This window comes from Dermacentor andersoni, chromosome 7, assembly GCF_023375885.2.
Source record: "Dermacentor andersoni chromosome 7, qqDerAnde1_hic_scaffold, whole genome shotgun sequence".
In the NCBI taxonomy this organism is placed as follows: domain Eukaryota; kingdom Metazoa; phylum Arthropoda; class Arachnida; order Ixodida; family Ixodidae; genus Dermacentor; species Dermacentor andersoni.
In genome coordinates this window covers 135902737-136046915 of record NC_092820.1, presented here as the reverse complement: position 1 = coordinate 136046915, position 144179 = coordinate 135902737, and the positions used below count along the sequence as shown (strand labels likewise).

At 48.4% G+C, this 144179-nt stretch overlaps 2 protein-coding genes across 2 annotated transcripts; one reads left to right on the top strand and one right to left on the bottom strand.

Moving 5' to 3' along the window:
• Positions 1 to 36866: 36866 nt before the first annotated feature.
• LOC126534614 (uncharacterized) lies at positions 36867 to 65265 on the top strand. Its single transcript, XM_050181886.3, has 3 exons — positions 36867 to 37055; positions 61035 to 61121; positions 62921 to 65265. The coding sequence occupies exons 1-3, from the start codon at positions 36938 to 36940 to the stop codon at positions 63190 to 63192; spliced, it is 477 nt and encodes a 158-aa protein (XP_050037843.1). The 5' UTR covers positions 36867 to 36937; the 3' UTR covers positions 63193 to 65265.
• A 13484-nt stretch (positions 65266 to 78749) lies between these two features.
• Positions 78750 to 139576, bottom strand: LOC126534552 (uncharacterized). Its single transcript, XM_050181809.3, has 14 exons — positions 139373 to 139576; positions 131352 to 131636; positions 129938 to 130168; positions 129431 to 129668; positions 112325 to 112710; positions 106206 to 106641; positions 105723 to 105781; positions 102183 to 102244; positions 99066 to 99192; positions 90058 to 90180; positions 87243 to 87426; positions 83918 to 84285; positions 82926 to 83141; positions 78750 to 81821 (listed from the first exon to the last, which is right to left on the bottom strand). Exons 1-14 carry the CDS (start codon positions 139520 to 139522, stop codon positions 81282 to 81284), a joined length of 3405 nt encoding a protein of 1134 aa, XP_050037766.2. The 5' UTR covers positions 139523 to 139576; the 3' UTR covers positions 78750 to 81281.
• Between the last annotated feature and the right edge of the window lie 4603 nt (positions 139577 to 144179).

The window sequence follows — 144179 nt, the reverse complement described above, 5'->3', positions numbered from 1 at the left end:
TGAGTTTTGCCAGGCTTTTGTTAGTGTTAGAAACAGAGCTGGTAATTGTGGTTGTCGTTGCTACCGGGTTAGTTTGCGGCAAGACAATAGTAGACAGTAGAGAAAGCAGCATTCAGAGCAGCCATGGATTTGAAGTCGTTGCGCAAACCGAAATTGCTGGAGCTTGCAAGAGAGTTGGGTCTGGATGTCTCAGACAAACTCAGAAAACCAGAACTGCTAAGGGCTATTCTTGAGTTAGAAGCTGAGGATGACGAGCTGTCGGAATGCCTTGAGACCATTGAGGAGAGGGAGACGGCAAAAAGACAGGAGCGCGAACTTAAAGAGCAAAAAGAGAAACAGGAGCTTGAACTTAAAGAACAGAAAGAGAAAGATGAGCGTGAACGAAAAGAACAGAAAGAAAAAGAAGAGCGCGAACACGCTTTGGAAATGAAGCGTCTCGAGTTAGAGATGGAACGCGCTCGTAATGGAAGTCAGGCACACGGCGCAGGAGAACGAGTATTGTTCAAAATGACTGACCTGATGCGGCCGTTTAAGCTTGGAGAGGACATTGGTTTGTTCCTGGTTAACTTTGAGCGAACGTGCGAGAAGCAGGGGTTCTCTCGGGAAACGTGGCCACAGCGCTTGCTCACTTTGCTACCCGGCGAGGCGGCCGACGTAGTCGCTCGCTTGGAGAGAGAGGAGGCAGAGGATTTCGACAAAGTGAAATCGAGTCTGCTAAAAAAGTACCGGCTGTCAGCGGAGGCGTTCCGTCGGAAGTTTCGGGAAAACGAGAAAGGCAAAAGTGAGTCATATACAGAGTTTGCGTACAGGCTTATGTCAAACATGCAGGAGTGGCTCAAAGAAGAGAAAGCGTTTATTGACCATGAGAAAGTTCTGCAGTGTTTCGGGCTAGAACAGTTTTATAGTCGGTTACCTGAGAACGTGCGGTACTGGGTCTTGGATAGGCCAGACGTTAGTACGGTGGCTAGAGCCGCTGAGCTAGCCGAGGAGTTTGTGACGCGTCGGGCTCGCGGAGCTAAGGACGGTCAAAAGGGTGAATTTGGCTCCAAGTTGGAGAGGCCGAAGTTCACACCCATGAGAGCAAAGGGGGATACACGTAGTGCGGATGCGAGTGAAAGCAGTCCGACCGAACGTAAGGAGACGGCGGCAACCGAAGCCGAACGCAGAAAGCGGTTCGAGACGAGGCAAGCGCGCGTTTGTTATACGTGCCAGAAGCCGGGTCACTTTTCGGCGCAGTGTCCAGAAACAAAAACACAAGTCGTGTTTTTGTCTTTATGCAGCACTGACGAGAACATGAAGCTTCTCGAGCCTTACATGCGAGACCTCCTCGTGAACGGGAAAGAGTGCCGAGTGCTTCGCGATTCCGCAGCTACAATGGATGTAGTTCACCCCTCTTACGTAGAACCCGATATGTTCACGGGCGAGTGCGCATGGATCAAGCAAGCAGTGGAAGCTCATAGCGTGTGTCTGCCGGTAGCAAAAGTGCTTATTGAAGGACCTTTCGGAGCACTTGAGACGGAGGCCGCAGTGTCATCTATGCTGCCCCCCCCAGTACCCGTACCTATTTTCGAACAGGTCCGATCACCTCCTGCGCGAGAAGGGGCTTTTGTTTGGTGAGGCTAGCGTTCAGGCCTTAACCAGATCGAAGGTTCGGGAGCTCGCTGCAAAGGCGGTAGTTGCGGGGCCGACGTTGTTGAACGATGAAAAAGGGTCAGAGGCGCAGCAAGCTGGTATTCAGAGCACGCCCGAACTGAATAAAATTGAGCCTGTAGCGTTAAAGGCACCAGATACTGGAGAGGAAAATCCCGACACGGGAAAGTTAGAAGAGCTGTCTCCAGATTTGCTCATCGCGCCTACGTCAGACGGACTTAACAGGTTGCTAAAAGTCAGCCGGTCGGCTTTGATAGCCGAGCAAAAGAAGGATGGCAGCCTAGAAAACATACGCTGCATTATCAAGGAAGGTATCGCCAAGAAAAATGCTCGCTTTGTGGAAAGAGGTGGGGTCCTGTACCGGAAGTATCTAGACCGCAGGGGAGTGGAGTTCGATCAGCTGATCGTGCCTCAATGCTATCGTCAGGATCTGTTGCGCTTGTCGCATGGGGGTTCGTGGTCCGGACACCTAGGAGTTAAGAAAACTAAGGACCGTCTCTTGCAGGAGTACTATTGGCCAGGGTGTTTTCGGGACGCAGACCACTTTGTGAAGACATGCGACACCTGTCAGCGGGTGGGCAAGCCAGGGGACAAATCGAGGGCGCCGTTGAAGTTGGTACCTATCATTACGGAGCCTTTTAGACGGCTCGTTATTGATACAGTGGGACCTCTGCCGGTAACAGCCACGGGGTACCGACACATTTTGACTGTGATCTGCCCAGCGACAAAGTTCCCTGAAGCAGTGCCGCTTAAAGAACTCAGCTCAGTTGAGATAGTCAATGCACTACTGTCCATATTTGCGCGAGTTGGTTTTCCTGCGGAAATCCAGTCAGATCAGGGTACAGTGTTTACTAGCGCTTTGACGACAGCCTTTCTCGAAAGGTGCGGGGTAAGGCTGTTACACAGCTCAGTGCACCACCCCCAGTCGAATTCCGTTGAGAAGCTCCACTCCGTCATGAAGCGCGTGTTGAGAGCATTGTGTTTTGAACATCAAACTGACTGGGAGCTGTGTCTGCCTGGAGTGATGTTTGCATTAAGGACCGCGCCGCATGCGGCTACGGGGTTCTCGCCAGCTGAGCTGGTGTACGGTCGCTCGCTGCGATCTCCGCTTCGCATGCTTCGAGAGTCATGGGAAGGCAGGGGCGACGACCCAGTCGTGGTAGAGTACGTGCTTAAGCTCCTCGAACGCTTAAGAAGGGCACAGGAGTTGTCAGGTGAAGCAATGGCAGAGGCCCAGCAGAGGGCCAAGGTTTATTATGATCGGACAGCCAGGGCCCGTCGTTTTGAGGTGGGCGATGAGGTCATGATATTGCGCACATCGCTAAAGAACAAACTCGACGTGCAGTGGGAGGGCCCAGCACGGATTGTTCAAAAACTGTCGGACGTTAACTACGTGGTGAGTCTGCCAGGAAAGCGGAAAGCACAGCAAGTTTACCACTGTAATCTGCTCAAACCCTATAAACAACGGGAAGCAGTGGTGTGCATGATGGTAAACGTGCCCGAAGAGCTTCCGGTCGAGCTTCCGGGACTAGGCTCAGTGACAAACAGGAAAGACACCGATCAAGTCATTAGTGACTTAATAAGTAAAGCATCGCTGTCGCCTGAGCAGAAAACCGAACTACACCAGCTCTTACAAGAGTTTCAAGGTCTGTTCTCTGAGAGGCCTGGTAGGACTTCTGTCCTTACTCATGACATAGAACTTACCTCCCCAGAGCCAGTACGATCCAAGGCGTACCGGGTGTCACCCCGCCAGAGCGATATTATGGAGGCTGAGGTAAAGAAAATGCTACAGCTCGGTGTTATTGAAGCGGGTGAGAGTGATTATACCTCCCCTTTGATTTTAGTTGAGGTACCGGGCAAGGAACCTCGTCCTTGCGTCGACTACCGCAGGCTTAATTCCATCACTAAGGATCAAATTTATCCGATCCCTAACATCGAGGAGCGCCTTGAGAGAGTGAGTAGCGCTCAGTTTATTTCCACCCTAGATCTTGTCAGGGGTTATTGGCAGGTTCCACTTACAGAAGAGGCTAGTAGGTATGCGGCGTTCATTTCACCAATGGGGACTTTCCGTCCTAAAGTTTTGAGTTTTGGTTTGAAGAACGCGCCATACTGCTTTTCAAGCCTCATGGATAAAGTGTTGCGGGGACAGCAAGAATTCGCTTTACCGTATCTAGACGACGTAGCGATATTCTCCGCATCCTGGCCTGAACATATGGCGCACTTGCGGGCAGTGCTAACCCGCCTGCGCGATGCGGGCTTGACAGTCAAGGCTCCCAAGTGCCAGTTAGCACAGGCCGAGGTTGTCTACCTCGGACACGTGATTGGTCGGGGTCGTCGCCGCCCCTCTGAAATAAAGGTGGCCGCTGTGCGAGACTTCCCGCAACCGCGCACGAAGACCGATATTCGGTCGTTCTTAGGTGTCGCCGGCTACTATCAGAGGTACATCCCCAGGTACTCTGATATCGCGGCTCCCTTGACGGATGCTCTAAGAAAGACAGAGCCGCAAACAGTCGTCTGGGATGAGACGAAGGAAAGAGCTTTTAGCGCCCTAAAGAGCGCCCTAACAAGCCAACCTGTGCTACGATCGCCCGACTACACAAAAGGGTTCGTTGTTCAGTGTGATGCTAGTGAGCGAGGCATGGGCGTTGTACTGTGCCAACGGGAAAATGGAGAAGTAGAACACCCCGTCCTGTATGCTAGTCGTAAGCTGACCAGTCGTGAGCAGGCGTATAGCGCCACCGAGAAAGAGTGTGCGTGTATCGTGTGGGCCGTTCAGAAATTGTCATGTTACCTAGCTGGCTCGAGGTTTATCATTGAAACGGATCACTGCCCTCTCCAATGGCTGCAGACCATCTCTCCCAAAAATGGCCGCCTCCTGCGCTGGAGCCTCGCTTTGCAACAATATTCCTTTGAGGTGCGTTACAAAAAGGGGAGTCTCAACGGTAACGCCGATGGCTTAAGTCGAAGCCCCTAACGTGGGAATCAGCCTCAAAATTGCTTGTTACTGATGTTTTTCTTCCTGAGGCAGGATTTTTAACTTATTGCTTTTGTGTAGTGTTTCAAAGTGATGATGTGCTTTTTAGTGCAATTTTTCCGATTTGTGGACGCGTTCTGAGTGCTGCTAAACTACTGTAAGGAACTAGGCAGCAGTATAAAAGGGGGAAGAGCCTGGCAGGGCTTAGTGAGGGTTGTGCCGTGCTTGCTGACTGAGCGGTTGACTTTTGGCGTGGTTCTAACGCTTGCCGGAAACGAGAACAAAAATGTCAACTCTCCCGAAGTCACTTTGCAGTGTCCTGTGTGCACCTGAACGTGAGAACGAGGCCTTCTCTGTGCGCTGCGCTCAAGAAACGCCCAAGGACGCCCAACTTCGGTTATGAGCATCATCGAGCGACATCCCTCCGGACAGCGGATGCAGTCCCCTGACCATCGGGATCTCCTTCCCCCGGCGGGGCGGTCTGTTACGTTTCGCCTACAACGCGCGGTAATGCCGGCGCGGATGCAACGGACGCCGGGGCTTTGTTCAAAACGGCGGACATTTTGGCCTGTTCGACGCCGCCGCAACGCCTACCCGCCAAGCGTGTCCAGGCGTGTTTCAGTGCCACGTGTCTTCGTGTGTGCGTGTGTGTGTGTGTGCCCTCGCTTGTCAAAGCGCGGCAGCCGGGGAGCGGAGTTCCCCGAATGAGGAGCCTGGACGTCTCTCGGCTCAACTGTTCGCGCCGTCGTGTGGGTGAGGGTTGGCGATGCGTCACTACACTCGGTTCAGCAGGTCTCTCGGCCCGACAGTTCGCGCCGTCGTGGGCTCATGCTCCGCCGTCCCGTGACCTTCATCCCGTGACCTTCCCTCCTTCCCTTTTGGACCGCGACGCCGAGAGTATAAGAGCAGCTGCCCCCGGACGCCAGGAGAGAGGCTCCGATTTGTACTGTTGAGTTACGTGCTCTCCCGTCTCTCCACTTCGGTCAACCTGACCGGCCGCTCTTTTGCTATGTTAGAATAAACAAGTTGTTCTGTTACCAGTCTTCTCTTGCTTTGCCGGGACCTTCGGATGCTTCCAGTGCCCCAGGCCGCCAGGCCAACGCTACCCTTGGGGCTTGCGACCCATTGGCAATAACGGGCGTCAGCACCGAGACCCCAACAACTCGTGCCAGCGGTGAGATTACAACACTATAGAAATTTTAGCACGTACAAGGCATGACACGATAAAAGCATGCGCACCCACCAAGAGGAAGATGTTGTTTAAAGGGACACTTTTTTTTCTCAGTGTGCACGAATATATTACCGGACATGAATAGATTGGCAGGCAGAGCGGGTCATTCGTTGTCCGTCCTTGGCAAAAAAATAAATAAAAAATAATAATAAATAAAGAAATAAAGAAATCAAAGGAAAATTTGAAGCTATTCGTGTGCGTATAATTTTTTTGCTGAAAACTCTACTACGATGATCACGCTTATAAACCAGCCCTTATGTGGAGGCGACCAAAAGATTCCGTGAGCGTCGCCGATCTAACGCACCCACTGTCGCCACGACCAGCACGTCTTCTGTATATTTACGCTCGGCGAGCGTGGTGGGTGGGATGGAGGAGGCGTCTCCGGTAGCCCGGTTTCTAAACAAGGGACGAAAACCGCGTTTCGCAACGCCCTTCCGTCAGATTCGAGGAACGCGTTGGCCGTCTCGGACACCCGACGGAAGGGTTTTTCACCTTCTCTGTATTACAGCGTCCGAGAACGCACAAACCGGCCACTGCTGCGAAAGAAAGAAAGAAAGAAACAAAGAAATGATGCTTGAAGAGAAGGCCAGCAGAATTGCTCCGTCTTCGCAGGCTTTCGTAGAAAACGCCCGCAGACGAAGAAGACGCGGCTGGAGCTCGTCTCCGTGGCGTGCGCCCCCGGAGCAAAGAGCTGTCGAGCTGGTGTGACGTCACGGATGACGTCAGGCGCGTGGGAGGCGTCCTACGTGAAGCGCGGGCGTAGCGGCCTTGCGCTGCCAGGAAGATCCGGTAGGATTTTTGCTTTCTGCGTCGTTTCCACGAGAATTATCATGTTCCGTTAAGGTCGCTGTCCTAGGCTCGCCGGTATTTTTAGTGAGGGAAGTGCTACCTTTTCTTTTTCTTCTTTCTTTGCTTTCTTTTCTTTTTTCGCGATCTTATTGCGCTTCTTTGCATAAAGGGATACTAGATAGAAATAACTAGCAATAATAAATTTTGCTTATTGTGGGCCAAAGTTTGGCACTTTTACCATGAAGGTAGGCGTGATAAGCCAGAAACTATACGCGAAATCGCCTCATCGTAGCATGACGAAACCGGGGGTCAGGGTGGGGGGGGGGGGAAAGTCTTTTTGTATTCGCCAGCTTAAATTCAACTGAATGTTTGGCACTGTTCTTATATGGATGACTTCTTCGCAAAAAAAGTTAAAGCCTGAATTGTGTATCCCTCGCTTATGTAGCGGCGTGGCAACCAGTCAGACATTGAATGAAAAATCGGTCATGGTATAAACATATCATTGTTACAATTATCAGATTCGTTATTAGCACATTTATTTATTTATTTATTTGTTTATTTATTTATTTATTTATTTATATGTTTATTTATAGCCGTAGACCGGGGAGAAATGGTGTAGTTTTGGTATTTCCTACCTGAATGAGCCCACAGCAAGCAATTTATAACGAAACAAGAGTTTATATACAAAACTAAATATTTGGTCACCACATCACCTCGGCTTAGTGGGACCTTAGAGTAATGTGCTTTACGCTCTTACTTTTTATTATTTTTTGTTTACCATCTTTTGTTTCCGTCAAAACCAAGCTAAGTATGTCATAAAAACGTACCGCAGTCGCCTCCCACTTAATTAACACGTTTAAAGTATGCCTACCTTCAAATCACACATTCAAGACAATGGTTGCTCGCCATTCACTAACGGTTCCGGCAGCGGGAATCCGTGATCGCAAGCAATGAGCAACTTGCAATGAGGACGCAAGCAGAACCATCCTTCCGGAGCTGTACAAAGAATGGTGCTCCCGCAGGTAACGAAATAAAGCAATAGAGAGGGACGCAACGCAATCGCCTCGTGTGCAGAATTACAGAAATCAGGTGATCTTCCTCGTCAGGTCGTCGTCGTCGTCACTTTAATTTTTTTCCCCCCACCGTCGACATTCGCGGCGAAGCGTTGTGCGGGGAAAACTGTGACGTCACTATCCGGGATGTGTGTGCGGTAAAACTCATCTTTCGAGTCGGTCTAGGTAACAGCAGGAAGCGGATCTCTGCATGGTTTGTAAGGCTTTGTGAAAAAGTCGTTTGGAATCGCGGGAAAGGTGCTTGTGACGACATAAAACGGAGGCCGGGGGGAGGGAGTGGGGAGACCAGTTTCACCCATGCTTAGCTTTTACTGAGTTGATTACGTCACGTTTTGCTTAGCTTTATTTTATTCCCTCATTATCTTTCGGAGCTGGCAGCGGAAGTCGCCAGCACTGGAGGGTTGGCAAATCTTGGTACTTCTAACGCAGAACGCTCACTGTTTCTTAAGGCTTGATTCCTTTTATTATTCACAAAGCGCTCGCAAGTAACACAGCCGTGGCAGCCAGTCTTTCATTATTATTATTATTATTATTATTATTATTATTATTATTATTATTATTATTATTATTTCCATGATTCCTGCAATGCCGTATAGCTGCATTACTGCAGGGGGTAGATACCCCCCCCCCCCCCCTCCAGCCCCTGCGATAACGCAGCTATACGGGGGTGCATAAACAAAGTACACGTAGATCAAGAAAATATAGCCGGGTAAATGAACAGCGGCAAAATCAACAAGCGCAATAGAATACCTCATGGCATAAGCAATAAAAAATAAGAATGCACGTAAAATGGACTACATTCTATTTTAAGAAAGCCATTGATCGAAAGTTGGCGACTTTTGAGAACCTTTGCTGGTGCCACAACGCATGGCGCGTGCAAATTTTTCTGGGATGAAGGTAATTCGAGTCTCCCCACTTCCTGCATTATAGTTCATGTACCAGTATCGTTATCGTCTCCCTACACCACTTTATTGTTTATCCGAGTCGATTTACATTATTCGCATTTTCATACGCGTTACGTGTTCACATGAAGTTGCGAAAATTCATAGATGTGAGCCCGTACCGGATACATTTATTGTCACACATGCAAAAAAATTACCGATGTAAGCAGCATATAATGTTTCAAGATTATGTCCCGCTACATTTCGTCCCTCTAATAAACATGTAGGAGAGAGGGTGATGATGCAAGTAGCAATAAAAGAAATATACTCTAGAAGTATTTGCTGTTGTGTTAGTTGGTGCCCATCAAACAATAAGGAATGTAGTGGCGTAAACACGATCACAGAGAGGGGAGGACATTAAGACAGGAAGAGCGCGCTTCAATCGATTAAGCACTCGTTAAAGCTCTCGCCTTGTCTTTAGGTCCTTGCCACACTGTGGTCGTGTTTATGCCGCTAAATTGATTATCGCTTTGGCAATAAAGAAGCTGCTAAGTGCAGAAAACATAAAAATAACTATGTGACGTATATATGCTAACACGTACAATTCAGTTCGGAAATAATAGTAGCAGTCGACATCAAAATGAATTCAGCAGAAACGTCTTAAATAACACGCATTGCACTGCAAGTGAGATGCAACCTGCATACTCGTTGAGGCCGGTCTGGACGCCTCCGATGAAGCGTTCTCTACCTTTAGCCTACAATTTAATTTGCAAGCATGCATTCGCGGCAGAATAGTTTCGCATAACTGATTCAATTGAATTTGTGTGGTAGTCTGAAACAACATCAAGGTGGTGTGGCCAATAGTTTTTACTGCTTAAGCAATCACGCTGAACGTGTCATGTATGCTAATATATATATATATATATATATATATATATATATATATATATATATATATATATATATATATATATATTAATACGTTTGTGATAGTCTCGGCTATCTGCAAACTATATTCACAAAATTTCACAGAGTGTGCATGCCGAATTTCTCACTGTTGCATGCGCCGCTACACGTACGCGGGACACGCCGCAATAACCCTCGCTGAAGGAGTCATCTATTTATTAACGCCAACAAGAAGTCCAAACAGTGAGAGAAGTCCAAACAGTGAGCTGAGTTTGCGCTGAAGCACACAGAATATACAATACAAAGCATAGATGCATGCCTCCTTAGGCAACATCGCCTATCAACGACACTTGTCTAATCTGGCATCCACTCAAACATCTTTCAAGAAGATATTAGCCTTTTGCTGCAACTGAGTCGTCGACCACGGTCCAAGTATTCTGTGTACATTAAAGGGGCCCTTTAGCAGTCAAACTAGTTGATAGGTTATTCGCTGATGGTCTTCTGTTTGAGCAGGAAAGAGGGCGGAGGGTCAGGGAATCAAAGTTTCGCTTTGAGAAGGTAAAGCTATGTAACAGCTGCCACGTCGTTACACAATCGCTGTAGAAATATTACAGTTAGTGACCTTCGGCTAATGAGCCCTCCCTGCACGAACAACACGCAGTTCAGTTTGAGCTCGGTCCGCAAGACACAGCGCAAAAGGTTGCGCTTCGTACGTCGTTAAAAGTCTCTTATGCCAAGGACTTAGATAACCCTGTGTCCACAAAGAAAAGCTGTCTATTAGAATATGTTCCCCTTTTGTTGCTGTTGATCTGTTCACCAATGATCACCGCGAGTATGTATGGTTGGCCCACTCCTTTACCTTCAAGGTTCGGTTTTTACGTGCTGCCGTCGTGCTACCGATCGACCCCGTCGCTTATGCAACACCTTGACGCATAGCTTTCAAGGAGGTTTGTAGGCGAAACAGACGGAAAGACCGGGAGGCTAGCCAGTTCTCAGACCGCCTGGCTACCCTGCGCTGGGAAAGGGGCGTAACGGGAATGAAAGACAATAGAAAAGAGATGTTACAAAAGCAAAGAAATGAGGAAATAAAAGCAAAAATAAAAGGGGAAAAGGAAAGGAGAATACGACGGCACTGCTTACAGATTGTCTCTAAGACCAGTTCTCCACAAGAAGTGCAACAGTGCTTTCAAAGCCTTCTGTGTTGAGGACGGTCTTGGCCAGTGTCCCAGGGTCCTTTCCTCCAACAAAGGGCGTTAGTCAAGATTATCTAACACCCTTGAAAGTTCTTTCTTGGGCGCACTGAAGCGCTGAAACTCACAGATAAGGTAGGCGATTGTTTCCTTGAAGCTACAGTTATCGCATGCAAGGCCGTTGGCCATTCCGATCTGAAATGAGCAAGCGTTCGTGAAGGCCGCGCGAAGCCACAAGCGGCACAGAAGCGTCTCCTCAGCTATAGCTGCTCCTGACGAAGGGCGGAGCCGTACGTTCGGATCCAAACTGTGGAGACGAGCGTTGGTAAATTGCGTCGAGTTCCAGTGTGCGAGTGCAAGTTCACATGCGAACGAACGAAGCCCGGTAGATGCGTTTGTTCTGGGTAGCGGTATGGCTTATGGGGATGCCGGCCGCATGACGACACAGCGGTGCCGCCATCGCAATAATAATAATAATAATAATAATAATAATAATAATAATAATAATAATAATAATAATAATAATAATAATCATCATCATCATCGGAGCGGAGCTCATGCGCCCGGGCAACGCGCAGCGAGCCTGGCACGGGGAACGGCGAACAGGCAGCCGGTCTCAGTTGGTCTGGGCTCCGGACAGTAAAAGTTGTCCCTTGCATGTCTCCCGCACTCCTTGTCGTCTCCGAGAGCCTCAGCTGGCCTGAAGGCATGGCCCTGAGGCCACAAGCTACACAGTGGAGACCATCATGAGCACACCGGGCGGCCGCATCTGCACGGTCGTTTCCGCAGATACAGCAGTGGCCCGGTATGCACTGATAAACTATGTTGTGTTTTTTTCTCTATTGCGTGGTGATGAATAAGTCTTATGTTAGCGACTATAGTATTCATTCGGTCTATGAGGAAATGGCGACATAATGCACTGGAGAGCGGCCTTGGAGTCGGAGAAGATTGGCCATGCCTCTGACGGTTCTTCAATTGTGAATTCTAGAGCAGAACGGAGGGCGGCGAGTTCTGCCGCCGTCGATGATGTAGAATGCGATGTCTTGAATTTTATGGTGACGGACTTTGCGAAAATAACCACTGCTACTGCTGAGCTCGCAGAAAAAAACTGAACCATCCGTGTGAATGTGGAGGCGTCCGCCGTGTTTCTCATGCAGGAGCAGTAGTGTTGCCTATTGCAGGGCTAAAAAGGACGAATGTGTTTTCTTTTCAATTCCAGGAATTTTTAGGAGGGCTTCGAGGGGATGTGGGCACCAAAACGGGTAATAGGGGTCTTGCTGCAGGCGTGGAGTTTCAAGGAAGCACTGAGCGATGCGAAGCAATAATATTACTTAACGCAGAGCGTGGCCTAGAAGCAGGAAATGAGGCGAGGTGGCGTGATGGAATCTGGGCGAAATGCCTGATGCGCATTCTTCAGGCATCGACGCGAATATATGTTGTGAATGGGTAATCACGCGTGATGACGCCAGTCGCTGCTAAAGAAGCACATCTCGGTAGGCCAAGGAATATTCTCAGTGCTTGAGATTGAACCGACTGGCAGACGTGTACTTTGGTTCTTCGGGTCCTGCCCAGCACAGGTAAGCTGTAGCACATGTCCCCGAGGAAAAGTAGAGTATAAAGTTGAAGCATCGCTCGTACAGATGCACCGCACGATTTTCCCGCAAGAAATCTGAGCACGTGGGTGATCGTGGTGAGTTTCTTTTTCCTGTAGGCAATATGAGGGCTCGAGGACAGGTCGCGATCTATTATATCTTCCAAAAAGCAGTGGGTCTTCTCATAATAGACTGTCCATTGATTTTAATGACGTATGGGCCTATCGCCTTGCGCGTGAAGGCAATCAGCGAGCACTTCTCAGACGACAGTTCTAGTCCCCGACCTTGAAGGTAGTTTGACGTCGGTGTAGCCGCTCTCTGAAGCCTAGCACGTACGTGTAGGCGCGTCACCCCTGATGCCTAGATGCAGATGTCGTCTGCGCAAACTGGCAGATGCACGGACAGCGGAAGTACACCAACAAGGTCGATGAGCGCAAGGGTAAAGAGTGTGGGCTCAGGACTCCACCTTGAGGTCCACCACGACAAGTACAATGATGCGTTGTTGTGCCATCTTCTGTTTGTACAAAGAAGGTTCTGCCCTTAAAATAACTGTAAATAAATACATTGGTAGACACGCTCCTTCCGCCATACAATGTTCCCCAAGGCATCCAGAATAGCTTCGTCCGATACATTGTTGTATGCACCCGTCACGTCCAAGGACATCACCGCCCATAATCTCTCGAGGCTTTTTTGTCACTGTACAGACGAGATAAGGTCAATCACGTCATCTATCGAAGACCGTCCACGCCGAAGGTCTGTCATAGCATCACGGTATATCTTGTTAGGGTCCAGGTACCACTCTAAGCGAGTCAGTACCATCCTCTCCATCGCCTTTCTAAAACAGCTGGAAAGTGCGATGGGGCGATAGGAGGCCCGATCCAGGCGAGGTTTACCTGATTAGAGTTGAGATTTCAATGTTGCGGCTTTTCGTACACCATCCCCTCCTCTATGTGTTGACGCTGAGTGCGGCGAGCAGCGGCAGGCAACGCTGAGATTGCGTGTCAGCCGTTCAGGAAAACGTTTCTCACACTCGTATCCCTGAAGCCCGCTAACACCCTGCTGAATGCCTGCCTGGTTCCCATTGAAAATGTTGGTTATATACACAGCAAGTTGCAAGGTGCCGTCTAGGGAACGTCTTACCACAAGAGCTTTTCGAATTTGTTAATAAATAAAGTAGATGTATGTGAAACTGAAATGTCCCGTCACCGTGATGGCAGGGAGCGAGCCTCACTGCCAACGTTTAAAGCCCCCTTACCAAGATTGCCACTCTATCCCTTCCCCTCGATTAGCATCCGCAAGTGGCATTTATTCTCAGCCTTCTACCATACGGTACACGAGGGACCGAACCCCGTTTGCGTCACGAGCATAGTCTCCTTTTATTTCATCTTTCATCTCTCTCTCTCTCTCTCCTTTTTTTTCTTTTTTTGCTGCGCGGCGCTCTTCCAGTGGCTGTTCTGCGCGTTCGGCATTGAATTACTTATACTGAAGTCACGTGCCATGATAGGTGACGTTGCGGCAAGTGCGTACCACGTAGAGGCGTTCATGCGCGGGACCTTGATTCTCTGGCCGGAAGCTTTAACTCCGATCTAAAAAGTGTGGGCGGGTGAGCTTCCGTTGGAAATTTGAGCTGTTTGCACGCCATGGCATCGGTTTGATAATTTGGAGACACGATCGTCAGCGCGTAATTTACATACCGTGCTTGTCTCTTTTTCATTTCCCGAATCTGGTGAAGGGTCCTTTGGAGCTTCGCGAAAGCATAAAATATGAGCAGGTACCTCCGACACCTGCCGCTGCGTCCGGTCAACGTTGTGTGTCCGCGAGTTGAGAGCGATGAGCTTGCAGCCCCAAGAAACTCCGGTGTCGTGGCTTCAATTGTTTTCCCCTTCCCCCCCAAAAAGGAATTTAGGGTGCGTTTTCTCGAGCTCTCAATATACGAGGCTGCTCTTCTATTTATATATATTTTTTTCAAATAAAAGGAATAAAGTTTTTCTAAAAACATTATTTATGTTGCCGCCAATAGAAAGTGTAAGATTGCTTTCGTGGCCCCAGTGCTATAACGGCTTACCTTCATCCCCAACCTCCGTAATCGCTTTATAAGTATAAGGGACCCTTTTCAATGAACATTGTTATCAGTTTTGAAGAATTCTGAAGAAGAAGCAAGAGCAAAGAATTCGCAGTTCAGCCGGAAAGGCGAAGCACTGATTGCGATAGCTAATTATATATAGTGTAGATAGCTGAAAGAAGTAAGGATAGTAGTTTTAACGACCGTATATACTTGTAAATATTTGCTTACTAAATTAACAATGATAGAATATGTAAGCGTGACTCAACGAGGACGTAGAAAGAAACACACACACGGAGACAGCGCTGTCTTTGTGTGTCTGCTTCTTTCTACGTCCTTGTTCAGTCACGCTTACACATTCTATCATGGATTCAAACCAACTATATCCCGTCAACGTGCTTTAACTAAATTAATCAGCACGGTGCCACGGGCGCACAGGTAACCATGATCACACATCGCTCGATGGCAGTGGAAACTGCCCAACAGTCACTAGAAATTAACATTCTCTGTCAAACGCAACAAATTTTATTAAAATAGGCCCAGTGGTTGTCTCAGAAAAAGCGTTTCTGCGTTTTACGCGTATCTGAATAGGCGGCATCGGAGCTGGGCCCGAGCTAAAGCTTTCTCGTGAAGCTGAACTCCGTCAGGATAAAAAATAAACTAAACTAAACTGCGAGGTTTAACAGCACAAAAAAGAAAAACGCACACTGGGTTATGACTCACGAGGGACGCCTAAGGATTAATTTTGGCCGCATGCGTTTCTGTATCGTCCACCCAAAGAACGGTACACGAGCGTTCTTCTTTCTTTTTGGCATTCTGCCCCCATAGGAATGCGACCGCCGCGTTCATGAGTCGAACTCGCGACCTCGTGCTCAGCCGAACAGCGCCCCACTAATCGATTTACTATCACGGCCGGTACGCCACAATTGTAACTGGCACTACATAATTTCGAGTATACTCCGAATCTGCGCCCGCGCGGTAACGTTGGGCAATGTGGCGATGGCGGATCAAGCTTGTCCCGCAGTGGCGGCGTCTTCGTGCCTATTGTTTCCCCGCCCGACGGAATCGCACAGTGCGAGGCCGCGTGGCATACAGCGCGCTCCGATAACACCGTTCATTACACGCGGCACGGAGCTACTGCGATACGCGCAAGCGGATCTCTCGCCGGCATAACGTAACCGTCGAGTGGGTGGCGGCGGGATGCGCGGTCGACTACGACCTTTCGCGTTGGTAGAATTCTCGCTCGTGACCGCGTGAAGGGTGGGGGAAAACCCCTCGATACGTGAGCGTTTGCACCGCGTCCGCGAGTTAAGCGTGCATCAACAGCGCGCGGGGAGTTTTCGCGGTGGCGAAACTTCCCGACTGGGTTCGGGACGCCTCCCCCCCCTCTCTCTCTCTTGCGTCACCGTCGCAGGGCCGCGGTCGTTGCTCGCTCGGCTAGTAAGCACGTCAACTCGCGCTCGTTGACGAGACTGGGCGCCGCCACGTGTGTTTACTGAGCACGTGCCGCGTGTGCACGTGCAGTGGGGGGGGGGGGGGGGGGGGGGGCGTCTCCGGTTGTTTTTCAGGGGTGCGCGAAAAGCAATTTCAGACACCGAGTCGAATGCGAATCGAATGGTGTCAGAAGCGAATCGAATGCGTTTCGGATAATTTACGGCCGTTTGCAGAAACAATGTAAAACCGTTAATCGTCGCGTCCTAGGAATCGTGATGTTAGCCATTTTTCTGCCGTTACATTGCCCGTTATGAAGCGTTGTTTAATAAAAGCAAGAGTGAATTGTTAGGAACTACTAAGCGCGCGAATGACGGCTTCGGAGCTGGTAGAGTCAGGTTAGCCTCCCTGAACGACGTAGCCTGCTCCATTCCCAGGCCCCTAGTGTTGTCGGCTGACTACGTACCTATCTCATAGTTTTCTTTTTTTGACAGAGAAAGCTCTTATAGAGATCAATGTTATTTCGATAAGGGCGTTCTCACACTGAACCGCCACTCTGGCCATGCCTCTGACGTGAAATTTCAGCAAAGTTTCATCATTCGCTTCAGCTTTGTGGTGCGCTCGGCAAGGAATGCGTTCGCTCGTTCGTTCGTTCGTTCGTTCGTTCGTTCGTTCGTTCGTTCGTTCGTTCGTTCGTTCGTTCGTTCGTTCGTTCGTTCGTTCTATTCGCTCACATCGACATTCATCGTCGATGGTTTCTGCACAATTTTCGTTCTGAAGTTATGATGGCTAAAATTTTAATTGGTCCCAAAAATGAAAGCTCCAAAATATAATTCAGTACTCCTTTAAATATCAATGGTAATGACACAACAAACAGTGCTTGCTACTGCTTGCCTGTAGCTATCGCACCCTTCCAATGCACCTTTCTTGAAAATATCCTAGAAGACTCATCATGGCCCTAGTTATTAGCACAAACAAGATTACGACTCGAAGTATATTTCCTTTTTTATCGGAAGACGGTGATATTGCCCACATAGAGCAGCGATAGCTCACCCTATTTTTGCATTTTAAACATAGTTCCTTCCTAAGTTGTAAGTACACGGACCATCTATCATAATACGGATGCGGACTATGACAACAGGGGCAGTGTTGGTACTGTATCTGATACTTTTTGATTTTCACGGTTCTTGCGTATACCCGGTTTGTAGGGATGTGAGAATGTTCGAAACTTTCGAATGATGAATCGAATATTTTCTTGTTCGGTTCGGTCCGCCAATCGAATACATGCTGTTCGATTAGTTCTTCTAATCGAATAGTCACAATTCGAAAATCCGAATATCTTGCGAATATCTTTTGAATACTTTACCTAAAATGTACTCGATCGACCATGAAATCGACACAAAAATGCGATTAATTTCATCCGTTACACAGACGAAATAACCTACTAGAGCACGTCGCGTCGCTCAGACATGACATTGCAAGAACTCTGAGTCCTGAGGGACTGAGATCTTGGGGAGCCAAGGCCGAAGGCTCCCGAAGATCAAGTCGGTGACTCCGCCCGCGATGGGACCGGGAGATGATGTCCAGCCGCGATGTCGTGGGCCCTCTGGACAGCCTGGAGTTGAATGTGGAGATTGCTGCTCTTGAGGGATTCCTGCCATTGTTCTTCCGTGATGGGTGGAGAGGCATTAAGGATTGGGCACAGCCAGAGCATGTGTTCAAAAGAGCATGAGTCATGACCACATTTGGGGCATGACTGTGAGTGGTCAGGGTCTATCCTGTTAAGGGACCGAGGAGTGGGATACCAACGGGTTTGCAGAAGTCGCTCAGACAGCCAGATTTTTTCGGCTGAACAAGATAACTCGCAGTGAAATGTTGTTAACACATGGCGTTCGGCAGCTTGCCTTGTTTGGTAGTATTTACAGACGGTATTAAGTACAATCTGTTTTAATCCAATGAGATAGCACAGGTGGTACACCTGAGCCATCTCATTAGGTTAAGGCAGATTGTTTCAGTGCAACGTTTACTTTATACAATAGTGGCAGCATCTGCTACGACCATTCGAACTAGAGAAAAATTGCCTTTAGGTCACTCTGGCGTCGTGACAGACTACACGCACCTTTGGTTTGGTCGAGAAGGTATATACATATATTAATTGGCTCACAGTGCTGCCTTCACAAACTTCATATTGTAAGGAACCGCTTTATTTTCGGCCGAGCTCGTACTACTACCGTGAGGATCAAGCTGTGCTACTGGTGATGATATATACAGATGAAGAAGATGTACGATGGATGATGATATGCGGAGATGATGAAGTTGAAAGTCAGGCATGTGTGGCGCTCACAATATGATTATGCCTGACTGCGTGTGTTCCCAAGATCCCCGAGTTATCGAACAATCTGCCAAGTCTCCCTTAGAGCTTACAGGAAAGCATGCTCCATAATGCTAAATGTAATGGCAGAAACTTTCTATTCTTGTGATTACGACGGCGCCAAAAATTGTTGGATATCAATGGTGAAAAGGCTTGAACATAATTCGCAAGCTATTCGAAACATATTCGATACTCGTTTCGACTCGCGTCTGGCACTACTCGATTCGCGTTGATTTGGTCTCAAAAAGTTGCGATCCACGCGCCCCCACTTTTCTGCGTAGAATCCCCCATTTACACCGACAGCCCTGGGACACTTTCGATCAGCTCTCTGATCGCATCCTGCAAACCTATTCTTTAAAGTATGCATTTGTACGCTGTTTCGGCGGGTTTCGGCCTATGTTTTCTTTTTATTTTATTCACGGACGTGTAGGAATTTGTTTCAGTGGTTGGCACGGTGAGACGAAACAAAGTTGTAGCTCACGGAATGTTGCCCAGCCTAAGGGTACGACGCGGCCTTGACTCAACCAAAACATACAGTGCCCCGGGCCCCCTAACACGTGACGAGCGTGTGACAGGAGTGGGAAAAAAACCCGGGCGCTTTTCCGATAATAAGCAAGCAGCGACGAAGCGGACCCGAGTTCTGTCGAAACGCTTCCTGCCTTTCTCGGCCAGCACTTACGCCACTGTGAAGTCATTGCACGAGGCCTTTTGTCGGTGTTCGGCAACGCCTCGTTGGTGCTTACGACAACACTTCCCCCGCATCTTGAGCAAGAAAAAAAAAAAGAAGATAAATCTGAGGACTCATTTTAGCTACGCGTAGCATGAGAGAGTTAGGGGCTTGTGAGCAGCGCCCCAAACAATGTGCGATACTTGCTTCTGCGAACCAGTCTTTGCTTCTGTCCCCGTGGAGCGATGACGTCATGATACGCCGGCTTGCTCCGTTCCTGCTGCTGCTGCCCGAAGAGAAACGCGCAACGCCATTGTTTATTTTTACGAGTGATCAACGTAATTGTACCTATAGCTTTACGGCTACACAATAACGTCAAAAAATTTGGGTGCTTCACGACGTCCCGATAATGTCGATTGCACCAATCTCGGCGTTTCGAGACCAATTCGAGTAGACGGAATTAAAATATAAGTGCTTTACGACCTTCGTACTTGGTAAGTATCATCCCTTTACGTGCCAGCAACGAAAATATGTGTGTGTACTTTCTCTCCACTTTTGACTGCCCTACACAAGAGGGATGGGAAGGTGAACTGAAAGAGAGAGAGAGAGAGAGAGAGTAGACAAGGGGGAGTTCACTTTAATAACGTGCACTAAGCGAGGTATCTTTCGTGGGGTACTTGAAGTACGTCGCCTTCATGTACCGCGTAATCGCCCGTGTGCCTTTCTGTGCGGTGATGTTGGGTTCCCTGGACTTCACCTTCCGCAATCGGTAAAAGTATGCTCAAGGCACATTGGAGAGTCTGGCATGGTTTGTCGAAGCGGGAGCAGTGGCAGAGCAGATGACCGATAGTCTCTTCACATTTACACGAAGCAGAACATTCAAAGCCAATTGGCAGTGTGCTGCAAAGGGAAGTGGGAGGGGATGGTGTGGCCAATCATGTAATCACACCAAAAGCAACCCCCCTTTCCCGAATTGTATGTCTCCTGAAGCGTTGAATACGGCGCTTGTCCCTAATATGACTGCGAAATGCAGCCGTCGGCCTTTTCGTTAGCGCCAATCGGCAACAGGCCGTTGAGTGAACAGGTGATACTACAGGGCCCTCAACCGAGCATCATATCAAGGATGTGAGTCATAAATTCTGCCTTAATTTTTTTTATTAACACAGACTTAAATTCAATGCTATGAATCAGACTCGTCGGACATGAACGTATGTATATTCACTTTTTGCTATCTATCCTCACCCTAGTGTCCCTCTCTTTCTCCTCTTCCCCTTCAATGTGAGTGGAGTTATAGGCTAGACGTCTGTCACCTCAGGCCAACCTCTCTGCCTTTCCTCAAATGAGCTTTCCTACTCTCTGTGTTGTTTCTTGAGTGACTGACGAAGTTACTCATTTATTATTATTATTATTATTATTATCATATGCGTTTTAGAGATCTGGAAGTGTAGGAATCTTAGTCGATGACGACTAATCCACTTCCCTTAGTTTCGCGCTATCATGACAAAAACAATAAAATGGTGGATATAAATCATAAAAATTTTCAATCTAATCATGCTTCTGCTTCGGTGTTCCTATACGTGGGCAGCACGTTAACTCCATGATAAAATCCGAGTGCGGGGAGGGCGGACGCTGGTATACTATGGGCATAATTCGCAGCAGAGAACAGGCGCTAGAGAAGACGATCATCGTCGCCATCATAGTGACAGATTATTATCTTTGTCATCTTACTATTACGTGCACTGCAGGACAAAGGCCTCTCCCAGCAATTTCCAATCACCCTCGTCTCGCGCTAGCTTGTTCCACGTAATGCGTGCAAAGTTCCTAACTTCTTCGCGCCACATAATTCTCTGCCGTCCTCGACTGCGCTTCCCTTCCCTTGGCACCCATTCTGTAACTCTGACAGACCACCGGTTAGCTACCCTGCGCATTGCGTATGGGCTGTAGGCTTCATTCTTTTCTCTCGATGTCAATCGGAATATCGGCTGCACTCGTCTGCTCTCTAATACACACCGCTATCTTCCTTTCTCTTAACGTCACGCCTAACATTATTTCTTCCATCGCTCGCAGACGCTACTGAACCTCAAGTTACAGGCCTATGGTATTTGCGTAGAGCCATTTGGGTTCGAAGTCTCGGTTCTTTGCACACGCGGTGCGAAAAGGGACTTCTGGCCGCCGCGAGTTGCTGCGATTGTGACATTTCCTGCACAGGCGAGGAAGTGTGTCCACCCGCGAGAAACGGGGTTGCGGCGAATCGTTGCAGCACGGACACTCGATGCGTAGCGAAGTTGCGTACTCAAAAAAAAAAAAAAAAAGAAGAAGAAATGCAAACTTGGCAACCGAACTGGCAAGCGTTGACAATTTTGAAACGGGTATTATTTTTTCCGGGAAAGTTGCCAGCTGGCAAAGAGATCTTCGGAAGCGACGTCGCGAATAGAAAATTAATCACTGACCGCTGGTGGCAAGGATAAAGTCGATATTCTTTTTTTTTTATGTGCGCCAGTAGATTAGGGCTACGAACAAGTCGTCCTCAAGGGTCGTTATGCAAAGTAACCAGGGCGTGTGCCGGGCGTCCATTTCTTTTTTTGTAAGGTGCTTGCCTTGCTCACGTGAATCGAGAACTGCGAGGAGACGGATACACATTGCCCGCTGTCGTCGTTCTTCGAAAACGCTTCGAGGTATCGATGAACTTAAGAGATCGTCCTATGCACATTTCTCACGCAGTGCTTAATCGATAACCCAGGACAGGGTATAGACGCAGACAATTCGGAAATACCTCAGTCCTGGAGCACTCTTAATTATAACTTGATTAAATTATCACTGCGTGGTGTACACACGTAGTGTGTGGTCTGAGGGCGGACTAATGGGGCATCACCGCAACGTCCCCTCTTCACGCTCGCTCGTTCGTTCATTCGTTCACTCACTCACTCACTCACTCACTCACTCACTCACTCACTCACTCACTCACTCACTCACTCACTCACTCACTCACTTACTCACTCACTCACTCACTCACTCACTCACTCACTCACTCACTCACTCACTCACTCACTCACTCACTCACTCACTCACTCACTCACTCACTCACTCAGGAAACTTGAGAAAGTAAGCCAGTGAAATTGGGATGCTTTGTGCAAATAATCTTTGCAACTATTTTGAGCCAGGCGCTTGAAGGAGGATGATGATCAATTGGCTTTAGCGCCGTATATACAACACCAACTCTGGCCTATGAGAAAGGTTGTACTGGACGGTCCCGTAATTATTTTGGCGTCTTTCATTACTTGTCAGCATTTTTACCAGAGTCGATAGCGTGGGCACATACGCATCGGCAATATATCGGATACGGCGCTATGAATTGTGATCAGAAGGAAGAAAGATAACCGATGGTTAAGGTATTCCCTAATGCGAAATTCGCATTACGCGCGCTACTCTGGTGCCATGTCGTAGCCATCGTCGCCGCACAGCCCGTCTTGCGCAGCACTACGCTTCCGTTCCACCAACGACGAGAGCGGTCCTTCGTCGGGGGGACCAGTGTCAGCGGCGACAACACCCAAGCGAAGGTCACATCGAGCCTTACTCGTAGCCGCTCGTCCTCGCTTCTTGTAGTAGCAGTGATTCCCGCCGCACACGCTACTACCGCGTACTGACCTCAGCAGCAGACGCTGTGGACGAGCGTAGCCCTCCCCACCTCACAGCAACCTGCCTGCCTCCCCCTCCCCCGCAGCGCATATGAGATCGTCTACGCGGCTGCGGATGCCGTGCCCGCCGGCAACTCAGCGCATGCGCAGACCGTCTTCCCTCCGCTCCTCCGCCGATTTCCGCCTCATGGTTCTGCTGCAAACTCCTCCTGCTCTTTCCTCCTCCTCTCTCCACTACGGCCTTTCTTTCGTCTACCGCTGCGCCCAGCGTTCGCTTTCATTCTTCGCGGCACTCTTTCGCTCTGTTTTACGCCTACGCCGCTGACGCTCGCTGCAGGAACGGGCTACAAAGAGCTGGGCTCTAAATATTTAACAGAAATTCTGAGAATTGTCTACTAATGCGTAAGCATTTTTCGCTCGGCAGTTACTTCGCTTTTTCTCATTTAGGTTGTTAACGTATGCTTGTCTACTCATCACTTTTTCCGGAGCCAAAGAATGCTTACGCATTAGTAGAAATCCTCACAATTTCTAAAGCATTTCTTTTTGTGGCTTACGGGCTAAGCAAGTATCCTGCTGAGACCACATCATAACGTTCCAACCACACTTTCAATCCATACATTACCGGGGATTATAATATTTTGCTGCGTCCGGTGCAATGATTTATTCTGAATGAGACAACCTGCATTTCTTCTCTGGAGGCTGAGTAGCTGCTTCATTTTATATTATTTTTATCATCCAAAATTATTTTTGATTGCATCAAATGACTAAGTCGAGGCAACGGCGACGTGACCAGCTTCTTTTATTATTATTTTTATCGAGCATCGCCCTATAACGTCGTTTCCGATCCGCTTCTCAGCACCTCCTTTCCTCTTCTAGCTACTGATTATCTACTTGTTCATGTCGCTGTTCTCGCTCTTCCTTCTGCTGACTATGATTTTTGCGAGTAATATTTCATAATTTTTATTGTATCAAATGACCATATCGAAGCGAGCTTTTTAAAATTGATTCCAAAGTTACCAATCAACTACAATTACGCTGTTATAACTATTCTGTAATGACCCTCAAGAGAGGGTTAACAGGATTTCTTAATAAATAAATAAAAATAAATAAATGAATAAACGCCTTAACTTCACCAATTACGCATTTGCTTTCCAGTTACAAGGCGCTACGGGACAGAGACGGTTTCTTCGGTGTACTCGGCAAGGTATGCTTACGCATTGGCTTGACCAGTACATTCTTTATCAATTCTAAAGTAACCAATCATCTACAGCTACAGTATTATAACAATTAAATGTCTTAATTAGACGAATTACGCATTTATATTCCAGTTGCAAGGCGTGACGGGACGGACGTGGGGTTTCCGCAGGGTAGAGTCGCCAAATAATGCTTACGTCTTGGCACGACCAGTGCATTTTTTATGAATTCTAAAGCTACCAATCAGCTACAGCTACAGTATTTGAATGATTAAACGTCTTAACTTGACGAATCGCGCGCTTATTTCCCAGTTACAAGGCGCGACGGCGGGACAGACGCGGTTTCTTCGGTGTACATCGCCAAACTATACTTACGCCTTGGCGTGACCAGTTTCTTTTGATCGATCCTAAAGCTACCAATCATCTACAGCTGGAGTATTATAACGAATAAATGGCTTAACTTGAGTAATTACGCACTTATTTCCCCGTTACAAGGCGTGACGGCACGCACACGGTTTCCTCGGTGTACTCGCCAAAGTATGCTTACGCCTTGGCGTGACCAGTTTCTTTTTATCAATTATAAAGCTCATCTACAGCTACAGCTACAGTATGATAAAAATTAAACGCCTTGGCGAATTACGCACTTATTTCCCAGTTACAAGGCGCGACGGGACGCACACGGTTTCTCCGGGGGGTATACTCGCCAAAGAATAATGCCTGCGCGCTTAAAACGGATCAACGAAAGGAGAGAGAAAATGTCGGGCGTGTCCGCGAACACGGACCGACCTTGCGTCGCCGGCAAGCTCGCGTCGGCGGCGGATGAGTTGCTGCCGCCCAGGCGCGATGATGTCACAGGTCGCAAGGAAAAACAAAACGACGCGAAGCGCGAGCAGGTAGGCGCAGCATCCGCCTCCTAAACAGAAATAGCGTGCGCGGCCTCCACGGTCGAGCTCGGCGGTGTGCGACCACACCATGCAAAGAAAGCTTCGCTTTGATATTCAGTACCAATGCACACGTGTTGGAATCTGAGTGAACGAACATAAGCTTCGGTGACAGTGGTCGAGTGTATGCAACAAAACCGAATGCGATGCGTATATACAATTGTCCTTGTATTGTCGTCCTATGCAACGTGTAACCCGCCGTGCTTGCCCAGTGGCTATGGTGTTGGGCTGCTGAGCACGAGGTCGCGGGATCGAATCCCGGCCATGGCGGCCGCATTTCGATGGAGGCGAAATGCGAAAACACCCGTGTACTTAGATTTAGGTGCGCGTTGAAGAACCCCAGGTGGTCAAAATTTTCGGAGTCCTCCACTACGGCGTGCCTCATCAGAAAGTGGTTTTGGTAAGTAAAAATCTATAATGAAAAAAAAGCATATGATGCAACGTATATATATATATATATATATATATATATATATGTGTGTGTGTGTGTGTGTGTGTGTGTGTGCACCTAGCAGGTTACTGTTTTAAATGTATAACGCAATGTTTACGTTTGTGCACAAGCACCGCTCGCTATATAGCTACGCCGAAATGCAAGTGCGAATTCAGGCGGAGGCGCACCTGTTGGACGTCGACGCAACGATGACAAAGCCAGGACGAACGCGATGGTGGTGCTTGTTGAAGGAACATCGCCAGATGTATGTGCGCAGAGAAATACGACACATATTTAAACACGCTTTAAGGCTTCCGCACCCCGTGGGTCCCCGTGGATCATTCCAATTCTACATGTTGTCGAAGAACGGAGGGGGGACACGCACAAATATAAGAAATTTGAGGAAATCAAAGAAGCCACTGAATTAATGTCACGCGCTATTCCGCTAAGAAGTGTGCGTACTTAAGAGATATACACACATGAGCCGAAGTATTTTATTCACAGGTTCAGTGTCGCGACATATTATTTAAGTGAAGCAGAAGAACAGAAGTGTGCTAACCGGCACACTTCGTCGGTTAAAATTCCGTGCGTCCCAGCAAGCTACATGCGAAAGGCCGGCAGCGTAGGCGAAGAATTCGCTTTAAAAAAAAAGAACCGAGTTCGTTGTATGCCCACACGAGTTTCTCGAGACTGTACACATGCGACCGAGCGCGTCGCTCGATCGCGGCCAGCGCCAAGGTATGTAGGCGCACTGGAAGAGGAGTGCAGGCGTGCGGGTGGTTCTGCAGCGCGGTCGGCGTGTGTTGACCTTAGCGCGGAAAGCACGCATGCACGCGCGAGTGCGTGTTGGTGCTGACGTACGTCGCTGCCATCGACGGCGCGTATACCGCTGCCCTCCCCGCTAGTTTGCGCGACGAGGAAGCGGCGTGAGTGTGAGGGGAGGGGGGGAAAGCCGTCGCCGGTGCATGTAGTCGTCGGCGGCGTGATTCACGCGAGTCGCGCGCGTTCACGTGTTCTCGCTGGCACTGCGGTGCGCCGCGGGGCTACAGCGACGGTCGCCGGTGTCGTATTCGCGAAACACTTCCCATCCAGCGCCCTGCGCCGAAGCTACGGGCTCCTGTTGGCTACGCAAAGACGCGTGTTGAAGCGCTATTCTTACGCTTGAGTTGTTTTTAATGCGTTAGCATTGGGAGTGTCGAAGTGGAGAAAAGCGAATGCGTGTGGGAAACCGGTGTAGGCAGAGGTATATACACAGGGTGTCCCAGCTAACTTCATCCAGAGTTAAAAAAAAAAAAAAACATGAGAATGCGACGTAGCTGGACAGAACCGAGGTAATGTTGTTTGCCGTCGCTTGCAGATATACTCAGATTCTATCTTTTTTCTTTCTACGTAATGACATATTTAGTCCTAATTAATTATTCAACTTCTCAAATATTGTAATTAGATGAAAAGTGTCAAGGAGAAACTTGCAGAGCAACAGGAAGAACTCCCGATACAGCTTTCTGTTGCTCAATATGTGCTACATATTCAGGGCGTGAAAGAAACCCGCGAATACACGCAAAGCGCCTCGAGCGGCCAGTCGCGCGGCAATTTTGCGGGTTTCTTTCACGCTCGGGGAAAAAAAAAAAGAAAGCACTTTGGAACGGCCTTTGGAACCAATATCTGGCAAACAAGTAACACCCAGGCCGTATCCGAACTTACCCGCGGGCGAGTCCGTGACTCTTTCCGGAAAGCGAAACTACATTTCGGTCAACGTTTCGCTTCAGTCTGCAGGCGCGCCCTTACGTGACGTCACGCAGGGTGCACGTCTTCCGCAGAAATGACCCCGCGCCGACGGGCTCGCGTTCTCTTGCTGATGCAGACCTCCGCGAACATTCTTCATTCAATGCATCTTCCTGCCTTCTTTAGCGGTAACGCGCCTCCTCACCGCTTTTCTTTCTCTTTTCTTTCTCTCCGCTTTAGTACGCAACTCTCGAGCGATCTTCAAACACCCTCCGTGTTTGCCTGCTACCTGACGTGCGGGGCGCTGATTTAAGGGCTAGTCTAGCAAGTGGGCTGGCGGTAACGACAAAGAAAGCGACGCTTTATTTGCCTCTTCCTGCGACCTCCTCCTCCTCCTCCTCCTCCTCCTCCTCCTCCTCCTCCTCCTCCTCATTTTCCTGCTGCTGCTGTTTCTCTTGGCGAGTGCCTCTCGCCGAATGTGTGAGTGATACTGAAGTAATATCGTCGTCCATCCGTCGTCGTTGTACCATTGTCATCCTTGCTGGCCACAGTCTTGCAAGATTGACCGGTACCGGATATAGTGCGAGCAAGAAAACCAGATGTTTGCTCGCATGTTTGCTTGTTCAGCACTCGTGGTGCCTGTCTTTTTTTTTTACGTTTCTTGTGGCACCCTTGTCATTTCTGCCCTGCTGCTTTAGTACGCAGCCAATATAAACATGCGATACGAGGCGGCCTGCGGCGCTAGGTGATGCACGTGAGCGCGGACGGGAGCTCCAACACCAGCACGCCGTCGTTGTCATGTCGTCATGTCATCACCTTCATGCCATTGTGATACTTCCTTCGCTGTCATGTCAACTTCATCGTACCGCCATCTTCACTCAGTCGCTGTAACTGTGTTCTCGTATCGTCGTCATCACGTCGCCACCTCCCAGCCGTAGTCGTCATACCGTTATCGTGATTCCGTCGTCATCAGTCCACCGTCGTCATTTTGTCGACGTCCGCGTCATTTCCGTCATTGCGTCGACGTCACCAAATCGCTATCTTGCCGTCGGGGTAGTTACGTCGTCGTCATTATGTCGGAGTGATTCCAGTGACGTCATCCCACTGTCGTTATGCCTTTGTCGTCATACCGTCGTCGTCACGCCGTGTCGCTATGCCGTCGTGGTGCTTTGAACTTCGTCATCCCATTGTAATCCTTTTAGCATCGTTAATACAGTGTCGTCATGCCAACGTCGTCATTCTAGCTGCGTCATTGCGTTCCTCACACCGTCGTAGTCGTACCGTTTTAACTATTCCAGCACCGGCGTCTCGTTGTCGTCACGGCCTCGTCACACCATCATCGTCATGCAGTTGTCATCATGCCCTCGTGGTCGTTGCAGCGTCACCATTTGTTTCGTAGTGATTCCAGTGCGATCATGCCATTGTCGTCGTGCCATCGTTGTCACTTCACCCTCGTCCTTGCGTCGTCGTCACACAATCATATTTACGCAGTTGTGGTCGTTCTATCACCGTCATTCCTTCGTCATCACGTGTGGCACGCGCGCGATCGCGCGCCACAAGTTTATGTTGAGCGAGGCGGTCTCCAGCAAAAACTTGTGGTCGCTAAACAGAAGCGACGTTCTTCGCAAGCGCCAGTGAAAGCCCTTTCGCTTAAACCGGCCGATTCCCACAGCGCCTGGGATTCGCACACTTTAGAGCGCAGCTCTTTTAGGCACCCGTTCCAGCGTTGAGCGTCGGCATCCCGGCGTCCTCGGCGTAACCGAGCGAACGGGCACAGCGAAGGACGAAAAGAGCGAACGCGGAGCGCAGCATGGGATGAAAGACGGCGAGAGCGAAGAGAGCGCGAGGGGAAAGCGGAGGAGGAGAGGATGGCGAAAGGGTGAGGAGGAAAGACGAGTGCCGCACGAGATGTGCTCAACGGCGGCGACCAGGCATGAGGCGAGCGCGTGGAAACAAAGCGCTGCCCTGGGCCTCGGACCCACTGCGCTTGCATCACTTCGCCTGCGCCGCCGCGGCTAGAGAATTCGCTTCGCGCGAGCCAAGCGTGGCCGTGTTCACGCTTTCTTATACTTTCTTCCTGAACAATGAGCGACGAAACCGGTTTAAATGCTTCGTCTGCAGCTGCTGCTAAGTGAGCTGCCCTTGCAGAGGCTAAGCGCCGCCGCCAAGAGAACCCCGTAGTTCAGAATGACATTTTTTGCAACAATAGATCGCGAATTCAAAACACCTAAACAGCTGCGCTAAAAATTCGCATTAGGGAGTGTCGTAATCGTCGGCGAATTTATCACGCGCAATTCTTTAAATTTAAGTTTAGTTTCTTGATTTGCAGCTAGTGCCCCGATTGCTAGTATATTTAACAAATTTCAACATTCGACCATACAATATCAATAAAATACAAACAGCTGCCGTGTACTTTCATCAAGTTCTTGCACTCAGTAACAGAAGCTCCCTTTATAGCCACGTGCTATGGGACCTGCTCCTTGTACATGCTCACACATCCATGTATGGCAATAAAAAAACGAAAAGTTCTTTTTAAAAAATGCTCAGTAGATTCTCATCATGTACGCTCAACTCATTTTCTGAGGTGATATTATATTGCGCCTTATGAAAAGCTTGCTTTCTATAATGCCCTTGAGAAACATCAATTGAAGCCAAGAATGTCCTCCAATAAATTGCAGCTTAATTTTGTAATGTTATTCATCTTATAGCCGTATATCACGCTCATTGCCGTAGATTTGCCCGGAACAGAAGTATCTTACTCTACGACTGCGTCATGTAACAAAGAGAGATTACGACGAATCTACTGCAGGTGAATTATGGTCAGGGTTGGGCCAATCGGTACGCTAAGTGATTGAAGAGTTGGTTCAACCCTTGCGTGGACGCCACCGAATGTTGCCAGACGAAATGATATTAGTCGTCGCTCAGATTACAGCTTATAATTTTTTTTTTTTCATCTTGTGAAAGTGTCAGGTATATGCCGGGTCTGTTTTTTAATGCGCCCCTGCTGACGTGCTGTGTGCCTTTGTGCTGCTACGAAAGGTTATTCGGCCTCCTTTTGCGTTCGGCGGCGATGACCTTCTGCGGAAATCGCTCGCTTATGGCTAAACTCGCTTAACCGAAGCGAATAGGCGGCAAGCGCTCGGGTTGGCGCCCGTTGAGGCAAATTGCCGGCACGCGCAGAGGACGAAAACACGGACCGTGGAGGCAGAGGGAAATGCAATGAGAGAGGGAAGCTAGCTGGGACGTGCCCTTGGTCAATGTTGTGGTCGATCATCGCAAGCGCAGCCAGACACCACAACGTATACGCCTTCCCCCTTTCTTTATTGAGGTAAAAATAAACAGACCGATCAGCCTACTGTCCGTTGCCTAGAAAGTATTTATTTACTAAGGTGATCGCAAATAGAATCAGGAACACCTTAGACTTCTGTCAACCAAAGGACCAGACAGGATTCCGTAAAGGCAACTCAACAATAGACCACACTCACACTATCAATCAGGTGATAGAGAAATGTGCGGAATATAACCAACCCTTATATGTAGCTTTGATTTATTACGAGAAAGCGTTTGATTCAGTCGAAACCTCAGCAGTCCTGGAGGCATTACGGAATCAGGGTGTAGACAAGCCGTATGTAAAAAACTGAAAGATATCTATAGCGGCTCCACAGCCACCGTAGTCCTCCATAAAGAAAGAAACAAAATCCCAATAAAGAAATGAGTCAGGCAGGGAGATACGATCTCTCCAATGCTATTCACAGCGTGTTTACAGGAGGTATTCAGAGACCTGGATTGGAAAAAATTGGGGATAAGAGTTAATGAAGAATACCTTAGTAATTTGCGATTCGCTGGTGATATTGCCTTGCTTAGTAACTCAGGGGACCAATTGCAATGCATGCTCACTGATCTGGAGAGCCAAAGCAGAAGGGTGGGTCTAAAAATTAATCTGCCGAAAACTAAAGTAATGTTTAACAGTCTCGGAAGAGAACAGCAGTTTACGATAGGTAGCGAGGCACTGGAAGTGGTAAGGGAATGCATCTACTTAGGACAGGTAGTGACTGCAGATCCGGATCATGAGACTGAAATAATCATAAGAATAAGAATGGGCTGGGGTGCGTTTGGCAGGCATTCTCAGATCATGAACAGCAGGTTGCAATTATCCCTCAAGAGAAAAGTGCATAACAGCTGTGTCTCACCAGTACTCACGTACGGGGCAGAAACCTAGAGGCTTACGAAAAGGGTTCTACTTAAATTGAGGACGACGCAACGAGCTATGGAAGGAAGAATGATGGGTGTAACGTTAAGCGATAAGAAAAGAGCAGATTGGGTGAGGGAACAAACGCGAGTTAATGACATCTTAGTTGAAATCAATAAAAAGAAATGGGCATGGACAGGACATTTAATGAGGAGGGAAGATAACCGATGGTCATTAAGGGTTACGGACTGGATTCCAAGGGAAGGCAAGCGTAGCAGTGGGCGGCAGAAAGTTAGGTGGGCGGATGAGATTAAGAAGTTTGCAGGGACGACATGGCCACAATTACTACCTGATCGGGGTAGTTGGAGAAGTATGGGAGAGGCCTTTGCCCTGCAGTGGGCGTAACCAGGCTGCTGCTGCTGCTGATGATGATGATGAAAAATAAACAGATGAGTTATGGTCGCTGTTTGCTGACGGCGTTGAAGCCCTTTTCGTTTGTTCGACTTGTTGCCTGCAGGCTTCGAGAAAACATATCTGCGTTACATTTCGCCAATCGTACTTCCTCGCTTTGCTAAATTGCCAATGGTCTCTCCGTACAAATTAGGCCCGTGTTACGTGACTGCGTAATGAATGTTTACCACTGTTTGACCTCTAATTTACGCGAAAGGTTTCCGGCCTCCTTGTATGAAAGATCAAATCCACTTTCCGAACTCGAGCGTCTGACTATGCAACGCAACCATCGTTCTCTCTTTTGTGAGCGCTATCGTGTGGCTGTGGACGTGTAGATAAACTGCATTTCATGCTTTTGTGTCGCCTCCGGGTGATTTCAAAGAGGCCCACTGCAGGTTGTATCACTGTAGGCCACTGGTTCCCAAGTGAAGCGAGCGTATACGCCCGACATGCAGCCGGTCGTGAGCAAAGGGTGCCGAGTGATACGTTATAGGCGGCGCCATCTTTACGCAAGTTGTACAGCCATGACCTATTCAGGTGTTGCAAATTCCTCAGAAAGCGTGCTACAATCAGTTAAACACGGTTACAATAGCGCACAATCAATAAGCTCGATAAACACAGACTGAGTTCTGCCATGGCCGCTACGGCGGTTCGGATCTGTTGCTTTTATCAAGATGGTGGCGATCTGCTTCAGTTTTGGAGAGGCACTGCCACTCCAGAAGTTTAAGTATGTAGCCTCCTGGGCTTTACCTAGCTTGGCTTGGGAGAGAGGGGGAGGAGGGGGCATGCGGCTTTAGATACGTTTGGAGAGGAAGAGAGAGAAAAGAAAACTGAACTCACAAGCACGCAAGGTCCACAAACATGCGAAGTCCCGAGGTGATTCAGAAATTCTGATAAAGAGTGCCTAACTTCCCTGCAAGTCAGCCACGTGACTTGGACCACGTGATTTACATATAAGCTGTGAGATGTAATTAGACCGTGAAGCCGCGCTAGATTCTAAGTTTGTTGTGGTACATCGACTGTTCTAATAACGTACTTAGCTTTGACACACACAAACACACGCGCGCACGCGCGGCAGACAGGACAGACAAAGAGACGTAGGGGACGCAGGGTCCTGTCGTTGCTTTCAATGGCTCGCAGATTTCTGTATTTACGTGGTTGCTTTTTTAGAACTACAGCTCTACTACTCCGGGTACACAGCCAGAAAACGTCTGGTTCCGTACATCTGATCTTCAAGCTCATCCAAGGTCAAACTGGGACTTGGACTGCCACTACCGGCGTTTGCTGCATACGCCGCGTGGGTGCCCATCTCTTGAAAGCGATCTGCGATGTGTACAAAGTGCGCCGAGTGCGTATAGCTTTGTATGCGCTGCGCTTTCGACGCTTAGTTCGCGTTGAAGCGAGACGCAGCATGAAGGTTAATTCGCTCGTTGCTGCTGCAGCGCCGAGCAAAGTCTGTGTGTTCTCTTGCGGTGCAATTGTAGAGTCGGCAGTTGCTGACGGCGCCGAGCAGCGTCTGTGCCCTTTTCCAAAGCGAGCAAAACCATGCTATCGCGCATACTGGAGTCTACCTATTAGGCCACATCTTCCCTCTTTCTCTATCATCTTTCACTTCCCACTCCCTCTCCCCTGACGACGCTTCGCCGTGCTCCCTCACGGTTTGCAGAGTCAAGCGTCTTTCCTTTTTTTTAGATCGCTATCTACCTCGACAAACTTGTTTTAACCGCGTTCAGCCGCGGCAAATTTTTTTTCGTTCACGCAAAAAATCGTTACTTGTTGCGATGTGTCAAGTGCGCGAGTGCCGTGATCGGAGTGGGTCAGCCATGCGAAGGCGACGATGAGACGCTGCAGCGGTGGCACGAGCGCGCCGAAGAAATAATTCGAACAGGACCAACAACAAGCGAGGAGAGAGAAGAAGGAGTCGGGGATACGTGGAACAATAGCCATTTATAATTTTCTATGTGGCACAGAAAGAATGCCTTGTTAATAGTCTTTAGTTTCCACAATTGACTTACTTCTACTTCAGTTTAGAAACTTTAACAAGTAAAATCACAAATTCACAGCTTAAATCTTGCTAGTTTAGTATTCAAAATTTACCCCACTCAAGTTTAAGTATACGCTTCTTTTTATTCTCTTTTTTTTTAGTATTCCTATCAGCGCAAGGCTTACTGTAGTATTAACCACTACTTGTACTCATGTATTCACAGTTTATTTTTCACCTTGGATTATACATTTATTTTACTTTTTTGCGTTAGTTATTTATTAACCAATTTCTTTTATTTATTCAATCATATTACCACCCGATTCGTGGCCTATCCCCCATAGTGGGTTTGTGCCGTTGATTGAGGCTTCATCATCATCATCATCATCATCATCATCATCAACAACAAGCCTGCATGGACGAAGGAGTTCGTCCGTGCTTTAGGCGCAGAAATGAAGTCGTCGGGCGTCAGGCCCGTTCTTCATGCCTTCTACTGGACCAGGGCGACCTTCCTGGGGCGTGTCACCGCGTTTTCACGAGCCACGTTCTCATGATCGCACGCAGGAAGATGCCAAGCGACGTCGGAAAAATGAAGTCCATGCACCGGGAGCAGAGGTGAAGCCATGTGACTTGGTGTTCGGTGTCGAGACCTTTGCCGTGCCAAGGCCACCTGCCTTGGACGTAACCCTGCATCACTGGATTTCAGGTGTTCGCCTGAGGGTGACCAGGGTTTTTCTTCAACAGTGGCTTTCTTCAGCACCGCTTCTATGCTCCGAGGGCTGCCTCCCTCGTCACCTCGTGTTCATCTCCCAACTCCACTGAAAACCACGAAACCGTAGGCTCTTTCTGACTTTGACACTTTCTTTGGAGACTTAATTCATTGTGTGTGTGTGTGTGTGTGCGTGTGCGTGCGTGCGTGCGCGCGCGCGTGTGTGTGTGATTAGTTTGTAGAGTTTCTGTTTACCTCTGTGCAGGATGCTCTTTAATGAATGGCTTGCAGTGTAATAACGAACGACTTCATCACTTCATGCGCTGAGGCAATGCCTCAGCTAGCATTAATTGAAAGAACCTCTTCACACTTGTATACTGCGTGACAAGCGCCAGCTCCCATTGCCTAAAAAACACTCTTCTTGTCGCTTATTTACATTGTTTCAAATATCTGTTTTGTGACAACCCGTGCTTCAGTATACGTGCACAGGGTCGAATGGCAAAACCGCGGAAATCTAATACACTTTACCTGACTGTGGAGAAGGAATTAAGCGGGTAAAGACTTGACTGTGTAACTTGTTAATATTGCGGTTTGTATTGCGTTCAAAGCCGAAAATGTAATTTCCATATTTATTTTTGTCTCAGTAAAACGAGGAGAAGCATTAAAGGGACCCTCAGCAGGTCTGGCCATATGGAGTCGACAAGCGCAGAGCACACAATGCGCGCTAACGATCGTGTTTGCAGAACATTACATCGCTACGCGCCGCGGAAAGGTATAAAATTTCAACGCGAACGCCGTGTTTCTTTCCCTTGGGGCGACCGCGCTCCAAGCCGGACGGTGACGTACTCGTGTCCCTGCGCCTACGTACTCGTGTCCGCAGTGTGACGTCGCTCGTGGTGACACGTGACTTCAAGAATTATTCAAGGCAACATCTGTTATTTGTGCAATCTGTTGCTTGAACTGACGAATTGAAGTTTAGAGAAATATAGAGAAATGATAAAACACAAACGGAATGTCGGCGTGTTTTTTTTTTTACTTCGCACCGAAGCAAGAGAGATGTACTTCCACTTCGTCTGCTTGTTCCCACGGTCGTGCAGTCACATGCGCAGGTACCGAGACTATGACATTTTCTACCGTGTTCCCGTGCGTGATCATGCTCTGTGATCCGCTTGTTCTGCCTCAGTATTCGTATAGCACTGGATTATACCGCTAGTCATGTGTCCTTGTGCACAGCGCGCAAAATCGTGCGCTGCGCGAAACGAGACAATCGCAACAGCCTGCACGCAACGCCGTCAGCGGAAGCGCGCAGCGCCGAGAAAAAAGCGAGCAGAAAAAAAGATGAAGGCGGGGCCCATGACGTATGCGTCCAGCGATTCTCGAGGACCGGTATGGGAGAACGCAGGGAAGGAACTTCGCTTGCGGAGGCTAGACGGGGCGAGTGGAGAGAGTGTCTCGCTTTGCAGAGGAGCTCGCCTGCTGAAATCATGGGTTCGCGGCACTGAAATATTGCTATCTCGTCTATTAATGAGTCGACTTGAAATATTGTTGCAGCAGAACGCCTTCTAGAGGACACGTAACAAATTCCAGCGTATAACCAAAATTTGCTATGGGGCCTGGTGAGGGGCCCTTTATAGAAGGCGCAGGATACACGCTGTTCTTTTCTGCAAACTGCGCACAAAACACAGTGTCGACACCTACCGGCTTTCTCAGTTTTCGACGTTAATGATTTGTAACCTGGACAAGTCTTGTACTTTGGATATGTGCATATTGAAAGAGAAAAATAAGAAAAATGAGGTTTCCTTATATAATATCTTGTAAAGTCGGCTGGTCAGCTCGTACACCTGGCAGTTGCTTCTCTGGGTTCACGCGGACGTGGATTCGAACCTTGGACTTGAACCACAAAAGTTCTGTCAACCCTATGTCCCTGCTGTTCATCGCCCTTAGGCCTACGGTGTATATTAACTCCGCATAAGCCAACGTATTATTTTTTGATATACTGAACTCGATACTTCCGAACTGCGAATTAAGTCGGGGAAAATTAACGGAAAGCGCATAGCTAAAGCGTTTTTGTACGCTGGAGACAGCTCTCAGTTCTGGTAGCTGCGGAATGCAATTAATAATTATCTAATTAATATGCTGATCTTTCGTTTATTCCAAAGAAGTTTAATTGCTTTCTGCACGAATGTACTCTCCATGGCCTGAGATGAAAGTGAAGAAAAGCTAGTTCTATTCTTTTTTCTTTTCAACCTCGCGCTTGTGGGACGTCACGTCATCCATCATTCGGTTATTTTCTCATTATTCCCCCACCTTAATCAGCACTTCCTTTTTCGAGTAATTTTCCTCATTCATATCGCCTTAGCCCATATACAAGTGAAATGTAGTAGCAGCAAGCACGTGCTTCCAACCTGATCCCCCCTAGCGCAATTCATCGATCTAGCTATCCTACTTTTCCTTCACGCGGCATGGAGTTCGGCCTTTGTTTAAGCATTTCCACGTTACAATGTCCATTCTCAATATCGTACCCTGTACTGGCAGTGCTCATTTCAACAGAAAAGGTACCGCTCTCTTCGTTCCCACCGACATTGCTTCCGCGTCGTCCGTTCTGCGTACCCCTTTTTTCGCGACGCCGGTGGCATCCGGAACGGTTCCATCTGTCGGCGCCACCCCATCCCCTTCCACGACGGGGCGAAAGCGTGTCCGTGACAGGGACAGGCCCAATCGGGAAACGGGTTTTGGCGCAAGGAGTGAGCGCTACCGAGAGCGCGGCCTTGCGGCCGACCGGCGCAGCAGCGCCAGCGGCGAAGGGAGAAAGAGACGCGCCGAGAGCACCCCGCACGCTGCATTCGTGATCCGTTCGTTTCGCACCGAGGATGTGTCGCGCAAGTGCTTCGTACGCTCCGCGGTGGTGGGCCCTCGTTGCCGCAGGCTTGGCCGTCGCGGCCTTCTGTCACGCGCTCGAGCAGGATGACGGCACCGACAACGCCACAGGTGAGGGTTCGAATCGCTGCCCCCCCTTGGATGTCTTCGGATATGTCCCGGCCGTCCTTCTAGGAGTGCCATCCTCTGTCGTAACTTGAAGTTGCCTGCTATCGCCGGTTGTTGTTGAGCATGGCAGTGGATGCGTCTTCTGGTAGAGTTTGCCGACGACGAGTACTGACAGATGGAACGATGTCTGGATTTGAGGGAGCTCGGGCGGTTTGGTGTCTTTGACTTATATCACTTGCGGTGTCTTTCATGGATCGCGGTGACGAGTGCGTATGGTGGTAGCGTTGTCGACAACTCCTGCTTGCGGATTGATGCCTGGATCTCAACGTGGGCAGTTAACTTGCATCGCCTCAGCTTATGCGTTTTTGGAAGGTGTGTCGTCCTCGGTCATTGCGATGGTATATGTACTTCATCATCATCATCATCAGCCTGGTTATGCCCACTGCAGGGCAAAGGCCTCTCCCATACTTCTCCAACTACCCCGGTCATGTACTAATTGTGGCCATGTTGTCCCTGCAAACTTCTTAATCTCATCCGCCCACCTAACTTTCTGCCACCCTCTGCTACGCTTTCCTTCCCTTGGAATCCATTCCGTAACTCTTAATGACCATCGGTTATCTTCCCTCCTCATTACGTGTCCTGCCAATGCCCATTTCCTTTTCTTGATTACCTCTGCGTTAATCATCTTCTTGGAGTAATGCCGTCTTCTAGAGCAGAGCTGCTGTCTACTGTGTCTGATGATTATCGGTTGTTGCTACACAGATCACCGCAATGAATGCGTCTATTGGTAACGTCGACGACACATACTGCTGGCGGATCGCTGTGCCGATCAACTAGGCCAATAACTTGCCTCGTCTATGCGCATGCGTTCTTGGAATGCGTGTCTTGGTCTCTTGGTCAGTGCGCTGTTGCATGCATGACGGGATCTGTAAATCCTGCCATTAGGGAACATAATTATGAGTTTAACGTTCGAACTGCAACAGAATGCTAACTTGGGCTCGTTGATACATGATGGAGTATAAAGCTGCAGTGTTTGCTACATGAAAGACCCCGTAGCTTCTCAGTAGAGGCATCTGGGTTAATTTTGACCATCTGGTGCTCATTGACATGCAGTCAAAGAGCAGTAAACGAGCGTGTTTTGTTGCATTCCATTCCCAATCGGAATGCGTTCGTTGCGGTCGACAATCGAACCCGCGACCTCGTCGGGTTCAGCAGCGCAGCGCCATAACCACTGAGCTAACGCGGCGGATCCTGCCACTGGAGAAATCGAACTACTGAAATGAAAACGTCCTTCGGTATTATACACGGGGTGTCGCCGATAGCTAGTCTGCTTGCAGCTCTACGGTTCTGACATCTGGGTCCTGTCCTGTCATCGGCAACAGCGGAAGCGTATCTTTGGTCACAGTGTCACACGCGCGTCTTGAGGTTGCATGCATGGAGACTTGGCGTCGTCGGCGGTTCTCCGTAATGCCGATCGTGACTTGAATAACCGGCGATGCAGACGTCCTCGTTTTATGGACACGCTCTCGGTATATCTCGGCCTCAGTCAAGGACGCGTGTTTCTTATCGATATCAGCTGTTTTTTCCCCTTTCTTAGGCTACAACTGGGAAGAAACCTGTCTTTAATCGTCTGGCAATGCCTGGCACGGTGTAGAACTGGCCCAACGTCGAGGCACGCTCGTGCCTTGAGACCATATCAAGCGTGCCAGGTCAACAGAGTTGTTTGCGCGAGGTTCCAGTGTGGCGCTGTAGAATTATTTGCGTCGAGTTGGTTGGCGTCGTTGCTTTCGGGTTTTTCTTGGCCGTACATTGGCTGTTTGGCTGTCGCATGGGGAATGTGTGGGTCTGACTCTGTCGCTTGCTCTCGTCCCTCGGTGTCTTTCGTCCTTTCTTTTTTTTTTCTTTACTGTCGTCCTCGTGAAAGTTACGCTTGCCTTTGCTTGTCTTTGTTTCCTGATGTCGACGTACGACCAAGTTTAGGGCCAATTAATTTATGGCACGAACCCTGAGTGCAAAAACAAAGGAAGAAAGAAAAAGAAAATGGATGAATTTCCAATTAGTGACAGCTAGACTGACCAAAATATTCGTTGTTTTTTCCGGTTCATTCTTTCTTTTTTAGGGACATCATTAATTAAGACGATGCTGGCGCCAGGATGTTGATGGTGTTGGCTGCTCGTTTTCACGCACAAAACCTTTTTTGTTTTTGTATCGAATATGCATTTCAAATTCATGGCTGCATGGTTTCGGCGACTATACTGGCTTCGCGAAGCGGAGGCGTGGCAGCGTTCGCTTGCGTATACCGCAGGCTAGCGTCTTCAGATCTGAAGACGCTAGCCAAACCGGTACATCCAGACTTCCGTAGACAAAAACGGCCCACTGTCGACTACGCTTTGGCTACTCGAGCAAAACAAGCTTTTTGTCTGTGTCCGAAATCAAAACGTTGCGCTCCTCGGGCTTGTTGTATAATGTTATTGTTCATTCCGCGTACAGTTCTCCAAGGACTTATCGAGGTGTGCCGAGCTACCTTAATTGTCGTGCCACAAGACGAAAGTGTTTGCAAGCAACGTGATAAGTACGAAGCACTCTGGTTCGGTAGCTTACATGTGCATTGAAAAGCACACAGACAAAAGAAACTGCACAGTGTACGTGTGTGTTTTCCACAGAACAGAGAAAACAGTTAATTGTAACTTCGCTTTACCACATGCTGCATTTAGAATAGGTAGACGTTCAGTTAGGGGGTACAGCATAACAATACATTGAGGCGCTGACTACGACTTGCACGTAGACGATAAAACTCACGCAGGTATGAACGACACACGCTTTTCTAACCTCCCGAAGATGCTTTCCTCTGTCTGTAGCGGTCTCAGGAAGTGCCATCCGAATCGGTGACAATAATTACGGCGAGGATCGACCACGGACGACTCGGCGAACCCTTTCCTGGTTCCGAAGAACAGCGTCGCTTCCGGAACCAAGTCAAAGGCTTTCATTTCGCCAGCGCACCAGCTGCGCGGGTGCTGTGACCTCTTCGCTTCCTCCGGCATGCACAAAACACTTCCTTTCGGCCGCGTTGCCTCCTGTCTCGCTTCGCCCGAGAAACCGTGTCGTGTCTCGTACAGGTTCATCGTGCTTTGCGTTTGCCGATACGACGTATATCTCGCTTCCTGCCTTCTAGCATTTCCTCTGCACGCCTTTTTATCTTCTTCGATCTCGCGTGCGGTGATAGACGTCAGTGGGGCACTGGCACTGCGGAGTCGGTTTTTCTCCGTACTCGCGCTGCCCGTTTGCTCCCCCTTTGATAAGGCTCCGTGTGCTTCACGATACGGCTGTGCGCGAGACGGTGCATGCGCGGACGAATAACAGAAAAACCAAATGGCAGCGATGAATGTCGGAGCCACGTTGAGGTAGTCTCTTTATCGCCTTCGTGTGGATTAATGGACATTTCTATGAGAGTGACATTGTTTTAGTCTCTGACCCAATGCACACGGGATGACCTTTGTGTCTGCTTTAAATTTCTCCGCCATTGGAACGTCCCCAGCGGGAAAGCGCAGAGATATGCAGGTTTATGAATGAGCGTGCACGTGGCAGTGTGAGAATTCACCAATTGGGCGATTTCACCTGCAGCTTTAGAGATCTCTGAAGAGCAGGTCTGAGGAGGAGGCTGTTGGCTGTCTATACTTGCGATATACACGCTGTGAGGTTATTAGAGAGCGTGAAAAAAAGATGAAAAAAGCACGACGTGGTGGTTCTACAAGATCATCAAGAATTTCATTTTGTTTCGTGCGAGTCTCCTCCGCAGCACTCTTTTGTTTTCACTAATGACATCTATCGCGCAAATTTTACGCACAAACGACGGGACTGTGCAAAGTATTCGTCCACATCGCAGCTTATATTATACACCTCCACTTTGCGCGACACCTCGAATTCTTCTTTTTCTGAAGAATGATTTCGCAAATCTTCCTTCGCAATGATTTCGAGTTTAGGCAAGTTCAGCTACTTGACCGCATCGCTACTGTAGCACTTAAGCAAAGGCAAGGAATGGAAGTGCAGTCTTCTCGAAGCCTTCGGGCGTGGACTCCGTGAAAGTATTTTCGCGTAGCTTGGGGAATGTAGCCTGGTTTAGCGTTGTTCTCCTGGAGTGCACTTCTGCAGTTTTGAAACACTAAATTCTAAGCTGCGTGCCAAAGCTGCACGAATGTGCATAGCTTCTTTCTTTCTTCACGTCTCGCGGGACCGCGCTCCCAGCAAGCTTTTGAGCCGATAGCGCACTGACTTGCAAACAAAGGGCCAATCTTCGGTGGATCCACAGTGTATATTCTCGCTATACTTCGTTGAACATTACCAACTGTATGTGTACTCTTGTACAACGTGCGCCACCCGCGTCTTATATCACAGGGCAAGGTACCAAATTCAGTGAGAAAGAAAGGGTTGTAGTCGTCTTAAGTAGAGTAGTTTGCTAGGCCAGTTGGTGCATGGTGAACGTATAATGGTTTCCAGCAAGTACGGACGCGAGCACAAGAAGTAGAAACAGACAGGACAACGCTGGACTTACAACTGAAGTGTATTGTGAAAACATTCCACAAATCTCCGCCACGCATGCGCACGCAACCAAGAACAATAACACGGTTTGTAGTCAATTATCAACGAAAGTTTTACACGTACACAAAAGCGTAGTCACACCCCTTCCCGACAAAGGCAACAACACGTGGATTAACAAGATAATTTTAGAAATTGCAATTCTTTATCATTGATATGAACCGAAGGTTCACTCACACATGTGTGCGCGCCCAACTTTTGTCATGAGGAACGCTTCGCTAATTTCTCTTTCCAGTTTGCTGCGCTCACATATATGCAATCGTCTTAAGTTACTCCGGAACGTTACCGGAGTCGTAAATATTCCCTATAACACCACAGTCGATCCGCTCTTCGAGGTCGTAGACGCGTGCAGCGCAAGTCTGCGCGTCCGCGGTAAACACGCATAGCAAGGTCGTCCGCTCATTTCAATCGTCGATAACGAGCACCCCGCACGCGATGGCATCCCGTGCAATTTCCGTCTCGCGCTAGAAGCTACATATAGAGATTCTTTACGGCACACTCGAGACGCGACTTTCATTTCGTAACGATTCGTGCAGTCAAGTTTGAAACACGGGTGCGTTTGTGTGTCAAGCCGGTTCGACACGTCGCACGACGCGGCTAGTCTGGCTGTTGGAATCGTTTAGAAACTTGCCGGAGAAGATGGATGCGGATGGGTGGATAGCTGTTTCACGATTTACAAGTACAGTGTACGCGCACCCGCTTGTGGAATTATCCCGGACTGCGCTCATCAAGGCGCGTCGTTTACGGGTCAGGAGTGGGGCTGCGTCCGATCCGCCCACGCGACTGCCATCTCTAGTCCAGTGGTCCGTGCTATATTGATGCGTGTTGGAATTCGGTGAACGCGTAACAAACTGCATGCGTGTGTATTTCACCATGCATGCGAATTTAATTTAATTCCGGCGTTTTGCGGGACAAAACCCACGCTTCGATTGCGAAGCACGCCGTACTGGGGGACTTCGCATTGATTTCGACCACCAGGGGATCTTTAACGTGCCGCAAATGCACGGGGCACGGGCGTTTTCTGCATTTCGCCCCCCATCGAAATGTGGCCGCCGCGGCCGGCATTCGATCCCGCGACCTCGTGCTTAGCAGCGCGGTGCCATAACCGGCACGCTGCACCGCGGCGGGTTTAACGCGCATGTTTCACACGTTTTATGCAGCAGTGCCGGCTTTAAAAATAAAGACATAAGGAAGTATACTAACCGCACGAGGGCGGTAGAGGAAACGCTCGCAGAACAGACCAAGATGCATGCGCCACGCGTTGTGTACGAACGCGTCAAATTGGAAGTTGTCGAACGAGCAGCCAAGACAATGGGTATGCAGATGGACTTGCCAGCGCGGCAGCCACCGACTCGTACGTATTCCGCGTCCGCGCGTCTCACGCATTGAACAGCCCCGATATGAATAAATTCAAGGCTGCGCCGCTGCTCCCCCACGGACGGCCTCTCGCGTTCCTCGCAAGACGCGGCGCGGTTTCACCTCGGCAGCGCGGTCAACATCTCAACGCGCGTCGCGGTAAATCATCCGGCCCCGCTCGCTTCCGAGTCTCGGACGGGCGAAACTTTCGAAAACGTTTCTCAGCTGTCGCCGCGGGCTTGTCCGCTTTCGGGGGAACGACGCAGAACGGAGAGACGGGCGCGTCTTTTTTCGCTCGCTCGACGTGCGCATTTGGCTGCCGCGTCGGGTTTTTTCCTCGAAACAGGCCGCACGTATCCTTGAAGGCTGTGCCGGACGAGGATGCTAGTATATTCATCGCGCATCGAGATCCGCGAGGGAACGCGTATACTATAACCCTCTCCTCCCTTGCTTGCTTGCTTCGCGGGAGGCCGCTGTTCTTCCTCGTATGCTTGCTTTATTTGCAAAGTGTCGGGACTCTGTGTGCGCGCCAACCCGACTGCTTTAGATTTCTGCCTCGCGCCGGGCGATGGCGGTACGCGATATCTGACGCTGAAATCGCCGCCTCAAATTTGCATAGCAGGATGTTTCTTTGTTTATCTTGTCTTTCCTATTTTTTTTTTCTTTTGCTAGCTCGCCCGACGCCATTGGGTCACTGGTAGAGATTCATTTGTTAAGTTTCTACTTGGTGGGCGAGGGTCACAGTTTGTGGTCGCATATCGCGCGCTGCGCGCCTTTCATTTGAGGCGAAGGCTGATTACGGAGAACAGCCTATTCAGTTTCTTTTTTTCCTTGGCGTGTGTGTGTGTGTGTTTGTGTGTGTGGAGAAAGGGGGGAGGAGGGGCCATGCAGCCTGGGAAGGTCAACCGAGGCGTTGCTCGCGACTGACGAACTACACCACGTGACTCAACATAAGAAGCAAGCGCGTGCCATGTTGTCCAAATATTGGACTCTTCGGCCTCGTGCAGACTCCATTGCATGAACGAGTAGCACTACTAGTCCCGCGACAGGTGCCCCTACAGGTCACCGACTTATTTATTTATTTATTTATTTGAGGATATCGGAAGAGTTGGTGACTTTCATCGCTGGCTTTTCCACAACAGCTGACTGTCTGATCTGCTGCACATACGGAAATAACGCGAGGAAGCGGGCAAATAAAAACGCGCAAAATGATAAGCGCTTATCGTCGACGCGCTTGAATCTATGTGCAGTGTAGTGGGCTGGGTAGGACACTTGAAACAACGTGCACATAAGCGTTCAAGAGAAGAAAACAAGGCATTGAACAATACCATGGCATATACAAAGTAAGGATCAATGTCATATATGTTGGAACGTTGAGACAATTGCAAAATTAATTCGGAAATTGCGAACCAGTACAAGTTACACATACAGGTACACTACAAGTACAAATGAATACATGAACAATCGAGAGAAGTAACAAGTGAAAGCACGAATAAAATAAAATTGTGGCAGAAGTCATTGACGATGATCTCCAAAGTCAGTGCTAGCTTTCTGTATAACCTGCTGCATATCGCCGTGCCATCCGTGAATCACGGCAGGCTTATGGACACATCAGCGAATACATGAGGTGGCAATCTCGCCGCAAACCACAATGCCAAATTATACCACGAAAGAGCCTATCTTGTCGTAATCACAGCACCCCAGCTGAAACGGCAGCAATATCCGTGTAGTCGAATTGTCACATCCATTCTGGAGGATGAACCTAGAACGGGCACGTACCGATGTCGCAAACACACTGCCGAAGTTTAGTGCGCAGTCGTAGAGCCAGTGGCGCATACCCAGTGAGTCAGTGACCCAACTTGTCCACTGCGCCAGCCGGCAGCAGCTGATAGTCTATTCGGGCACAAACCACCGCGGCCCATGGACGTTGTCTGCTCGGCAACGCAGCGGCCAGCACACACACCTAGTGACCCAAGCTGACTCTCCTCGTACCGGTTTTTCTTGCGCTAGATTGACCGGCGTCCGTCCAAAGTGAGCGAAGCAGCGAATGAAGGCTGTCGGTGTGAACTACAAACGACCTGAATTGTCTCGTTGAGATGTGCAAGTGTCACTCGAGAGTTGCCGCTTTGGGAGCCGCCAGTGCAAACGCGGTTTGTTTGCTACATAGGTCATACACGGGCCATCTTCGCAGAGCGTCCGTATTCTCACCTGCATAGAAGGGAAGACGAGACATCACTGTGTCGACCAGTACTGTCATTAATGCTTCTGCACCACAACAAAGGGCAGTCACCTCACGGGTGCCGTCATCTTGAGATTTTACGCCAACTATTTCTCAATTTAGCGAGCAGTGAAGTCAAAGTAATGTGGTCATAAAGCACAGAACGCACCTGTACAATCACTTTCCTGCTCGCGAACCGACGGTAGTACCGCACATTTTTTATTCTTTTTTTTTACACACAGTAAACGGCCGCGTTAACAGGCCAAGTGATCGGCACTCAAACGCTTCCCTTAAATTCGTCGTTTAGAAACCATCTCCGTTCACGTGACGCACGAGTTCGCGCCGCACAGGCACACCCGACGTTTCCAAGGAATTCAAAGTTCGAGCTGGCGAAAGGGCATGTTTACAAAACGAGGTCAATGACAGGTCATCAGCGGGGAAGAGGCGAAGAAAAGAAACCCGATACCTTTTGGCGCAGGTAAGTACAGACAGAAGCGATAGATATCGCAAACCGGATAAACTCGCAGTAGTCGCCTCTTTTTTTTTTTGAAAGGCAGCAAAATGGGCAGATGGAACAGACGACGCCGGGACGTTGTCCGACCTATTCTCAAAAACGAAAACACACGGACTCGCGGCATTCCGTCGGCTCGGTCGCTTTGATGGATCTTTAGCAAAGCGTTCAACTTGCAGGGTGCATATTTTCGGCTGGACCTCCGGCAGCGTCCAAGAGCGCTTGTCAGCTTTGCACATCCTCCCGAAGAAAAAAAAGAAAGAGTGAAGAGATAGAGGGTAAGCGAATAGCCCTCGGTATTCGGGTCACGTTTCGCGTCCAGCTGAAGGCGAGTCTCCATGTTGTCGGCGTGCGATCGGTCGGTCGGTCAAGCTCCTCAGAACCGAAGGCTTCTGCGTTCGAAGAAAAGCACGTGAACGAGCGCGTGCAAGAGAAGGGGAGAGGGAGGAAGACGGGAAGAGGGGAGGGCTCTGGAGTGTCGGTCGAGGCAGGCTTGGGGCCATGCGGCGTTGTCGAGGCCGCGAGACACAGTGACCAACGGGCAGCAGACGGCGTCGCCCGCATTGGCATGCGTGGTCTTCGCACATCGTGACAAGGCTGAGGTTCACGGAGACATTGGACACTTGAGCTGAGTAACTCTGGTCGAACAACGGAAGTCCTAGAAGCCAATGTTTCGACAAGGTGACTTGACCATGTCAGGGAAACAAATGTTTTTCTTGGCAGTGTTTATGTTATCTCTCACTCTTCGGCACTCCCACTGGGGTGAGGAAAATAAACGTATAAGTAGAGAAGGGTGAGGAAAGTCGAGGCGTTCTAAAAAAGCAGCTGTTTTATTTTTTAATTCTTTTTATTTATTTTCACAATACAGCGGACATCTGTCCAAGCAGGAGGGGACCACGTGAGCAAATACAAAAAAAGCGAACATACAAATATATACAAGGAAAACAGTCAACAAGATACATCAAGTGTGTAGTTGTAGCCAGTGGGAATTTCCAGGTAGGGCATTCCAATTATTGATTCTTTTCGGAAAAAAATAGTATTTAAAAAGGTTCGTTGGTGCAAAGATCAGTTTTAAATACTGGCTGTGTTTGTGGCGGGAAATTCGAGATGTGCCGTTAATGATATAGTCGCGCGGTTTTATTCCTAGTTTCCCGTAATAAAGCTGGCAAAACAAATTTAATCTGGGAGCTAAGGGCTTCAAGGAGGCCAGTGGTGTCTAAATCGACCGCTGGGCAGACGTCTTCACATTCTGCGACACCTCGTGCGGTAGGGCCCCCTTTGTTTACATATTTACAAACGTGCATCTACGCGGCATACTGCACGGTATGCCGCACTCTAAGCATTTGTTCGGTTTCTCACGAGACGGTATGTGCGGGCTTTCCTCGTTTGCCGGCTCTCTCCTACCGGCGAATGCGAAACTGACAGCGCTCGACAGAAAACCAGCAATGGCCGTGCAGGAAGAATTAAGAGATGGAGAAAAATTAAAGCAACGTGGATGATTTGCGGGAACCTATATCAACCCTATAGATCGCGCACGGTTGTACAGATGCACACACACACGTGCGCACACGCACGCATGCACGCAATATAAAAAATAGAAGAGCAGAAAAGGAAAACATGGCTGCGGCGGCAGCGACGTTGGCTCTCGACTACGCCTCCCAGCAAGCTGGGTTTCACTGGAAATCCGCCGCTGCCGTCTCGGCCGCCTATCGCGTCGCCGATCTGGCGCGATTCGAACGTGCGCCCTTAAGGCTGTTTCACATGGCGCGATTTTCAGTCAGCGACACAGCGAATTCCGTCGCTCAGCGACCGCCGCGACGTCGTGGGCTCTCCGCGACGAGATTCCAACAAGTTGGTCGCGCCGTCGCTCAGTCGCAGCGATCGGCGCGATGTGGGAGGGGCAATGTGTGTTTCACCGCGCGTTGGTAGCTCTGTGGAGCAATGTCGCGCGTCAGTTCTAGCTATGTTTACGGTGTACCCACCAGCGTTTGCGGCTTAGAACCTTCACACATTTTTTTTTTTTCTTTCGCTTACACAATTCGTTTGAAAGGAGAAGCTGCACTATCCAGATCGGGAGGACGCCGCTTCAACATAAGGCACGTACCCACTTGATCGCCGCCGTCGTCAACCGCTTCATCCCTACAAACCGCGCCAGCTGCTTATATGCATGCACACTCAACAGTAGTTTGTTCTTCTGCAAAAGCAAATACTCATCCAGGAAAAAAAGTTGCGGCTCCCATAGTAACAACGAAACTAGAGTGTACCACACAGACCCATCCCACCGACGCCGCGCAAGCCGCACGGTAATACTTGCGGTGTAGAGCAGCGCCTCACTCACCGTATCTGCAAGCTGTCGTGTCTCAACGCCTTTAAACGTTAAAAATGGTGTACCTATTCTATTATCGAATAAAACTAGGAAAATTCGAATATTTGACCAGTTTCCATGTTGTTTTTGTTTAACGATGTAGGTATGGATACTTTGTGAGCAGGAGGCAGCCCTGCGCATCGCTGCGACGGATATCGCGCTGCCATAAGCGCATGTGAAAGCTGTGAGCGAAAATCGCTCTGCGACGTGCGCGGCAGAACGATTTTTTTCGCCCCAATCGCGCCATGTGAAACAGCCTTTACTCCACCGCCGGGTAGCGCTTGTTTTGTCGACGGAATTTCGCGGCCGCTTATTGCGTTTTCCGCGTCAGCTGCCGTGGCGTACGGAGTCGGGTGGGTCTTATTACGTTCATTTTCTTTCTTTTATGTCTTTCTTCCTTTTTGTCTATTGGTGCGGCCACTTTCTCGACGTATAACTTACTCCGGCCCCGCCGTCGTGTTGCTTCGGTCGTGTGTCGGTCCCGTCCTTCTTCGGCTTGTTTGTTTCTTTCGCTTTGTGTTGTTTTGTTTTACTCGTTTTGTCTGCACATTTCTTTTGCCTTTCGCCGTTTTTTTTTTTCTTGTCTGCTCGTGCCGTTGCGTGCTCGCGTGTCTTCCGTGTCTCGGCGGCCTCATTCGCAACGCGTGTGATGCGCTCACCGTTGTCATAGCTATTGTGCTGTAGCACCGCCACAACTGCCGTAATTTCGTGAATTTCGTGTGCGTCTACAGCGGCAACGATTGTGATAGCTCGAGATCACCCAATATCAACGTACTTGGCAACCGGTGCTCTCAGGGCGCATATTCGGCACGTTGCCCGACTACCTCCTCACCATCTTGCCGCTCTACCCGGAGAAAGGCCACGCACAACTTTCAGTCGTATAATTGATGCCAATCGTACCTCATTGCCATCGAACTACACGCCTGCAGCAAGACCATCCTCACCTTTATGGTGCCTGCACAGACCTGAAATATGCCTCGCCATCCCAGGAATCAGGAAGAAAGCCAAGATGCCGTCGTTTGCCCTTAAGCAGGTCACATTAGAACTTTTACATGAGGTGCACAGTGGCCGCGTACACGTTTACATCGATGGCTCAGTCACATCTGCAAGTGCAGCTGCCGCTGTGGCGATACCAAGACGATCCGTCACAATACTGCTAAAAAAATGTATCATCAACGACAGCTGCTGAACTGGTAGCCCTGCGTGCGGCTCTTCATTTCATTCAGGAGGAACCACCCCACGCATGGTCAGTCTTCTGTGATTCCAAGGCAGCCCTACAGAGTGTACTCTCAGCACTGCGCCATGGATCACATGAGCAGCTCGTCGCAGAGATCAGAGAATTCCACCATCGACTAGTTGACGAAGGACACGATATAATATGTCCGTGGTTGCCTAGTCACTGTGGCATACATGGCAATGATCGAGCAGACGCAGCTGCCCGATCTGCCCATGACGGCGTCAACTGCGTTGCCATTCCTCTTTCCAGAGCCGACGCAGCGAAAAAGCTTTCCGCACTTGCGCGTGACCTGACATTAACCCAATGAAATTCATCCGATTTCACAAGTGCGCGCCTTCATACCCTGGACCCTAATTTACAGCTTCGTATTCCGCCCGAGCTTCGACGACGTGACTGCACCCTTCTAGTCCGTCTATGACTTGGAGTAGCATTTTCAAATGCCTACTCTTTCCTTATGGGAATCGCCAACAGCCCACTTTGTGACTTCTGCGGGTGCAATGAAACAATCGAGCATCTTCTTTGTCAGTGCTCTCGTTTTAACCCACGAAGAGCGGTCCTCTCAGCCACCCTAGACAAACTGGACAAGCACCCAATGTCAGAAAACAAGATCCTTGGAAACTGGCCTACGCGAACATGAGCGCGATCTGCTATGAAGGCGCTGCTGCGATACTTGAAAGACACGGGACTTTCTGAAAAATTGTGACTGTACACTGTGTGACGTAGGACTGTACGGTGACACTGCGTAAGACTAGGAACGCCTTTGCGGGCTGCGTGACAGTTCCCACAGAAACAGTTCGTGTGTACGTGCGTGTGTGTGTTTAGGTTTTTTTTTTAATCCTTATCTCTCTCACCTATTGCATCCCCTTGCCCCTTCCCCAGTACAGGGTAGCCAACCGGAGATAATCTCGGGTTAACCTCCCTGTCTTTCCTTTGCCTCTCTCTCTCTCTCTCGTGAATGCCACCCGGGGTTGTTTTCCTAGAGGGTATCCCAGTCTCCTCAACTTTACAATGGGCATCGTATTCGTGAATGGCAGCGTATACGTTTCAAAGCTACAACCCCATCGAGTCGCGAGGAAAGAAGCCGAAACACGGCTGTGTCTTTGTGTACTCGCTTATGCATGCTTTACTGTGATACAGCATTTGGTCGGAAGCTGCAGATTGCGTCAGCCAATCGGCGGTGTCGACCTCCGATTGCGCGCGTCTCCTTAACGCCGGGCGTGAGCGTCATTTGATCGCTCTGGAACGTACGCCAGGACGTATCGCAGCTAATGGGGTCGTCGTGACTGACATTATAGCTCTCCGAGGCCATATCCGCTTTTCCTTCGAAACCTTCATCCCAGATAGTCGTGTCATATCGTTTTCGCATTCTTATTCAGCTTACGGTCCCGCCTGTACTTCTATTCCCTCCGGCCCCCATTCCCTGTTCTATAGCCCGGGAATCACTTCGCCGACGGAACACACGTATTCCAAGCCTCGCCTCTCCACCCCCCACCCCCCGCAAGTACTTAATACAGTCCGGGAACACACGCAGAAGTTCACCGTTCTCGAGAGAAGTGACCCAACGCAACAACACATAACTGCATTTAGCAGGGCTAAACGTGTTTTACACGCACGATTTGTAGTATTCGTACACCTGTAACAGCGGACTCGTACAGTATGAACGATTTAATAACAGTGTATGTAATCTTGGCATATTCCAAGTACACGTTACCGACGAATCATTTTTATTTTTACTTCCTTCCCTAAATTCACACGAAGGTAAGCAACGCCAAATATCGACTGAATGTATTTTGTAAGCTTCCTCTATTGATTATTTCTTCGAGCATTTGCTCGACTGCCAATACACTTCCACAAAAAGACGAACTCTCCCTACTTTGTAGCGAAATACCAAAAACGCCCACAGTTGGTTGTAGTTTTACCTCATTTCTTTTTTTACATATGACGTCACATCTGCGCGACGAAGAGGAAGCGAGCGTCATCAGAGAAGAAGCCGCGCCAGTTACAGAACGTCGCAAATGCGACCCGATCTCGAGCGTAACCGACCCATGTCTTACACGAACGTCCTCCAGCTGTAAGCGGATGTAACGACATCGCACCGTTTTCGCTGTAATCGGCGGGGATGGCCCCTCGATTCCCCGCGCGGAATGTCAAGCAGCTGCAGGAGTACGTTCCTCGAACTTGCCTCAGCATCGGTATAAAATCGTTTTTTTCCCTCTCTCTTCTCTCCGTATTTACGACCACGTATGTCAAACAGAAGCATCAAAAAATATCTTACAGGAATGCTCGCTGCGTAGCGCGTCTTGCTGCATGCGTCGCCTGCGGCGGAATTTCAAGCAGTGTCGGATTCCCACGTTAGATCGCCGAGGAGCGTGCGACGATTCTCATTTCACGCTAGGCCGAGCGCGATATACGCACGCTGCGGGAAACCGTAATCGTCAGTCGAAATCACCGACGAAGAACAGAAACAAGAAGAGACGCCGTGCAAGGAAAGAAAATGTCTTCGCTATGCAATCCTCACGAGCACATCTGTCTCCGCAGGGCGATACGTCTAAAGACTTGTCTCTTATAGGTTGAATCGAGGGTTTTTACGAGGCGAGGTTTTGACTGGGCATCATCTATCCAGGTGCTGTATAACCGGAAAGTTATTGTGGTCAGTGATCAATTAGTCAAAGTACGCGAGAAACAGACTCTTCAGAGCCCTTAGCAAGGTTCCTTGGACAACCCTGTAAGGGAACCCGTAATGGCCTCCGAGATGCATTTTCTTTCGCACCTTGACTTGGTCAGTGGGTCGCGATAATACGTTCTTAGTTGGCTCGAGTTACCCGGGAATAAATTCACCGGAACGTTGCTCGATTCACTCTCGATGAAGTTGTACGTGTCGGACTGTAATGCGCTGTCACCGTCATCTGTCAGCTGAATCGGCATAATAATCGACGTGAAAGGAGTGAGAGGCTAGAAAGAAGGTAGGAGGAGGACAACGAAGGCTGGAACCTGGCTGACTGTTCTGCACACTGGAGGAACCGGGACATAAATAAAGGATCACAGGAAATTCCCGGACTCGAATTTGTTCGACGTTTGCGTACGAAAGAAAAAAAAAGTACGAACGGTCTGAGACGCAAGCAGGCACTTCCTATCGAGTCTAATATTACTCGAGCAAGCAAATTTGATGTCTTCGATAATGGTATCTTTGCCAGTTATCTTAGTCAAACAAATCGAACTGCACTCACTCAAGAAACTGCAGCGACCACTGAGAGATTGCACTTCTAGTTTATTTAACCAACGCAGGGCAATCTGGTTTGTCCTTCGGACGTTTTAATTATATAGTGTTAGTACAACTCTTTCTTGCATTTGGCCATTTAGCACTCGCCAGCATGAATCGCCAAATGTATACACTTGAGTGAGCTAACCACTTCTCCCAGCTTCCGCACAGCAGAGGTCGTTAGGGACATCTCATTTATGGTACAGCAATGTGGACGCGTATTCGTAGAATTGAATTGTGAAGTTCAGGGTGCCAAGTCTGCACAGTAGGTCATATTTGAGGGACTCTGTAGTGGCGGGCTCCGGTTTAATTTTGACCACTTGGGGCTCTTTAACGTGTACCTAAATCTAAGTGGACAGAGACACAGAAAGAAAGAAAGAAGGAAAGAAAGAAAGAAAGAAACGGCTTTATTTCTGTTTCCCCGACAGGAAATGACGAATTGCGGAGCCGGCACTTGAACCCGCAACTTCTTACTCAGGACGTAATAGCCACTGATCCCCCGTGGCGGTCAGCGTGTGGACGTAACGTCTACATGCTTACGTGTGTGACCATATATATGTACAGTCGACCAAAAAAGTTTACGGACCAAGAGATCTGAAAAAAAAAAGAAGCTGAATATCTCCTCAGCCTCAAAACGCAGCCTGGTGTTCCCATTTCCATCCTTTAGTGGTACGTGCGAAGAACATTCGGATGCCCGGTTTTACTGGCTGCTTTTAAACGCTACTCGCATATTTAGAATTTCTTTAGATATCGTGGTCCGTAAACTGTTTTGGTCGACTGTACATAGATACATCGCTCATCGCCGTTAACGTAGTGTTACTAGCACATCTGAAAAATCGCAAGACGCTTCGAAGGACGCGCGATCCCAGTACCTCGGGGGCGCTCTTGTGGCCTCCCCCCTATGTAGCCGGACGCGCCCGGAAGACGCGAGGCCCGTGGCAGCGTAGGTGGAGGTGGCCTGCGTCGTCCCCTCATTTGCTTATCTGGCTGTAGCAGCGGCAGGTTCCGTTTCTTGCCAAAGCGCACACGTCAGCGCCTTCGTAATGCAGGAGCCGCCCTCCGCGTTTCTCGCAAACGACGTCAGCCCCGTTCCTTTGTAGTAGCCGCGGCCCCGCGCGGAGTACTTGAAGACGGAACGTTGCGCAAACAAAATAGCGATATTTGCATGCCGGAAAGAGGAGTGCGTGCATGAGTAAGTGTTGCGTCGTTTCACCCGTTGCACGCGCGGCTGGGTTCAAAGTGAACTTCAAGGCCGCGGACGTCTCGTATACCGCGTGTTACGAGACGTTATGTTAGATGCCGAGCTGGTGGTGATGTATGGTGGCCCATGACAAATTTATGTTCACGTTCATTCCGCTGAAATCTAAAAAAACAAGAAAGCTAAATCTGTCAGCAACCCGGAAATGAAGGGCACGCACAAGCCATGGTAGCCACGCGATTCTTTGTTGACTCATTCTTTCTTTCTTTAGGGGGGGGGGGGGGGGGGGGGGCAGGGGGGCGGTGTTATTGATGAAGAGGCCAAACAGTGTCACAGCATGTTCAAAACCAAATCCACATTATGGGGTGCAAAGCAAGCGTCATACCAACGACTCTGCGAGAGGCTGTCCCCCGGTTATCGCTGTACAACGAAACTGAGCACTAGAACACGTCCTACACGCCGTGGTGCCGTAGTGGCTTTGACGTTGCCCCGCTAAGCCCAAGGGCGCTGGGTCAAGTCGCGACAGCGGCCGCATTTCGCTGGGGGGGGGGGGGCAAATGCAAGAACACCCGTGCATTGGGCGCACGTTAAGGAAGCCCAGGCGTCAAAATTAATGCGGGGTCCTTCACTGCGGCTTGTCTCATAATCATGCCGTGGTGTTGGCACTTGCAAACCCCATAACATAATTCCAGAATACGTCCTGGCATACACTGACGAAGAAATGCGCGCGGTTGTTCTATGGAACGGAAATACTCTTGTCCGAAACGACGGCACTGCCGCGAGTTTCCAAGAGCTCCTCCACCCAGAGGTCTACAGGATGTATAGGACTGGATACGCAGGAATGCGGGATTGGGCATAAACGTAAACGCTCCGCTCGCTGGGCCCGCACACACCCCGGTATAGCACCTGTCAAAAATTCAAGGACCCTCCTCCCGACTCGTCTCCTCGCTTCGTTTCTTTGCGAGCGCCGAGTGAGTCGGGTCTTTTCCGCGAGCACGTGATGACACCTCGCGCACGCCTATCTGCGCGTGCGCGTGTGTACGCGCCTGACTCCGGAAGGCTTTTCTTCGAGTTCTCGCTTGAACGATCCATCCTGCGTGGGCGGCGAGGCGAGGCGATACGTGAGGAGACGGTTCGAGGCGTCCGTGTGTGGTGACGTGACGTCTGCTTCCGCTGGAGCCACTCGTGTTCCTAGGGTGTTGCCGGCAGCAGACACGGCGCGCCGTTCTCCGCGAAACGCAAGGGTGGTGTTAGGAGTTTAATTTTTTTGTTTGTTCCTGAAAGCGTATAGTGTCTAGGGTAGAGTTTCGTACGGAAATTGCTAATGAGAACTCTGGCGCTATTATCGCTCACCTACCGTGCAAATAAGTGGGCCTAAATTTCGTGCTTGCAGCTTCAGACGTCCTCGCGGCGTTATTTCTTAAGCTTTATTTTCCTTTCTTTTTCAAATTTCCCAGCAATCATAGTTTTATAAAACACACCATGGCAATAGGTCTCTACGCCCATACGTTCATTTGGATTTGTTGCACTTATAATGCAATATTTCATAGAAATGACGAATTCGCAAAGTCACAGAGCCGTTTGAAGCGAGGAGCGCGATACTTGGACAAATCCATGTCTACTGTCCAGCATTCGCACCTCGTCTGAACCGCCGTACTTGCCGCTGCTGTGGACGGTATAGCGCTAGAGTTGGCTCTTGGTAACTTTTGTAGGAAACTATATTGGACACCGGCGTACAGGCCCTTCCCCCATCGCAAACGCACCGTGCCTCTCACCCACCAAACATGCGGTACGCGTGTTGGGTGACGCGATGCTGCCGTCTGTTCTGAGGAGCCTGGGCAGCTCCTGGGTCACGCGGGCGAACACACAACTGTCAGACTCATGACGCTATACTCAGGCAGGACTCGCGAAACAGCCCGTGGCAAACAAATAGCGCGAGTGATTCAGTCCACGAAACAAACAAAACAAAGCAAGAAAGACAAACGTTGCGGGTCCCTAACTTGAGTGACTTGCGACTTATGATGAGTAGCGAAAACTTGCTCAAGCGTTACGAAACGCGTTGGCGTGCTCGTATGGAGCGCGGCGGCCGGGCAGCTTGCACCGTTTTCCGCTATACGATGGCGCTTGCGCAAAACCTTTTGTGTACAGAGAAGATTGCGGAACCAAAGCGTATTCTGCCCGTCCAGAGCTGCAGGCGGGCGAGTTGACCCTCTCTCTCTCTCTCTCTCTCTCTCTCTCTCTCTCTGTCGACAAGCCCGTAGTGCACTTCTTTCTCTAGTTGGCCTCTGAGGAGCAAGCACGGTAAACGTCGTGAACACGATTTAGACGTCAGTTAACGCTCGAACGCGGAAGCTATATGCTTTTGACAGCGTGGTACTTCCTAGACACTCACTCATCTTACTATTTTTGTTCGTCCCTGTAGCCACGGGGTTGCGCGAATAACAGGAAATAGTGCTTACGCGAACGGCAGTGACTCTTTTTGTTGGGAGAAGAAAGGCGTATGAAAAACTGTCCTTGCTCGTTCCGCGAGTACGTCGACGCTGTTACCGATTAGCGATACAGGCACATTTAAGGACGCGCCTCGCTGACTAAAACCCGCGTACAGCGCTTAACTTTGACTCCACAAGGCCGAGATACAATTCTCCATGAACAATGGCTTGCATACCTCTATTTTGGCTATATAGAGAGTATGTTACTCAGTTTTGCGGTAATGGTAAAATCATATATGAAGAGTTCGGACAGTTACTTTTCTGGGGTGATAGGTGTTTAAGTCCACCAAGCGGATACATGCCCATTGCGGAGCACAAACTTGGGATATCGGCCTAGACAGATATTGGCCTGCCTTCTGTAAGAAGACGAAATTATGAGGTAATTCATTTTTTCCCTTAAGTAAAAAAAAAAAAAAGAAACATGCCCTGGAGTTGCCGGTGTTAGCCATAATGATCTACAAAGAAATTTTATATACCTAAAGATTGCATTGTCATAAATCAGGAACACTGCCATTTCAAGTGGTGTAATTCCACAGTTAAGAAAGACTAGCAAAATTTGCATCTTTACAAAGGGCGGCGCACGCAACAAGGTTGAAAATTATAGACCGATTTTAACAATCTCACGCTTAGCTCAACTCTTAAAAAAACATTTTTTTTAATTATTATGATAAGATCTGTAGGAGGCCCTCTCACGCTACATTGTTAAATAAGCTTTCGCTGCTTGGATTCAGAGGGCACGTTCTACTTAGAAAATTTTCTCCACAGCAGACATCCGTACGTCTCGATTGGACAGTTCCGAAGTCTGAATTCTGGAGCTACACACGGATCGATATTAAGTCCATTGTTATTTAACTCGTACGCTGATGACCTTGCGAACGATGTATATCTGTTTCTGTTCGTCAATACGCTGACGTCATTGTTTTGCTAGCGTGCGCATCAAATTATGCAGTTGCGATTTCCACTGTGCAAACTGGAGTTACAAAGGCAATGGATTGGTTTGGAGCTATCCGTACTGCTGCCAATTTTTCTTAAGCACAGGTCATCTTGTACCAGAACCCCCTTGTGAAAGTATATCCCGCTGTTACGTTATCTTTGGTACGGGGCTCACTGCTCCCTATAGAAGAGTGAACCTCACGTCTACTTGTGAAGTACGTTCGTCCGTCCTTCGACAGCGACATTTCGTGAAGCACCCATCTTGCTCGCATATGTGAAGAAGTTGCTTACTGTGTCACGCATCATGTATAGGAAAGATATGTCATGCCAGTGTTGGTCCGAAAGGCAACTGTACATGCTTTAGTTTACAGCATTCTCCAGTACGGCATTTAACGGTAAAAGTCGCAGTGCTCTATTCGATCTCGAAACAGAGTTGATTCTCTTCTGCCTTCTTTGTTGAAAATTATTACTTACAATATAGATATTTGTAATTAAAAAAAGGAGTACGTGGTGCACTGATTTTGCACGATTTCGATGCGCTGTAAAATGGAAACGGCTGCTTTCAGAAACTTGTGGGTAAGCTGCCTTGGGTGCCTCACGCTGTCCCTCGGCAGTCTTGGGCCTAGATTAAGCTACTGAATTCCTAGGTGTTGAGCGGCGTATGGAAAAGAAGGCGGGTATTTTATGAGCCCCCATTTTTTTTTAAATCACTGCCTCAAGATGTCCTTGATGTTGATTCCAAGCATAAACTTTAAAAGACGCTCAGGCGTACTTCTAATCAAATATTGGCTTTCTGGTTTGAAATAGTTTTGCTAAATATATGTGCTATTATGTCGCGCTGTCCTTTATAACCTGTCGGTCCTTTTCTTGCGAGCTTTGACATACTTGTCTGCTGTTTCCCTCCGTTCTTTGCATTGCCGATAACTTGGACGAACTATTTCACAAGTATCGCTGCGTAAATTTTCGCTGTCTGCCAGGCTCTCTGCCAGTCGAGAGCCGTCTGTGCCTGACTTCTGTATTTTTATGTCTCTTTGTTAATGCAGGTATTATTGTTATTATTATTCGTTCCAAAAGAAAAACCGACAAAAGGAAAGAAAAACAATCAAATCTTACATGAGTATAACAAATCATTTGGTATACAGTGCTTTTAATTAGTAATTGTTTTGCTGGACTATCCGTGAACTAATCCGTGCGTTTCCGACGGCTTCGCATAATTTTCGTTAACGTGAACGCATGGACTGGCTGACGGCTCCCTCGTCTCCTCATTTTTACACAGACGGAAGAACGTACGCGCGCAGGCACCACTCGACGCGTGATGGAAAGCCCGGTGGCCCTGCCGCATCGCGTAACGCACGCCCCCTTCGCACTGTATAATCACCGTCTCTCGTCGCGGACCCCGCCCGCTGCCGCAAGGCGCCAAACGGACGAACGTTTTCCTTAATTCGGTCTTCTTTTTTTTTTTTTCCGTTTGATCTCGCCCAGCCTTCAACCTCGGTTTCCCCACTCGACAACATTTTTTTCTTTCTTTTGTCTTCCTGTAAGGTGAGATCCGCTTGCGCCGTTGTCTGCGACCTCTCTCTCTCTCGTCTTTTCTTCTTTTTTGGTTAGTCTTCGAAGCTTGCGTTGTGCCGTTCGCTTCTAGGAGAAAAAGAGAAAAGGTGAAGGACTCGCCTGTATCGTTTCCTCGCTTTATCGAAGTCACCACGTGGCGGGTTTCCCCCGTATGGTACGATTCCTGCCTGCGCATTAGAAATGTCTGTGCCGGTTAAATTTAGCGACTGTACGCAACATGGGCGTTTGAAGCTTGCAGGAGCGTCACCTCGTAGGTACACGAAGGGCGTTTCGAAGGCTAAATATAAATAAATAAGAGATTCGCCTGAGCCCCGTGGCGAAGGCTTGCGCAGTCGTGCGTGAGGCGTTAGAGACAAATAACGGATGAGAGGCCACACGCGACCGAAAGAAATTGCGGCTCTCGTCTGCACGTGTACTGAAGATCGAGGTGTTAGCGCCGATTGACGGCGTAAATAGAGAGTTTTAGTTTAGGGGACGCAAGCGGCTTGCGTACGCAAGAACTAGGGGCGACGGTAATGCGCCTGCGCAGACGGAAGAACGCGTGATGGAACGCGTTCTTCGTCTGCGCAGGTCTGCGCATGCGCTGTACCGTGGCCCCTAGTTCTTGCGTACGCAAGCTGCTTGCGTCCCCTAAACTAAATCTCTCCAATGAATTCGACAGACGTGAACATCAAGTTTTAGGTCGGAAGAGAAAACGAAGAGAAGCAAATAATAGTAATAATAAATGGCAAGTGAATTAGAGGATAAAGTGGGGTAGCCACTTTGGAAGAAATAGAGGCAAAGAAAATTGAACCGACAGCTGTGAAGGGGAACAACTGTGACGAAGCGTACCGTGACCCTTGTAAAGATACCCAGCCTGCGAAGCGCTGTTAACATAAAGCTGCCACGCTTTTCTCATCCTATTTTGTTTGTTTGTTTGTTTGTTTGTTTGTTTGTTTGTTTGTTTGTTTGTTTGTTTGTTTGTTTGTTTGTTTGTTTGTTTGTTTGTTTGGCCTCTGTCACTGGCTGATACCCACTGTGGGGGATTGGCCAAGACGCTGATGGAATTGGAAGGCGATTAGTAATTCCGATTTACATTACAGAGTGCTGTCCTCCTCTTCGCTCGTTAGAAATATTGGTGCACGTTTGTTTATGCGGAAGCGTATGTTTATCTTACCACGAAAAATGTAAAGCAAGCAGAGAGTTGCGTTGGGTCCCTGTATTTTGTCTAATTCGGACAGGTGAATTATTGAAGAGTGGCTGTTTTGTGCAACTGGGGCTATGTAACCGGGCTGTGTCATGGCAATGTAAGCTTATTAATGAAAAATAAACGGTGGTGAGATGGAGGGAGGGAGGTATTGCTTCCAGTGATGGGAGAAGCAGCGGGACTTTGATCCAGTTCGACGCCTTCGTCATTCAAAGCACATTGAATATGCCGCGCTCGTGAGCATCTCCGTGTGTTACCGTAAAGTGACAGTTTCGGAAGCGAAATTAGAAGAAAAAAGAAACAGTACCGTGTGAGACACGGGAGCTTAATCAGTAGTGTTTCATAAAATGTAGTCGTATAAATAGGCTGGGCTTGGTAAAGGATTGAGAGTGCTGATGTTATAGCCGTGTAGATCACATGATCTAGTGTGACTACATAGATAATTTCCCGTATTCTTCTTATGCGCCTACGGAAACACAATGTTATAGCCGTGTAGATCACATGATCTAGTGTGACTACATAGAGAACTTTCCGTATTCTTATGCGCCTACGGAAACACAATGTTATAGCCGTGTAGATCACATGATCTAGTGTGACTACATAGAGAACTTTCCGTATTCTTATGTGCCTACGGAAACACAAAAATGTCTTGTGAAGTTTGGAACTTTTGAGTCAGTAATGGCAATTAGTTTGTAATGACCATGGATTATGGGATCATGGTAATTAAGTTTTACGAGTCTGTAACTTGTCACTCTCAAGAAATGAATGCTGGCGGGAGCTTGGTACACATTGCTTTTCTCTCCGCTTGGTAGGACGTCATGAGACGAGAGTAATTGCTGTCCAGAAATCTGCAGAAATTGTTCCTGAAAGAGTGAAAAAGGAATGCTAGGCTGGCTACACTAGGTAGAACTGACTGAGATGATACAAAAGGAATGTAATAGATAAAAATTAAAATTAACAACAATAAAACAACAGATCACATCCAAATACACAAGCGGGTCAAAGGAAGCTTGCAAGTAGTGATTCACTAAATCCTAAAAATGCTGCCATTCCTCTTCTGTGCAGATTCCTGTCCACCCATTCCAAACTGCGGTATCGGATACACGTGCAAAGTTGTGAAGCACCCGGACAACTGCCCTATCTGCAAATGCGGTGAGTGTTGTCATTGGCGGAATCACAAGACCGACAAGGCGCTAAGTGGTGTGGCCGCTAGCAATATATGGAATGCTACAATAACTAGTCATTGTGGCCTTAATGAGTTGCTACAAGCATCCATAACACATGGTTATTGGGCTACTTGAAAATGAGCCACAGGATCATAATGAATCAGTCTGCTAACCTGCCTATATGGACCGATAACTCCAACTGTTAAAAAATCAGTCAGTCTCTGCGTCTATGTATCGATCGATCGAAATACAAATCATATCAGAGATGATTAGGTGAAAGAAGACGCGAGTTGGTATACTGTACCCTTGTGTAGATCCTTTTCACGGTGATCCCATGGGCGCCGCCATATTTGATCACGTGGTGACGCGTCCATTGTTGTCTCGGCTGCCTCCACGTTTACAATGGATGTGCATGACGCCCCGGTGGGGCTCAGAAAACATCTGTTTTGGCGGATATCGTAAGCGGTAATTGGGTGGACGACACGAAGCTTTGGTCGCAGCTTCAGAGGACACATAAGAGCTTTCTGAGCTCATTAAGCGTTGTCGAAACTCTGCGAGCCCAGTATACGATGCCTGTACTATAGAAGCGGGGCTAGAAATGGATTCAAAGCTGTCCGAACGTTTCGCTTCTGAATTAAATCAGGATTATAGTGTCTTTTGCTCTTCGTTCCTTATTTACCAATCAATTTGAAGCAGTGGCTGATCTTGTTTCTGACTCAATAACGTTCCTCAGTGCGGTCGCTACCTGATCGTTTACATTCTGCCAAATCGCTCGCGGTTGTGATCAGTTGCGGTAGATTTGCCCCTGTCGCGCACAATTAAGGCTTAGAACTTAGATAATCTGTACTTTGTAATAGCTTGTAGCTAAGACGCATTATCGGTAGTCACTCGCTTAACCTTTCAACAGTCACGAAACATTCAGCTTCAAACATTCATATGCTGTTGGTGTTGTCGTCATCCACACTTCCAACGCGTAGATTCCGTTCACTTATTCTTGATGCGTGGGCAGTAGAGTCGGTATAAGTGTGTGTGCGTGTGTGTGTTTGTGTGTGTGGATAACGTTCAAAGAAATTACTGCATCAGGAAACGGCGCTACTCCTTTATCACGTTGTAATGAGCAGTACTCACTGTTGCCGGCGTTACGAGGTTGAATTTCTCTCGAGGTTAGCGATACAACGTTGGCAGATGAGTGAACTTGTTTATCCTCGAGGAAACCTGTGCGTCGCGAAGGACCGGAAACACAGGGAGTCATTGTGTAGCAGCACTTCGTGAGCTTCGCCACACAGATTCATTCCGTTCTTCTATATCCCAGTCACTGTTCTTGCATTCAACTGCACATGTCTTCCCTCTTCCGTTTCACATTTTGCAGCATGAATGGAGCACCACACTGCATCACCAATTACCCAGTTGCATTTCCGATAGCTGATCGCACAGTAGCATGGCAGAAGGAGTAATGATTTTGCATTCGAGTACTTTTGCACGCTTTTGCCTGAGGCAGCGTGCGACGCGCGCGCTGGCAGCGCCATCTCATTCATCTGGAGCAGACTGCTCCATGAAAAGTGTCTATATGAATCATGGATCTCCAAACACGCAGCATTAAAGCACAATCGCACAAGCGGGCCCTCTGAATCTGCTATACATGTAATAAGTTAGCGCATAATTCCGTCAATAGCTAATGGGTCAGCCGACAGCTCACCCGACACCAAATGAGATCAGTGACAAGAATGTTTGACCAGTCAGTCGGCTTATTAACTTTTTTTTTACATTTCGCCTGCCACGACGCAGTGCCCTGCGATGACAAGCCATGCGTGCCGAAGGAAGGCTTCGGCTGCACCTCGATCCAGATGGCCACCGGTTGCCGTATGTGCCGCTGTCTGCCCTGCAAGGACCTCAAGAGCTGCGAGGCACCCTGCACCAAGACCCGCAACTCTGCCGGCTGCCCCGTCTGTGACTGTCCCGGCACCAAGGGACCCTTCCCCACGACAGCCGGCAACCCCGAAGTCGAGAGCATGCCTTTCGACTACCAGAACGACGCCGAGAACAGCTTCGACCCATGAGACGGGCAGAGTGTGCAGCGCGAGTCTGTTAGTCTTGACTTGGACTTGGAGGCGCTGTGCTTCGACTGAGTGGGGCCCGGCTTGTGGACCTTCGTCGTATTAATACTCCTTGCGGAGACGGTGTAGTAGCATTCACAAAAGCTTTGTGCTACTCGTCTTCTTGAAACGTAGGCACAAGGAACCAAGCTGAGTGTGTGTGGCTCGCACCAATGGGTTGAGCGCAGCTGGACACAAAACAGTGTGTTGAAACGCTTCAGCTTAAGGTATACTTAACGCAATGCTGCCCAGTGCGAGAAGCTTCCGCATAACTCGGGTGTGTTTTTATCGAGAGCCAAACTTTTCCAGAAATCCAGGCGCACAAGACGCTCCGTACGTCATCTGGCCATATAGCATTGCCTTTTGTCTAGCTTAAGCTGAGGTACTCAAACGCGTCACTGGAACGTCATCGAGGCGTGCACGTTCAAAACATAAACCGTTCCTCGGATGCTTTATCTAACGCGACGAGAACCGACGTGGGAAATGCTTTCCTACGTGTGTATCAATACGAGGTCAAAACCGGAGGTCAAGACTCACGTTGGCCACGCTTTGAAAGATGTTTCCAACGAGAAAGATTTGAGTATCACACGTGCTACATCTGACCAGGCGGCAACCGGCGCTGGACGCTGGTTGCTTCACCTTCCATCCTCACCACCACATCCCACATTGCTGAAGTAGCAACCGATGAACTGAAACACGTAAATCTACGCTGCTTACTTATCAGCGTCACCTAATGGTACGCGGCAGATAAAGGCTTACACGTCATGGATGAAACTTCTTGAACGATTCTCAACAAAAGAAGACAAACAGTGTTTTGTGCGGAAACCATCAGAGAGTGCACTATGTTTCCTTTCGTGTATATCTGCATGCGTAAGCGTGGAAGCTGCAAAGAAGGCTCCAATATACAATGAACGAGCGGAAGCTTCAAGGTACACCTGACTAAAGTCGCTTTAGGAACGACTAGGCCGAATTCATCTGAACCACACTGTGCACAATGATGGTCCTTCCTTCTTCAGCTTCATTTTGTTAGGTGCAGCAGCGAGATGGTGAAACTCTGTATATGAAGTCATGCAGGCGAATACTACTTGCGATCTGTGCAATGCAATATTACCTGCACTAGCAGAGGTATAGCCACCGTGGAGAGTAGTCAACACATGAAAGAATTTCAGTCCTAAGTGTCAAGGCATGCCCAGCACTGTTTTTACACTTTGCGAAAAGTTCATACGTGAAACACGAAGCACAACGTGAAACACGAAAGTACGCTTCGAGTACCAACAAAACATATTGTTGCACTGACATTGCTTCTAGGCACTGAGCTTCATGATCGTCGTTTTGAATATTCGGCTTATTTAGAAGCTTCCGCAGAAGCCATTGAAGAGGGAAGAGGGAAGCTGCACTAAATTGTGTCTAATGTTACTTCAGCTTTAAGTACAAACTCACGTCATGTAGAGCTTGATGGCTATCTCTTCCCCGTTCACTGTACACTCAATCGATGATGATGTGAAGTGGTTGTTATGGCTGCACACCTGAAGTGTTTGGAATAAGATTTTACCAGCAAGCCAAAGTACTGTATTTTCGAGATGTCCAGCTTGATGTTCACGTCCGTGAAGTGGTGATGTTCATCCTTTTACCCCTCCCGGCCAACCGCCAGATTTGAAAGTTCGAACAGCTTCAGCCAAATTTGCAGAGTAGCTTGATATGATAACGGTTTGTACAGGTTGGAATTTACGTATCACAGTGTAATTTGTCGCAGCATGTTGACAATGAACTTGTCTATGTCTCGATCTGCGAGAGCTACAATGTGACATGACGCGCATCGTGTGAAGGCTTGATGCTCTTTCGTAGCCATCCATTGATAGCCTGCAATATTGTGTATTAAACTTCTCAAGCGAACTTTGCAATATAGACGACGCGATGAAAAACGTGCAAGGCACATTACCAGCGCCCCAAAAGTAGTTTCCTTTATGTTGTTTTTTCCCCTTTCAAACGCCAAAGTACCTTTCGGAGATATTCATTAAATGATGTCAATACAATGAACCTGCCTTGTCTCCATATTTTTGCTTCTTTCGTCTTCACATTAGCATTCACTGCTCATTCTCTTCTTTTTTCTTTCTTACAAAATGAGCAGCAGTACGTTCTGATACCACACGATAACCCTCACGGATCTAAGGTACAGTCAACCACAAAAGCTTATGGTCCACGGGATCTTGGAAAGCGTTCCAATTCCGAGCAGCCGGTAACGGTAGTCAGCCAAACCGAACATCATAATGTTGTTCACATATACCAGTAGTAGCTGTAAATGCGAATACTAGACTGCGTTGCGAGTCTGCGCAGATACTCTGCTTTTTCTCAGATGTAGTGTTCCGCAAAATTTTGTGCTTGACTGTACATCTTCGGCACGAGTGCTCCCTGAACCTGGCACGTGTTCTCGAGCTTGCTCTTTTAAATAAACACTAAATAATCATATCGCTGCTCTACAGTGGACGCTTCATAGAAGATAAGGACGACGTTCGCCCAAACTGTGATCTGCCGATTATTGGCCAATCCCCCAGGGTGGGTACGTGCCAGTATATCCCAAAGATCTGCATCTACGTGTGCTCGACAAATAAGCTTGCCTCAATGATCGTTCCCCGTCTCCCATAAATAGAGATCTCACCGTAACAGAGTTGGTGGATGTGCGGGTTGCGATAAAACTGACACGCAGAAAGACGAAGCAGCTCCACGATATCATCGGCAACAACTTGCCGGTCACGATCACTGATTACGACACGTGGGGATCTGTGGCGCAAAATGATGAACGGCTGCACAGAGCGCGAAACGACCGCGGCCATTGCTGTAGGAGTCGCCACAGTTTCGGTGTAGCGTGTCGGGTGGTCGACGCAGATCCAGTGGTTGCCATCCCTTGCCTTTGGTGGATTGCAGAAAGGGGCCGAGAAGGTCCGCATCAACGATCTCGCACCGTGAACTAGGAGGTGCGATGGGATGGAGAAGTCCAGGTGAGTCTCTAGTGGGACACTTGTAGCGTTGACGTAGCTCACAGCTGGCAACTTGGGTAGTGGTATTCTGACGCGTTTTCGGCCAATAGAAACATTCTTGTGTGCGCTGCCAGGCCCTAGAAGGTCCCATAGGTCAGGACCTAGAGTCGTCGTGCATGGCCCAGGAGCACATCATGCCACAACCGCTTGGGAAATACTGTAAAAGCAGATGACGCCTTCGGCGGAATAATTTCGTTATAGTGATATCTAGGAATGTGATATGTATGCTATATATCTTCCTCGTAGCTTGTGATGACATATTTGGATGTGCACAATGTTAAATTTGCCTGTTTTTATTAGCCTTTTGGGGCAAAAACATTTCTGATTTCTGTTACCATACTTGTATACCACGCCTAAATTTTTCTTGGCGATGCAGGTATTCCGTAAATAAATTCCGCTTTACAAGCGGAATTTATTTACGTAGTCCCATGATTACATATAAAGAATTAACTAGGCCCGAGCAGACGCCGCGAAAGTCCATGACGTCACGGCGACTGGTGGCATGTGACGGCGGCGTCGTCATTCGTTTAAAAGCAAAGCTTTTTTCTTGTCTCGTCCTTCGACTTCGCACTGATGCAACCGCTCGCTGGTGGCTACGGTCTTGCCGATAATAAGCCGATAATACAACTTGGGTCACTGGGTATGGACTACTGGGTGTGTGCCTGTAGTGACAATTTGGTCACGGGGCATGGGTAAATTTGCATGTGCGACTGGGGCGGTGCCAATAGGTATATGTGCCCGGCAGGAGAACTTGGTTCCTCTGGGTATGTGCATCGTTATACAGAATACATAGCGCAGAAAGAATAAAGGACAGGACAAGGCAGGAGAAGCGCTGGTATGTGGGTGGGATCCGCCGTCCGTTCTTTGTCTTTTCCGGCTTACCAAGCGATTTTTCACAATAAACATGAGTTTTTTTTTTGTACTGTTGATGGATAACTTACTAAAGGTCTGGCACTTCCACCCGACCAGCGAAGCACTGAAAACGATAGCAAGCTTTAGCGTTGCGCCAAAGTTCTAAAACGGCGTTCTAAGAATACGCGGGGACGACATGTTAGAGCGACAGAGCACACGAGACTACTTCTCCCGTGCTGTATAAACAGCGCCCTGGCAGCTACCAGGCATCTCACAACGCTCGCGCAATGAGGTACGCCTCCACTGTCGTTGCAGGCGTCGCACCTCAATGGTGCACGAGATGAGAGATAAGGAAAACCGGGGCCGAATTCCGATGGTAGTGACGGTGTGCAAAAACGCTCTAGCGCAAAGCTTTGGATGCATGTTAACCAACCTTGTGGAGGGCCAGAATTACCCCAGAGCCCAACGCTAAGGCGTTCTAATGTGAAGCGTTATTCGAATCCACCCGCAACAGCATGTGTTCTGTGCCATAAAACAATAAATCACTATAGAAAGCCTGCACATATAGTGCCAGCTCATGTGTTACTTCTAAAGCATAGATGCCTCGCAATGGAACAATGCATTATATTCAACCACTTGTTTGATTTCTCGTAATTTGGACTACATAGTTTTTTTTTTTTGGAAGTGGCTAGGTGCCACTATATAGCACGTAATTTTGACCGACGCATTAGCGCCAGTCAGCACACCTCTGTTCCACGCAATAAAACATTAAATTATTACATAAAACGTGTAGATGGAATGTTAGCTCATAGGTATCTCTAAAGCACACAGACCTTTTAATGAAATAGCGCATGATATTAAATGGCTTCTTTGATCCCCTTAAGTTTCTCATATTTGGGCTACCTCAATTCCTGGGCCACTCGGTTATATGAGACTGTATTCTTGGTCCATTCTTGGTGAATGACGTGTGTGTGCCACTGAAAGTGAGACAAGGGGCATAGAATGCTCTAAATACATTTAGACAAGTGCCATCCTTTCCCGTGCAACACTTCTCATCAACATTCTTCCCTTGACAAACCCATCTCGCCTTAGAATTCATGACATCGCTGCGCTGACGACACTGCGCATCTACCTGTGAACGATGTACTGCATAAACATAAACATTGCTTGAGAATAATGATGTGACCTCAGCGGTACACTATCATAGCGTTGCTTCGCCACAAACAGTGTTGTCGGCGTTACACTATCGTCGTTATACAATCGTCATCACCTTCACACAAGCGCTCGCGTCAGACGGACACCCAGTTGCTTGCCTTGCACAAGCATGTTTGTCCTTCTGGTAACGCATTGCAGAATCCAAACGATGATCCATAGCCGGCTACCCGAAAGGATTTTTCGCATAACATTGATTCCCACAGTGTGCAGCGTCTAAATGCCTTTTTTATTAGCAGCCCAGGAATTGAATAATGATCAAATAACGATAAAATAATGATCTCACCTCGAACCTAAATGTCATTCATGGACATACGACACGATGAGACCTATAAAATAAAAAAAGTGATTGCGCCTGATTTTTACGAGGCGTAGCTTTTGACGTAGTTGTTGGATAATAATACAATTTTCAGTTTTTGTTCTTTGTATCGTTCTTTTTGAATTGTTGGAATATGATGCGGTTTGCTTTCGCACTTGCTAGGTCTTAGGTTCTAAATGCACTCGGACCAAGATCATTCTTCTATCCAGCTTTGGGACCTGGCAGAAGAACATTGCGGAAATTACTGGTGTTTCCCACATGACAATCGAATTCCCTCTTTGATGCTTTCAGAACAAGATTACAGTCAAGCGTCACACCAGTAATGGAAGAGCTCGTACTGCTCCAGCTGCTACGATTGTCAAAATTGCCAGATAGCGGATGAAGCAGACAATGAATAGAATTCATGCTTCGGAAATTAACTGCGCAAAACAGACAAGGACGAAGGAAAAGAACAGGACACTGGCGCTCTTCTGTTTCTTTTCTTTTCCTTCGTCCTTGTCTGTTTTGCGCTGTTAATTTCCGAGACATCATTCACCACCAACTCGCCCAAGTTTCTCTTCTAGTACGATAGAGAGAAGATTGAGAAAGTTGGCGAAGGAGCTTAGCATAAGTCAGGGTTCGGTTATAGAAACGTCATAAAGCACTATACCGGATTTCATTCAATTCCACTCCAGAAGACGCATGCTTTAGATGACCTCATGGAGTGAAACCACCCTCAGAAATGCCGTAAGCTTCTCAATTAAGCGTTTCTCTTAGGAACACCACCATGCAGTGTGCTGTTCTCTGACAAGAAATAAATCACCATCGAACGAGTTTCAGCCGCCAAAACCATAGAATATCGATTCCACTTTTTACACAGAGCGAGTAAATTTGGCTGCTACGTTGATCGCAAGGAACACCTGGCATAGGTCGTGGTATGCGCCGGAGTGTCGGTTGACTGGCAAGACACCGATGGTTTTCGTCTACCAGGGAATGTGAAAGTGAACGCTCGAAACTGCCTGAAGGACATTACAGAGCAGATGGTGTTGCCCCGGAGCAAGTTTCACTTCAAGGCTTAATTGCGTGTCGATATTCGTGCAAGATTCTGTGCATTCCCGATGATAGGGTCAAGGTTGTTCAGCAATGATGCAGCACCCAGCTTCCGGAGTTCCTAAATTTAAGAGAGCGGCCTTTTCGTTCGCCTGACACAAATTTGCTCAACTTGTCTGTGTCGCTTGTGCTTTAGGGCCAGCGCTACTACCACACAAATTCGAATAGCCTGCGGCGTGCTCTTCCGAAGACGTTGGACGAAATTACCGATCAATACTTCCGCAGTGGATGCATTTTTGTTGCGACTGAAGGCCTGTGCCAAGGCAGGGGGACGACCTTTGCAACTTGATCTTTTTTTAAAATCTTTTCTTGCTCTCAGTGTTTAGACAAATCTTTTGTTGAGTTTCACGTCCATATTTAGATTCTTGTAGTTTTGATGATGAAAATATCAGGCACAAGGATTTCTTTTTTTTAGCAGCCCGATACAGTGCGGGGCTGTTAGCGTATGAGAGAGCAAACATAATCAAAGGTATGAAGGTCAGTGGTCAGTCAGAGATAAGTCCGGTTTTCTACCCTGCAACGAGGGAACGTGGCACGGATGAAGAGAGGGAGTGGACACGGTGCACATACGATGCATTGTGCGTTGCACGATCAAGACGGTCAATCACGGACTGGCACACATCAGAGATTGCAATAGAGGCCGAATTGCCTTTCGCGCCAGCGATGGATGGGGGTCACGTCAATTTCCGAGAGTTCACTGAGCAAGAACGGTCAACTTCAAGCATCTTTATTTATTTATGAAACTCTGAATGTTTATATATGTTTGTACCTCTTTGGGATCGTTCCTCTATTATCTTGGCTGATTTCCTGCATTATTGTGCAGAGTTTTGCACGTGTTCGCGCTTGTTGACCGTTTTCAGTGTTCTTCGGTGATTTTGGGGGGATTTCATTTTGCTTGCCATGCGACGAGGAGCTGCCGCCATCACCGAAAGGTGCCAACCTCTCTTATAACATCACGTTATCAAAAAGAAGAAGGAAATACCAAGACGGAAAACTATCTAATTGTTTCTCAGTAAAAAAAACATCAAGCATTAAGAATGAAAGAGCTGCTTCGTTTTCCCGCACTGAATTCTGCGTGAAAATCTATGGGTCAGTGGTAATTTGAAGAACGCTCCTCATCCTCATTATTATAACCGGAGTCTCACTAAGTGAGATTCTAGTTACGCTAAATGAGGATGAACAGCTTTGCGACATATACCTGAAGCCTCGGCGAGTACGATCTGAAGATCAGCGTTTTTATTGTTATTGTTATTATGTTTCTCCTGGCAAGTGCTCATAGACCCCATAAGTTTAGTGCGACCTCGCGCATCTTACTGATAATCTTGGCTGCCCGCACTGCCTACTGATTATCGAAAACTCTCATGTCAACACGAGATACAAAGCTGTTAGCGCATTTAGTCGCCGTTTCGGCAGCTTTCCTTCGAACAGCTTTAATCCTAGCTCTCCAATGTTTCCTCGGTGAGAGAAGAGCCGCATTCCTGCAAAATGTCTACGCGGCTGATCAACGAGCCAAAGCACGCCGCGGTCCATGCTCGACCGAGGCAGGAATTGTGCTTTCCGTGCACGTTCCAGAAAGCCATGGACGTGATTATGAGTGCCAATACTTTAACGAAAAGACCACGTGTCTGCTGGCGCGGAAAACACGGGCAAAGGTTGCCTTTCAGTGGGACCAGAGGAATGCGCGGGGTGGGAGTGAGGAACAATAAAAAAAAGACTGCGAAACGAAGAGGGAACGATAACGCAGCGAAATGCGAGTTGAATGCAAATGTCGCGTACGGATTCTCTGAAACGCTGCGAAATCTTAATTTGATGCATGGAATCCCTTATTAGTGCTCACGTATTGCGTTGACGCTTTGCCTCGAAGCATGGCTTAATGCGGCGTTTAATTGGTTCGCCTGATGCAATAACAGACCTCCCCCCCCCCCCGCCCCCGAGGCGAGCCACGTGTCCGACTGGGAATGGAGTTCTTGCATAGTTTCCTTGCACCTGCAGTCGACGGGCCGACGCGATCGATGGCACTTAATCAGTTTTTTTGTGTGTGCGCATGTTACACAATCGTCAAACTACGCACTTGACACAGCCGTCCCTAAATGCTGAAGCAATATCTCAAACTTGTTCGAGAGCGAATGAGACGGCTTTCTTCAATAGAAGAGACTTCATTATATCATTTTGCAAGAGCCAGGTGTAGACGAGGCATGGGGAAAGCTGCAGATACCGACTGTGCATTACGTGCCAGGGGTCGTATATTATAACGCTTAAATGTCTCCTTGTCATTGTATGTCATTTGTAACCATGCGTCTTGTGTTGTGCGAGTCAATGACACAAGGCAATAAAGACGGGGAAGAAAAATCATTACAACGTCTGCTCTCAAGGCGTCATACTGTGTGAACTAACTGAAACATGTCTAGAAGATTTCCTCGGCTGCTTTAATATTTTTTGAGGAGCTGCTGCAAAACTTCGCAGCTACGTCAAAGGCTTTGTACCATTCAATAAACGAAGGTCTCCTATCTGAATCTGTCTTTTACTCCAACCACGATGTAATATCAGGTAACATGAAAAATCGGGGCAAAGATAACAAGCTGGGTAATACTAATCGGGGTAATCAGGGATAATCTGCCACGAGACAGATTATCCAGCGTTACCTATGCGTTCTGCAGTAATGAGGCCACTTGGCAGAGAGACCGTCTCGTAAGCCTGCGTCACGTGGCCTGTGAGTAGCAGGCTTAGCAACAGCCCAACTTAGGCCTTGTTTCTACAGACGCGAGGCCAAGATCCCGCAACCGTAATTACCTTTAATGAAAAGAAGACTATGCGCCAATGCAAATCAGGCGCCCCAGACTAGTATCCGTGTTTCCCAATTTTAACCATGGTGTGTATACATGCGGCATTTCTGTCGAGAGCGTTCCCAGCCTTGAAAGTGTACTACTGCGCGCGTTCGTGCACGGATTATGGGATTAGGGGCGCTCACTGGATAATACTTGAAACGGTCCACGATGTCCTTGTTGAATAGGCGTGAGTTGCATTCAAGGATATAGCTTAGGCACTTCTAAATAAAGCAGTCACACGCAGGAAAACGAAGAAATAAGAACTCCGAAGGCAGAGCAGGCGACGAATACACGTTGTGCAGACCTTGCGACTAAATATGTGACAGGAATTTTTCTCGCCTCGGAGGAGGCGTTAATTCAGCTCCACACTACGTCTGGCGGCAAACGACTCCATTGTGCCTTAGTGCATTCAGAGCGGTGTTGCCAATCAATATTTCAAAAAGACCTATGCGCAATGACCGAAAATATTATAAAACACCCTACACCGACTTCACCAAGTAGGAGGAAATAACTTTATTGAGTCCTGAGGGACCCTTCCCCACCCACTCTTGGTTTAGTGGTCGGCAGGGGTCGCGGGCCGCACCCTAGAGTCTACTTTTTTACCCTACACACTAGTTTCGTGTTCAAATGTTGAAATACAATATTTATTTAAGAAGACGAATGTTCATAATAAATAACGGGATGCCAATATAATCGACCAATAGCATGAAGTATTCGAAATAAGTAATTTTTCTACATTAGTTTCATGTCTCTTACGCCACACGTACACTTACAAAGCAGTATTTTATAGCTAAAATTGAATTTTTGAAGGGACCGCTGCAATGTCGCTTAGGATAATGTTTCTTTAAAGAACATTATACAACAATAAACACGAATAATTTTAATTATGGTAAGAAAGACAAGGACCAATAGGTACTCATGATTACTTGGCACTTTATACATAGCATTGTGCTGTAGGGCACAGCTACAATGAACACAAAAAGACAACGAAAACGAAAATACTTTCTTGGCTCTGTTAAAGCACCCCCATGTCTCTCTTCTCAGTACACTTTCTTTCGATGCAGTTCTATATGGCGTTCTTTGACGCTCGTATTTAAACAGTCAGTAGCTGCTAAACTTGAATACATTACGAGGACGGCGTTAAGGTTTTCAGCTACCAGTCTATTGCGCTTTCTTTTTTTTTTTCTGACATCAGTCAAACTAGAGACGATCATTTCGTTATCTGCGTTACTGGTGTTATGAATATAATGTGAGCGGGGCCAGTGTCGAGACATTCTTGTATTCATACGCGTGCCAGCAGATGTTTCTCTCTCTCCGATTTCTGCCCCGAACGACGCGGTCGACGACTTTTTTTTTTCCCCAGGGTGGCTTTCTCGTGGCTGGAAAAGTAGGGAAGCGAGATTTCGCCACTCCTGTTAAATTCGTCCGAAGGCAGCAAGTCCTTACGGAGGCAGCAAATGACCACAACACCCCTGAAGTGTGGCCATGCACTGGTAGCTCCACCCTGGCCTCCACACTGAGAGCAGTTGCTGGCGCTATGAACTCTTGATAAAACATACCCGTGACCCGAAGCCTCTCCTCGACCTCGAGGGCAACTGTTTGGTAAGACGTCTTACGGCGAAATCGGAAGTCCTGCGCTTCAGTTTGCCTGCCTGTTTCGATGCTGTGCAGCTATGCAACGCTCGCAGTCTGCGCCCAAGTAAGACACCGTCTAACTGCATGAAACATGCGAGTCCGTAGACTCGACGTCACTAATACCCACTGCGCCCGGCTGGACGAAGTGCTGCAAGAGTGTCCAGAAAGGACACTCGCTCTCTGGAGCTCCGTTATGAGATTCTAGGGCACTGTAGAAGGGCGTATAGCTTGAAGAGATTCTGAACATTTCCCACCAAGCTTAAATAGGCCTCGGAGACGCAGTTGATGTCTTTCAGTATCTTCTCCGGCACTACAGCATGGCCATTCTTGGAAGAGAAGTCCCAGCATATACAATTCTTCTAATACACGTTCAGCGCATTTGTGAATGACGAGCCATGCATCGCGTCTCACAGGGACGCAGAATCATTTTCTCCGTTTGGAGATATTACTTAAAAGCGGCCAACTCAGCTTGACGCATTCTGCTATTGCTGAAGTAACCAGCAATATTGCGCAGGTGTTCGATATATCTAGGTAACTTCATCGCAGCTTTGTTGATAGAAATGTGGACTTAGTGGGAAATGCAGCGTACGACCACTAAATTTCCACTTTCCCTGCAATTTCTTTATCATGAACTGCGTTGACCAAACATTACACTTGCATTGTCACAGGCAAGCCCCAACAATGTCTTGATGGGCGGTTTGTCCCACTGTCTGAAGCAGATTTCAACTTCTGATGCAAAGGCCTCGACAGAGCAGCTAACAGCGTCCAAGGGAATCGCTTGAAAGAGCCGAGCATAACTTTACTTTTCTTTCTATATAAAAAAGTACCGCACAACACAGCAGCGGAACTTAGTTCTTGAACTGTCGGTACCTTATTCGACTAAAAGTGAGAGCTTTAATTTTCTTACCATCTGCAGGCTGACCAATCTCCGAATTCGCCAAGACATTACGTCTTCGCCAAGACACACAAGCGCATTAATTTATGCAGAACGCTACGGCGACGGTGAAAATTCCCTTGCTGTGTCCCTACAGTTGCTGTCGCAATGAAACATCAGTAATTAGGGCGATGTTCAGTTTTCTATTTTCTTACGTCGGCGCCGCCCTGCAGCCTTGGGGCTCCTTCGACCGCGGGCACCGCGTGACAGTTCACAGTGAACGCGACTGTACGATATTTTGCAGGCAGTTTCAGATGACCCGCTGTGTCGTCGTATGGAACGGATAATTATAGCCGCGTTTTGGTTAAATATCTGTAAGCATTGGAAATGAAAAACAACCTCATAAACTTGAGCGGGTTGGGCCTTAACACCAACCGCAGTAGCTTAGCGACTACATTGTTATGGCGTCGAGCACGAGGTCGAGGGTTTGGCTCCCACCCGAATACCGGTGTCCGGATTGCCGAACACTCCTTCCCGAGCGCTCTGAGACAACCGTCCGAGGATGCCATTGGAAGCTTCCTCGCATTATCGTAACTATTTTTTACCTGGAGTATAGGTGCGATTGGTTACGTGTGAGAATGGCATTGTGTCAGTCGATCCATCTTAGGGTCACCGACACAGTTCACTAGAGGCGACGAGCTTGTCTATAACTAGCAATTGCAGTAATTTCTACGCCGCGGAAGTGACTATAACGTGTGGGGCTAGTTTGAGCCATCGTTCTCTCCTCAGCGTGTTGCAGTGCGTACTCCTCCCGATGAAGTCATGAACATGACATTCATTCGGCGCAGCTCTGTTATCTTGTTTTTCGTTTGAGTTTAGTTTGAGTTTGGTTCGTTAGTGACAAGCCTATTCGAGTAGCTAAAGAAATGTGCTCTCGGGACCCAACAACATTTTTTGGTCCCGAGATGTAAAACTCAAAATGCACTTCTGTTCAGGCCTTCGGCCGTGTCCCGTCCTGCCTTTAAATAAACCTAGTTTCGGGCTAGAAAACAATTTACTCATGTACAGCTGGGATGCGAGCGCTGCAGGAATTACTCCATTTTGTTAGCTTTCAGGTAATTCCACGCAAACCAACGGCAAACCAAAGAATCCTGCAACAGCTTGGTGACTATGGCATGGTGCTGCTCAGTTCGAGGTGGCGAGTTTGATATAGGCCTTGGCGGGTAGTGAGAAAGCACTCATCTACTTAGGTTTAGGTGCACGTTAAAGAACCCGAGGGAGTAAAAATTAATCCGAACTCCCCACACTAGGCATGCCTCTTTATCAAATCGTGGTTTTTGCCATATAAAACCTAATGTTTTTTTTTAACATTAGGGTTGGGCGAATGTTGGAATACAAATCGAATACTTCACACGAACTATCTGTATTCGTATTTAAAAAAAAAAAAAAGCAGTTGGGTATTTTCGAATACTCGAAAACTAACGAAATAGTTCACGATAACGAAATGTTAAAGTCTGGTTACTGTTCTCCGTCTGCTAAACGAAGCATTGCAGCTTATGAGGAGTGAAAAAATACGAAATGCTGTCGGAGCAATGCAGAAAGAAAATTAGAGTAGCCAGCTTTGTTTTCCATTTCGCGGCAGAAGCCTACAGGACAACGTCCTACTTTTGCATGTATTTAGCGTGTCATTTACTATTTTTGGCAGTGTAGTCAGGTAGGTATTTTCTTTCTTTTACGCTCCAACCTGTGATGTTTTCCTTGTAACCGGCCAGTTAACAGATACCTACGGCACACAAGCCCCTTTAGCACATTTTTTTTTCTTTTGCCACACAACGTCCGATCTTGTTTTCAACGAATATTGTGTGTTTTTGGAAAGCAAGTCATACAATAGCCATTCATTCTTAAAAAAAAAGCTTGTTTGTAACTAGGCTCTCAAATTATTGAGGTCATTCGTGCGGTTGGTTAATGACAATTAGTGATGTTATCATAATATACTTTTGTACAGCGCTCACAGTTGGACGAAGGACAAAGAACAGGACCGGCGCTCACTTACAATCTTTATCGTTCGATTGTAGCTTGCTTACTATTAAATTGACTTATTTTACGCTTTACTATAACGTACCAGATTATTAGCCAATCCCTCAGTGGGGGTCCGTGCCAGTAGATCACAAGTATCTACATCTACATGTCAAATCAAATTTATTTTGGAAAACATGAAGAAAGCAATTCGTATGCCTTGTGTGAATATGGCATAGTTTATTGGGTAAGGAGTTCCTGCGAAAGAAAGCTATATATGGCAAAGAGGAAGGTCTAGGTCAATTACAGAGGACCCTGACCGTGAGAAGGGAACTTGCACAAACGTGAAAATGGGTTGGAGTGCATACGGCAGGCATCAATTCCTGACTGGGAGCTCACCACTGTCATTGAAAAGTACGCAATCATTGCATTCTGCCGGTGCTAACAATCGGGTCTGCATCTTGGAGGTTAGCTAAGAACCTCAGGAACAAGTTAAGCACCGCGCAAGGAGCTATGGAATGAAAAATGTTAGACGTTAGGAAACGGAAAGATAGTGGTATAGATCAGTCAACAAACGGGGATAGTCGATATTCTAGTTGACATTAACAGAAAGAAAATGGAGCTGGTCAGGCCATGTCATGCGTAGGGTAGACAGCCGTTGGGCCATTAGGGTTGCAGAATGGGTGAGAAGGGAAGCGCACTCGAGTACAGCAGAACATTAGGGTGGAGGGGGGGGGGGGGAGGGTGATGAAATGAGGAAATTCGGAGGTGCACGTTAGAATCGGCTAGCGCAAAACTGGGGCAATTGAAGGTCGCTCGGAGCGGCGTTCGTCCTGCAGTGGTCATAAGTGTAGGCTGAACAAGATGATGATGATGATATGTAAAACCATCATCCTTACATGAAGCGCTCGCTCGCCTTCCACAAGGCAGCGGTTTCTCGGCAAAGCAAACTTTTTAAGGTTAGCGTGTTAGCAAGTTAGGATGTCGACATCGTTTATGAAGCGTGTTGCCGCTGTGGTGGATGTCCGCACATTGGAACGTTAAAATTATATTCGCTTCGGATTATATTCTCTAGGGAGTTATATTAGCTAGCATTGTATTCGAAAATAAATGTTGCTTCGCATGCGGCGATAGAAGACTTATAATAAACATAGAAAAACGAATACTCGCCAGTGCTTACTATAGTTCCCGATAAGCACGGATATGATGAAACCTCGGAATCTGGGCAGCACACGAGGTAACTAAAATTAGCCGGCTCTTTAAAAAAAATTAAATTATGGGGTTTTACGTGCCAAAACCACTTCCTGATTATGAGGCACGCCGTAGTGGAGGACTCCGGAAATTTCGGCCACGTGCACCTAAATCTAAGTACACGGGTGTTTTCGCATTTCGCCCCCATCGAAATGCGGCCACCGTGGTCGGGATTCGATCCCGCGACCTTGTGCTCAGCCGGCTCTTGAGCTAGTTGGTTGATACTTCGCGAAGCCATCGTAGCGCCAACAAAACAGACACAGACATAAAAAAAAAGGACGAGGCCGGACACCACGGCCGCTGACAATCACCACACAGGCGGCTGTAGCGACCGTGGAAGAAGTTCTTTTGCAAATAGCCCCGCCGGCCCAGGATCGCAAACTTGCAGCGACACGTGACCCAGACACTCAGTATTAACACCAACGTAGTGCGTTTATTGCGGCACAAAAATATATGAAAGGCCGGCGTGCCTTCCAGGCCTACCAAACAAAATGAAGCCCACTTTGAGTGCGAGAACACCCAAAGAAACCGCGGCGCATTTCTGGCTCAAAATAATAATAATAATAATAATGAAAAAAAAAACATGTCGGCTGGTGCACACCAGCCTTATCAAACAAAATGAATCTCACTTGGATATTAACGTGCAGAAACAGGAATACACCAATGAGCGCAGCACTAACTGTAGTTTGTCATTACATGACACAACTTACGGCCGCGAAAAACGAAAAACACTCGCTCGCCAACAACATTAACAAAATCATCGACATACAAACAGTCACATATTCTCAAGCAATCCGAGTCGGTTCTTTCAAGTTTGCCACTTAATTAGCAAAACTTTTCCCGCGCTGTTACTCGCTGCGAACTGTTCCATACGACCACGAAAATAAACAGGGCGATAAGAAAAAGGACTCACATCTAGAACAACGCTACATTCAAATTAGAAATAAAATTTGTGAGGCTATGCATCGAGAGAATGCGTCTCCAAGCAAATGAAGGAATTATTTATACGTCAACCTAACTAGCGTTTGTAACAGCAATCTGCCGAGATATCAACGAGAACTTCAAATAATTAAAAAAACAAATAAACAAACGAATGAACACAGGAACTACAAGTACATAAATAAATAAATAAATAAATAAGTAAATAAATAAATAAATAAATAAATAAATAAATAAATAAATCATCCTAACAGCTTCATTTGAAAATTTTCTGTCTTTCGAAACGGTAACAACGATGCAAGGACAACAGGCTGCGGATTAAAGGTAACACTGCGATCAGCTCAGCAAGCGATTAACGACCGCGCATGGGTCAACTAACCGAATTGCATAGCAGGAATAACGCGTAACATGAAGCGAGGTCATTGCCTAATGACGGGAACGTCGACTGCCTTTCTGTATGGCTGCGTTAACACGAAAACCCCTGCTTTGTTGCACAAGCAAACGAGCCCGCCTCAAAAGAACGCATATTTCACTGTAGCATGACGAAGTATACCATGCCGTGCTAGGATACAAGGGCAAGTAATAACAACTATTCGGTGCCATAAGGAAAACAAAAATGCCATATTTGAGAGATTCTGAGAAAAAAAGAAGTGCGGATCGCAAGTCTGAGAACCTCAGATACCACGCGGCCCCGTGTGTACCGGCTAGCGGAATGCTGTAGAAAAGCTCTATGTACATTGCTTGAATCGATATCAGAAAAAACAGCTTCCCTATAGTGCGTTTCTGAAAAGCCGCAAAAAAATGTGGCGTGAAGCTGCAGCATCTACATGTTTCAAAAGAACACCGGGAGAAAGATTACATCTTGCCGGCGCTCAAACATGCATTGACGGCTGGCGCGTATGAGGGTGTACGTGCGAGGCTTTAGTGATCTCGGAGTGGAGCAACGCAATACGTGAGGCGCGATGAACAAAGACGTGGGGGGTGGGGGCAGAGGTTACGTGGAGCACGTGACACAGCTCCCTCGGAGCAGTTTACTCGAACTTTTTAAGTAGCAGATCGAACGACGTGTCTCCAGCGAAGCAGACACTGATGAACTAAAGGAGAATAAAAAAGAATTCCGCAAGGGCTCGCGGAACAACATAGGATGAGGTCTCGGAAGCGCACACTCTACGTTCAAAAAGGAACACTACAAGACTCGCCCGCGCAACCTGCGCGAAATTAAGTAACGTCAAATACAAAGTGAGTATTCTAGCAATAGAAGCGACGTGATGGCATTGCTCTCGCGAAATCCATCTGGCTTGTCAGGGTAGCCCCAAGTGACTAGTACAAATGAGAACATAATAGTAGCAGCCAGGTCATTGACAAATTACTCGGAGGATAGAATGTGCGGTTTTAAATCACGAACACTAGAATATATTTCAATAATTTTTTTTCACGCACCCTGCGACTATAACACTTCCAGAGGTCGTGTGTGCCCCGAAATGTGCGCTCGATGCGTTGACAGTATAGACGCGACCTTTCAGCATTCAAGATTTCTGGCATTGGTGCAATACACATTTGAAAAATTACAATCAGCAGTAAACTGTAGCGCCCTACCACACTTTCCGCGTTGTCATGAGTGGACAGAACTTACGTGTATTGCGAGACTGGATTTTTTTTGTTTTTTTGCCTGCGGTGTGTCTGGAGCGACATCGCCACCGTTTGAACCTGAGGTACCTTACCAGAGCCGAATTCCTGCAACATAGTCTGGCTTAGCCAAGTGCGCAGTGAATCCTGAAAGCTACGCCCGTCTACCTATCAAATTCTCTTCCCTTACAACACTTGCCCCGAAAAGTAACAACTGAAATCACAGCCAAGCAGTTTTACATATTTTAAGTCCGGGATCAACCAACATTACTTTGGGCAGAAATCGTGACGGGGAACGAGGTGCATTTCCGGCAGAAGCGGAACGGCAGGCTGCAACTATCGTTTGTGACCAGCACACGCCGAGTTCCTATCTCATCAAATTAAATGTCAACGACCAGCGGAGGCGCGCTGTCTCTGTCGCCGGGTTGGCTGTTGCCGCAAATTACTGCTGCTTTGTCCTCCGCTTGAATTACGTCAGCCGCAGCGGGCTTTTCAAAGCTGTCGTCACCAGCAGGGACTACGATCACGTCAGGCAGTACGTCAGGGACCACGTCGGGAACTACGTCGGGAACTACGCCAGGATCGACGTGAGGAACTACGTCAGGAACTCTGTTCTCGGGTTCGAGTGCAACGTCATTGCTGGATTCTTGAGGCTCCTCCACGACCACAGTCGAGGTCTGGGAGGTCTGCGCATCGTTCAGCACTACTGTCGCTGGAGGCGCGTCGATCGCTTGCAACATGACCGGTGCCTCCGACGGTTGTGTCTGCGTTTGCTGGTATTCGGGAAACGCTTGGATGGACAGCAGCTGCACGGTGGTCGCTGCCGCCGCCTGCCTCTGGACGATCTCCATTCCCCGAGTGCGACGACATCGGGGACAGTTCTTGTCGTTGCCGCTGTAGTAGTAGCAAGAGTTGCAGGCCTGCGTGCCGAATGAAAACGCGCGGTGAGATGCAAGAGCTTGGCAGTTTCGGAAAGGGCACTGACATGATGCCACGGGCATCTTTGAAACGCCGAAACACTAACCGCGACCGTACCAATTACCGAATTTTTGTGCCTTAAAGAGACACTGAAGACAAAAGTATAAGTTACGATTATAGAATACCTAAAAAAGCTAGTCTTACCATAATAGGAAGGTGGACGTGCTAGAAAACGCACGAAAAAGACAGGTGACACTGCCTCTCATAGCTTTCCCACCAGTTCGTTGAGACGTCATTAAACTTGACGGCGCATAATCAGGGCTGTGCTTTGTTTGTGGTTTCTCAGCACATTACACACGGACCACAGAACGGACACACACATGCCGGTACCAACTATGCCAACGCATAGTACATAGTACATAGTACAACGCAATACATAGTACACTTCTAGAACATTTGCTGCTCCAAAACTGCTCAAGGACGATAAATCAGCGGCGTCACAATGACGCACCGGCGCTGAGGTTGTGGCACTAACTTCAGAAAAGGGCAAGATCCGGACTTCCATTTTTCTCCTACAGAAATCAAGCTGTTCCCCCCAGATGAGTGAAGAATAGCTTTGCAATGATAGTCTACCAGTGCAAAGTCATTTATTGTAGCTCTTTAGCGTTCCTCCAACTCTTCCCTTTCACCTTGAAAATGTAGCAACCCTTCTCTGCATCCATGTCCACAAAAAAAAAAAAAAAAAGACTTGGAATCCATAATCACACTGTTTAGCAAAAAACAAACGGACACAAGAGAGGCGACAGGACAAGGCGCTTGTCTCTCTTGTGTCCGTTTGTTTTTCGCTAAACAGTGTGATTATGGATTCCAAGTCTTTTTTTTTTTTTTTTGTGGACATGGATGCAGAGAAGGGTTGCTACATTTTCAAGGTGAAAGGGAAGACATGGAGGAACGCTAAAGAGCTAAAATAAATGACTTTGCCGACAGGACAAGGCGCTTGTCCTGTCGTCTCTCTTGTGTCCGTCCGTTGCTGCGCGCCGAACAAAGTAATCACGGATTCGCGCCAACCAGCCCGCCAACGCATTGTGCCGAAAGACTCGGAATACCTGGCAGTGCTGGCCGGCGAACAGGTTGCAGCGCACGCACACCGAGCAGTGGTTGGTGGAGCCGTGGAAGAGCGTGTTGGCGCACCACGAGTACTGCGCGGGGTGCCGGCACCGCGGGCACGGCATCGGGCCTGGGATGCACTCGCGCACCATCACGGACTCCGGGCAGCAGTTGAGGCGAACCTGCTGGCACAGGTACCACGGGAGGTCGGACACCTGCGGAGGTCAGTGCGAAAGGAGCGTGGACGTCATTTGGTTGCATGCAGATCCGAGGTTGTGCCGCTCGTCGGCGACACGTCAAACAACCATTGAGTTAAGGGGTTCTTTTACGTGCCAAAACCACGATCTGATTGCGTGGCATGCCAAAGTGGGGGAGATTCCGGATAAATTTTGACCGTCAGGGGGTTCTTTAAAGTGCGCCTAAATCTAAGCACGCGAGCGTCGCCTCTTAATCCCCTATAGCACATAGCGACAGGAGCCTTATAATTTATGCCGACGCTTTTCGCTCTATACATTAGGATGTGCAGATGGTAGGCGATTGGTCAAGGAAGATTTACTATAGTACTTTTATGCCTATTTGAGACTAAGCCGATTTATTTCTTGCACGTAAATAAAGCAACACCATCAGATTCGACTCGCCTACCCATTCGTACACAGTTACGAAAGCGTTTGACAACCAAGCGTACATATTTTCAAAGAACTTAGGCTCTTTCTGTGTTCGTTGGCGTATGACAGTAAATATAAAGGAGTTTGCGCGAATCAAGCGACTACAGCAGTAATACCATATGGTCTGTCTGTTGCCCCGTCCATGCGTCTACTACCGTTGTGGTCGCCTGGTCCACGCAAGATTCTTCCCATTTCCCGACATTTCCGAAGGACAAGGCACAACGACGAAAATCCAAAAATCAACTGGCATTCGAGAAGCGAGGAAGACGAGCCACACGTCGTGTACGGCAGGGAAGTCGATCGGCGGCTTCGTCGCGCGCGCTTACCTGGAAGACGGCCTGCATGAGGCACGGGTCCGCCTGGGCTTCCGCGAGCGGGATGCCCACGGCCTCGAGCAGGTTCAAGGGGTTGTCGCAGGCCAGGCAGACGCAGCGGGCAGGGTCGCAGCGGGTGCGGGCCTTGGCGCACGAGCAGCGGGCCACCCGGCAGCTCACGCGGCAGGCGCACGTCGGGGACGGCGCGCCCGACGCCGTCGCCGCCGACGACGATGACGACGACGGCAACCCCGCGAAGGGCACGAGCGACGACGCTCCCGGACCAGCGAGCATGGCGGAGACCGGATGGCCTGCTGCGGCGACCGCTCTGTTGCGGCCCGCCATGCCGCGGCGTCGACCTACGGGGGTTTTCCTGGCGGCTGCGGTGAAGGTCCATGCGCGCAGTTGAAACACGGCAGGAACGTCTCCGCAAACGGACGCGTAACTACAAAAAATTCGCTAGCTTTGTCATTTGTCACAATTATTATTATTATTATTATTATTATTATTGGCATGAACAAGTAGAGAAGCGTTGGCGCCGAGAGACGGTGCCGCCAACTCCTTCTCCCACGCGAAGCCTGAAATAAAAGCAAATCAATGCCCGACAAAGCGTCGAAATTGGTCGATACAAAACGACGACAATCGCACGGAACACAGGGTGGCAGCAAGAAGCCGCACTTTTGCCCGAAAGGGGAAGCTGCTGATAGCGATATAAAAGCCATAGGTAACTACACCACGTATAGGGTACGTAGTTTTTTCGGCTGCATAAGTTGAAGTAAACATTTCCTTACTAATTAACTTGACAAGCGTGGTATTACGCGCGCACATTGGATGGAAACATTAACAAATCTCACTCGATGACCCCGAACACTGGCTTGTCGCAACTCTGGCGATGTGAAGAGCACCGGCAGCGGGTATAGCGAACGCTTGGTGATGCCCCTCGCTTCAACGCGTCCCCTAAGCAGGATATCACACGACCCTCGTCACTACAGGCGCGCGGAGAGACAGCGCACATGCAGCCGCCAGCCATCTCGGCTCGAGCAGCGCTTGCATCCGCCGGAGATGATATCCAAGATAGGGTGGTGCGCGCGCCTCGCCGCGTGGACAGCCACGCCGGGCTAGAGAAGGAGACGCGCGACCACCTGGCCCCCTCCCTAGCGCAGGCTCGATCACGGTACCGCGAGCTCACCTCACCTCCTCCCTCCTTTCCGAGCTTGCGCGCGCACTTCATCACGTGACCTACAACAGCGAGCGCCACGGAGGAAGGAAACTAAGGAGAGGCCCTATCCCCTCCGCGCGCTAGGAGAAAAGTGTGGCGGAAATGACGTATAGGTTCTCATTTCTTTTGCTGCTTTTTTATTTTTTTTGCTGCATGGCCACGCCTTTTGGGCCACAATGGCGGCGTTGTTCTGATTTTTTGAGCGCGCACACGTGTTGCTCTGGTAGGTTTCGTGCCGTGGCAAAGGCGCTGTGTGGGCGGGTTTGCGTTAGTCACCGTGTCTTGTTGCGCTGTGTTACCTGCACCGTGCTCTGCCGGATGTTGCGCGAGCGCGCGCGCTCCGCGTGCGAAACCACGCGCAGCGCGGCGTGGTTTCGCGAAAGATGTAAACAAGAGAAGAGGGTGGCACAAAAGGCGGAGCATCGCCATGAGCAACGCCAACTTCCGGCTTCACTTTTGCTTCACAAAGAGTGACGTCAGGGCCTCTCCTTAGTTTCCTTCCTCCGTGGCGAGCGCGCATGGCCAAGCCACCATCCTGCTCTGCTCACCCTCGAACGCTTTCCCTCACACCCGCAGCTTAGGCGCGCCCGGAGCGCGGTAGCAGCTTATCGCACTTGAGACTTTATGCGGAACCTCACGCCGACGCCAACGGCGAAAATTCAGCTGGAGTTAATTGTTACCGCAGTAAAAGGAGGGAAACCGCATACATCGCTCAACTAAGTACTAGAGTACTTGCATGCCAAAAAAAAAAAGTAATTGCCTTACAGATAATTATGAACGTCTGAAACAGACCAGCATGCAGGCGTAGAAAAAACTTGTAGAAAAGTTAATTCAGTCGAAGGCATGACAAATTCTGCAAACATTCGCGCGTGATATGATGATGCGTAATTTGAGCATTCAGCAAGGGACAATCGATATCTGATTACGATACACGTCTTCACAAAGGTAAAAAGAAACAAATGAGAAATTGAAAAAAAAAAAACGCTATCTATTCAAGGCACAAAACCTCCAAAGAAAGATGCAGCTTCGGATATCACAAGCAAAATGTCACGAATGAAGAAATTCAAACGCATACGGAGCAGCAACCACCGTGTGGTGGCGATGGGCTCCGAAGTAACCTTGACCGCGGTGGGTTCTTTAACGTGCGCCTCAATCTATAGGTGCAGGAACTTTGTTTCATTCCACCCTCCATCAGGATGCGTCCGTCTCCGACAAGAATCGCTGGAAAGAACTCTGGCGCTAGTGCCCAAAGGAGCCGCAAATGTGGCGACTGGCCAGCACGGGAATGGTGGGTAGCACACGTGGTTTGCCCATAAACTTGGTCCACCTGGCTTCGATTAGCTTTGCGGTGGCGAATTGCTCCTTTCCCAACAGAGTATTGCTTTGTAAATGCAAGAAACGGCAAACGATTACGCATGTGCGCAGGGCCTAGTTGCTTTAATGAGTTTAGAAAACCGTACGTGCGCGGATATTTAGAAAGACAAAGCCTAATGAATAACGCCACGAGAATAATCCACAAGAACGAAAATGTGACAAACCCACTAACTACACATCATTTCTTTGCTAACGGAACGACAGCAGTGTCAGAGACGCTTCCGGTAATTTTTTTAGTAATTGAAATTTAGTTACTTTAATAGTTCAAGCGAACATTTGCACTATACCACCACAGTGCTGGCCGCGCTACCACTGTGGATGCAGGCGTTTGGATCCCTTCTCCCCGTATGCCATTTTACCATATTTTCTTGTTTTGTTTCCTGTTACCATAGCTCACCGCGTTTGCATATTGTAAAATGCTGAAGCGATGCAACTTTTTTTTTATCAGCTCTTCTTTCTGAACCATTGTCTACCTCAGTTTCATTACTCTCTAAAGCCTGTACGCTCGTCGCTGCACTCCCCAGCGCCCCTCACGTAACACCTCCGGGCGACCACTGAGGAGGTAATAAATGAAACGTAATTTTCGTTTCTCGTGGGCGCATTAACAGACTGTGGGATTAATCGATCGCACGATTAACCCGCCGTGTTACCCAAGAACTGATCGAGAGAAAAAGTGACTGACGGCCGGTACGGATCGACTCTCTCGTCAGTCGAGCGACCGGTTGGCTGGTCTTTTTGCGTTACCCTTGTTGGCCTTGGCGAGCTCGTTTCGCCAGGCGGCTCTGCCTGGCGCCCCGTACGGCGGCAGGGGCTCGTCGAGCTTGGTGTCGGCATCGCTCATGCGTCGCAACATGAGCTCGTGAAATCGTGGGTTGAACTGCCACAGCAGGTGGCGGATTCGAACCACGTCGGTGGTGTTCAGCTGAACCTGCGGAGAAAAAAGGCAGAGAGGAATATTGCGACGCAGTTATGCAAGCGGAATATGGTTTCTGGAGAAATGGACCTTTTTCCAAAATGAAAACAACAATTTCACTTAATCTGATTATGGCACCTTTTACTTCCTATTTGCCGACGTAACGCTTGTTCCTCCTGGAATCGGACATATCCCTGTTTACGCGCTTCTGTGTGTTCGTGTTTCCTTTGCTCTTCTTGTATTAGTGTTTCCGAGTCTCGTGCATGCAGTGGGGCCCTCAAAAATGACCTCACCTGCCGCTGGCCAGCCGGTGTTATATCTTGTGAGCGACAAGGAACATTAGTTGCGAAGGTGAGCTTTAGAACTGATGTTACTGTACTCTAACTGTTTCTTCTACCATATTTATCGTCTCGTGCCCAAAAGGTATAGCCGGAGCCACATTTTATTAAAATAAATTAAATTCTGGGGCTTTACGTTACAAAATTATGATCGAATTATGAGGCACGCCATAGAGGTCGTCACTGCGGATTTATTTTCACCAGCTGGATTTCCTTAACGTGCTCCTAAATCTACCTACACGAGCGTTCTCGCACATTTCCTCCTGCGGAATGCGGCCACCGCGGCGTCGGTTCGAACCCGCGACCTCGAGCTCAGCAGCGGTAGCCACTAAGCCAACCGCGGTGGGTGACGCCACATTTTCTTTTTCCGTCTCATACTGACGTCCAGTCTGTGGGCGCCCTTTTCGCGGTCGGCAACTGGAAACTGCGATTGGAAATTGGGCTCCGATTCTGCACAATCGTACAAGTATAAAGCTTTAGTTATTATTTATTTATTTTTTAAAACAGAAGCATTATTTTCTTCTCGAGATATCGCCAGGCGATAAACAGCAAATAATGTAAGTGGGCTGCGTGCCAAGGGAAAAGCCACTGCTCGCAAAATGGACTACTATCGACCAGACTTGCTGAGTAGTTTCACGGAAACGACTTAATCGCTCAACGTGGCTCAACACAGGACAGCCCACACACACACACACACACACACACACACACACACACACACACACACACGCACGCACGCACGCACGCACGCACTCGCACTCGCACTCGCACTCGCACACACGCACTCGCACACACGCACACACGCACACACACGCACACACACGCACACACACACACACACACGCACACACACACACACACACACACACACACACACACACACACACACACGATATGATGCCGCCCTTACTCAATGCCCGATGCAGGGCCTGTAAGGCGTTTCTAAATAAATAACTATATCAAGTCGGCATATACGCATGTCTGTCAGCACTGCAGGTGTGCCACTTGGGGGGTTCGAATCTCTACGGGATTACGCAACGAGACAACAAATGCTAGGCAAAAATCTTCACTGCAACAAATACACACCCCTTCAAGCTCATCATTCCTTTAGTAAGCCGAATTGGAGTTTTCAAGGGAATAGCTTTCGTTAGTTCTTTCGCCCCGTTTTCGTACTCGAACAGGCACGTCCAAACGCCAACTGCCACCTTGTTGAGACGCACGTGCTGTATCGCGAGATCTTTCTAAAGATTTAGATGCTGCGGTATACGTGGTGGCGGTGTGTCGCTTTACTCCGCCGCTAAATATTTTTCTTGCCTTAGGGTGGATGCTATTGGAATGTACTCGGAATGTACTCGTACTGCACATTCCAATACCATATACTTTCAAAACGTATTTGTTACTATACTTTCACTGTTGCTATGTGACACTCAGTGACCGCAGCTTCGGCTGTAACGTAGTTTGGTTCAGAAGTCAAATAGTCCTAGATATCTTTTTTTTTTCTCCATGCTTTGGAGCATTATTGGAGCACCGCGAAAGGTGGAGTCTGGAGAGACGAATTCGAACTACATCCGCCAGAGATCTCTTCGTACAGTAAATTGCACGTCGCCTTTATTCCAGCTCAATATTAACGAGGAAGTGATTACGAAACGTATTCATGCGCGCATACGACGGCTGATGCACGCGTGACACTCTACGAAACTGGTTTAACCGTATTCTCGCCACCAGCTTTCGAGAAAAACGACGCCGATTTCACGGATGCCGTCGCGTCGTCGTAGACGACGGAAAGCAACCGTGAACTGGCGTTTCTAATACCGCGATATGACGCGGAAACACCGGACGCAGCGTCAACGTTATCGAACTACCCACACCACCTCGGGTCGTCATTTTCGCGTTTATGCGAAGAAACGCAGCTATTGCCGTCTCAAACACGGGGAGACGGGTTACTTTGTCCGCGTATACACGGAGACGCTGTTCCTGTCATCTAACAGTGACTTTCGAACAAAACAAAAATGATATTTCGTTTCACGTTTTTAACGAACAGTCGGTAGTAAGAACCGCTTTGAAAAACGATCATGTCGCTGAGCTGTGTTCGCGGGCGATATTGTGCAAGAGTCCACCTAGTGGACATGTTCATTTTGTCTGCTGCTGAAGTGCTGATTGGCTGTGGCGCCCGGTTGTTGCGGACGCACAGCTCAGCCCATCCAATCAGAGCTTCAACAGCGTACGAAATGGACATGTCCACTTGGTGGACTCTTGCACAACACCTCTCCGGGTCTCGGGAAGATGAAGCACGTGCACGCGGCCTCGCCTTGTGCACGGGATAATGCTCCAAGTGGTCGGACAGGGACGACGTGGAGGCGGCGCTGGCAGCGCTCTTCTTGTTTGAAGGGGAGGTGCGTCGGCCTAGGAACATGACGGGTCTCGAATGCACCTGGGACAGAAAAGGAAGAAACAGCTGTGAAACACCATACCGCATATCGTTAAATCTTGTCTCTCTCTCTCTGCCACGTCTGGACGCATGCTTCGTCGGAAACGGCAGCAGTCGTAGCACACTGCCGCTATCACGGCGCCACGTACGCGAACGACGACGAGGAACGTGATGCGATAATGATACAAGGCAACGTGAAAACCATACCGTTACGTTTCGTAAAACGAGTCGCCAACGGGAAGACTTCCCAGTGCTTTCGCATTCGTCCACGTAGCGATACCAAAGTTTTTTTTTTCTCCAAGAACCATCAACCAAACGCTGAAAGAAATGCAGCAATGATAATACAGAAAGCCTAGAGAGAGAGAGAAAATGATAAATGAAAGGTAGGGAGGTTAACCAGGACTGAGCCCGGTTGGCTACCCTACACTGGGGAGAGGGAAAGGGGGGACGGAAAGATTAAAAAAAAAAAAGAGAAAGTCCACTGGAGATATCAGTCGGTCACTCAGTCCGGATCACAGACGTTGACTCAATCCGGTCGCTTTCAAATATCGCAGCAGCGCTTTTGTGGCCTTTTGTAGCTGTGATATGCGAGGCCATGATCCCAAGATCTTGTTCAAGGTGAACGGCTTTCCATCTAGCTGATTGAGAGCTGTGCAGAGGTCTTGCCTTTCATTTTCATAAGATGGGCAGTAGCACAGTAGGTGTTCTATGGTTTCCTCGACACCGCAGGCATTGCACTCGGCGCTATCAGCCATTCCAATCAGAAATGCATAAGCATTTGTGAATGCGACGCCCAAACGTAAGCGGCACAGCACTGTTTCCTCATTTCGCGGAAGACCTGGTAACAGCCGCAGTTGCATATAGGGATCGAGGGAAAGCAAGCGATGGTGAGTGAATTCAGATGTTAAAATACAAAGACAGGAGTATGTTTGAACAGGGACGAGTGAAAACGTTTATTTCACCAAGAGACGATACCATCACTTAGTCACAACCACGGCACAATTCCACCAGGACGATAACATAAACAAAGTACGAAGTATTGTATACACAACATGTTTTGAAAGAAGTGTCCTAGTCCACACTCACTAACATTTAACCACACAGACCCACGGAAACGCACAGTTACACGTAAACTAATTGTCACATTTCACAAAATGATGTTCAATATATAGTGTACACAATGGTTATGTAGAATGATGTGACTTTACATAGTTTTGCAGCAATGCTATGAGATGTGTATATAAAAACTGGAGGACGCTTAAGCTTTGCCTTCAAGAGTGGAACGCGATATCGTTATCGCACCCCGTTCGCACCGCCCACTCATTCGCTCGGCATGCTCTTGAGTCACACAAACACGAAACGTGCGCCTGAGCAAGCGGAACGAACGAAACAAATAACTCGGTGTCTCGGAGGGAGAAACGAACAACGCGACCCAAACGCCGTGATCGGCACGGACAGCCGGGCCGCGACGCGCCATGAAGGCGGACGCGATCATGGCGCTGACGCCTCGATGGGATCGCCCTCTATCTCGCTTGGGAGCACTACGCAGACGCATGACTCCTCGCCAGCAGCACGGCACACATGCAGGGGGCGCGTTCTCACCAGACGCGCTACGGCTTAGCGGTCACGTCAGAGGCGTCCCGCATCGGACGCTGCACCTAGGAATCGCGCTGTGAGCGGAAAGAGGAGCCGCGTCGCCTAAACACGATGGTTCGAGTGACGCACGCTGGAAGTTGGAAGGGGAAAGAGCGAGCAAACTTATAAAACGCAAGGGTGTTGGGGCATCCTTGCACCGGCCCCCGCACGGTCGCAATGCGTTCAAACGAGACGAAGGGGAGAAGCGGGCGAGTGGCGCGAGGAGGGTGCCTTCTGTGTTTGCCGCAAGATGGCTCTGCGTGCGCGCCAAGCGCAGAAGAAATGTAGCGGAAACGCACTTCGCTACGCGTTTAACTGCGACTTCTGTAATTTACATGCTCATAATTGCCGATATACACCGCAGTATAACTTTCTACGACACGTGTCTAAGGCAACACCGCATTCACTAGAGGCGCTTTTGTCCCGCTTTGAAGCATCTAACTCATGCCTGAGTGGTAGCGTCTCCGTCTCACACTCTGGAGACCCTGGTTTGATTCCCACCCAGCCCATCTTGCAAGTTGTTTTTATTTATGAATTGTCTTCCGCTATGTTTCGCTCACGGCCAACGCCGCCGACGCCGACGACACCGGCCTTTCTGCGACACGAGCTCCTTAACGCTGTCGCGTTAAAAAGATGATCCTGCATACGAGAGCACACAGAAATCACGGGCGCCTACATAACGTACATCCAATAAATACTTTTGATGGCCTGGCTACATGTACCAGGCTGGTAAAAAATTAAGCCATACGCGTCCACCAGCCACCGACAGGAAACGGCATGACCACTGCCGAAGGAACTCTACTTCCCCAAGGAAGAACAACTCCTCTGACAGAAACGACAGCAGCTCAAAGTAGAACCTCCCCAGAAGTGGAAAGAGAGCGCGGCGACGATGCCCAGAGGCCACTGCCTCGCACCTGTTACGCCACAGACAAAAGGCCCCCGCAGCGAATAAATGTCGCTCAATGCGGCCACGTGAGGAGTGACCAGATGTAATAAAGCGGTGAACTCCAAGGCCACGTAAACCATTACGCACGGCCCTCCAAAATACCTTGGCAACGACGCGTTCCAATAGCACATGCTTGTTCGATTCTTGAAGACCCACCGCTCTATATATATAGTCGGTCACGCGTTGGGAGCACTTCCCCACCCCTAGACGCCACATGAAGTCGCGTAGGTGGCCTGGTAGAGATGATGCCGTTATCGCACCCCACGACACATTATTGGAGCGTTAGCGGCGCGCTGGGAGAACCAGAGGAAGCAGTATGGCTGACATTGTATCCACAACACGGTTTTCGAGAACGTCTACATCAGGACATACCTGTTGTACGTGGCGATAAAATGCCACGGCCGTACAGTACAACGCAGGTGCGTTTAACAACTGTGGTCTGCGATTTAAGTGTACGCCCGGTAGCATGTAACGCATTTTTGTGCCAAGGAAATAGCAGGCGAGTACGGGCGCGGGACACTGATCACACTGTAACAGGTGGAGCAGAAATTGCAGAGCAAGCAGCCGGCAGCGGACTGACACTGATGGGAACGCGAGCCCACCGCGAGAGCGTGGTTGCCCAAGCGCCGCGCGACAGACCGGTATTCTACTGCCCGACGAGAAAGAACCAAGAGGGGACTGCAAGGACCTGTATATCCGTAATGGTGGCTGTACAAGGTGACAAACGTACCAAACACGGTCGCAAATTACTGACTGCTCAGTACCTTCTTTCTAACAAAGGTAAATCATTACCCTGAACATCCTGAATATTTCTCCTTACATCTACAAGAATTGAGAGCAACACAGAGTCCGATATTCCATCATATTTGTAATCAAGGCCTAATATACGAATAGAATCGCTCTTTTGAAGACGGAAAACGGTCAGGCGTATCTGTGGGGAGCCAATGATCAAATAACGACATTTTGAAAAATTTGGTGCAGCACCCGAAATATTTCCGTACTCAGTGAAAATTCGAAGGCTACGGGATAAGCTTTCTTCATTCCTGAGATACAATGTGATGACATCGATGTGATGCACGGTAATGGTCGCGGGAGCCACACCGACGACACGCGCATTGCGAGCCGCGGTAGACAAACGTCCCGAGGTGACCAGAGACCCTCAGGTAATTAGCGACAGCGGTTCTGCTATTCATTTCCATCCGGCCGAAGCGGGTTCCCGTGAACAGGCCGCGTCGTCCGCTCCTAAGACCAGTGCTGACGAAGACTTCATTCGGAACGAAGGACGGCAACAAGAGTCAGGTTACGTTGGTGACGTGCGGGCTGACGGGAACGACAGGACAACGCTCGCCACCGATGACAAGGCGGTCAGCATCGACCATTGCAGTCATGGAAGCCGTGCTCTTGACGGTGACTTGGAAGTCGAGGCCTCCCATGTGCTTAAAGCAGTAGACCTCAGAGGGGTCAACTATTGAGGCTGTCGCGTCTACGACGGTCGACGTACCATTCCCTGTAGGAACAACAACGTCGAAGACTTGGGCCTTCGAAGGAGTCCACGACACTGTAAGCGGCATGACGTGAGAGGGGGACGCCCCTGTTGTGAAACACGCAGGGACGTCAGCAGAAACCATCGTAGTTATCCGTATGACAGGAGAAGTCATGCCTTACATAAATGGGCATCGTATGTTCCCTATATGCAAAAAGCCTTTGTTGTCCGTCAACATGAATGGTCATGGAATTGACAACTCACCGTAAATACAACGTCAAAAAAAAAAAAAAGAACGCTGCGTGTACACGCCTAATTCAATTCCACCACACATATAGCGCTGATAGATACTGGCGCAGAGACAGTGATTAATTCAAAGCGTACTAAACCACGATTCCTGTCCCGCGGACCGAATTTTTTTTTCTCGCGGCCGACGAGGCTTTTATGAGAAATTAGAGTTCCCCGTCGTTGGTGGAGGGAAACAATGAAGGTCACGTGCAATAACCACGAGACTGCCGAAGATGCGTACATCATGACACGCTCGCGTTCTTAAACAGACCCTTTTCGTCCAAAAAAATTATATTATGGGGTTTTACGTGCCAAAACTACTTTCTGATTAGGAGGCACGCCGTAGTGGAGGACTCCGGAAATTTCGACCACCTGGGGTCCTTTAACGTGCACCTAAATCTAAATACACGGGTGTTTTCGCATTTTGCCCCGATCTAAATGTGGCTGCCGTGGCCGGGGTACGATCCCGCGACCTTGTGCTCAGCAGCCAACACCATAGCTACTGGGCAACCACGGCGGGTCCCTTTTCGTAAACTCTTGGCAGCAGTGCATTCATGAACCAGAAAATTTCTGGTCATGCACTTTTTTGACAGTGAAGTTAGCCAAGAAAAATGAACTATTTTGTCGCATAGTATAATACCGCAGGCACATAATCTTGACGTGTTCAGATATAAAGAAAGTTCGCCGTGCATCGAGCTCATGCATGGGCTTTTTTATTGCATCTTAACAACAAACTTTACCTGTCGAACACCCCAATTCTGCAGCTTGAGGGTTCTATAATTTATAGGCTGTTGTAACTCGTGTTCCTACGTGGCACAAGCAACAAACGTCGGACCATTCGACACCGGCTATCGAGACTACCACTGGCGCAGATAACCAGTAAAGCAAGGACAACGATGCATTACGGACCGGATATCATTTGCGCAAAATTAACGCAGTGCAAATACAGATCGAGCTGTTCGTCTCACCGAGTGCTTTGTCAACGCTGCACATCTATTGACGTTCGCACTGTTTCGAGGAAGATAAAGCAACGACCACAGAAAATTAAGCGCCAGCTTCTGATGTTCAACGTTGAGCAATGTCGTAGAAAACCACTAGGTGTCCTCACCAGAATCTACACTACGAAACAAAGTGTAATTGGGCATTCGGTAAGACAACAAGGACAGGGTCCTTGTGACTATCGATCACAAATGTTGTCTGGCCTACTGAAACTTCACAATCGTTTATAAATATGGTGTAACCGGACTCTCTTTTTGCCAAGGACGCGAAGATAACCCTTCATGTTTTGGTGGGGAGTGAGTAGAAACTTCTTCCTGGCTCACTATAGCTCTCAGCATCGTCACTAAAGTGAAATGGACTTTACTTGGTCCTGAAGAGCCCCGATCAGACATCGTCACTGTCGTTCCATTAAAACACCATGTTTGCCCATCGACCACTTTTCCTGTGTGGTCCATCGCGGGTTTCTACAAAAGTTCCAGAGGGCTTAACCGGAAGTCTTAGCAGACCCGGAGGGGCGGCGCCGACAAGCAAGCGTCGCCGCTCCGATCATATGCGGGTGCTTTTTTTTTATCTCCCTGGTCGAGACGCTGGCCTCTTTCGCCGTTGACGGCGGCACAAAAAAAATTGGAGGACGCTTAAGCTTCGCCTTCAAGAGTGGAACGCGATAGCGTTATCGCACCCCGTTCGCACCGCCTACTCAAACGATCTACGCGAGCCAAACGTCGCGATCGGCACGCGACGGGCCGGGCCGCGACGCGCCATGAAGGCGCACGCGATCATGGGTAGGGTGCCTCCATGTCAGCGCCGCGCGGATCGAGGCACCCTAATCATGGGGCGAGTGGCGCGATACGTGTCGGGGCAGCGCCGTACATTGCGAGGAGGGGGTCTTCTGTGTTTACCGCAACATGGCTCTGCATGTGCGCAGAGCGCGGAAGAAATGTAGCGGAAACGTACTTCGCTACTTACTCGTGAAACTGCGACTTCTGTAAGTTACATGGTCATAATTACCGATATACACCGCAGTATAACGTTCTACGGCAAGTTTCTAAGGCAACACCGCATTCACTAGAGGCGATTTTGTCCAGTTTTCAAGGATCGAACTCGTGGCTGAGTGGTAGCGTCTCCGTCTCACACTGCGGAGACCCTGGTTCGATTCCCACCAGCCGATCTTGCAAGGTATATTTTATTTATGAAGTGCCTTCTGAAATTTATCGCTCACGGCCAACGCCGCTGACGCCGACACCGGCTTTTCTGCGACACGAGTTCCTTAACGCTGTCGGGTTAAAATAGGCTACAATTTGCTTCTGACTCGAAATAACTCGGAGTAAAGTGACTTCGAAAGTTTGCATGCTATGAAACGTTGCATGAAATCGTAAAATCGTTGGCGTGATTTCGACTCGCAAGCGTTCAGCAATCGCCTACGCGAAGCGGCACGCCTGGTTAGCCTGTTTTCTCCAACGGCGTCAGTAAAACTAATTGTATTGCCACTCATGGGCGAGATAAATGTGCAGACGTTGATGGTGTTGAGAATACAGGCGCTTTATTACAAGCTACGGATGGATCGCGAGGGCCGTCGGCCTCGGATCCCACGGCCAGCGAGCTAAGCCTTTACCGTTCTCCATGCGATCGCCAGCTCGCCTAGCTTGCTCATTCGCTACACCGTCGGCGTCGATAAGCGGCAGAAGTGGTCCGAGTTCGTGCACGTCGCTAGACGCCTAGAATCGACCCCGCGGAAAAAGGAGTCAGATTGGCTCGCTTAATTTCGAGTGAGCCTGGCTAACGAAACCCGCCGAGCTTAGCGCAGTCCGATGATCTTCCACCAAGACTATGTACCCTCAAGACTGGTGCTGTGCCGACTATTTGCCCATCCTTGTGCCCTGCTCCAGAATATCTTTTTCCCAAAGCGTCCTAGACGATAGGTTCGTACTGCTTGCAGCGGCGCGTACGCATGTCGATAGCTGTCGCAAGCCGCACTTTGTGCGGCTTGAGACACGATTTTGTGCACTGATTACTGGGTCATAAAAACAAGATAAAGAATTTGGGTCACAGCCCCTTTAGCAACCGGCAACATGGCAGTCACCGACACCGCCACATCGCGAGTTACTAGGACTTTCATCTGAGAAAGAGGTCTTGGACGTCACCACCGGCGTCGGTGCCACAGCCGCATGCAACGCCCAAGCGGATCAGCCCGCTGCCGAGCCATGGCTCAGGCCGCGTGTTGGAGGTCACGTGAACTGTTGCGGGCGAACCGTGAGTATGCGAGGGCGAGCCGTGAGCATGCAAGGGCGAGCCGTGAAGGCTGGTGGCATGTATCCTGCTTGATGCGTACTGTCTTCCCGCGTGATTAGTGCGTGCGGTTACGTGATCCGACGAGATTCGAAGGCGCCGCACAGTTCACATAATGAAGGGAGCGGCCACACGGAACTTTCCCTTTGGGACAAGCACACGCGCTTTTCTCACTGCCGGCGCTCCTCGTTGCGCCAGCATTGTTTTAGCGAGTGCTCGCGGCCACTAAGCGAACTGTGTTCACGTGTCTTTGGACGCGTGACACCAGTCTTGTTTAGTCAGTAAGCGAACATTTACTGTAACGTATACAACTACCACACAAGTACTAATGGTTCGCTATCACTGTCAGTTATTTGCCCTTCGGGCAATACTGCATTTTAACAACGTTACGCCCTTTAAGACTGTTCTCTCGATAGAAAATCAAATACTAAACCGCACGCGATATATACTAGGGGTGTTTGAATCGAATACGAATCGAATAATGAGAGAAGCGCATTGAATCGAAATCGAATATATTTTCAATGGTTTTCAAATGGGGAACAGCCGTTTTCGCCATCGCTGTAAGACTATGTTCACATCCTTGTATTCACAAACTAAGCGAGTTTATGTCATCACTTTGTACGTAGTGAAGCGTTGTGCACTAAATGTGCAAATACATCACTGGGGAACAAATAAACAGTGCGTTCGCGTGCTCGGGACTCTTCGGTGAGCGCGAATGGTTGCCGGGACAGTCGGGCTGCTTGAGTGACATACCGTGCTCTACTACGTAGCTTCTCGTCCTTTTTATGCCTACTATGATGGCCGCGAAGCGTAGAACTTATCGCCCGTTAAATCCGGTGTTACGGTTTGTAGCGCACAGTTGCCGATTTCGAGTATTGGAGAAACCATTCGAAAGATATTCGCATGCCACGGCTTCCTGGACTGAGGACACCGCCTACCTGTATAGGGTGACGACTCTCGCCTGCTCGTTCGCTTTCACAAAGTGCATAGCTATACTGCTTTACCAAAGTGACTGCGATTCGATAAGAAACAACAAAAAAAGAATCCTAATCAAATAGGTGAATACTTGCTTCGTTATTCGAAAGGCTCGGATATTTGCGCAGCCGCAATCTATATGAGGTATTATATACTGTATCGTACGAGGCGTCCACCAACGATCCAAGCATCTCCGTTCCCTTAGCATCATGCGATATCGCGTCGCGTTTTAAAAGGGGTACCGAGCGCTATCTACGCAATAGAAGAGTCACTCACCTCGACGAGGATGTAGTCCTGCTCGCAGCGCAGGGCCTGCAGCGACTGGAAGGGCACGATGACGCAGGACAGCCGCATCCCTTCGTCCTCCGAGGATGGCACACTCTCGAACTCGTACATAAAGCGCCTGCGCGAAGCAGCGCCGAGACCGCATTGCTTTAAAGAAAGATTCACTCGTTTCGTTTACCCGTCGCCTCACGCCAGCCTAACGAGGGAAGAAGCAGTATAACACTTGGGTAAATTGCGAACCAATACTATACGTCCACGGTATCTTATTGCACCGAATTTCACCATCTGAGCACTTGTACATCTGCGAGTACTGTGATGTCCCAGACACCCTATGTCATATGGCATGGGGATGTGTGCGAAAACATGGCACAGTACAGGCATCCAAACACTAATTGAGGAGCAGTGGGAGGGCAAGCTAACAGACCCGGACCCGAAGAAACAGTGCAGCCTGATCAAACGGGCACGGGAGATGGCGGTGGGCCGCGGCTAGCTGGAATAAGGAGGCCGCCCCACCTAGGGCGCCAATTGCGCTTGCTGAGAATTAAAGTTTATTCTCTCTCTCTCACTAGTTTCGTAGCACTGGCATTTGAATCTCTTTTTTTTTTTTTTTAACTTTGGCAGTCACTCGCAACGCTTCACGGAGCGACAGTATAAATGACGCGGAGGGAAGTATTAATGTTGACCGTTACAGTTTATTTTTCGCCACATTTCACGCCTCTTCGGAATCATGAAACGCGTATAGAGCTCCAGAATCAGTTCAGAGTTTTAGGTTGTTCTGCGTGGTTTTCTTAATGAGTTCACAAGAATCCGGACTTCTCGCGATATCTCCCCGCAGGAACGTAGCAATATGCGAGCACATACTTTTTTTGTGCATATATAGCATACTTCGAAAGGGAACCATCGGATTATATATATATATATATACATATATATATATATATATATATGAAATAACAGGAAGTGAACCTGCTACATGACGACGTATTGACACCGAGAGCAAAACCGACTACCATCTACCTTCCAACAAATCTATCAGCTATACTTTGCACAAAATATTGTAATATTGGAGCACAGGTCCCATCAGAAGTGTTGCAAGATGCACGACTTACTTGAATATTTTTCTCAATGCTCTTGCTCTTGATGATTGATCTTGGCGTGAACAAATGTGTAGACGGCGCCTCAAGGAGATATTACACGGCGCGTTGTACACGCTGGTGTTATGTAATTCTTGCACACAGTAATGTTGCCATGTATACGGCAGCGATCATTTAACGCTGTATTTAAGATGCACAGGCTGCTTTTGAGCCGCCCTATATTTTGCCAGGAAGGCCACCACTATGAGCAAATAAAGTGAGGGAAAAAAGAACAAAGCAGACATACGCACAACAAAACAAGCGCAACTCACTATGCAGTCCACGAAACTCACCGTAAGTGTGAAAATAGAGAAAAACCTGGAACCACCTGACAGCACGCACGTTTTTACATGTGAATGTTCACTTAGTTTTCTCATGCGTACTAACCTTGGAGCTTGCTTTCAACAAGATGTGGCTAAACCGTCAAGGGAGGCGCTAATTATTATGAAGTTTCTTTAAAACCCTATTTTCGTTAATTTCGCAGTAAGAGGGCGATTATCAAAAAACTGAAGTGAAGGTAAAAGCTTTTTTTTACTTTGCGGCGAAATCCCTACGTCGGTATACGCATTATAAATGCAATGTCGCGGATTTCGAGGCATTTTCTCGCAACACGGATCATTTTGGCACAGCAAAAGTTCTCGAAACTCGCAGAATTTGGCTGCTTCAGAGCGCAACGTAATCCACATTTAACGAAGAGCAACCACCCAGTTCACGACAGACGTCATACGCGTGACGTCACAGCGAGTCGGTGAGGGTATAACCACACGAGGCGGTGCCGCCATCCGCCCCATATCGTTTCTGCTTCTTTTCACACATGCGATCGAAGCCTCTCCCTTCGCGAAAACACTGGCCATCTCGCTATTACAGAAGCGCAATTTACTAACACAGCTTAAACTATTACTTCTGTACACTGCCCATTTAATAACCACAACAAAAAGAAGAAGAGAACAACGGTGCGTGTCGTTAAGAATTCACGATATTATAAATTCAAGCGTACGAGACGTGGACACAAGACAAGGGCGCGTTTGTGTTGTCCGCTTCATCTCCCTCGCGTTCGCGTTCTTTTCAAAACAGTATTTAAAACAATCAATAGCCAAGCGGTAGTCTACGCAGAAATGTAACTGCTAGAAATTGAATGAGCGCAGCGAAAAAGACGGACCAGAGAGAGAATATCACTGGCGTTCCAAGAACTGATTTATTTCGGGAAGGAGGAAAAAAAGATCGTCGTGGCTTGCGCACGAGCGTTTTAAAAGCAAGCCTCGACAGCCTCTTTATCAGAGGTAAATAACTTGCCGCATAATAAGCGTTTCGAGAAACTTATTCTGCCTTTGCTCAACAGACGTGTCACTGAATCTTGGTCGCCGTTATAGCCGGGAGATGCAACCCGTAGCGAAGCAATGGCCGGTATCTTAATCTGCTTCAAGTTATATAGCAACCCTTCTAACTGCACCGGAAGTGCGATGCTATCACTGACATAATACTGTTTGAAATAAACCGGAGGCTTTGCAAATGCTTCCTACATCCGGTGTGGTTGCTCCGCAACACCCGAGCCTTTAGATGTGTGCTTCACCAACATCTGAGCTTTGTACAGACCTGCATTTTTTTTCTTTTTAGGAAAAGACTAAAAAAATTACACGAGGAACCGTACGACACATTGATTTTAGCCAAAACACTCCGACACGATATACCCAAAATGTTCCCCCTCCAGACTGACCTGCAGGGACGAGGAACCGGTGAAATGCGATGCGAAAAACAAAATTGCGAATTGCTAAATTTGCGCAGAGTTATCTATACGAGCGGGGCAACCGCTGTGGAACTCACCTTAACAGAGTTCTTGTAAAAGCCTGTAAAAGCAGCTTTAAAGATGACAGCTTTTCGTTTGCGGGACTACTACACATCTATATTAGTTCAGAAAACGCGCCAAATGCGTCGCCGCTTGCCAGAGAAGGGGAGAGTTTTCTTGGTCACCACTCACCTCTTGCTGAAGATGATCTTGAACTTGTAGCCCAGGTTCAGCTCGGGGTCTTCCGCTTCCAGCTGCAGTTAGCCACACAAACATGCATACAACAATTTGCTCAGTTGTGTTTGTAGTTATTCACGGTTAACGACATTCCACCGAAGCACTTCGGTACTGGTAAATATTTTTTTTTTTTTTTTGGGGGGGGGGGGGGGGGGGGGGTGTTCTTTTTCGCTCAAAGTATGCGCGAACCAGTGGTTGTCGTTGTTTACACGGAGTGTCTCATTTCCACGGGGGCTATAGCACTCGCCTCTCGAGTGCCGAGGCAAATACTAAATACACCGACTCACACAAAAAAAAAAATGCGTTGATGCACTCATATCCAGCCAAGTACTACTAGTCTGTGTGTCGTTAATGTGTTGTGGCGAATGCCGCGCCCAAGGAAGTTTAACTTAGAAGGGTGATGGTTTGGGCTCGTTCGTTTTACATTTTAGATTGTGTGGTACAGCGTGAAGCATGGACAGGAGACGCGCTTGTCCTCGTTTTTCTTGCGTCCCTTGTCCATGCTTCGCGCTGTACCACACAGTCCAAGGACTGCGACTGTGTGTACGTGACTCTACACAGGCCTTTAAGCCTAACCACGAATTTCACTGGTTGGCTGTGTTTACACGTAGTATTTTATATTCCATGCGTCCTTTTTCCCCCCTTATTTTATAGAAGGCATCCCTCTCACGAGTGGTGTAGGCAGAATTTTTCTTTCGCGGGAGCATGGAGTGGGGGGGGGGGGGGGGGGAGGGGATGACCCGTAATTGATCGGCGTCGAAGACTGAGCTGAGAAGGGGGGGGGGGGGGGGAAGCTGGGGAGGCTCCATATAAACACAGGGATTTCCGGGGGCGGGGGAGGGAGGGGGGTCGGCGTGCTCGGTGGGCCACCCCCCTGGCTGCGCTACTGCATTTCACCAGCATGAGAAGGAGCAGCCGCCTTTACATTAGAGAGGTTTTAGCGGCCACAAATCTACTACATAGACCCCAGAAATGTTCCACCAGAATAAATGTTCCGAGGGAAAGGCAGCAATCTTATGCAGGTACACACACGAAGCTCGAACCGACGCGTTTCCTGCAAGCTTCCGAACTCCCATCCAAATTTGGTGTTCCCAGCTGTGTTTCTTATGGGTGCACAGACTACTAAATTCATTTCATATTCATGTTCCAACGATATGAATAAGTGCGTGAAAAGCGCTATGTGAGCAGCATGACGGCTCTCACACGACATACATTATGTCGATTTGGCAAATTACAGATGTCCGAGAAACGAAACAGGTGTACGAATCTATTGTAACAAATACAGTCGAACGCCTTCGTAGCGTTGTGCTTGGGGCCACTGCGAAATCATTCGTTATACAGGTCACTTCGTTGTAATGGTTGCACACCGCACCGCTTACAATAGAACCAGGACAGAATTATTCCTTCGTTAGACAGGTAATTTCGCTGTTCAGGCGTTCTTTGTAGAAGCACTCGACTACAGGCTGAATAAAAAAACTATATTATAACTGACAAGAACTAGAAAATTGTCGCTGCACATTGTCACTACAAAACGTTTGCAGTCGTCTAGACATACGGGCCTCCTGGAAAACGGCACGAGTAGTACGGATTTCAAAAAAGAAACGGTCATAAATTGGCTGTTTGCAATTACAGACCTGTGTCAATTACGTGCGCATGCTCAAAGTTAATAGAACATGTAGTTGTCGGTGAAATAAGACTGTTTTTAGACAATAAAGATACATTATCACTTTGTCATCGTGGGTTTAGAAAAGGTAAAGCGACCACTACTAAATTATTAACTACAATTCACGATTTCTTCTTGGTATTAGACCATGCTGGGCAAATAGATGCATTACTTCTAGATTTCAGGAAAGCCTTTCACAAAGTGTTGCATCGGAAACTTCTTAATCTTGAATCCATATGTCTTACAATTTATATCGTTAAATGGGTAGGGGCCTACCTAAAGAATATGAAATGATTCGTTGAAGTTGATGGCTGTGCTTCTAACATGCTTCCTGTTACCACCGGTGTACCAAAGAGGAGTTTTTTGGGGCCACTGCTCTTTTGCATTTACGTAAAGGATTTAACCGCCCCCAGTAGGGTAACACTAACTACTAAACTCTTACTAGATGACTGTTCTATTTATAAGAAAGTCTTGTGTAATGAAGACCACAAGGTATTGCAAGGTTCCTTGCTGTCAGTTGAGTGCTGGTGTCGATAATGGGATATGGAAATAAATGTTGATGAAACTGCGCTTTTAATGATTACATGCCAAAAACAGCCTAGTACAAATGCCTATAACCATAATAATTATGAAGTCACTCAGGTAAGAAAATATAAGTATTTGGACATTATTCTCACTAGTAGCCTCTTCTGGTAAGCACACATAAAAGTTTGTTCTTCTGCTTTCACGAAGTTGCGCTTCTTAAAAAGAAAACTAAGCAAGGCATCTAGTAAGGTTGGTTGGTGTATAATACATACATCAAGACTAAGTTGGAATATGCGTCTGTAATTTGGGATCACCACAGTAAAAAGGAAATACACTACTGGTAACTAATACAGAGAAAAGTAGTATGATTTATTTATGAAAAGTATAAAAGATGCGCCTAGCAAACTAGCAAGCAACTCCTAGCAAACTAATGCTTGGTGATCACATTACAACCTTGGAAAAGTGTAGAAAGCTTAACTAAATAGCAGTTATAATGTTTTGACAGGCACACACGACACCATATGTCGATACCGTTTGTCAAACCTGTTGCTTCACAAAATACACGTCATACGCAGGAAAATGCATTGAAATGAACTTTTGCTAAAACAAGTGCATTGAAAAGCAACTTTTTTTCCACGGACTATTACTGACTGAAATGCACTTCAATTCATTTTTGATGCCACTGACATGAGCAAAGAACGTCAAAATTTATTTTTTTCAGTAGCCCGCAAGCTTACTACATAGTTCTGTTGCGATTTTTTTATTCATTTCAAAGTGCGTATTCCTGCCATTATATTCTCAATTTTTGTGAAATTATTTTTGTGAAATTTCTGTTAAATGTTCTTGCGATTGAACATACGTTCCTTGTTGTACTTTTAGTGGAACATGTTTCGTGTATACTCATTCACTCCTGCTTCGGCCTTCTGGCCTACAGTATTATAAAATAAATGTGCGTAAATTGAAACGTGTAAAGTGTAAAATGATACGAATACTAGGAACAACTGTAGCTTATCGCTTCACATGCAAAGGTTCAATGTCACCGTGTAAGACTCAAACCCAAGTTTTCGTGCAACCACATCGTCTTACCTCCTTTACCATGCCTGATGGCGACTGTAGCGAAAATTTGCAAGTCATGCCTCTATTATATATATATATATATATATATATATATATATATATATATATATATATATATATATATATATATATATATATATATATATATATATATATATATTTGCAAAAGTAGAGGGAGAAACGCGCGTGCCTAGTTCTACGTCACAAAGAATACTGGAAACGTGACTAACCAGAAAAGGTCCAATCTTCAGGGAACGTAGCGCGTAGTTGACAGCTGGATGAGACCGTTCTGTAGGGGAGGAGGGAAAGAAAGTTAAGTGCGCTTACATTGGCCACCTCCTGTGTGTTAGCTTTTGTATAATGTGCCTCAAGGTGGCACAGGTGCGGTTATCGTTTGCAGCAGTGTCCTAACTTTTTTTTATGCGCTCGTGTTCGTGAGAGCTGTATTTTTCGTCAATGAGTGATCCCATTATTACCTTCTACACTGACATTCGTAATCTTGCACACTGCTTAAAACGCTCGTTTTTGCGTATTTGTGCTGCGGGTATCTGAAGTATAGAAACGTCGACTATAGCATTTTCTATCTTCCTCGCGTGAAACTTTCTTTCGAGCACATATATATGAATTAAGAGGAGCTGCCGGCGTGCCGTTTAACGAAACCGACATCTCCTTGAACAGAGATTAAAAAAAAAAGATAAAAAGAAACATGGCACCGGCAGCCGTCCTGCGCGGCTTGGTCGCCGAGTCCGGCATGGCCGAGGTCGACGTCGAGGCCTGCGCCGTCTGGAAGCGGCCGACGTGCACCAGGCCGGCTGCGGCCGCAAGCGGGTGGCGGAACTGTCCACCAGACGGTGAGTGAAGCAGGATGGACCCGGGGGCCGCGGTGGCCAGGTTGATGCCGGGCGCCGCAGACGTGGCGCCGCCGTGCCTCACGGTCGGCGTCAGCAGCAGGGTCAGGTTGGACCTGGGAAAACGGAACTGCTGCTGCTGCTGCTGTGGCGGCGCCGGCGGCTGCTGTTGTTGCTGCTGCTGCTGTTGCTGGTGACCCTCGCCCGTCGCCTGTGCGGCCTGCTGCTGCTGCTGCTGCTGCGGGTTAGACGAAGGCTGGGAGGCGGATGAGACGGCGATGGTTCCGGACCTCTGAGGTACCTGGGCACGGAAGGGCGAGGCACGAACCCGAGCGTAATTGAAGGGGAAAAAGAAAAACTTGGGAGGAACACTAATGGTAGTTCAGTTGCGAGTTCGTAGGTACGGCATGGAAACTGCCGTTTAGTGCTGCAGATACAGTTCGACTGCGCGAAGCATATAACACGTGGAGAAGCGCTTACCTTCCGCATAAATTGAAACGAGAAAATTCGCCTCCCGAAAGTAGAGATCAGTGTGAAAAATAAATTGCCGGTAAAAAAAAAATGCCCGTTACACGACAATAACGTGATTAGATGAGCTAGTCAACGCATACTATGCAAACAAAGAGAGCTAACAGCAGCTCGGCGCAGTGCGTTGCGCCTGGTTCTCCACTTCTTTAGCATTGTTTGCTTCCAAAGCCTGTTATGCCTAACTACACCGAAGTGAGACGTGTAATCAGTCTGTGGGTAGTCTCCAGGCATGGGGTATCCCAAGTGCACGTTTTGTGGTTCAAATTAAGCCACTTACAGATCCAGAAACAACGTACATTGCAGTAGTTTCGGAATTATTCGCGTTATAACTTCCGCTGGTAGCGCAAGAAACCGCGCCAACACAGAAACGAGTCATTTCCAAGGTGCTTATAGTACGTACATGGGGCAAATGCGGCGCTGCCAGAACGACATATAGGGCATAGCAGGACTGTCAATATGGGTGGCTAGCCTTACGTCGCAGCGCCTGTATTTGCACGCGGCTGTTAGACAAACGCCTTTTAAGTGCCGACATAGGAGGAATTAAGTGACTTGATTCATTATTGAAGCGGTCGAGACTTTAAAATGTTGGGCCTGGACTGCACGACCACGCCGCCGCTGTCGCAGACTGAATTGGTCGCACCTTGCTGTTACGTAGTGCGCGCACGCCGGATTGGTTAATAGAATGGTCGACCGAGGACGTTTAACGTTCCAAAGCTCCACAGTGGGATGCGAGGGACGGCGTGATGTGAGGAGCTGCGGATTAATTTTGAGCGCCTGCTGTTCCTTATATGGCGCACCCCCAAAAGCGCATTACACGACAACTTTTGTCGCAGGAACGCTGCGACCTCGTGCTCATCATGCTGCAAAACGCCACAGCCGATGCGCCAGCGCGGCGAGCATAAGCGCCGATCCGACAACGTTCGCCGTACGTAGTAGATCGGTGATCCGATTTCCATCAAAGTCGATCGATGAAAGTCGACGCTCGCGTGTCGATATCTTAACGCGAGCAGCGTTCTTGGCATTATCAGGGCAGTTTTTCTTTGCGGCAATCTAGCTACACCACCGAAAATATGGACCGATCCCGGGTATAGTGCACGTCAAAAAAAAAAAAATGTGGGACAATAATTCGGGCGGGTATGTGCGACTGGGCATGACGCCGATCTTCGGTGGACCTCTTCGACACCAACTTGGGTCGATGTGTGTGCCACAGGGTGCGTACGCGTACTTCATGGCGGCGCCACCAGAAGGCGCAGCGTGCCCAGAGTGAAGCGCGAGGGACGAGTACGTCTGCGGTACACTTCTCGCGCATTGCGTGTTAGGCTGTCCGCCTGCTTTTAGATAGTCACCGTAGACGAGCTCCGTCCGAACTTTTTGTATCTCCTCGTCTCAACATGTGTTGCGCTAAACACCAGTTTCCTGGATCGTGACGTTAAGCCTCATCTGGCAGATTACCCTTGTCGAATGCCGAAAGGTCACGCTTACCGCGTGAGCAAGGGCGTGTTTAGCAATAAAAGAAGCGGTTTAAAGTATAGACTAGAAGTGGATGGCAATGTTGCCGTGCAGTTCCCGCACCAGAAACTGCGGACGTCTCACGGACACTTAACAGCGTCAGTGTCCGTAAGGTTGTCATATACATCATATATATCTGATATATCACCGGTAAAGAAGAATTTTTATTGCATAGCTAATTTTTTGCCCGGTTGACGGCGCCATGCAAGAACGCAAGTATAGGAATTTTGATAAACATTCCCGCACAATACCGGCCTAAATAAAAGAAAATGCGCCGAAACCTGTGACATCAACACTGACGATAACGGCGGTGAGGTTTTTGACGCGAAATTAAAGGAAAGAGAGTTTTGTTTTCGTTTTCTTCTCCACCAGTAATGAACGTTTTCTTGTGAAACAAAAGAAAACGGAGTGTCGCAAGAATAGTTCATTCACCAGTTTAAAATTATTTAGCGTCGCTCTTTATTGACCCTTTCAAACACGCAGCTACAAAATGCGATATTTTCTGTGCCTTTTTTATGTTCTCACGTGTAGTAGTGGGTACAGTGCAAGAGGCGGGCAACGACAAGAAGAAAGAAGTGCGCGTCATACCTTCGACGAGTTTTGGCAATGATTTTAGCGCTTCGCAAACCCCCTTCGAACGCAATAGGTGTGGTTATTATAACAGGTTTCCCTTTGGTCTGTACTTCACTGACAACATCCAATTCACCAATTCTAAAGACCTTTCTAACATTAGTTCCTCCATAGTTGAATTTTGTATTATTATTATGGGTACCATGCAGGTCACCGTGGATTACATTTAAATGACCATGGCAGATTCATTAGCACGAGCATCATGAGCGGACCGATATGTCTGTTCTTCCAGTAGTGGCGCACATAACAGCGATTAGATATCCAAAACATTCAATTCGTAGAGATGTCATTGAATCAATAACAACGTGGACAGAATTTCAGCAAAACTAGTGGACGTAGTTTATAAGCAGGGGAGCCGGAGAACAACACACAGCCGAACTCTAGTATAGATCAGATATACATGCGGTAAATCATTATGAGTGTGTCTCTGCACATGCCCCATCGCGTATTGCATATCCTTCTCAGTATCCCCATCGCACGGGAAGCTTTTGAAGTTATATGTTCAATATGTTGACGCTAGTTAACATTCCTATCATAAATAATTCCAAGGTACCTTACTTTTTCCACTTGTGGAATAGTGAAGGTATGACAGGCATATAATAACTGGGTCTTGAAGAGGAAGGACAAGAACGCCGCTTAGCGACGACGGCTCAAAGCCTCCCGCTGCTGCGCAACGCTCAGAGAGAACGACCCAGCCTCGCCCTTATCCCAGTGTTGCCACGACACATTAAAAAATAGTAGTAGATTTTTTCGCGAAAAATCAGTAGAAATCAGTAGATTTTTAATTTCAATTTTTACACTCAGTTTATGAGCCCACGAATTCAGCGCTTATATTAGTACTCTGTTGAAGTACTGTAGCTTCCAGGAAATAGTACAAAAATTGACCCCGAGATTCTTAGCGATACTTCTGAAAAACCCGGGGATCCAGAGAGCACGAATTGTCAAGCACGAATTTAAGAACAGTGAAGCCCTCCGATGGCCTATTCAAAGGCGTCAGATGGTAGTTAGTACCTGAAAGCTTGATAGTATAGTATGTTCCAGACAGGGGTAATTGGAGATCGCTGGGAGAGGCCTTGATAGAGGCCTCCGTGCTGCAGTGCACATAAAAATAGGTTGGTCATGATGATGATGATGATGATATTGGTGTTTTCATAGTTGTGGGGTTCGGTAGTGCACCCACTTTCACAAAATCACCGCCTCGCCTTTTCCCATAGAGCATAGAAACTCTATGCCTTTTCCCCACTTTGCTCGAAGACAGAGGTAGCGCCACATTTGAGAGTCTGGAAACGCAAGAATGAATGTTAACCTCGGAGCCAACCACGTTTCTTTTTTTCTCTCGCTAGGTGGCATCACATTAATATAACCTCTAGCATCTAACGACTAAAGGTAACAGAAGAGCAGCGATTATGAAGAGTAGGGCACTGTGGAACTACAATAGGTACGAGGTAGTACGAGGAATATGGAAGGGGGTAATGGTTCCAGGCCTGACTTTTGCCAATGCAGTTCTATGTATGAGAGCAGAAACCCGGCAACAGTTGGAAATTAGGCAACGTGGTGTGGGTAGGCTCGCTCTGGGAGCACATGGCAAGACACCAAATCTTGGGGTGCAGGGGGATCTGGGATGGTCTTGTTTCGAGGGCAGAGAGGCTAGTAGCAAGGTAGCATTTGAGGAGCGATTGAGAAAAATGGGGGACATGCGGTGGGCTAGGAAGGTTTTCAGTTACTTATACACGAGGAATGTTGACACAAGGTGGAGGAAGCGAACTAGAAAATTGACAAGCAAATACTTGGGCAGTAGCGGGGGGCCAGGTAAGGAATCATCTGTCAAGAAAAAGGTTAAGGAGACACAGAGGGGTATGTGGAAAACAGAGATGCAAACCAAATCGGCATTGGAGACATACAGGACGTTTAAGCAAGAAATAGCCAAAGAAAATATTTACGATAACTCTAAGGGAAGCTCATTGTTGTTTGAAGCCAGGACAGGTGTACTGCGGACTAAAACGTACCGAGCCAGATACCAGGAGATAGATTTGGTGTGCGAGGCGTGTGGAGAGGAGGAGAAAACGGCTGAACACCTGAGACTTGCTTGTAAACAACTTCACCCTGCAGTTGAATCTAACGGGAACTATTCAAAGCTTCGGGTTTTAAAGACAGTGAAAGTAAAATAGACTTTGAACAGGCAGAAATAACTAAACGGAGACTATCTGATTGGTGGATAATATCAACGCAAAAGTAAAGGAGTAAATACATAGGTATGCATGCATATAGTACCGTTACAGGCTAGGTGGCGCGCGCCGCTGCCACCCGATTCAAAGCGTTGAGTCTCAATCATTCATCCATCCATCCATCCTCTGTAACCTCTATAACCATCCATCTCATCCATCCATCCATCCATCCATCCATCCATCCATCCATCCATCCATCCATCCATCCTCTGTACTGAAAAAGTTGCAGATTTCGCGTTCGCTTCAGTAGAAAAGCAAGAAAATCAGCAAATTCAAGCGCTTTATCACTGAATCAGCAGAAAATTAAAAAAATCAGTAGATCTACTGATAAATCAGCAGCCGTGGCATCACTGCCTTATCCATGACCAAGCTCGCACTGAGCCAGGTGCGCGGCGAGTCACGTGGTCAGGCGGCGACCCAGCTGCGGAGAGCGCATGCGCCAAGCCGGCGGCGGAACTCGGGCGGCGAGTCACGTGATGAGTTGCCAAGGCTACGGCGCAGCTGCTGTCAAATGAAGGTCAAATTCCCGGCGGCGGCGAAACACGGCTCGACGAGGTTTGTGAAGCTTTCGCTTTATGGGCTAAACCCCATGAGCGCGATTTTGTACGCAACAGCGACGGATTTGGCCGTTGCTTGAACAGATCGCTCGGTCTTATCGCGCGGTTGCTCGGTTATACAAATGTGGAATTCGTCGCTCGTCGCCCGGAAGTGCTCTGAGCGACTAGCCAATAGCGCGAAACCGGAACTGGATGTACATCACTCAAGTACTACCGATTGTGGCACAGAACGAGCAAACGATTGAGTTTTTATAGTGCGACGATAAGGACCTACTGGAAGACCTTCAGAAATATTTTATGCTGGTTTTTGCAGTAAACTACGTCAGCTTAAATTAATAAACACGCGTCACGCTAGTTTTAGCGCCTATATTGCTGCGTCACACCGGCAACAGCGGGGAGATGTCGCTCGAAGTCATCGCTCGCACGGGGTACGACTTGCAGGCGACGAGTGAACGCGACAGCCATCTGCTTGTCGCTGTCGCGCGCAAGATCGCTTGCATGGGGTTTGTACTTAAAAAGTCACAGACGCGCTCACCTGGTTGATCGCAGGCAGAGGCTGAAGCAGCGCGTTGTAATACGTGGGGGCCGCGGCGAAACGCGACGCGCAGCCCGCGGCCGACGACGTCCCGGCGGCGGAGGAGCGAGCGTTTAGGGCCACCAGGGTGTGGGTGGCGACCGGCGCCGGTCGGGCCCTGGGGCTCCTCTGCAATTGCACGAAGGCGGGGGGCCCCTGGAACAGGCTGCGAGGCCTCTGGTGGCACGCGGCGGGCGCAGCGGTGCCCGCTTGCTGCTGCTGCTGCTGCTTCTGCTGGACGGTGGACAGCAGCGTCGTCATGGTCGCAGGTGGCGACGGAGGTTCCTGAAAGTTCGCCCGGCCCTGCGCGGCGTTCGACGCTTGGCCGCGGACCTCCGCTGGTGAACCTGCAGCGTTCGAGCGCGGAACCGAAGGAATGTAAAAAAGATATCCTCCTCCATTCCACCTTGTGAAAGTGAGTACACAGCGAAGCTGTTGCCGACGTTACACAAGCACCACCACTACAAGCGATGTGCGTCACGCGCGCGCGCACGCACGCACGCGTGCGGAAGTGCAGCATACACGCGCATTCTTCTAGGCCCTCCGCCAAGCGCAAGTGCCTCACTGAACGAATTTTGCAAACTACGTGAAAACATTCGTAAGGTACGACTTACACACAAGCTGCACACATGATATCTTCGGATTGCAATTAGAATATACGAGAACAAGGGGCATCGTCATGGGAGGATATCGCCAAGTGACGTAATATGATGATGTCATCGCGTCAAACGTGACGTCACGCGATGACTTTTTCAAGTGATGTCGCCCTAATGACGTCATGTGATTATTCTTGGAGAAGCAGCACACTGTGCGCTTCCCACTTCTTTGCACAGTCTCCGGGACGGGCCCACATTTTTATGTGAGCACCGTACACGCAGACACGAAAAATCCCGATTAACTAGAGGCTAACAATTTCGCTGTAAAAGACAAAAAAAATGTAACAAAGGTGGGAAAAATAATTAGTGGAGGAATAAAACAACACTTGACTGAAAAATTGAATCCCGGGATTCGCGTGCCAGAACCACCATATGATTATGAGACACGCTCTAGTAATATGGGGTGGGGTGGGGGGTGAAGTGGGGGCTCTAGAATAATTTCGACTTTAGCTGGAGTTCTTCAACGTGCACATAAATCCAAATACATGAGCATTTTTTTTTCCTTTCAACTCCATCCAGATGTGGCCGCCGCCGACGGTATCTACCCCTTCAGCTCAGCAACGCAATGCCATAGCGAATGAGCTATGGACATGGGGCTAAATCGGGCACAGCTTCTACATACAACGCTCACCGTTGGAGCGCGCTGCACAGGCGACATGCGAAGGTTTAGCCAAAGCATGCGGTTCAAGGATAGTCTGTCTGTACAGACGCGGCGTTGTGCCCTAAAAGAGTTTTCATTGCTCTCAAGGTTAAAAATAAGCATTTTTTTCACAAAATGTACAATATCTGCAAGAATCGGCTGTGCCAGATTGCTTCTGTTAATTCGTTTCACACGTGCGCAAGATGGTATACCGACACATCCATCAGCAACTCGAAACCCCGGCAGGTGAGACAAAGAAAGTCTCTTTTAAAAAACATGCTGTTTAGCTTAGAAAGGAACGACTGCAGTAACTATATCGCGAACTTACAAATTGCTGTGAAAAGCAGCCGTCGGTGCGTCGAACGCAATCTTTAAATGTGCCCTACACACAAACCTCGCTTCACGCAGCTATACGCGAAACAAATTTTAAGACACTAATAATTAGGCTTACCGTGGACAGATTGCTATACAGAAGAACGACATTACAACACAATCTAACAATTTTGAAAATAATCAGTTGACTAATGCAAATCGGCAATGCGTAGGGGTTGCAACGCTGTGCTTAAAACCTGCAGTGAGACTTGGTTCAATTCCAAGGAGGAAATTGCTCGGACACTAGTTTTACTTTATGTCGCTCCGAGCCTACATTCATGGCGTTATGAGCGAACGAACACGACCGCCGCATCTTTTATCACGTTATTACTGCTGTTCACAGCAAAACACCTCTTCGGATGCAGTTGAAACAAACGGCGTGGACTCGCTTACGGCGTGGACTCGCTTACTACGAGGATAGCCCGTGCGTGGATTGCACTAGGCAAAAACGAGGCGCTACTCGGTTTGGAATTCTCACGTAGGCAACTTCGCACACGTAAGAACAATGTTCCTCTGCTTTCTTGTACGCGAGTGACAAAGGTCACCCTCCTAGTGCACCAGTGGCGTCAATTGTGCCTACCCTCATACATGTGTTCATGCCTGTCGGTATGTCTCACAGTTATCTCCATCGTACTTTCCATGCACGTTCGCCTATATCCACAAGCAGCTACGGGAGCCACACAAGTAGCCAGCTTTGACAAGCATACTGGTACACACACACACACACACACACACACACACACACACACACACACACACACACACACACACACACACACACACACGTGTTTGTGTGCGCGCTTGTCAAAGCTGGCTTTGCAGCAATAAGACGCTTTGAACGGGGAAGCCACCTTCGGCGATTCCCTTTGGCGGCTTCTTTGTACACTTCAGTGACAAAGAAGCCAGTGTACAACTTCAGTGTACAACTTCAGTGTACAACTTCAGTGAGAGTCTATGAATAAGCACCATTAAACGTTTCAATTCTTCCTTCCTTCCCAGGGCAGCAGTGGGACGCAATGCCCTCGCCGCTCAAGACAGATACAATTGACCACAAAAAACTGCGCCCGAAGCTAGTTATGCATATTCATTTTTCACCTTCACTTTCAGACACAGATAAGCTGCGCCGAACATGTATGCACACATCTCCCAGATATGTTCATTCGCCTTGGTTACGATGTGACGTTTGGCGTTCCCTTGCATTCTTTGCATTCCCTGTACGCTGCGAGATTTTACGATTAGTGCTCCCGTGATTTACGAGTCTGTACATTCTTTTAAGCTGCAAACCTTATTTATTTTTTCTAGTTTTATTATTCACGACATATCTGCTTGTTTCATAGTCAAATGTCTGACGAAAACTCGTCTGGCGAGGAAACATATTAGTGCCAAAAAACGTGCACTCGCCACGAATAAAAGAAAAATAAAGGACAGACGTTTCGGGCCCCACATGGGTCCCTTGATCACAATGAAGACGTAAGCATGGGCGCGCGGCTATATATATGAATGAGGTGGCGCAGCTTTCGCGTGTATATATCGGGAAGATTACCCCGCGTCGTGTTTATCATGTGTCTAGTTGATTGGATCTAAAATGATTCTAAAAGCTAACGGGCAGATAAGTGTTTCTCTTTCGCCATGACAACTGCATCATCCGGTTTCCCATTAATGATGTGTCCGGTTAGTTCGTGATGCCCGTTTGCTTTTAGAATTATTCTAGATCCAATCAACTAGACACACGTTTTATTGCACAAATCAGCTTGTTTCACGTGCATGCACTCTCCCGGATTTAACTCCGGTCGCTTTTTAGGTAAATAAAAATAAAGCAAACGAAGGCAACTTATTTGGAGCCAGACACAGGTATTTTCTGTTACGAAATGGGCGCCAGACGGTATAACTAGAAAAAGAATTAAAAAAAGCACTTGCCACGGTCGATCTCGCGAGTGAAAGTCGGTGTGTGGTGATAAAGTGGTTTCCGGCCCACATGGGCAGTGATGTGTCGGATCGCGGCAACGCTAACCACGAGACGGCGAACGCGGCGGCGGGAGGACTAACCAACCGTGCCGCTGCTACTACGGCCGATCCGTCGTGGTGGTGGGAAACCAAGGACGAAATGACTTCCTACAACGAAATTGTGAAATGGTACCGACTAGAGCGAAGGACTATGCCGCCACCTCATCCGGGCTTGACCCGTAAGGAGGCGGTTTTATATCGACAACTTCAAACAGGGTCGTTATTCACCCCGGTGCTGATGAAGCACGTGTGTCCAAGTGTTTATGAAAGTGATCTGTGTTGTGTGTGTCGAAAGGAAAGAGCCACTGCAGCTCACATCCTTTGGGACATTGCTAAGAAGCCGCATGAAGCTGCAACGATGACAACGATCCCGCCGCGGCTCGAGGCCGCAACGAGGTGCTATGACCAAGATGTCCTAACACAGGCCGTCCAGCAGATCTCGGCGGCCCTCGAAAGGCAACCACCGAGCGAAACCGGAGGGAGGCTGCCCCCCCCCAAAAGAGGGGCAGGCGCGGTCGACCAAAGGTAGTAGTGCGGCCGCGACCGAAGTAGAGGCGCCACACGCCGCGAAGACGTCATGGCCGCGTCACGGTAACGCCTCCCTAACAGGGGAAGGCTAACCGTTCTGCAGGCATTCATAACAAAGTTTCTTCACTCACTCACTCACTTGCCACGGAGGAGCTATCAGCCTATTCCATGCCTGTAGATTGCGGCAGTAAACCTCGGAACATGAATGCATACATGCATACACGCATAGATTATATAAAGGTGGCGAGTGAAGAGCAAAGGGGAGAATCAAGCTTCTTACGCTAGTAAACTGCAGTTAATCCGCGCCCAACTTTTCAGCAAATCTTGCATTCCGGCACCGATTGTAGCACCGATTCAATAAACACTGTAAACGATGGGGTAGCCTATGCCGTCTCAAGCCAACGCTTCGACGAGAATACGCGCGTACGTCATGGCAGAGCCTTCATTTGCTCGTCTAGCATTGCTCACTTCATACAACTATCCGTATCCCTGCTACCCATTTGTCTCGTTTGAATGAGAATACGAGCACTGCTACGCACGCGTGCGTCCAGAGGAAAAGCCGTCCCAAAGAAAACGAGAGAAAAAAACTGCTAGCGAGAGAATAAAAGAGTCGCAATGTTTGCGGCGCAATCGCCCAAGTGAGAAATGTAACCGCTCTTAACGAGCTACGTAGGGAGCCTGGCAAAGCTCCCTCGACCCTGCGTCATGTACACTACGTATCCTTTATTTTATTGTCCGCGCCGTGGAGGCTTCGCACCATGCTCCCGGCGACGTAGCCAGCTGTTTGACCTGCTCGTTAATCCTCTTTTTCTTTTCTTTATTACTTTTCGAGTTTGGCGAGTAGGAGCAGGTTGTGTCGAACTGCCTGGAGCGGTAGGGGGCGACGGCTTCTGTGACAAGCACTAAATAAGGCGCGAGCATGGTGCGTGCAAACAAATTCTAGGAAATATATCGAGTTGCGTAAGAACACGTCCATACGAGAAAAAAAAAAAAAAACCAAGGCTGACTTCGCGAGAACGTGCCGTTACATCACAAACGCCAGTTTCGAAAGTAATCGTGCCCTCTCTCCTACAACTAGAAATGTGCCTCGCGTTGACAGCGGGGGGAAAAAAAAGCTTTGCCGCGCTCTCGTCTCGGCAGTAGAGCTTACGGGACGAGAAAAGGGCTTTTGCAGAGCCAATAATAAGATTTCGCCCAGTGTTGTACAAGTTGTTTGGACCGAGGCAGCCGTTCGCACCGCCGCTGCTTGCCAACCGACTTTTTTGCTTCGCCTCGATGTCTTCGATTTAGGCGCCTGTGCTAAACCATGTGAGGGCACCTCGCACGTACATTATTAAACCTGCCCGCTTCACGAACAGCAGAGGGGAGAAACGTGCGGCGTCAAGACTGGGGTGCTGGAAAATCGCGCGCTTTATTTAGGAACTACCCGAGAACCGCGGTTTTTCGCCAGAAGAACACCAACGGCTACGCTGAAAAGGTATACTGACGGCGAGCATGTGTTTGATAGAAAGAGCCTTAACCGACGTGCTCTGCATACCGTGTCGCAGAACGTACTTTCAGCAGAGCCTGCACGATACACCGATCTCTCGGGAGACAATTCAGATTTCAAAGTTGGCAGTGTTTTACAAGTTTGCACTGCCAACATTCACTCCATGCTCATCTCCCCACTGCATAAGAACGGGAGAATACGCCACCTTAAAGCTCGCAATCTCGCCAGCGCTGCAGACTGCCGTATGATCCGGCCTGCATGCTACAAACAAAACCTTAAAGAAGAAGCCCAAACCAAACCCATGTAACCAAATTAACCAACGAGCACTAGTAAAGAGGCACGCACACGCGCACACTCGAGTGTGATATTGTTAACGTAAACTTGTAAAAATAGTTGCGTTAGCGCGGAAAGATAGATGATATGCGAAAGGCGGGGTGGTCACCCGGAAGACAAACATCCGCTTTGTTACATTGCACTGCAGAAGGGGTAAGGGGGAGACAAAAACGATAAAGCAAAGCAGCACGCAGAGATACAACTATACATATGAATGCAGCTAGCGCATGCACTGGTTAAACGGTCACGTGCTTCCACGCCACACAACGAGCTAGGGCTATACGACGTCTCTGCCTATATGCGATATCATATGGCCAGCTTGCCCCACTTTGCGAGTATCCGCTGCCCCCGTAAGTCGCGCATTCCACTGTTCTTTTAAGGTGCACCAGGCGACGACAACGCCACGACAACTGTAATCGCGTGACGTAGATAAGCGAATAACAACGACTACGGCACGACGGCGACAACGCGCAGGTGATCGCACAACGACGATGACAACTGGCAGACTATATACGATAGCTTGGCGGTAGCGGCACGACGACAACGAAGTCGTCGTTTAACTGCTATTGCAATAACAGCGATTCGCATAGTGCGAGGGACCTGCGTATTGTTTTGGAATCGGAGTGCTTTCTTTATTTGTGACAGCGTTCTGACCTGCATCACCTGAGGCAACTTAAAAGCGTACACCTTAGTCGTGGACGAAACATTGACATTCCTCCCAAAGAGTGTCCCGAGTGGACAGCGAATAAACTACCTGGCGCAAAAAAAGAAATAGCCAAAGGGTGCCGTTGAAACCATTACTCTGGGCTTGCCTCGCCACCTGTTTCTGATTACGTATATATAGAAGTGCGTCGCCCACTGTTCTTACTGTGACGGTCGATCTATTCCCAATGAGTGCCGATCAAATCAGGCCAGAAGCCATTTAAATATCGAATACGTTCTCGCGAGAGTGTGTGAACGGGGCGGCTTCAAGACGAACGGCAGGACAACCATAAGAGTCCCGATAAGCGAGGAGCAGAAGGGCGAAGCTGACGTCGGCAAGCACGGCCGAGTTCAACAGCAGCACGAGCCAAGTTACGCCCTATCCAAATCCGGCTATAGTGGCGCAACGAAATAAAACGGCATGCTGCGTTCGTAAACAGTGAGCCAGGCGGCACTTATTTTGTATCGGAAACGAGGAACAAAGCAGCAGGAGATATTTACGGGTTAGGGGGAAAACAAAATAAGCACCGGATTTTATTCGCTCTCGGCTGCCAAGAAAAACAAGCCGACCCGGCTTGCGCCGGTGATGCGCTCAGCACAGAGAGTGCGGTGCGCACACGTTTGCCGACGAACGACGGAGTCGAGACGGGGCACGGTGAACCTGCACCATGCAGACGCGGTCGCCCTCTCGTGTGGCAACCTGCGCACACAAGAACTTGTTTTTGGAAGTGTAGTTACCCGCACGTTATGCGTGATCTGGTTACGCGGCTTGACACTTTTCCTTATAGAGATTAGATTCTGGGTCGTTATGGGCCACAGCCCCAATCGGATTATGAGGCACGCCGTAGTGGATGGGGGGGGGATTCGGGATTAAGTTGGCGCCTAGGGTGCCTTTAACGCGCACGCAAATCAAAACACGCGAGCGTCTTTTTTTTTTTTATCGTAATGCGGCCGCCGCTGCCATGATAGGCATCCCGGATGACTTCGAGTTTGGCAGCGCAACGCTTTTTCCTTAATCATCACCACAGGAAGAGTTGAGGGTGCTTCCTGCACACGTTTTATGAAACTGAACTAGTTGCCCGATTTTGACATCCCGAAGCGACACACGGGATACGAGAGACGACCCCGTTGTGGAGGGCGCCGCGGTGTTTTTGGATAGCATGGGGTGGGGTTTGAAGCGCAGCCAAATGACGGTGCACCGGCGTTCTAGAGTTCAGACAACTTCTGAATGTGGTCGCCGCGGTCGGGATTCGAACCCACGCTCAGCGGCCATAACTGGTTAGCCACTGCGGTGGCTACATATACTATTGCATGGAGCAGCCGTTCAGTTAGTAAATAACTCAAAGTGGTGCATATACCTTAAGCAGCGTCTCAGCATGTGCGTCCAGTGCCAAGTGCCATTCGAGCTATACTCTGTCTGCGGTGACCCCTCGTTCTTCATCGTGTCACCCAAATCATGACTCGAATATGCAGTCGCGTTCAATAGACCGTGTTCGAGGGGCTCCAACACTGTACTTTTATAGATACCGCGCTAACTGGAACGGTGCTCTACAATTTTTCTGATGTCGGCGCCGCCCATTCAGTCTTGGAGCTCCACCGCGGACACCGCGTTTGGAGCTCATATTTAACGCGACCGTGTACGTCCTGACACAGACGCAAGCATCGTATACTCCGGACGGCCATTGTTTCGGGATTCCCGTTTGGCCAAAAATGAGCACGCGTAAACCGGCGCTCCCGCTTGCATCCCTTTGCCTTCAATTCGCTATGCAGCCGAACGTTGAATCTTTGAAGGCGTACTCCATGCAAACGCCGTCTACCATTCTTAGGACGACTTACAGACTTTCTGCTTGAGCGATCTCTTTTAAGTGAACAGCGGCCCTTATTTTCGCGCAAACCAAAAGCTGCAGTGGCCACTGCCCGTATACGGCGCGGAAAAAAAGCTGCTTTTCCGACACTTCATCGAGTTGCCCGCGAGGAACGCCGACGCGCCGCCTTCGCTTATTTTTCCCGAACAGTACCGGTTCGATCCAGATCAGTGCACTCACAGCCTCGTCGGCTGGCCGAAGAGTTAAAAAAAACCTGCGCGCTTATCGCCTGAAGGTCAGTGGAAGAGGAGGAGAGAGAAGAGAAAAAGAAATAAAAACGAAAGCGGGAGAGAAATGTAGCGGGAGACCAACGAAAAGCTCCTCGACTAGTGATGCCAGATTCAGAGTTCAGAGAAATCAAACTCGGCGCGATCGCGGTCGCGCCAAACAGTTTCTGGACCCCTCGGGTCTGTGGCGTTCCGCGCCATCGCGGTGTAGGTATAAACTACCCGAAATACCATCTGGATGCTCAACGATTCGTGGTAGCCAGCGATAGCTCGATGCGTTTCGGAGAGCTTTTTGCAACGCCAGTAAGCGGCACATCTTTGCAAAAGAATATTCCCCGGCGCCACAGTTATCGGTTGCCTTTTCTGTTTCACATATATCTGCGCAGTTGCAATCCCGAAGTGCAACCCTCAACCCACTAACGCGCTGTGTTTATTACAGCACCATTTAACGGCTTCGTTCCGGTGTTTTATCTAAACTAGAGTTACTTAAGGCAATAACTCTGTGGTAGTGTATAACGAACCGATGCTGCCCGTGGGCTACGTGACATTTTTTTATCTTTATGAAATGTATAACCTCGAGATGAAAAACCAATTCTTGCGGGGGTCTCAACGCCCTTTGACCAATCACTATCCGCCCATGTTGTAGTGGACGGCTGAGTACTTCGTGGAAATATACGAATCTTAAATAAGATACCAACCAACCGAGCAGCTCTTGCTTTGCGACATGTGTGCGTCATCTGTTGGCGGTATAGGCACCTTGCACAGACCAGATGGCGCTGCGACGCTTTCATTTATTACCCCAGTGTTGCCGACAACAAACCGCTATAGGGTCACAAGGAAAACGAGACCACCGCTCGTGTCAATGTTACGAGCCGAGTCCATGCTTGGCAATGTTCGTGCCTCTGGTACAGAGCGTTACAATCGGCATTGTATCATCGCATATGCAGAGCGTCCGCACTCGACTTCGCGGTAAGCGATCGGAGGTGTCAGGGCGATTATAAATCGCACCCCTTAATTCTCGCTTCCGCGCGGCTCGCTATGCACTCCTATTACGGCGTTTCTGTCACCGTGGAAAGCTTCAGTAGAAAGTGCCTAGCGGATTCCGTGCGATCACGTGCAACGCAAGACGAACAGCCCGCGCGGTCACGAGCAACGAGTTCGCTCTTGGGGTAATAAACCGGACTCAACGACGTCCCTTCGCTGTGCAAAGGCGAATGTAAAAGCTCTGGACGAGGCGAACGATACACCCAGCCCCAACTTCTACACGTCGTCCTTGCAGATCGCGCTGCTCACGGACAGACATTTCTGACAACTACAAAAGGCGTGGAAATTTTCCTGCACCTAGCGTGTCAATCAATGAACGACCTCTCGAGAAGGAAAGAAACGTGTCCAAAGTCTAATCTAAACACACAACACACACACACACACACACACACACACACACAAGCCAGCGACGAGGACGGCTGCGTTGTATATGAGTCATGAATGAATGGTGAAACGTCGAAAGCTGACGCCACGCGACAGTGATATATAAGGCTGTTCAACTCCACGGCCGCGGTTCACGGACGACTGCTGCAACAGCCTGCCGCAATACGCGTCAAAGGACGGACTCCGATCTACGGCAGTGCACTCGTGCCTGCCTTCACGACAGCTGGCCCTCCCAACCTACAAAGTTGATCAATTATGACAGCGCTAACGGCGCGATTTTGCCATCGCGTAGTATACGCTTTCCAAGCCCTCGACTATGTCTTGACAGAACCTGTCATGTTAAGGCACGCAACGAAGAGAGTCGAGTCATGCGGCAGCGACGCTATACTCTCAGTAAGAAAGATCCACCAGGGTCACCGTGTCGGCGAGCATACTTGCGATTAAGTGTCACGGAGCACCTGTTACATAACCCGTAGACGTCTGCATTCGATGTCGGCGCTCTGCGTCGAGACCACTGACCGCCGCCGGCATCTTGCGTCAGCTCACATCGTGCGGAGACGGCGGACGAGAGAGCGCACCGCTTAAACGCGCGGTCAGTTCTATAGGGTAGGGCTTAGCACATTTACGCTTGCTTCAAACGCGTACTTGGCCGGGTGCGCAGAAACGAAGCATGCCCTGTACAAGCACTGCTGGAGCAGGCGGCCACAAAGACCCGAACCTAAACGCTACCGCACGCTCTTCTATAAAGAAGGTGTGATTTAAGTGAGGCAAAGAGGCTTAGTATACAACAACGCGAAGTGATGTGAAAAAGAAAACAAAAAGGTAATTTAGCCGTGTTCGATTATCGCCCGAGCACAGCTCGGGACTTCGGATCGGCATGCATTTCCGCTATCTCACGGGAGCAAACAGGGATATGGCGCGTGGCCTTGGGTGATTGTGCATGGGCAAGCAAGATGCCTTCATCGCCCCTGGTAACATGTCACTTGGTCGGAGGGGCTGCGCGTGCTAAAAATAACGATCCATTAGTGACGGATGAGTGCAAGTCGTTATGGCTCTTTTACCAGCCGACGGCATCGTTGTTGCGTATCGTCTGCTGAAGCACTGTTTGTACGGGCAGACGATTTCTTACCACTCCCTGGGTGGCGAAACGCGTATGTGGTGGCGCCTATTGGGGAAAGAGCGCTGGCTAGGAGGCGCTCTACGACAGTTTGCGTGCGCAACTAAAATATTCCGACACTGTCCGGCAGGAAGGCCGCGCAAATTGCGAGTCCTCTCGAACGATAACAGACGTGCGGCGGCATCAACGTTTGCTTCGGCTCGATGCGTGCAGTCACTGTGTCCTCGGCCACGCACGTTGCGTGGAGCGCATGCGCCCATGCCGCGGTGCCTAGCCAGGCCAGAATTTGGGCACGTGACCCTCACGGTGAGCGGTGAATTTACCGACACGAAATCGGAGCATGTGCAATCGGAACATGTATACTGGCCGCTCCGCTCGATAGGATGTATCGAGCAGCGCTGCGTTTGTCACGCAAACATCCAGCGTTTGTGCTGCGCTTGGCGACACGCGCACGGACGTGCATGTGTGTGCATGTGAAATGCATGTGAGGTGGATAAATGTTCCTGCCTCGATTTGGCAGCATCTCTCCAAAGCGTTTCATTGCGACTACCAAAACTGTGGGCTGGGAGCGAATCTGGAATTCGGGCCCTCAATATTCCTCTCGTATGGACAGCTGACAAAGCAAATATTGCAGCTCTGCAAGATCATCCTTCTGGAATCTATAGAGCATCGAAAGGGCGCGGGGTTCGTGGATAGACGTATTCTTGTTTGTCTACGGACATCAACGAAGTTTTGCAACGGCAGTGACACAGACGTTGATCTTGTCCGCATTTAACGCTGTGCCAGGAGCAAGCAGTATGCCACCAGTGTCTTTCGTTTAGGTTTTTATGTCTGTTTTTCTTTTAATCTTCATATAAACCATTAGCTAAGAGGTTTCAATCTTAATACGTGGGAACGGAGAAATTGTTTTGCTAGGGATCCACAGCACCGAATGTGATGTGGTTTGTTGTATTTAAAAGAAAATCAGGTGACGCTAGTATGCAGATTTCTAATTCAGGTTTGATGCAATTTAAGGAAACTTCTTAAAAATAGCATAATCTCAGAAAATAAGCTTACAACTATAACTCGGCAACAACAACAAAAAAAAAACGATACCATGCACACTTCTGCAGAATGCGCCTATCTAAATATATCTAAAGCGCGCAAATTTAACGTGTGTGTAGAATAGCACCTAAAAGCGAGTAGGATATTTAAAATGTTCTCGTAAACATTCTACAAGTTCACATAATCTGCAAACTTATACCTTAAATCTGTCTACTTGAGATACTCCGAACAGATGCAGTTTACAGCACCGCGATATTTCTTGACGTTGCATAGTCACAGATTTGTCAATTCTATGCATCAGTTTTTTTTTTTTTGCCTTACAAATTTTCGTCAATTTACGTTTAAAAAATTTCAGGCCCGAAATCGAACTTCTGCTTTCTAAAATCGGTAGAGTTCATCCGTTCACTAAATCCAACAAATTTCATTCAAATTTGTTGTGCGATTGTCTGATGAGACCATGTCTGTTTTTCGCATGTATTTGAATAAGGAAGTTGTAGTGGGCCCAGAGGTAATTTCGGGCGCTACATAGCATAATTCTACTGCCTCAAGCAGGTTACTCGAGGCGTTGGACACTAATTGCGGGAGCAATCTGAACAAATATTTATCTAAATAGCAACATTTCATTGTTAAGTTTAACGAATACAGTTAGGGCAAATGTTGCGATTGCTGAAGGAATCGAGTTTCCAAGGCAATTCCACTTTGGACAAGATTTGGAACTGGCGCCAGTTTTCAGATTTAGGCACCGACAAGGAGCAGCAAAATTCGCTCTTCCACTTTTCGAGCCTCAGGCTTCGCGAACTCACCGGCTCCGATTCGCAAATCGCGATATGTGCTCGGAAGTGATTGCTTCAAAGAGATAATTAGTCATTTTTGTTTACTAATCAATAGACAACATTCGAAACGTGATAGTGCGCTTCTCAATGCAACTAGTTTCCCCTAACCAAGATGGTGGACGTCGGGCTAGAATCGCAAGGTGTCACTATGCACGTTGGTGACGGCATTCTTGCCACCTTCCTTTAGCCCACCGTCCGTGTTTTCAAAGCGCATGTACCATCAATAGGTGGTGTCCAAATCAACGTCCCATATATATAGGATGGCGACCTTTGGATTTCAAATGTGGACCTTAAAGGCATGTGCATCATTAAGATTATGCATTTACTGATTGAATGCGGTAGAAGCGATTTTGGGAGCCGGAAACATATCATGGACATCGGATTTTGGACACCGCGGTGTCAACATCAACGTCCCAGCAAAGACTCTCTGAATAAAAAAAAAGAAGCTATCTCGAAGATTATAGGTGCGCCAACTGCAAGTGCAGAAAAAGATTTGGGAGCCGGAAACACATCATAACGACATGTTCTGGCCACCACGTATGGACGGTTTTTTCATGGGTGCCTCCATACTTTATACGCAGTGGCGCCATCTATGGTCAGTCGTCATGCTGGCTTGGGTATGTCAGGTATACGCTCGGTGCTGGTTTCTGGAGCTTGTTTTCGCACTCGCGCGCTCTGTCTAGTGTGACGTGGCGGCTTATACGTGGAAACGGTTCAGCGAGGCGTACTGCAGTTGTTTAAATCGTCATGGCATGACTTTCTGCTGGCGTTGAAGCTGACAGAGCACGCAGCGCGACGTGTGAGCGCGTGATTGAGCCTACAATCATCCTCGGAGATCAACTGAGTAGCTTTGAAAATTCCATTCACTAATGTGACCTTATAGCAGTATTCTCCTTCAGTTATAAGCTGCTGTTTAGGAGCAGTGAAACATACGCGACGTTCGTAACAGAGTGGGTACCGTTCAGCTACGGTAGAATTTGTGCTGTTATACTTTGACAACCGTTCAAACTGTTAGCTGTAGATTACATTGTGTGGCTACCTGGTTTGGTGGACGTGGTTTCCACTCATGAATAAAATAGTTTTGGTTAGTAACAGCAGCACACCGTACAGTGTGAATTACACTTGTCCAGCAAAGCAACCGTGTACGAACTGCGCGAGCCTCCGAAGCAGTGGCAGGTGCTGGATTACAGATATTTTTTTTATCTATATAGCGCATGGTCCAAGCATGCGACATCAACGTTTATTGATCTATAAACGTTGTGCGGTATGACCATGCGAGGTCCTTTTGCGGCGTTAGCCCGATTTCTCGCTTTATTATTTTCGAGAAAGAGGGTGATAAACTTTTTTTTTCCGTTTTCTTCGTCCCGTTCTCCATGAAGCACTCACCCGCATTACGAAAATTTTGTCCGCACAAATAGCCGTCGCATTCTTTTTATGCGATCCTTCTTGGATATTACGGCTTTACAGCGCGAAAGATGGCAATGCCGAAGCACATAGCTTACATATATATCATGCTGGCTCCCCAACCGCAGTGATCGCTGTGTTGAGCAGCGCCATCGGCATCAGACAGGAGGATAGCGTAGACATATCATAGTGATTTCAAGCCTACTAGACTTGAAATGCGTGGGAGAGATGCCGGTGTATCACGAATATTTGATAGCGCCTGGCGCTTAGATGCTTTGGAGTTGCCTTACGTCGGCCGTACAAGGGCATGCGCTTTTATGTTTCAGTTCCTACGCCAAGCGATCAGATAGTGAGCAGATGTTCCATTTCCTGGCAATAGACAAACACCGGGTCCCTTCGTTGAATTAAAACCGATACGCCCAAAACAGTTCACAACCCATACACACAACACGGCTGATGACGCGCGTCACATGTTTGCGCCCCCAATAGATATTTCCGCATACTGTAGTTACCAACGCACCGAACGGCTACACACTGGTTCCCCAACGACCATGTAAATTTAACAAAGTACGAGCTAAAACGTCTCAAAATCGTTCTACAGGACGCAACAACAATACTTTCAAGCAGCGCCGCGCCGGATCGCACAAGCCATAGAGGAGGAAAGGCTCGCCGCACGCACTTTCCTCCTCGCCCGATCAAAAGGTCTATAGTGCTGCTAGAGGTAACACGGCCAACTTGGTTAGGGCAAGTTAGATGTGTCGGAAAGCTTGCTTGCGAACTTGCATATAGTCCACTATGCATATCGATTTCTTGCGCATGCCCAACTCTCAGAGTAAAACAGTCCTCAAGGGCAATAATGGCGCAATCGAACACAGCGAATCTTTATTCGTATTTTTTTAAACATATGGTTAGAAAAGAGAACCTGGTATAGTACTGCAATATCAAATTTTATTCATCAGCGAAAAGACGAGAACTACTGAAGTGGGCTTCTCCACACGGCGAGTCTTATGACGGGAAAGCCAGCTCTGACGAACGGTTTTCTGGGAGTCGTGCAAGCGTGGCTCCCAGAAAACGCTCAACGCATGCGTGACTGTTCGCATGCGTTGATGAAGCAGCTCTATGTTACAGTGGAACCAGAAAACGAAGGGTCTATAACACGTTCTGGTAACGTAGAGTACAATGGTGGAGCATCCTCACACCAACTGATTTTTTTTAAAACAGGCTTATTGAAGTCGCCTGCGGCAGATAGTGCCATTCTGTCACAACAGCTCTTTTCCTCGAGCAGAGCATTGCTCGCAAGACAAGACGCAGTGTGATGTTTCCCCAATGGAAATTTCACCGGTTAATTCTGCGCTTATTCCCTTTAAGGCACTTAAGTCGAGCAGTAAAGAATTCATATTGCAATTAGCAGATATCCACCGCAATTCGCGCTCAGTCAAACTATGTGGCGAATGCACTGATATTCCGGCTAACATTTATTAGCAGTGAACTTTTCTTTTTCCACATCGAGTTTTTCTGGCTGGCACTTGCTTTCGTTTGTAGAATGTCGGCAGGGAAAGCTTGAGCAGTCCACGCACCCTCACGTCATTTCGCAAGCTGTGAGGTGTGTAGGCCGGACAAGGTCAATAGCACTCTTTCTCGAGATGTTATTTCACGTAACGCAGGAGCGTCAACGCCTACCGCATGGACGCCACACCCCTGCGCCAACTCCATCCAAGACCTAAACTGCTACAAGGCGGAATGCTGCAGCTTAAACAGGCGCGGGTCAGGTGAAACAGCGGCATTGCCAAGGTCATTGGAGCGACTGAAATAGAAGCCTCACTCTCTAAACGTATTACAAGAATTCGGCTGTTTCTCTCTGTCTCAAGACTGCTCTGTTAGAAAAGCTCAGTACGGTGCCACTTGCGCTTGCCTCTACCGGCTCAGCAGCATTTCTGCTTAGCGTCGTTTACCTATACAGTGCCGTGCATGCAGATGACAGCGGTGGCCCGATTTAGCTAGCGCGCGAAAAGCTAGCTGCGGGCGGCCAATAGCGCCGACTTTGTTACTGAAAGAGTACTACGGATTTGGAACCTTATTTAGTTGAGCTTTTAAGTGAGTGACAGTGCCAAGTACGTCCGCGTCTTGTTCTTTATGTTTGTCGACTAGTTCCGTCAGTGTAACACAAAGTGCAACACAATCATGAACGTCCACCAACTAATAGAGTGACAGAGAGTAAGAATGACAGAGGGAAATGGCGGGGAGAGTGCGCGAACGACGAGAGTGAGCGAGTGAAATTAATCAAATGAATGAGTGGAGGAACTTTATTTACAAATTTGTCACCCATGACCGGGACTGAGAACGGGAAGGCGAGCAAGTTAGTAGTGTTAGTAAAGCAACTCTTAGTACATGTGCTTCCCCGCCAGATAGTTCTGGCGTCTCCTACCATTGCGATAGTAGATCCTGGCGCCATCCGGAACCTGTGAACCGGAAGCGACGTGAGGCGACGAGGTTGGCGGAAGCGGCGTTGGTGGGGGCACGGGTGGATGCGGCGTTGCCACGGGATCGTCTCGTGGGCCGACGTAGGGAAAGCGCTTCAGGAAAGCACCGGTCGGAGAAAGCGGCACCTCGGGCACGTCGCTGGTCAAACGAGGAACCATGCCTTCTTGTCCGTGCCAGGCCTGCTGGATAGTGGAAGGAAACTAAACTCAGTTTCCCTCGTCTTCGAATGCGGAGGTGCCATGTCAAACTTATGCAGCTACACGTTTCCTGAGACTGTCAGGTGGTGGCTTATGCCACAAGGGGTACGCCACTAAACTAGGTGCTCAGAAACCAAGCTTGTCGTTTCATTCTATACCAGGGACTAGAGCTATAATGGTATCCAATGCGGCAGCGCGATGGCGTCGATAAGCTATTCGTGAAGTCTGTCCATTTATCCGTGCAGACGTCTTACCTGGTTGGGGTACAAGCCGGCAGCGGCATCGAGCCCGTCGTCCAATACCGAAACCGAATTGCGCATTCCGTGTCCCATCTGTGGCAGTCTAGTGGCGCCGCCGTCGGCGAACTGCTGCGAGTGCTGCTGGTTCCAGTCCCCGCCCGCAGCACGAGGCCTATGCGGTGACGGTGCCGGAAGCGGGCAGTGGTAGTAGGGCTCGGTGGTGCACAGGCGAAGGGATAGATCCATCTGCAGGCAACGCCCGAAGGGCGCGGAAATTGTACCGTATATTCTCTTCAGACTCCACCCCGATCCACGTACCCTAGTATAAACAACAGCTTTCATCGTTTTTCCAAGTTAAACCAGGAACGATAAGCTAAAATGAACTGGTGTAACAAAGCCAGGCGCAGGTGACACCGCATGTCGAGCATTCAATAATTTTAACGCGACAGCGTTAAGGTCCCCGTGTCGCAGAAAATCCGGGCTCGGCGTTCGGCGTTGGACATCGTTGCGGCATGATTTTCGAACCAGCAATACCCAGGCCCTCCATGTGGCGCAAGGAAGCTACTGAACTAATTGAATTTCTCAAGCTAAAATACGTAGAAAAATCATAAAGTACGACTTACACACAAACTACAGACATGATAGCATCGGTTTGTAATTTGACAATACGAGAAAACATAATTCTGTTACGCGAAAGCTCAAAGCGCCGGCACGTGGGTATCTCGGGGGCCACGGAGCAGCGCGCCCGGTTCCTTGCAATACCTGCAGATGGCGCTCGCCAACGCCGCATTGCGGCCCACGCAAGAGGCCGCGTTTCTACCAGAAAGCCCGCCTTCGGGCATAGCATAGCGTTCGCGGCCAGCGTTTCGGTAAACATTACGGTTACATACGCTCCAGTTGCCGGGAAGCGTGTTCAGCAGTCAGGGATCTATGAATGCTGTCGCGTTCGACTCAAAGACGTGTGTGTGTGTGTTTAGGTTTTCTTTCTTCATTTTTTTATCCTTCTCTTTCTCTCACCTATCGTATCCCCTTGCCCCCCCCCCCCCCCCCCCCCCAGTACAGGGTAGCCAACCGGAGATAATCTCTGGTTAACCTCCCTGTCTTTCCTTTGCCTTTCTCTCTCTCTTTTTATTGTACTCGTCCAAAAATCCGATCCCCTATTAGCTTCGGCCTGTAATCCGATTGTATTTCAGTTATCTTTCGCCTGGTTTAATATTTGAAACGGTAGCCCATTCAGTACAATACGTTATCTGTACTATTGCTTCTTATATTTCTGTGTTGCCTAGCCGCCGATTGACCAATCGATGCACGTACCCGGGATGTCGACCTTCGCGAGGAGGCACGCATTGCTGTGCCACCTTTTCGGTCACATCTCTCGGGCACGTTGTAAACAAGTCTGAGCAAACTAAAATCGAACCAACGAGCTAACCGGCCAGTGGCTAGGCGAGGGACACATCATCGGGTCCCTGGAGCCCGTGGAAGCAGGCGGCGGGGGCGGCGGCTGGAGTTCGTAGTAGCAGCAGCTCGTCATCGCCGCAGAGTCCGCGGTAACAGCCGGCGCGCGTGGCTCGTCGTACCGGACTGTCGTCGGCTGATGCTCGAGGGTCGCCGGCGAACAGTTTAGGGAGCAGTAGGCACCGGCGCCACCGTACGGGGTGCACGACGTCGAGTCCGCCTCCGGCCAGGAGGGCGACGACGGCTCCACCTTTATGTCCTGCCGGGAAGAGCAGTGGGAGTGAGCGAAACGATTTCACAAGCGGTTTTCACAAACGGTAATTAACAAGAGCGAAAAGCAAAAACTGAAGCTACGAAGGACGTCGCAGCTCTGGATTCGCTCCGACCGTGTGCCATTTCTTGGAGCCTCTTACTCCTCAAATTCTATGCTTAAAGAATTGTTACCTTCATTTCTTATTCCGGCAAATTTATTTATTTCTACATACTGCAGCCCTTTAGCAGGGCTATCGCAGGAGTACTGGGCGCGTGGAACAAATGAACAGTGTCAAAGTAAGTAAACCTGTAAAAAGAAAACAATGCAGTCTAAGGTGCAAATAAACAAAGGCTAGGAAACAGATGCAGTGTCGTAGAAATGAACGTGTCAGAAAATAATTTAGTTCAAGGTGCAAATAAAGATGATCAATCTCAGGCTTTCAAAGACACATTCGACAGCCCGGTGGTTCAGTCAGTATGTACCTCCGATATAACCAGCCATTCAAGCAGGATACCATGTAAAAATGCCACGAAAATGTTGACGAACATTGTTATAATTTATATCCGGATTGAAAGAATATGTTGCATGTCCTATGTCTTACACTCACCAAGACTTCAATGAAATACATCTGTTCTGAAAGAGAGCTTCCCTTAGCACATGCGTGAGGTTCAAGCCTAATTATCGGAGCACGGTGACGACGAAAGGAACCGGAAGCGTCGACGAATATGTTCCAAGTGCCGAAATTGAAACGCACAGGTGCAAACTGAGTTGACTAGCGGGGCTTGTCTCCTCCGGCAGGCAAGGCAGAACAAACTGGACTGGACGAGTACGTCTTTGGCATCACACATGTGCCACACTTAGTAGGAACACGGCCGCGCTCTGCGGAGCTACCTTATGCTGAGCACCAGTGCAGACAAGCCTATAGAGGCGCCGCTTCGCGTCGTCTGCCGCACTGTTGGGCTGGCAAGCCTGCGTTGCAGTCAGTGTAGCAGACGACAGTGGGCGGCCTTCCCACGCACGCACGCTCTAGCGGCGGGCGCGAAGTTACGGGGACGACACGAAGACCACTCCTCTGAAAGCGTTTCTTTGCATGACTAACTGTTTCAGCCGGGAGGGGGGGGTCTTCCTTGTTTTGAGCTGCGCGCAAATCGAGCCGCCAGCGCAAGTAATCAACGTGTGATTATTTAGCATACTTTTACAACGTCTCCAGAGCACCAAATGGGAAACCAAAGCTAGAACCCGGCCTGGTTTCAGGTTCGGTCCCATCGCTGCCCTCAATTGTATTCCCTGGAGGTCCCGCGTTGCCTGCTTCATTGCAGCCTCAGGCGTTCTCTTGAGACCTCCGTTCACCGGTATTAATTTCGTTTTCCCACTCTAAATGATCTCGCAGGAACAAATCACACAGTAAATGTAAATTGCTTCCCGCAGAAAGAAGCGTGAAAGAGATAAGAGGCGTGCTCTTTCTGGTGCCACATGGCTGTTGCCGCCGCCGACATGGAACGTCCTGCAAAGAACTTATCCCGACACCTTTCGCGAAAAAAAAAAAAACTTGGACCTTCGCTTTCTTTTCTAGTAGTCAGCCCATTACCGCACAAATTGCGATATTCACAGAATACTTGATCTGTCTAAACTGGCCTGTCATTTATCCTTATATAGCGTCGCTTTAAATGACAACGACAGCGGCAAGCACGGTAGGCGATCGCCCAATCTTATCTCACTGGTTATCTTCATCACCTCGCGGCCCCGCACATTCCAGACCAATCGCTGGCGCTCGCGAGACGAGCGCTGGAATCGATATCGAATTGGCGACAACGATCGCGAAATTCTGTGAACAGCAAACGCGTCTTGCTGCCGAGCGATAAATCAACAGCGATAACTTCACGAAGGCAGTCACCGACAAGAGGTAAAACAGCGGAATCACGGAAGTACTTCAGCTATACATGGGGGCGCTTCAGGTGAGCCATATACAGGGTGTCCCACATAACTTGATCGAAGAATTTAAAAATGAAAGGAGCGTCGGAAGCGAATTGAACCGAACGCATACTGTTCGCAATAGACTATAGTAACTCAGACAACTTGTTGTTTTCCCCATAACTCATTAATTAAGTTATTTTACTCAACCTTTTAATTATTGGCTGAGGACCTCAAGTATGACAGGCAGATTTGTAAAAAAAATTAAATTACGGGGGTTTTACGTGCCGAAACCACTTTCTGATTATGAGGCACGCCGTAGTGGAGGACTCCGGAAATTTCGACCACCTGGGGTTCTTTAGCGTGCGCCTAAATCTAAGTACACGGGTGTTTTCGCATTTCGGCCCCATCGGAATGCGGTCGCCGTGGCCGGGATTTGATCCCGCGACCTCGTGCTCAGCAGCCTAACACCATAGCCACTGAGCAACCACGGTGGTCAGGCAGATTTGTAGTGCACCTTCAGAAAAAAAAAGAAAAAAAAAGATTATATATATATATATATATATATATATATATATATATATCTCAAGTTCTGGTAAGCTTTGTGCTGACCAAGTAAGTTTGTGCGGACCACAGGAGGCTTGGACCCCCTTAGAACGAAAATCCTGGCTACTTGTCTGAAGGCACGCATGCATACTGCAATGAACCACATTTATTCTGCTGGCAAAGGTAGTGTACAGCTTGTCATGTATGTAAGCAACGTCATTCCCTCTACGATGTCTGGACGCTTCATGGTACGTGAAGCGAATGAGTGAAATAAACTGCTCGAGTGAAGTTCAGCCTGATCACAGTTAACGCACCCCTTGCATTAGTGAAATTCTCTCCGAAATAATTTTGACTCTCCGATAGTTTACAGCGAAGCTGTTTATGGCTAGAGTGTCGTGGATATTTCGTGTCCACGAACAAATGTGCGTGTGCAAGAACACGCCTCTCGAATTTGATGCAAGATCGCTTCGGTTTATGCAAAAGCTTATAAGTCTCATCACTTGGATATGCTTTTTCAGTAGGTTATTTATCAGTAGGTACCATTTTCAAGGTCAATAGACTCTCAGGTAGATAATTATTTTATTTTGCTTGATTACGGGGGATGGGGGGGCGGAGGTATGAACCATTTATTGTCTTGCGTGAGGAAAAAATTTCTCGTTTGGTGGGCATAGAAATGCTTTGGTATTTAATAACAGAAGCTTTACGAGAATGTGTATGCGTACCTATCGTCACGATGACGACCGATCAGGACAATAATTGTGTTCGCACCATTGTCTGAAATTCCATGTGAGCTGCGTGTCATTTGCTAAACAGCTTCGCTGGTCATTCACCTTCACAGAGTGGAATGGCTTATGTTTTTTTTTTTACATCATACAGACTTTTTTTTATTCGTCTTTATTTCTGCGTTTAATAGGCGAAGCCTTGCGGCAGAAAAGGGGTGCTCTATGGGGGAGGGGGAGGCGGACCAGTGCTCTCTTTATTTATTTCTATTTTATTTTTATTTTTATATTTAAATTGTCTGTGACAGATACGATAACTTTAGTCATTGAGCTGGATTATTCAAGGAGGCTTACATTACTCGCAAAACAAATTTAAATGCATAGTTGACTAATTACGAAGACTAGATTATTAAATTTTCTTAGTTACCTTATGGCACGTATAGCAAGTTACCAATTTTAGGCTGCGAGTTCGCGAGGCGTATCCACTTGGAACGAATTTTCAGGATGACACCAGTTTCGAGATGGTGATTCCAGAAGTTGGAGACAAAATAGAGGAGCGTTCCAGTTTGGTGCTCCACTGCGCAAAATAACCTTTAATGAAATGGTACAACAATTATATTTACCGCATGTATGACGGCGTATATCTTGAAACTGCTGCCATGCTCAGTATTCGCTGCAGGTGCATGTGGGTTGCAAACCCACCGGATACAATTCCGAAATTGCACTATGTGCCGTGAAGTAATAAGGTTAAAATTAGAAATTTTTTAATTAGTCAACGAAACATTTCCATCTCTCCGGTGAATAATGTGCACCGCTTCGAGTAATCCAACTCAAGGACTACAATTACGATATCTGCCACTGGCGATTTCTAAAAATTCTGCATGATCTAAAAAAAAGCGCATAATGCGGCCACCAAAGTCGATTTCAAATAAGTGATTTCGAGCTCGGCAACAGAGAAGGCCGTAGCTGCTTATACCCGTGTCACACGGGCACCCACGAACTCCTTTGGGATAATGGACCGCGAGGCTTCCTAAGGGAGTTCTACCTCAAGGAAGTTGTGATGGTGTCACACGGCCAATAAGGAGGTTTTAAAAGCATCTGCCGGAGGCGCATTCAGCGGTGTTTTTTTAGAAGTACAAGAATGTAATTTCTAATTACGCTCGTAGCTATTATAATTAATTCACTGTGGCGGGTAATTAACAACTTCCGAACGCCAAGTGTAATATATGGGGTTCGTTTCCCGGCTATCGCCACGGCCAATCGATCACGCGCTCCGGAGTTCGCAGTGGCGGCGGAACAAGAAACCAGATATGTACCAATATTTATAGATGCGCCTCGAGTAAGCCGACGTCACTGATATTAATCCGTAAATTTTAGAGCGCAGCTCTTAAGCCCCGCTCCTGCGGCGAGCGTCGGCGTAACCAAGCGAACGAGCACAGCGAAAGGTGAGCGCGAACGCGGAGCGCAGCACGAGGATGAGAGACGCGAGGAGGCAGGCGGAGAGGGAGGGAGGGTATGGCGAAAGCGTGAGTAGAAAAGCGCAGCGCGGCGACGATGGCTACGAGATGGCGCCAGAGTGGCGCGCTTCGTCTGGGAGGTCCGTCGTCTTCGTCGGCGCTGGCGGCTGCTGCGACTCGCACCCACGCGTCACCCACGCGCTGCCTCACGCGATCTCTCGATTAGCGAGGCAGTCGCGCCACACTTCACTCCGTTTGCAACGTGCCGCACCAGACAGATCGTCCGCACCAGCCAATGTATCACGAAATGAAAACACGTGTACAGTTGCGCTCAGAATTTAGAGAGCACCGTAATCGTCGGGGAATTTTTTTTTAGCCCGGCGTCCCCGGTACATTCAGTGTCGCTTTGGGGCTTGACGTTAAGTCGATCAGCAAGAAACCAAATGTAGAAGTAACATTAAATGAAACACGGGTGCACTGCGTGCCAAAACCACGGTATGATTATGACGCACGGCGTAGTGAGGGACTCCCGATTAATTTTGATTGCTTGGGCGTATTTTTTTTTTTAACGTGCACACAGTGCACGGGAAACAAGCGTTTTTGCCTTCCACCCCCCCCCATCACAATGCGGCTGAGCGCAGCAACTCGATTCAGAAAGTTAAAAAAAAAGAAGTTTTTTTAATGGGTCAGAACCCTGATCCTACTATAAGACATGCCGTAAAGGGGGACACAATAATTATTTTAACCGCCTGATGGATTGTTTATTGGGTAATTAAATTACATACAGCGCACGAGTTTCTTTTTTTTATGCGTTTCACCCTCGCCGAAATGCGGGCAACCGCGACGGGGATCGAACCTACGAGCTCAGAAGGGCAACGCCAAAGCCACCAGGTTACCGCGGTTGAGTTTCGAAAAAAAAAAAATAGACTCGCTGACTTCGTTAAAAGGTGCTAGAGTACGATACTCCTCCGACGACTACTTTCAGCGATGGCTTCGCTTTTTTTTTTTCCGAGACTCGGTCCGCGCGAGTCACGTGAGAACTTTCCCGCGTTTGCTTCAAGCCCGACCCTTGCGCGCATGCGCCCAGTGCAGACTGGAGCGAAATCTTCGCGACAGTTATCGTCCGAGAACGCTTCCCCCCCCCCTCCCATTTCATGGCGTACGGAAATGTGTACCGATAAACGCAACAGTCCCGCTCCCTTGTTATCACCGAAATCGACCGAGTTGCAACTCTCGGTGATAAGTCACGCAGTGCACTGCTCTAAACCACAGATGCAGCACGGTCACAAGGAAACCAGAATAAAACGGCCGCGTCGCACGACGTACCGTTCTGGTTGCGTTCGCGATGAAATTAAAAGCAGGGCCGCTATCTTGTACACGTTCGAAAAGCCGACGTTCGATTTCGCCTCACGCGATTGGACTAGATTGGCCTAGGCTGCGATATCGGCGCAGCCTGGACAATCGCGCGAGGCGAAATCGGACGTCGGCTTTTCGAACGTGTACAAGATAGCGGCCCAGTGCTGCAGAACGAAATATCTGAGCGAATAAATTCAGCTAATGACAGGCGATGATTTACAGCCGCTCATTAATGATGCGGCGCGCACCGAAGTGAGAGTCACATAAATAGCAGCGGGCTCGTTACCTGCGCACATTAGTAAAAAAAATTATGGTCAAGAAGGCAATAATCATTAAGAGGAAGCTTTAGCTCGGGTGCTCCTATCTAAATACATTTACAAGAAGAATTCGTTTTTCTCGGCAACTACTGCGCCCAGTGCAGTAGTTGCAGTAATTGCAGTGCAGTATTATCCGTCCAGAAGGCAATAGTCATTAAGAGGAAGCTTTAGCTCGGGTGCTCCTATCTAAATACATTTACAAGAAGAATTCGTTTTTCTCGGCAACTACTGCGCCAAATTTGGCGGGGGTTGTTGCATATAAAAGAAAACTTTATTATGTAGTGACTGTTGGTTTCGAATTTTTTATTTCTTCTCACATATTTATTAAAAATTGGCAGAAACCGGAAGGTTTCAGAAAACGAAAGGATCAAGTTTACAACTCTAACTCAGCAATGAAAAATGATATCACAATGATGTGAATTGCATCTAATAGTACATCTAAAGCGGACAAAATTGATATGTTACACAAGAATCTCAAACAATTTAGTAATATGGAAATACAGATTTTGCAGAACCCTTGCACACAACCGTAACGGATGCCGTTTACAGAACCGCTATATCTGTTCTTTATTCGGATCTATTTGCAAACTTGATGCTTCTATTTTATTTTTCCAAACTTTCGCATTTTTGGAAATCTAACAAAATTCAGGCTCTAAATCGAAATTCCGCTTTCAAAAGTCACTATAATTTAACTTTCTCTCTCAAATCCTACAAATTTCATTACAATCATTCCAGAGGTTATCTCAGAAAAACGTTTCTGAGTTTTACATGCATTTGAATAGGCCGCGTCGGAGTTGGGCCCGTGCTAAAGCTTCCTCTTAAAGATTTACTGAAAGCAGGCGTATGCTCTTATCAGAAAACAAGAGTGGCGAATTGCATTGATAAATTGAAAAAAAAATGAGAAAAAAAATTGAGGCAGCCGGCTCCTTCACCACAAATCATGGCCTCCAGTGGGCTTTACGCAGATCTATGCGCATCCAAAAAAATTGCGGGTTATATAACATAAAGCGGGTGAAAACAAGTGGGTTATATAACGCTAACTGCTTTACACCGAAGCATTGCATTCACACATCTGTTCAACGCTATATCAAACCAGTATGAAACGAACCAAATTAGCAATATTATCGCCACGTGCTCAAGAAGGGCTGCCCGCCGTGGTTGGCACAGCACAAAGCTTTTTTTTGCTTTTTTTTAATCGCCACACGTACGATGAGGAAAGATAAAAACGCTGCGTCGATATCGATTCTGATGAGCGGCAAAGAACCAGAGCACGTCAAAATTTCAGGCGCAAGAGCTTTCACCAGAAAGGCGCCCTTCGTAACGTTTTCATAGCATCTGGACGTCAAACGTTTATCTGTGGATCAGAAGCGGCGAGCAAAGCAACAATTAAAAAAGAACAACGGCTAAGAGACGCATCCGTAGCATAGCGGGCGCACCTTGGGTTCCAGTTCCTGGTCCAGGAAGTTCCAGAAGTTGCACGCCTCGTCGTAGGCGTCCGCTATGTCGCCCGTGTAGAACCGCCTCGGCGCCTGCTGATCGTCCGGGGGGCAGCCGGGCACCGACCGGCTGACGCTGTAACACCACATCGTCAGAGTGAACGCTACGCTCGCGCGGCTCGTGATAACGTTCGGCAGAAATGGGCCCGTCACGCTATCGCGAAAGGTAGCGAGAGCGCCCAATACTGCCTCGTCATCGCTGTGTGTGTGTGTGCGTGTGCGTTCCTTCGCTTTTAAATGCGCAAGCATTTCTATGCTTCCCGATCGTCTGTCCCGTAAGACGATCGCTTTCAAGATAGCGATCTAAGGAAGGAAACGACGCTAGATTCCGCAACTCTTCAAGGTTGCACGGCGAAGCGTCGTACGAGATAGCGCCCGCAGCAGCGAGCGAATTCGCCATCGTGCTGCCTGTCGCTCCAACGCGAGATACGCGGCGAGAACACAGAGCGCACGGAGCTATCTGTCAGCACTAGCCACACCGAGCCCCCATCGCAGATCGCTTTCAAGATTGGGGCCCGTGCGCCTCTTTTCAACGCCAACTCAACGGCGAGAACGCAGAGCACACGAGGCTGTTAGCGCTCGGCGCTCTCTGCCGCCATCGCAGATCGCGTTCAAGATACGGCTGTCGCGGCCGCGCAAGACGCAGCCGGAGTCTGGTTGATCACGGTTCATTATCGGTCGGCGCGGATGGATAAGGCGCTAAAGAGCGATAACGGTTCTTAATGATAGGGACGTCATCAGCGCAACTGGCGCCGCCACCACCTGCAGTAGTTCGCTTGCGTCATCAGTTCGCCTTGCGCCGTCGGCAGCAGTACGTGCCGCCACGGCGCTGTCGTTTGTACTGGTCGGGTGAAGTTTGATAACACTGATAATGACGCCGGCCTGCGTGGGGGATGAGCGAGTGGCACAATGCTTAGGCATACTTAACTCCTAGAGCAGTTTCTGTGTGTTTTTTTTTATTTTTCAGCGTCATTCATATGGTATGATCGCTTCATAAAGATTCCAATAGCTTCCGAGCATCCGGTGCCATGTTTCCTTCGCCCTAAGGCAGATCAACTACGTGCAAGCGACAGGTCATGAATACCCCTGGAAACGAGTTATCCGCACGCTTCTCTCTTTTTTTTTTCTTTTTTTTTTGGCTTATCGCGAAGCGTCTAGACGGCCAAGCAACATTTTATGAAGCGACAAGCAAGATAATACATGAACGGGCCGACGTGTGATGAAAAAACACGCGTCTTTATTGATAATCGTGAAGGCTGGCTTGTTTACAGGTCTAATTTACAGGTTTAATTTTACAGGTCGCGCGATATGAGAAAGCGCGTATTTCCTAGAAGTCTGAGACCGTAGACGGCAAGAACCGTACGTCATTATGGCTCTTCGCACATACAGGAAAGGACTGGAAATCTGAGTACGAGCAGGATTTAGTAATTCAGTTAGGAGAGTTTGAACACGTGGTAAACAAAGAATTAAACCAGCGAACTAAACGCATGCACAGAGGAAAGAAGTGGACAGGACGTTGCTGGTCGTCCTGTGCACTTCTATTCTCTGTACATGCGTTTAATTCGCTGGTTTAATTCCTTCATGACCGGGCTGGATTCGTGCCGAAACTACGCAAACAATCACGGTCAACAAACTTTTGGCGCTGATTGTACGTACCTACCAAGCGCAATTTCACCGCCGCTTCGTTTCCTTTCTTTCTTTTTTCGCTGGCGATGGTAATCCATTCACAACGGAAGAATGATGGCCAGTCGTGCATTTTCTAACATTTCACCGTTGTTACAAAGGGCGAATGTTGCACAATACCGGTCTCGCATACACAAAACATATTCTACGTTATAGCTGTTGCGAGAACAGACGCCAGGGAAGCGTTGCGGCAAACACGTTAATATGTTGGCGAAGACCATCGGCCAAATGAAAAAAAAAAGTGAGTTTTAAACAGAAAGCTTTGGGAATTGAACGCCTAATCTTGCAATCTTGAAAGCACTCAAGAACTTCGCACGAAGTCTTATAAGGCGGCTGCGTCCAATGGCGGTGGCCAACTCTGTAAACCCCCGGCTTTATTTTTTTTTATTTTTAGTGCGACAGCTTCTCAATATTTTGGGGCATTTGAAAGCTCGAACCACGACCCCGCCGTATAAATAGCTCTTGACGGTACTGCTTTGAAAGTTTTGCGTGATCGAGCCCCGAGTATATGCATTGCTCGCACGTATTTAACTTCCCGCACGCGAAGGCTGGCAGCCAAAAGCTTCAATGCGTTACTCGTCGATCCAAAAGCGCCGACGCGATAAGTGTTTGACACCGCGCGTACGTGTGCGCGTGCGTACGTTCTTTGCTCATTCCTCTATGTTCGCTAGAAAATCAAATGTGAAAAAAAAAAGCCCCGCGGAGAAAGTTGCCAACACCTGCAAATATCATACAATTAATCCCTCAGTAGTCAACAGTTCAATGCTGCGTTCTTATCCCTGAATTTAGACGTTACGCAGCGCACAAAACTCGCAAAGGCCTCACAAAAAAAGACGTTGCGGCCACGGCCGACGACATCTCACACACACCGGCACTGAGCACAATGTTAGACAGTCCCATCCCGGTGGCACACTATTTGTAAAAATCACTAAGGAAGCTCTGGCGCTGGTACCGTTCTGCTACGAAAGGAATCGGTGATACCAAAGGAATCGGTGGTTCGTAAATGGGTTTGTCTAGTTTTTCGCGATTGCGACTTCAGATATTCTCGTGGCTATCCTCGGCCCATGGCCTGACACTGCAATTTCAGTGCGTGCAACAAACGTTTTGTTGAAGTTCCTGCAGGACACCAAGCTCGACGAGCGGCTCTAGCGAGGCAACTGTCTCATGTACATAAGCACTCACCACTTCTCTTATCATCATCATCCATCCCAATACTTTCACTCCCCTTCCCTCTTCCCCAGTGCAGAGTAGCAGACTAGAGCGCACTAGCTCAGGTCGACCTCTCTGTCTTTCCTATCAATAAATTCTATTCTAGCTCGTGGCTTTCTGTATTACTCTTTATATAAATTTATAAACTTCCGAGGTATAGTAGCTTCTCAAACAGAGCAAAGCAAGAAACCTGTGTGCGTACGCGTAATGATGTGGAATTGTAGCATACACGGTGCTTCAACGAACACTTCCAAACATTTTTTGAGAAAATTCCAGTGGAGATAGCGCAATTCTAGTCCAGGAGCTTGTGTACTCGAAGAGGCTGACATTACGCACAAGAATTGAAATACATAAACGACTAATTACCAAAAATTCACTGATTAAGTTTTAGCTAATTCTGGCACATATTGTAATTTATACATTCCAGCGGGTGAGACTGCGACGCATATCCACTTGAAAAGAATTGTGTGGATGACAGCGTTTACGAGCTATGGGCCGTCAAACTTGCGGTAAAAATGCAATGTCGTTCCACTTACTTTTTTAACAAAACGTAATTTTATATATTCAAGCACGAATGTAACTGGAACGCCAATGCATTTCACAGCAAAGTTCGGGAATTAATATACCGAGATGGTGCCATTGTGAGAATTATTTCCAAGTGGATCCGTCTTTTAAGCTCCCCGGCTAACATGTGTACATTGCAATAAGTGTCATAGCGTAGTGCATAGCGTAGTGCATTTTTGGTAATTAGTCGATTATGCTTTTCAATTTTTTTTGCAACTAATGGCCGCTTCTTTGAGTAGATTAGCTCATGGACTAGAATTGTGCTATCCGCCACGGACAATATTTTTTTTAAATTGAGAGTGTTCGCTGAAACACCCGGTATATAACGCAATAGGTTGCTGAAAGTCATCAATTTAGAAACTGACAAAGCCGCCTGAAGACAGAAGGGTTAAATTTGGGCAAATCCATGCACTACACGCCATTACGGGACATAGGTGTAAATTACAGATAACGATTGAGGACGATTTCAAACGGAATCGTCCCTTGAAACGGGGCGGCAACAGATCTCCTAGCCAGCTTGAGGTAATCTGTTTTTCTTATACCTATTGCAGTCTATGGCATTTTACAGATCTCTACGGAAGCTTGTAAAGTTACCTATGCCTCTGCTCCATCGGCCTCTGCTCCATCGGTTGACTGCTTGCTTATTTCCGTTTTCACCAATACTCTGAGCATACTTTGGTTATATGTTTTATTCACTTGGGTTACGCCGGCATTACTTCTAAGCGAAATGAAATATAAGTATGTTGGCCCGCTTCATGCAAATACTGCAAAAGCGGCTGATCAAATGCCTCGTACCGGAGCCATTTTCCATAGTCTTCAGGGCTGTGACTTTTCAATTTCGCACCTTCAAGTACATACACTCTTGGGGACTTCCTTTGTCCCCAGGCAAGTCCAAAGTTGCTTATCTCTTGGTTTTCTCTAGCGCTGACTCGCAGCAGCTCTGATAGCGACATTTTGCGACGGTCTATTCAACTACAACGCGCTAGAAACATTGTGTTGCATGAGTGTTCTCGCCGAAGTACAAAAAAAAAAAGGAGAACGCCCAGCCACTATATTTTATTACGTTGCTGCTCGCGCCTTTGCGACAGCCGCTAACTAGAACGTATACAAGCGAAGCCAAGGAATCATGCCTCACTGGATTCGCCTGAACGTCGCTGTCCTCAACCCGTCTTATCCGCCGCGCGGACAGCCACAACTATCAACACTGCCAAGTGCCAGAGACTCTGCGATGCTGCAGCGTGTCTTTTGCAGCTGCATGCCCTGGCAACTGCCACAGAAGACGACGCTGGCT

Coding starts and splice junctions, on each gene's coding strand:
- LOC126534614 (XM_050181886.3), top strand. CDS start 36,938: ATGTGTCGCGCAAGTGCTTCGTACGCTCCGCGGTGGTGGGCCCTCGTT. Junction 37,056..61,034: donor CGGCACCGACAACGCCACAG/GTGAGGGTTCGA, acceptor TCTTCTGTGCAG/ATTCCTGTCCACCCATTCCA. Junction 61,122..62,920: donor CTGCCCTATCTGCAAATGCG/GTGAGTGTTGTC, acceptor GCCACGACGCAG/TGCCCTGCGATGACAAGCCA.
- LOC126534552 (XM_050181809.3), bottom strand. CDS start 139,522: ATGTGGTGTTACAGCGTCAGCCGGTCGGTGCCCGGCTGCCCCCCGGAC. Junction 112,711..129,430: donor CAGGATCTACTATCGCAATG/GTAGGAGACGCC, acceptor CGAACGCTGCAG/GTTCACCAGCGGAGGTCCGC. Junction 99,193..102,182: donor AAGATCATCTTCAGCAAGAG/GTGAGTGGTGAC, acceptor TGCTTCGCGCAG/GCGCTTTATGTACGAGTTCG.